This window comes from Oncorhynchus mykiss, chromosome 8 (assembly GCF_013265735.2).
Source record: "Oncorhynchus mykiss isolate Arlee chromosome 8, USDA_OmykA_1.1, whole genome shotgun sequence".
Lineage (NCBI taxonomy): Eukaryota > Metazoa > Chordata > Actinopteri > Salmoniformes > Salmonidae > Oncorhynchus > Oncorhynchus mykiss.
In genome coordinates, this window is record NC_048572.1 from 90,300,832 (window position 1) to 90,431,224 (window position 130,393).

At 42.0% G+C, this 130,393-nt stretch overlaps 2 protein-coding genes and 1 long non-coding RNA gene across 5 annotated transcripts; 2 read left to right on the top strand and 1 right to left on the bottom strand.

Annotated features, from left to right (window-relative positions):
• Positions 1–235: 235 nt before the first annotated feature.
• LOC110531063 (protein Niban 1) lies at positions 236–63,373 on the bottom strand. Its single transcript, XM_036986768.1, has 14 exons — positions 63,005–63,373; positions 39,624–39,754; positions 32,913–33,041; positions 32,577–32,691; positions 32,016–32,183; positions 28,126–28,241; positions 12,907–13,011; positions 12,188–12,350; positions 11,764–11,951; positions 11,449–11,595; positions 8,432–8,542; positions 7,264–7,371; positions 6,982–7,093; positions 236–2,513 (listed from the first exon to the last, which is right to left on the bottom strand). The coding sequence occupies exons 1-14, from the start codon at positions 63,057–63,059 to the stop codon at positions 844–846; spliced, it is 3,318 nt and encodes a 1,105-aa protein (XP_036842663.1). The 5' UTR covers positions 63,060–63,373; the 3' UTR covers positions 236–843.
• Positions 63,374–73,239: 9,866 nt separating this feature from the next.
• On the top strand, positions 73,240–96,732 carry LOC110530899 (E3 ubiquitin-protein ligase RING2). Of its 3 annotated transcripts, XR_005053008.1 has the most exons (9): positions 73,240–73,296; positions 76,908–77,003; positions 79,667–79,827; positions 86,575–86,790; positions 87,369–87,468; positions 88,053–88,231; positions 88,690–88,879; positions 96,092–96,255; positions 96,321–96,732. XR_005053008.1 is itself a non-coding variant. In XM_036986769.1 (8 exons), exons 2-8 carry the CDS (start codon positions 76,917–76,919, stop codon positions 96,191–96,193), a joined length of 1,035 nt encoding a protein of 344 aa, XP_036842664.1. In that variant the 5' UTR covers positions 73,240–73,296; positions 76,908–76,916; the 3' UTR covers positions 96,194–96,347. The 3 variants fall into 3 exon arrangements, 2 of the variants coding, with proteins under 2 accessions (XP_036842664.1, XP_036842665.1); XM_036986769.1 differs by having other exon boundaries at positions 96,092–96,347; XM_036986770.1 differs by having other exon boundaries at positions 88,056–88,231; positions 96,092–96,347.
• A 1,035-nt stretch (positions 96,733–97,767) lies between these two features.
• LOC118965588 lies at positions 97,768–99,642 on the top strand. The gene is made up of 2 exons (XR_005053009.1): positions 97,768–97,854; positions 97,992–99,642. It is a non-coding gene; the product is annotated as an uncharacterized LOC118965588 (long non-coding RNA).
• Positions 99,643–130,393: the final 30,751 nt, after the last annotated feature.

Below are 130,393 nucleotides of genomic sequence, written 5' to 3' on the forward strand. Positions count from 1 at the left end.
TTTCGAAACTGTAATGTTTCCAGAGATACACAACATCCTGAAATATATGTAGAGATCTTTGTTAGAAATAATACTATATTTCCCTTGACAGAATGATGCTGAATGTAAAACAAATGGCTGAACTTACCCCAGTCTCCCCTACAGTATCTTTTAAAAGATCTCGCAAATTCTAAAGGTATTATATTTTATATACATACAGAAAGATACAGTATGAACACAAAACAAGAAACGTGTGTTAAGTGTTATGTTTTTATTAATTTAAGCACCTCCCTTATCATTATTTTAATGTGTATGTGACAAATAAAATGTGATTTGATTCTTATAACTGTTAAATATATTCAGATCTAAATAGCTTTGTCCCAAAAGGTCCTACAGAACAAAGCCAAATGGCTTAGAAATGCATTACTTCTGTTGTCACGGTAAAACCAACTGCACAACAGATCAAAATGTAAGGTGCTCATTTCAACCCCCCCCAAAATATGAAAAAGATGACAATTATTTCAACAACAAATAAAGCAAAGTTGTTCAATATAAAATTGAGTATGTAAGTGAAAGTTGTATTATCGTCTGCTGCACCAATAGCAGTCCTTGTTAGTATAGCTATCAGATGTTAACGTTTATGTTATTTGGTCAGTTTCTTTCTTCTCCAGTCTGTGGTTGCTCCTCTGAGGAGGGAGGAGAGAGATGATTACCTCCTCAATTTCTATCAGTCTGTAGAGTAAACATTTTCAGTCATTTATTTGACATAGAAATAGTTAATAGATTTTGAATTGGGTTCAAAATGAACACCGTTAATTGCTCTGCTGTTGGTACACCCCCCCCCCCTAGTCGTTCTTTCCCCAGCTAGGGAGTGCTGTTTTCTGGGGGACACCTCTGTATCAGCTCTTCCACCTCCACTACCTCCATCACCAAGTCACGGATGGACTGCACACTACCCAATGGAACCGCTTCCTCCTCTCCCTCCATCCCCACTGTGTTAGACTGTAGCCCCAGAGCCTCCACTACACCCCCCAGAGCCTCTCCTCTGTCCTCTGCCTCCTCTACACCCCCCAGAGCCTCTCCTCTGTCTCCTGCCTCCACTACACCCCCCAGAGCCTCTCCTCTGTCCCCTGCCTCCGCTACACCCCCCAGAGCCTCTCCTCTGTCCCCTGCCTCCACTACACCCCCCAGAGCCTCTCCTCTATCCCCTGCCTCCACTACACCCTCCCCAGGCCCAGTGAGTGTAGTAGTAGCACCCCCTCGTGATGTGACCAGGGTATTGCATGCAAGCAGGGCACCCTCGCTCTCAGTGACAGTAACTCTAGTGACGGAGGTAACTGCAGCTCTGTCCTCACTGCCTCCAGGCTGCATCTCTGATCCTGTGGGGTTAAGGTCAATCTGAGTCTGGGAGGCTGGTTTAGTGGGGTTAGGGTCATTCTGAGTCTGGGAGGCTGGTTCAGTGGAGTTAGGGTCATTCTGAGTCGGGCAGGCTGGTTCAGTGTCTCTGGCTTGGGTAGATGAGCTAGTTTGGACTGTACCACTAGCTTTCATTTCTCGAGGGGTGTCAGAGTGGACCAAATCACTGTCTACAGTTTCTATATGGGCGTTGGATGGGGCTGTACCAATGTGATGTGCTTCTGCCTCCTTACAAAGATGTTCTTCCTCCTCTTCCTTCTCGTCCACAGTGAGAGGTACAGATGCCCCCTCCTTCACCCCTGCAGGAGTTTTCAGGTAGACTGCTCTGTCTGTGGCTTGTCTCTGTCTCTGATCAGTGGAGAGCACCGTGGCCTCAGGAAGAATCATACTCACTGCTGACAGAGCCTCGACACACACCAACACACTGTCACTCACTGGGCTGTTTCTGGCTTTGTCTGTGTCTGGTTTGTCTTCAGTTCCTGGTGGTTGGGATGCTTTGGCTGTGTCTGTAACTTCCGGTGTCTGGGGAGCTGGTTCAGCCACAGGAAGAGGAGGCTGGGGGGAGGCGGCATAAGGTGTGATTGTGGCCAAAGGGGCGTCATGATTGACTAAGGAAGCATCAGGTTTGGTTGAGGCAGCACCAGAAGGGTAATCACTTTCAGCAGAGGACATTTCAGGTAGAGGTGAAGGGGTATCAGGTAGAGGGGAAGGGGTATCAGGTAGAGGTGAAGGGGTATCAGGCTCTGCTACAGAGACATCAGCAGTATAGGTAAGTATATGTGCTGGGGCTGGGAGTGAGAGTGGGGCTGGGTCTGGGTCTGGAGCCTCACTTTGTGGAGTTATGACAATGACAGGAGGAGTGAGGGCAGCCATATCTGGGACCACTGGGCCACCTTCCACCTCCAGCCTCCCAGCGCTAGAAGACAAGTTCTGCACCAGGGGAGAAGATGCCCGCTCGGCCTGTCTGCTCAGCCCAGAGACAGCCATCTTGGCAGGGCTGGCGGGGGCGGAGAGGGGAGGGGTTCGACTGTCTGTTAGGCTGCTCTGGCTGGCACTCTGCAGGTCAGTACTGTCCACCATCAAGTTGTTCTTCCTCAGACTGGCAGCTTCTTTCACCACTGGAGAAAATGAGAGACCGAAAGGGAGGAGAAAGAATTGATTAAGTTCATACAGGAGAAGCATACAGTACATACAATCAATTATGTCATACAGGGTATACAGGAGGGTAATGGTGCTATACAGGGTATACAGGAGGGTAATGGTGCTATACAGGGTATACAGGAGGGTAATGGTGCTATACAGGGTATACAGGAGGGTAATGGTGCTATACAGGGTATACAAGAGGGTAATGGTGCTATACAGGAGGGTAATGGTGCTATACAGGGTATACAAGAGGGTAATGGTGCTATACAGGAGGGTAATGGTGCTATACATGGTATACAAGAGGGTAATGGTGTTATACAGGGTATAAAAGAGGGCAATGGTGCTATACAGGAGGGTAATGGTGCTATACATGGTGTACAAGAGGGTAATGGTGTTATACAGGGTATACAAGAGGGTAATGGTGCTATACAGGAGGGTAATGGTGCTATACAGGGTATACAAGAGGGTGATGGTGTTATACAGGGCATACAAGAGGGTAATGGCGTTATATAGGAGGGCAATGGTGCTATACAGGGCATACAAGAGGGTAATGGTGCTATACAGGAGGGTAATGGTGCTATACAGGGTATACAAGAGGGTAATGGTGTTATACAGGGCATACAAGAGGGTGATGGTGTTATACAGGGCATACAAGAGGGTAATGGTGTTATATAGGAGGGTAATGGTGCTATACAGGGCATACAAGAGGGCTATGGTGCTATACAGGGCATACAAGAGGGTAATGGTGTTATACAGGAGGGTAATGGTGATATACAGGGCATACAAGAGGGCTATGGTGCTATACAGGGTATACAAGAGGGTAATGGTGCTATACAGGGTATACAAGAGGGTAATGGTGCTATACAGGGTATACAAGAGGGTAATGGTGCTATACAGGGTATACAAGAGGGTAATGGTGCTATACAGGAGGGCAATGATGCTATGCAGGGTATACAAGAGGGTAATGGTGCTATACAGGGTATACAAGAGGGTAATGGTGCTATACAGGAGGGTAATGGTGCTATACAGGATACACAAAAGGGTAATGGTGCTATACAGGAGGGTAATGGTGTCATGCAGGGTATACAGGAGGGTAAGGATGTTATACAGGAGGGTAATGGTGTCATGCAGGGTATACAAGAGGGTAATGGTGTCATGCAGGGTATACAAGCGGGTAATGGTGTCATGCAGGGTATACAGGAGGGTAATGGTGTCATGCAGGTTATACAAGAGGGCAATGGTGTCATGCAGGGTATACAGGAGGGTAATGGTGTCATGCAGGGTATACAAGATGGTAATGGTGTCATGCAGGGTATACAGGAGGGTAATGGTGTCATGCAGGGTATACAAGAGGGTAATGGTGTTATACAGGAGGGTAATGGTGCTATACAGTGTATACAAGAGGGTAATGGTGCTATGCAGGGTATACAAGAGGGTAATGGTGTTATGCAAGAGGGTAATGGTGTCATGTATAATGGTGTTATACACTTCTATTACTGACAGTAGAAAAGACAAGGGATGCGTTTTTAGTAACTTATTTTAGAACAGGGAGCCCAAAAGGGAACACAGTGAAATGTGTTCATTTTTAATGCAATGAATTGATAAGTGGTTGTCTCCTATACTTTAGTAGAATGGGTTGGGTTGATAAGTAGTTGTCTCCTATACTTTAGTAGAATGGGTTGGGTTGATAAGTAGTTGTCTCCTATACTTTAATAGAATGGGTTGGGTTGATAAGTGGTTGTCTCCTATACTTTAGTAGAATGGGTGGCGTTGATAAGTAGTTGTCTCCTATACTTTAGTAGAATGGGTTGGGTTGATAAGTAGTTGTCTCCTATACTTTAGTAGAATGGGTTGGGTTGATAAGTAGTTGTCTCCTATACTTTAGTAGAATGGGTTGGGTTGATAAGTAGTTGTCTCCTATACTTTAGTAGAATGGGTTGGGTTGATAAGTAGTTGTCTCCTATACTTTAGTAGAATGGGTTGGGTTGATAAAATGGTACAGGTATTCCCCAACTGGGGTACCCCCAGGTAGTCCCCAACTGGGGTACACCCAGGGGTATGCACAATGCTGTCGGAGTACGCCAAATAAAAATGTGATTCACATAAAAAAATAACATTTATATTTTCCAATGGGGCTCTACATTTGGGTGAGGTTGTTTTCCTCTCGCCTGAGTAGCCTCGTTTCACTGCCAAAAATAAAATTTAACCATCTACCGTTCAGCAAAATAACAACGCAATGTCAAATACAGGTAACCTAGTCATCCAATCACATTAACCGTTACTCATCCAATCACATTAACCATTACTCATCCAATCACATTAACCGTTACTCATCCAATCACATTAACCGTTACTCATCCAATCACATTAACCATTACTCATCCAATCACATTAACCGTTACTCATCCAATCACATTAACCGTTACTCATCCAATCACATTAACCGTTACTCATCCAATCACATTAACCGATACTCATCCAATCAATCAATAAAGACGTCTTTCGAGTAGTAAGACATGTATGAAAGCAACAGAATCCATTAATAAGAAAGGTCTAGAAGCATCTTGTCACGGCCGTCATATGGAGGAGACCAAGGCGCAGCGTGGTATGCGTACATACTTCTTTAATGAAAGGTCGAACACTGAACACTGAACAAACTATACAAAACAACAAAACGAACCGTGAAGCTAATATGACTAGTGCAGACAGGCAACTAAACATAGAATAAGAACCCACAAACTACCCAAGGAATATGGCTACCTAAATATGGTCCCCAATCAGAGACAACGATAAACAGCTGCCTCTGATTTAGAACCAATCTAGGCAACCATAGACATGTAAACACCTAGACTTACAAAAACCCCTAGACCCCTAGACAAAACAAAAAGACATACCTCTAGACATACAAAAAAAACGAAACAATACAAAAACTAAACAAACCATCCTCGTCACACCTTGACCTAACCAAAATAATAAAGAAAACTAAGAGAACTAAGATTAGGCAGTGACACATCTTATATGGTGAGCTACCGAGTGGCAAGGACAGGCAAGCTCCATACTATTGTGGAGGACTTCATTCTTCCTGCTGCCGCGGATATGGCTGGGACAATGCTGGGGGAAAAGGCTCAAAAAACTATACAGACAACGTCTTCATCAAACAACACTATTTCTTGGGTACTGCAGCATCCACCGAGAGCCTCTTGGGTAGACTGCAGCATCCACCGAGAGGCTCTTGGGTACACTACAGCATCCACCGAGAGGCTCTTGGGTACACTGCAGCATCCACCGAGAGGCTCTTGCTGCCAAGGGAATGCCTGACAGCTTGAAAGCTGTTTTGGACACTACAGTGAAAATGGTTAACTTTGTTAAAGCAAGGCCCCTGAACTCTTGTGTATTTTATGTATTATGCAATGATATCGGCAGTGACCATGTAACGCTTTTACAACAACCAGTAAGCTGGTTTTCAAGGGGCAAAGTATTGACACATTTTTTAAAATTAAGAGACGAGCTTAAAGTTTTCTTTGCTGACCATTATTTTCACTTGTCTGACCGCTTGCATGATGACGAGTTTCTCACACGACTGGCCTATCTGGGTGATGTTGTTTCTTGCCTGAATGATCTGAATCTAGGATTACAGGGACTCTCTGCAACTATATTCAATGTGCTGGACAAAATTGAGGCTATGATTCAGAAGTTGGAACTCTTCTCAGTCTGCATTAACAAGGACAACACAGGTCTTTCCATCATTGAACTCAAGCCATAGGACAATGTCAAATGCGAAGCACCTGAGTGAGCTGGGTGCACAATTACGCAGGTACTTTCCCGAAACGGACAACACAAACAACTGGATTCGTTATCCCTTTCATGCCCTGCCTCCAGTCCACTTACCGATATCTGAACAAGAGAGACTCATCGAAATTGCTACAAGTAGTTCTGTGAAAATTGAATTTAATCAGAAGCCCCTGCCAGATTTCTGGATAGGGCCATGCTCAGAGTTTCTTGCCTTGGCAAATCGCACTGTTAAGATGCCCTTTGCAACCACGTACCTATGTGAGAGTGGATTCTCGGCCCCCACACACAGACTGTGTGTGGAAAATGATTTAAGACTGAGACTCTCTCCAATACAACTCAACATTGCAGTGTTATGTGCATCCTTTCAAGCACACCCTTCACAATTTTTGATGAACAATTAAGGTTTGATATGTAAGATGGTTAAATAAAGAGCAAAATTATTGATTATTATAATTTGTGCCCTGGTCCTATAAGAGCGCTTTGTCACTTTCCACGAGCCGGGATGTGATAAAAACTCACACTCATTCTTATGTTTAATAAATGCATCGTATAGTGTGTGTGTGGCAGGCTTACAATGATGGAAAAACACATGGCTGTATATATAAAGAGAAACCTGGTCCCTGGATGACAGACAGAAGCAGGTAAACTCACCTTTGTCCACCTCGATGGTCAGAATGTTCAGTAGAATATCTTCATAAACGTTTTCCACTTTGATGAAGTTGGTGTAATCCGCAAAGATGTACTGGTCTAACTTCTGCAGGTCCTGTAAAGTGTTGGTTTCACGGTTTATATTCTGATGAACTAACAGTACCTGCTCCAACATTACTTTAATTTGATAGGGTGAGATGTGGATGGACTGAGACCATCAGCCCTGGGATATATCTAGCATATAATGACTGATATAAAGAGACAAAAGGTTACCAGCGTACATACCGGTTTGTGTGCCGGAGCCAGGTTCCTCCTGATAGCAGGAAGCGTGATGTCAACCAGAGCCTCCTGAAAGATCCTCTTCCTCACCGTGCTACTGTCATGGTCATATTGCTGCAGGGAACAACCACAGAACAAGAATGTTACCAGACTCTACACCCTGTTATAGACATATTGCTAAAGGAAAGATGCATCAATCAATCAATAAAACAATCAATCAATCCATCAACTAATCAATGAACCAATCAATCCATAAATCTAACCAACCAACCAGTCAACCAATTAATCACAACAAGACAACCACACAACAAGACAACCACAACAAGACAACCACACAACAAGACAACCACACAAGACAACAAGACAACCACAACAAGACAACCACACAACAAGACAACTACAACAAGACAACAAGACAACCACAACAAGACAACCACACAACAAGACAACCACACAACAAGACAACCACACAAGACAACTACAACAAGACAACCACACAACAAGACAACCACACAACAAGACAACCACACAACAAGACAACCACACAACAAGACAACCACACAAGACAACCACAACAAGACAACCACACAACAAGTGTTAGACAGAATAACCAAGGCTGAGTTTCTCCTAGTCAACTATGAATTCACTGAAAGTAAGCTACAGCAGGTAGAGTGTTGCATCGTACAGTCAGAAGGCAGGAGGTACGGAGCTACAGACAGAAGGCAGGAGGTACGAAGCTACAGTAGGTAGAGGAGTGTTGCATTGTACAGTCAGAAGGCAGGAGGTGTGAAGCTACAGTCAGAAGGCAGGAGGTATGGAGCTACAGTCAGAAGGCAGGAGGTGTGAAGCTACAGGCAGAAGGCAGGAGGTGTGAAGCTACAGTCAGAAAGCAGGAGGTGTGAAGTTACAGTCAGAAGGCAGGAGGTATGGAGCTACAGTCATAAGGCAGGAGGTGCGAAGCTACAGTCAGAAGGCAGGAGGTGCGAAGCTACAGACAGAAGACAGGAGGTATGAAGCTACAGACAGAAGGCAGGAGGTATGGAGCTACAGTCAGAAGGCAGGAGGTGTGAAGCTACAGTCAGAAGACAGGAGGTACGAAGCTACAGACAGAAGGCAGGAGGTGTGAAGCTACAGACAGAAGGCAGGAGGTATGAAGCTCTGTCTGTTATCTCACCTTGAGGACTCTGAGCTTTGCTTTCTCCATGGCTGAGGTGAGTTTGGAAGGGTTGTCTTTCAGTGAGCTCTGGAGGAGCAATTTAAAGGTGTACACGGCATTCTCTATCAGCTACAACACAGAAACACACAGCATTCTCCATCAGCTACAACAAGACAGAACCACACAGCATTCTCTATCAGCTACAACACAGAAACACACAGCATTCTCCATCAGCTACAACACAGAACCACACAGCATTCTCTATCAGCTACAACACAGAACCACACAGCATTCTCCATTAGCTACAACAAGACAGAACCACACAGCATTCTCCATCAGCTACAACACAGAAACACGCAGCATTCTCCATCAGCTACAACACAGAAACACACAGCATTCTCTATCAGCTACAACACAGAAACACACAGCATTCTCCATCAGCTACAACAAGACAGAACCATGCAGCATTCTCTATCAGCTACAACACAGAAACACACAGCATTCTCCATCAGCTACAACAAGACAGAACCACGCAGCATTCTCTATCAGCTACAACACAAAACCACACAGCATTCTCCATCAGTTACAACAAGACAGAACCACACAGCATTCTCTATCAGCTACAACACAGAACTACACAGCATTCTCTATCAGCTACAACACAGAACCACACAGCATTCTCTATCAGCTACAACATGGAACCACACAGAATTCTCTATCAGCTACAACACAGAACCACACAGCATTCTCCATCAGTTACAACAAGACATAACCACACAGCATTCTCTATCAGCTACAACACGGAACCACACATCATTCTCCATCAGTTACAACAACACAGAACCACACAGCATTTTCTGTCAGCTTCAACACAGAACCACACATCATTCTCTACCAGCAACAACACAGAACCACACAGCATTCTCCATCAGTTACAACAAGACATAACCACACAGAATTCTCTATCAGCTACAACACGGAACCACACAGCATTCTCTATCAGCTACAACACAGAACCACACAGCATTCTCTATCAGCTACAACACAGAACCACACAGCATTCTCTGTCAGCTACAACACAGAACCACACAGCATTCTCTATCAGCTACAACACAGAACCACCCAGCATTCTCTATCAGCTACAACACAGAACCACACAGCATTCTCTGTCAGCTACAACACAGAACCACACAGCATTCTCTATCAGCTACAACACAGAACCACACAGTATTCTCCTTCAGCTACAAGACAGAACCACACAGCATTCTCCATCAGCTACAACAAGACAGAACCACACAGCATTCTCTATCAGCTACAACACAGAACCACACAGCATTCTCTGTCAGCTACAACACAGAACCACACAGCATTCTCTATCAGCTACAACACAGAACCACACAGTATTCTCCTTCAGCTACAAGACAGAACCACACAGCATTCTCCATCAGCTACAACAAGACAGAACCACACAGCATTCTCTATCAGCTACAACACAGAACCACACAGCATTCTCTATCAGCTACAACACAGAACCACACAGCATTCTCCATCAGTTACAACAAGACATAACCACACATAATTCTCTATCAGCTACAACACGGAACCACACAGCATTCTCTATCAGCTACAACACAGAACCACACAGCATTCTCTATCAGCTACAACACAGAACCACACAGCATTCTCTGTCAGCTACAGCACAGAACCACACAGCATTCTCTATCAGCTACAACACAGAACCACCCAGCATTCTCTATCAGCTACAACACAGAACCACACAGCATTCTCTGTCAGCTACAACACAGAACCACACAGCATTCTCTATCAGCTACAACACAGAACCACACAGTATTCTCCTTCAGCTACAAGACAGAACCACACAGCATTCTCCATCAGCTACAACAAGACAGAACCACACAGCATTCTCTATCAGCTACAACACAGAACCACACAGCATTCTCTGTCAGCTACAACACAGAACCACACAGCATTCTCTATCAGCTACAACACAGAACCACACAGTATTCTCCTTCAGCTACAAGACAGAACCACACAGCATTCCCCATCAGCTACAACAAGACAGAACCACACAGCATTCTCTATCAGCTACAACACAGAACCACACAGCATTCTCTATCAGCTACAACACAGAACCACACAGCATTGTCTGTCAGCTACAACACAGAACCACACAGCATTCTCTATCAGCTACAGCACAGAACCACACAGTATTCTCCTTCAGCTACAAGACAGAACCACACAGCATTCTCTACCCAGCTACAACAAGACAGAACCACACAGCATTCTTTATCAGCTACAACACAGAACCACACAGCATTCTCTATCAGCTATAACACAGAACCACACAGCATTGTCTGTCAGCTACAACACAGAACCACACAGCATTCTCTATCAGCTACAGCACAGAACCACACAGTATTCTCCTTCAGCTACAAGACAGAACCACACAGCATTCTCCACCCAGCTACAACAAGACAGAACCACACAGCATTCTCTATCAGCTACAACACAGAACCACACAGCATTCTCTATCAGCTATAACACAGAACCACACAGCATTCTCCATCAGTTACAACAAGACAGAACCACACAGCATTCTCTGTCAGCTACAACACAGAACCACACAGCATTCTCTATCAGCTACAACACAGAACCACACAGCATTCTCTATCAGCTACAACACAGAACCACACAGCATTCTCCATCAGTTTCAACAAGACAGAACCACACAGTATTCTCCTTCAGCTACAACAAGACATAACCACACAGCATTCTCCTTCAGTTTCAACAAGACATAACCACACAGCATTCTCCATCAGTTTCAACAAGACATAACCACACAGCATTCTCCATCAGCTACAACAAGACAGAAACACATAGGATAACATCTCATCCAAATCTGAGATGTGAGGAAATGGTATGTTGTAGAATATACAGAAGAGAGATTAACGACAGAGTTAGTTTTTTGTTGAGTCTAGGTCTACTTTTGACATGTCCTACAGTATCTGTCTAACCTGTTGCATGTCTATCTGCGTGCAGTGGATCAGACGAACTGAGTTGGAGAACTTGAAGCGATGCCTGAGTTCCTGAAGCTGTTCTGTCAGGACCTCCACTTTCTGGTAACACTCTTCCAGACTTGCCTGACACATCTGACCCAGTGCCTGGGGAGAGAGAAAGAGAGACAGAGGCAACACACGCTATAACACACATACTATTAGACATTAGAGTGATTCACCTCAAGCAATAAGATTATTTGTTGTTCACGCTTCAGTTGTTCACTCTTATGCGAGGGAACTTGACCATCTTTTGCTCCACCAACACCTTCTTACCTGGTTTAACTCCTCCTGCCCCGCGCCCTCGGGGAAGCCCAGACAGAGAGTGTTTATCTCCCCCTCCAGGAGAAGCCGGACCCCCTGGAAGCCCCCCGTCACCGGAGACATCAGCTCTTCCAAGATGGACGCCAGGTACGGAGACACGTTCTCACTGCAGAACTTTGCTGCTGGATCACTGACGGAGGCTGTGGGGACCGAGATGGAACAACAGTTTAGATATAGTAATCCCATGTCTGCTCATCACAACTACTGTCCCAATAACTGTTGCTTTTTCATTCATTTAGGTCCCACAATATCCTGCCTCGGATCCTAAGGTGTTAGTTCTTTGTTACTGAGGTTACTCCTTTACACCACAATGCATTCTCGACCCGTGTTTGCCGCCAGGCTACCACATCTGTAGATCCCCATCATGGTATTGTACCTTGTAGCTTGGCCTGCAGGAAGGTTCTAGAACTGGCTATCTGGTCCATATCAGAGCGAAGCAGAGCTTCATGAGACCTGGCTGTCTCTTTACACTCCTCCTTCAGTCCCTTCAGACCCTCCCTCAGCTGATCCTGGACCAGGTGGTACGCGGCTTCCAACGTCTGGGGGGACAACAGAACACAGCTGAGTACAGAATGTATAGACCCTCTGTTAGCTGATCCAGGACCAGGTTATAGACTGCCTCCAACATCTGAACATCAGGGGGCAGTATAGAGCAGAGATCACTACAGGACGACAGAACACAGCTGAGTACAGAATGCATAGACCCTCTGTTAACTGATCCAGGACCAGGTTATAGACTGCCTCCAACGTCTGAACATCAGGGGGCAGTATAGAGCAGAGATCACTACAGGACGACAGAACACAGCTGAGTACAGAATGTATAGACCCTCTGTTAGCTGATCCAGGACCAGGTTATAGACTGCCTCCAACATCTGAACATCAGGGGGCAGTATAGAGCAGAGATCACTACAGGACGACAGAACACAGCTGAGTACAGAATGCATAGACCCTCTGTTAACTGATCCAGGACCAGGTTATAGACTGAACATCAGGGGGCAGTATAGAGCAGAGATCCCTACAGGACGACAGAACTCAGAGCTATAACATTACCGTAGGACTTTCTGAATAAAGGATCTGAGACGTTCATTCACTCACGGTGAACCAGACTCTCTTCCTCCCTGCTTTCTTTCCCTTTAGTCTGGCCAGCAGTTCTGTCTGTAGAGAGGGTTGTAGCTCCTCCAAAACCAGATTGGCGAGGACCTGGAAAACAGAAAGACAAAATGAGTTACATCATACCGTGATCTGGACGCACTACACAGCTGTAAGACAATGATACACACTACTGATCTACTGAGCTCATTGTTAACAACTGGTTGAACTTCGGCATCAGCAAGGAAAAGTCCTACTATAAATGTCTCTCCAATGTTTCTTTGTGATGAGACTGGAGTCCAACCCAAACAATGTTTCTCTGTGATGAGAGACTGGAGTCCAACCCAACCAATGTTTCTCTGTGATGAGAGACTGGAGTCCAACCCAAACAATGTGTATTTGTGATGAGAGACTGGAGTCCAACCCAACCAATGTTTCTCTGTGATGAGACTGGAGTCCAACCCAAACAATGTTTCTCTGTGATGAGACTGGAGTCCAACCCAAACAATGTTTCTTTGTGATGAGAGACTGGAGTCCAACCCAACCAATGTTTCTCTGTGATGAGACTGGAGTCCAACCCAAACAATGTCTGAGTCTGAAGCAGAAGTGTTTCCCGGTCTCTGACTGAGCTTTCTTAGTTGAGACAGACCTGGACCAACCGGTAATCTGGACAAACCTGGACCAACCGGTAATCTGGACAAACCTGGACCAGCTGGTAATCTGGACAGAGCTGGACCAACCGGTAATCTGGACAGAGCTGGACCAACTGGTAATCTGGACAAACCTGGACCAGCCGGTAATCTGGACAGAGCTGGACCTACCGGTAATCTGGACAGAGCTGGACCTACCAGTAATCTGGACAGAGCTGGACCTACCGGTAATCTGGACAGAGCTGGACCAACCGGTAATCTGGACAAACCAAGGGTTTTTATTTATTTAGACTATTTTCTACATTGTAGAATAATAGTGAAGACATCTAAACTATGAAATAACACATATGGAATCATGTAGTAACCAACAAAGTACATAAAGGCTAGCTGCCATCAAGACAGGGGGTGGCCACTTTGAAGAATCTCAAACCTCAAATATATTTTAGTTAACACTTTTTTTAGTTACTACATGATTCCATATGTGTTATTTCATAGTTTTGATGTCTTCACTATTATTCTACAATGTAGAAAAATTTCAAAATAATGAAAAACCCTTGAAGGAGTAGGTGTGTCCAAACTTATGACTGGTACTGTATATATATATATATAAATATAAATATATATATATATTATTAAATATATTTTCCTTTATTATGTTCTCCTAACCCTACCACCCCTCCCCTAATTGGAGTAAACTAGAGGACAACGACACTTAGGCTTCTACTTCCAGCCTATACATACTATATACTGTACATGTTACATAGTATGTTTAACTCTTAAGTCATATCCCAGTTTACCTATTTGCTTATGGGCTTGGCTACAACTAGCGACTTGTTTTTTAGCAAAAAATATAAAATTTTATTTGGAATTTTATAACATTTTATTTTGAAAATGTTTAAAAAATGTATAAACTTTGTTAATCAGGTTGATTTTTACACAAATAGACTGGTATTTTCCAGTAAATAACCCTTCCCCATATGCAAAAATAATAATAATGGTTACACATATCTCCCTAACCCCTGACAAGAACCCCTTCATTTTTCTTTGTGTGTGTAAACAGCCGAACCGGCGACCCATCAAACGTTATTTTCCTCATCAATCTTTTATTTTATTTTTTTATTTTATTTACCTTTATTTAACCAGGTAGGCTAGTTGAGAACACCTTTATTTAACCAGGTAGGCTAGTTGAGAACAAGTTCTCATTTACAACTGCGACCTGGCCAAGAATAAAGCAAAGCAGTTCGACACAAACAACACAGAGTTACACATGGAATAAACAACAACACAGAGTTACACATGGAATAAACAACAACACAGAGTTACACATGGAGTAAACAACAACACAGAGTTACACATGGAATAAACAACAACACAGAGTTACACATGGAATAAACAACAACACAGAGTTACACATGGAATAAACAACAACACAGAGTTACACATGGAATAAACAACAACACAGAGTTACACATGGAATAAACAACAACACAGAGTTACACATGGAATAAACAACAACACAGAGTTACACATGGAATAAACAACAACACAGAGTTACACATGGAATAAACAACAACACAGAGTTACACATGGAATAAACAACAACACAGAGTTACACATGGAATAAACAACAACACAGAGTTACACATGGAATAAACAACAACACAGAGTTACACATGGAATAAACAACAACACAGAGTTACACATGGAGTAAACAACAACACAGAGTTACACATGGAATAAACAACAACACAGAGTTACACATGGAATAAACAACAACACAGAGTTACACATGGAATAAACAACAACACAGAGTTACACATGGAATAAACAACAACACAGAGTTACACATGGAATAAACAACAACACAGAGTTACACATGGAATAAAACACAACACAGAGTTACACATGGAATAAACAACAACACAGAGTTACACATGGAATAAAACAACAACACAGAGTTACACATGGAATAAACAACAACACAGAGTTACACATGGAGTAAACAACAACACAGAGTTACACATGGAATAAACAACAACACAGAGTTACACATGGAATAAAACACAACACAGAGTTACACATGGAATAAACAACAACACAGAGTTACACATGGAATAAACAACAACACAGAGTTACACATGGAATAAACAACAACACAGAGTTACACATGGAATAAACAACAACACAGAGTTACACATGGAATAAAACAACAACACAGAGTTACACATGGAATAAACAACAACACAGAGTTACACATGGAATAAACAACAACACAGAGTTACACATGGAATAAACAACAACACAGAGTTACACATGGAGTAAACAACAACACAGAGTTACACATGGAATAAACAACAACACAGAGTTACACATGGAATAAACAACAACACAGAGTTACACATGGAATAAACAACAACACAGAGTTACACATGGAATAAACAACAACACAGAGTTACACATGGAATAAACAACAACACAGAGTTACACATGGAATAAACAACAACACAGAGTTACACATGGAATAAACAACAACACAGAGTTACACATGGAATAAACAACAACACAGAGTTACACATGGAATAAACAACAACACAGAGTTACACATGGAATAAACAACAACACAGAGTTACACATGGAATAAACAACAACACAGAGTTACACATGGAATAAACAACAACACAGAGTTACACATGGAATAAACAACAACACAGAGTTACACATGGAATAAACAACAACACAGAGTTACACATGGAATAAACAACAACACAGAGTTACACATGGAATAAAACACAACACAGAGTTACACATGGAATAAACAACAACACAGAGTTACACATGGAATAAACAACAACACAGAGTTACACATGGAATAAACAACAACACAGAGTTACACATGGAATAAACAACAACACAGAGTTACACATGGAATAAACAACAACACAGAGTTACACATGGAATAAACAACAACACAGAGTTACACATGGAATAAACAACAACACAGAGTTACACATGGAATAAACAACAACACAGAGTTACACATGGAATAAACAACAACACAGAGTTACACATGGAATAAACAACAACACAGAGTTACACATGGAATAAACAACAACACAGAGTTACACATGGAATAAACAACAACACAGAGTTACACATGGAATAAACAACAACACAGAGTTACACATGGAATAAAACACAACACAGAGTTACACATGGAATAAACAACAACACAGAGTTACACATGGAGTAAACAACAACACAGAGTTACACATGGAATAAACAACAACACAGAGTTACACATGGAATAAACAACAACACAGAGTTACACATGGAATAAACAACAACACAGAGTTACACATGGAATAAAACAACAACACAGAGTTACACATGGAATAAACAACAACACAGAGTTACACATGGAGTAAACAACAACACAGAGTTACACATGGAATAAAACAACAACACAGAGTTACACATGGAATAAACAACAACACAGAGTTACACATGGAATAAACAACAACACAGAGTTACACATGGAATAAACAACAACACAGAGTTACACATGGAATAAACAACAACACAGAGTTACACATGGAATAAACAACAACACAGAGTTACACATGGAATAAACAACAACACAGAGTTACACATGGAATAAAACAAACATACAGTCAATAGAAAAATATAAATATATACATATATAGTGTGTTAAATGAGGGATTTAAGGCAGTACATAGGGGCTAAGTCAATACAACATAGCAAGGAAAACACTGGAATGGTAGATGTGCAGTAGATGAATGTGCAAAGTAGAAATACTGGGGTGCAAAGGAGCCAAATAAACAAATAAATAATAAATAAATAAGAACCTGATTGAACATCTCTGGAGAAACGTGAAAATAGAAACGTGAAAATAGCTGTGCAGCGACGGTCCCCATCCAACCTGACAGAGGGTGAGAGGATCTGCAGAGAGGAATGGGAGAAAGTCCCCAAATACAGGTGCGCCAAGCTTGTAGCGTCATACCCAAGAAGACTTGAGGCTGTAATCGCTGCTAAAGATGCTTCAACAAAGTACTGAGTAAAGGGTCTGAATACTATTTTAAATGTGATATTTAAGTTTTTTATTTGTTATTTTATTTTTAAATTCAGAATACGGCTGTAACGTAACAAAATGTGGAAAGAGTCAAGGGGTCTGAATACTTTCCGACTGCAATGTAATTGGAACAGGAAGTGTAAACTCTAATATAGCCTATTAGCTAGAAAGATAAGGGCAAACATATTTTCCACATTGGTAGCCTGTTTGTGGGTGCCTTTTCAAAACCTACGTCAGATACTCCGGTGAGTGTAAGTGGGTCAATATCAGGAGTTGAGAAATACATTTCTCATTATTATATTTGAGTCATTTAGCACTTTAGCACTAGCATTTAACACTCGTATCCAGAGCGACATACAATCAGTGAAATTACAAATCATGATGAATAAGGGGTCCAGCTTTAAACCACGTGCAGCTTATAAAGGCTTCACGAAGCTACACAGGTGCACAAATCATTTATAACCGTATGTCATGCTTTATAAAGGGTTCATAGATGTGGCATAACATATGTGACATTATGCACCAATGTTAAATGTGACATAAGCCACTTGGTCAAATATGACATAAACAATAAACTTCAATTTTTGAGTGTAAGGTTGGTTAGGCTAAGGTTGGTGCTATCCCAATTTAGAATGTGTAAGTGTGAACACTTGCTTAGCACCAGGCTAAAATCCCCCTTAGCTCAGGAGGCTCTCAGCCCTGTGCTCAGGTGGCTCTTAGCCCTGTGCTCAGGAGGCTCTTAGCCCTGTGCTCAGGAGGCTCTTAGCCCTGTGCTCAGGAGGCTCTTAGCCCTGTGCTCAGGAGGCTCTTAGCCCTGTGCTCAGGAGGCTCTTAGCCCTGTGCTCAGGAGGCTCTTAGCCCTGTGCTCAGGAGGCTCTTAGCCCTGTGCTCAGGAGGCTCTTAGCCCTGTGCTCAGGTGTGAACGCGCCTTTCTGAGTATTTCTGGTGCAGCACAGACCTTATCCAGATGGTGTGACAAAGGAATTTCTTAAAAGACCTACTAACTTTCTTTGTTGTTACATTCAAGGTTGGAACCAACATGCAGTACCTCTAGCAGGAAGAGACAAGAACCATCCATCCGCCAGCTCAGAGACCAGCTACACTATTCACAGCCCTGTGTAATGTTCTATATAAGAGAGGTAAGGGACCAGCTACACTATTCACAGCCCTGTGTAATGTTCTATATAAGAGAGGTAAGGGACCAGCTACACTATTCACAGCCCTGTGTAATGTTCTATATAAGAGAGGTAAGGGACCAGCTACACTATTCACAGCCCTGTGTAATGTTCTATATAAGAGAGGTAAGGGACCAGCTACACTATTCACAGCCCTGTGTAATGTTCTATATAAGAGAGGTAAGAGACCAGCTACACTATTCACAGCCCTGTGTAATGTTCTATATAAGAGAGGTAAGGGACCAGCTACACTATTCACAGCCCTGTGTAATGTTCTATATAAGAGAGATAAGGGACCAGCTACACTATTCACAGCCCTGTGTAATGTTATATATAAGAGAGGTAAGGGACCAGCTACACTATTCACAGCCCTGTGTAATGTTATATATAAGAGAGGTAAGGGACCAGCTACACTATTCACAGCCCTGTGTAATGTCCTATATAAGAGAGGTAAGGGACCAGCTACACTATTCACAGCCCTGTGTAATGTTCTATATAAGAGAGATAAGGGACCAGCTACACTATTCACAGCCCTGTGTAATGTTCTATATAAGAGAGGTAAGGGACCAGCTACACTATTCACAGCCCTGTGTAATGTTCTATATAAGAGAGGTAAGGGACCAGCTACACTATTCACAGCCCTGTGTAATGTTCTATATAAGAGAGGTAAGGGACCAGCTACACTATTCACAGCCCTGTGTAATGTTCTATATAAGAGAGGTAAGAGACCAGCTACACTATTCACAGCCCTGTGTAATGTTCTATATAAGAGAGGTAAGGGACCAGCTACACTATTCACAGCCCTGTGTAATGTTCTATATAAGAGAGGTAAGGGACCAGCTACACTATTCACAGCCCTGTGTAATGTTCTATATAAGAGAGGTAAGGGACCAGCTACACTATTCACAGCCCTGTGTAATGTTATATATAAGAGAGGTAAGGGACCAGCTACACTATTCACAGCCCTGTGTAATGTTATATATAAGAGAGGTAAGGGACCAGCTACACTATTCACAGCCCTGTGTAATGTTCTATATAAGAGAGGTAAGAGACCAGCTACACTATTCACAGCCCTGTGTAATGTTCTATATAAGAGAGATAAGGGACCAGCTACACTATTCACAGCCCTGTGTAATGTTCTATATAAGAGAGGTAAGGGACCAGCTACACTATTCACAGCCCTGTGTAATGTTCTATATAAGAGAGGTAAGAGACCAGCTACACTATTCACAGCCCTGTGTAATGTTCTATATAAGAGAGATAAGGGACCAGCTACACTATTCACAGCCCTGTGTAATGTTCTATATAAGAGAGGTAAGGGACCAGCTACACTATTCACAGCCCTGTGTAATGTTCTATATAAGAGAGATAAGGGACCAGCTACACTATTCACAGCCCTGTGTAATGTTCTATATAAGAGAGGTAAGAGACCAGCTACACTATTCACAGCCCTGTGTAATGTTATATATAAGAGTGGTAAGGGACCAGCTACACTATTCACAGCCCTGTGTAATGTTCTATGTTCAGCTCATTCTTCAGCACATGTTTATATCATATTCAACATGATGGGTTATGTCACATTTGACATAGGTGGTTATGTCACACAGTTATGCCACATTTATGAACCATTTATAAAGCATGACATAAGGTAAAAAAAAAAGAAAAAAGAAACGTCCCCTTTTCAGGACCCTGTCTTTCAAAGATAATTCATAAAAATCCAAATAACTTCACAGATCTTCATTGTAAAGGGTTTAAACACTGTTTCCCATGCTTGTTCAATGAACCATAAACAATTAATGAACATGCACCTGTGGAACGGTCATTAAGACACTAACAGCTTACAGACGGTAGGCAATTAAGGTCACAGTTGTGAAAACGTAGGACACTAAAGAGGCCTTTCTACTGACTCTGAAAAACACCAAAAGAAAGATGCCCAGGGTCCCTGCTCATCTGCGTGAATGTGCCTTAGGCATGCTGCAAGGAGGCATGAGGACTACAGATGTGGCCAGGGCAATAAATTGCAATGTCCGTACTGTGAGACGCTTAAGACAGTGCTACAGGGAGACAGGACGGACAGCTGATCATCCTCGCAGTGGTAGACCACATGTAACAACACCTGCACAGTATCGGTACATCTGAACATCACACCTGCGGGACAGGTACAGGATGGCAACAACAACTGCCCGAGTTACACCAGGAATGCACAATCCCTCCATCAATGTTCAGACTGTCCACAATACACTGAGAGAGGCTGGACTGAGGGCTTGTTGGCCTGTTGTAAGGCAGATCCTCACCAGACATCACCGGCAACAACGTCGGGCACAAACCCACCGTCGCTGGACCAGACAGGACTGGCAAAAAGTGCTCTTCACTAACGAGTCACGGTTTTGTCTCACCAGGGGTGATGGTCGGATTCGCATTTATCATCGAAGGAATGAGCGTTACACCGAGGCCTGTACTCTGGAGCGGGATCGATTTGGAGGTAGAGGGTCCGTCATGGTCTGGGACGGTGTGTCACAGCATCATCGGACTGAGCTTGTTGTCATTGCAGGCAATCTCAACGCTGTGCGTTACAGGGAAGACATCCTCCTCCATCATGTGGTACCCTTCCTGCAGGCTCATCCTGACATGACCCTCCAGCATGACAATGCCACCAGACATACTGCTCCTTCTGTGTGTGATTTCCTGCAAGACAGGAATGTCAGTGTTCTGCCATGGCCAGCGAAGAGCCCGGATCTCAATCCCATTGAGCACGTTTGGGACCTGTTGGATCGGAGGGTGAGGACTGGGGCCATTCCCCCCCGAAATGTCTGGGAACTTGCAGGTGCCTTGGTGGAAGAGTGGGGTAACATCTCACAGCAAGAACTGACACATCTGGTGCAGTCCATTAGGAGGAGATGCACTGCAGTACTTAATGCAGCTGGTGGCCACCTGTTACTTTTGATTTTGACCCCCCTTTGTTCAGGGACACATTATTCCATTTATGTTAGTCACATGTCTGTGGAACTTGTTCAGTTTATGTCTCAGTTGTTGAATCTTGTTATGTTTATACAAATATTTACACATGTTAAGTTTGCTGAAAATAAACGCAGTTGACAGTGAGAGGACGGTTCTTTTTTTGCTGCATTTAGATACTTTGTAACACATTTTAGTGCTTATGAAGGCTTTATGAAGGCTTTATGAAGGCTTTATGAAGGCTTTATGAAGCTGAACGTCATATAAAGCGTAACCGAAATAAGACATTCTCCTCCTTTCTACTGTAGGTATGTAATTACCTTTTTGCAAAACCACACCCATCATGATCATATTTCCCATCATGCTCTATTGCAGTTAGTTTGTTTGAATTGTTTGTTTTAGTATCTGTGTTTTTGCACATACATTTTTTTATTTAAATGCTAATTAATTACTTAAAAATCACAGTGTGATTTTCGAGATTTTTGTTTTTGATTCCGTCTCTCACAGAGAGTACCTATGATACCTATGTACCTATGATACAAATTACAGACCTCTACATGCTTTGTAAGTAGGAAAACCTGCAAATTCGACAGTGTATCAAATACTTGTTCTCCCCACTGTATATTGATTGATTAATTGATAAATGAATTTATTTTATGCTATACAAAGATAAGTAACATACATATTTCTAAACTAATCTGTTAGTTGGATTTATTGAACCTGTTATTGAAGTAGTTGTTCCAGTTTATATGGTTTAGAGAGCGTGATTGACTAACCTTAACCCTGGCAGCCATTCTCAATGCAGACTGTGGGAATCCACTCTGGCTGGATTCCAATAGGAAAACAACGTCACTTAGCAAGCCTGCATAAATAATGTGACTTGATGATGGTTTTACGCCTGACCGGCATATGCTTGTACGCTGGTGACCAGTTTATGTTTGTCACCAGTGTCCAAAACAAAAACACAACGAACACCACCAAAAACATAATGAAGGCTGGTCACCACCAAAAACATAACAAAGTCTGGTCACCACCAAAAATACAGTGAAGGCTGGTCACCACGTTAAATACAGTGAAGGCTGGTCACCACCAAAAACCCAGTGAAGGCTGGTCACCACCAAAAATACAGTGAAGGCTGGTCACCACGTTAAATACAGTGAAGACTGGTCACCACTAAAAATACAGTGAAGACTGGTCACCACTAAAAACATAACGAAGGCTGGTCACCACTAAAAACATAACAAAGGCTGGTCACCACTAAAAACATAACGAAGGCTGGTCACCACTAAAAACATAATGAAGGCTGGTCACCACTAAAAATACAGTGAAGACTGGTCACCACTAAAAATACAGTGAAGACTGGTCACCACTAAAAATACAGTGAAGACTGGTCACCACTAAAAACATAACGAAGGCTGGTCACCACTAAAAACATAACAAAGGCTGGTCACCACTAAAAACATAACGAAGGCTGGTCACCACTAAAAACATAACAAAGGCTGGTCACCACTAAAAACATAACGAAGGCTGGTCACCACTAAAAACATAACGAAGGCTGGTCACCACTAAAAACATAACGAAGGCTGGTCACCACTAAAAATACAGTGAAGACTGGTCACCACTAAAAACATAACGAAGGCTGGTCACCACTAAAAACATAACGAAGGCTGGTCACCACTAAAAACATAACGAAGGCTGGTCACCACTAAAAACATAACGAAGGCTGGTCACCACTAAAATCATAACGAAGACTGGTCACCACTAAAAACCTAACGAAGGCTGGTCACCACTAAAAACATAACGAAGGCTGGTCACCACTAAAAACATAACGAAGGCTGGTCACCACTAAAAACATAACGAAGGCTGGTCACCACTAAAAATACAGTGAAGACTGGTCACCACTAAAAACATAACGAAGACTGGTCACCACTAAAAACCTAACGAAGGCTGGTCACCACTAAAAACATAACGAAGGCTGGTCACCACTAAAAACATAACGAAGGCTGGTCACCACTAAAAACATAACGAAGGCTGGTCACCACTAAAAACATAACGAAGGCTGGTCACCACTAAAAACATAACGAAGGCTGGTCACCACTAAAAACATAACGAAGACTGGTCACCACTAAAAACCTAACGAAGACTGGTCACCACTAAAAACATAACGAAGACTGGTCACCACTAAAAACATAACGAAGGCTGGTCACCACTAAAAATACAGTGAAGACTGGTCACCACTAAAAACCTAACGAAGGCTGGTCACCACTAAAAACATAACGAAGACTGGTCACCACTAAAAACATAACGAAGGCTGGTCACCACTAAAAACCTAACGAAGGCTGGTCACCACTAAAAACACGTGTAACGTAACGTAACGTAACGTACTTAACGTAACGTAACGTACTTAAGTAAAAGTACTTTGGGGTATATGTAGTTACTAATTATATTTTCGACAAATGTTACTTTTTCTTCATTTACATTCCTAAAGAAATTAATGTATGTTTTACTCCATACATTTTCCCTGGCACCCAAAAGTACTCGTTACGTTTTGAATGCTGAGCAGGACAGGAAAATGGTCCAATTCACACACTTATGAAGAGAACATCCCTGGTCATCCCTACTGCCTCTGATCTGGTGGACTCACTAAACAGAGAACATCCCTGGTCATCCCTACTGCCTCTGATCTGGAGGACTCACTAAACAGAGAACATCCCTGGTCATCCCTACTGCCTCTGATCTGTCTGACTCACTAAACATTGAACATCCCTGGTCATCCCTACTGCCTCTGATCTGGTGGACTCACTAAACAGAGAACATCCCTGGTAATTCGTACTGCCTCTGATCTGGTGGACTCACTAAACAGAGAACATCCCTGGTCATCCCTACTGCCTCTGATCTGGTGGACCCACTAAACAGAGAACATCCCTGGTCATCCCTACTGGCTCTGATCTGGAGGACTCACTAAACAGAGAACATCCCTGGTCATCCCTACTGCCTCTGATCTTGTGGACTCACTAAACAGAGAACATCCCTGGTCAGTCCTACTGTCTCTGATCTTGTGGACTCACTAAATACAAATGCTTAATTTGTGGGCCTCCCGAAAGTGGCGCGGCGGTTTAAGGCACCGCATCACAGTGCTAGAGGTGTCACAACAAACCCGGGTTCGATCCCGGGCTGTTTCCCAACCGACCGTGATTGGGAGTACCATAGGGCGGCGGGTGTTAAGAAGCATGGTTTGGCGGGTCATGTTTCGGAGGACGCATGCCTCAACCTTAGCCTCAACCGAGCCCTTTGGGGAGTTGCAGCGATGGGACAAGATCAAAATTGGGTAGAAAAAGGAGGTAAACTACAACAACAAAAAATCGTGGCATTTGGATTGTTTAATATAAAGAATGTGAAATGATTTATAGTTGTACTTTTACTTTTGATAACTAAGTATATTTTAACAATTACATTTACTTTCGATACTTACTTTTTTTTTAAACCAAATTCTTTTTTTGACTTTTACTCAAGTAGTATTTTACTGGGTGACTTTTACTCAAGTAGTATTTTACTGGGGGACTTTTACTCAAGTAGTATTTTACTGGGTGACTTTTACTTTTACTTGAGTCATTTTCTATTAAGGTATCATTACTTTTACTCAAGTATAAAAATGTAGTACTTTTTCCACCACTGGCAAAAACACAACAAAGGCTGGTCACCATCCTATGCTAGTTTATGCTGTTTTTTTTCAGCAGGGAAGTCAATGGTATCACCTGTCAATGATTTATGATTGAAATGGTTTCGCTCTCCAGATCCGTCTAACCTTGTCAGATATCCAGACACAATGCATCCCTGAGTACCACCGGAGGCGCTCAGGAAGATCAGATCACAATGCTTCTTTTAATTGTCTACACATGTCTAAAAATGTGGGCACAATCACAATGTGGACAAGAACAGGACAAAGGACGCATGTTAGAACCAGGTATAAATGGGGCTTTAGAGTCCGAGTCAGAGTTTCCTCTCGTGGCTCTCTTGGTTGGCATCGGCAGCTTCGTGAGTCAGGCTCTGTGTGTGTGATGAGATGACAACAGCCCACTTAACAGAAGCAGCACACACTCACACAAACTGTCTCCCTCTGTCTCGGATTTTCCCCTGGAAACAAGTCGGTGTGTGCGTTTGTGTTTAAGTGTGCATGAGTGTGTTTCGGAGTGTGTTTCGGAGTGTGTTTCGGAGTGTGTTTCGGAGTGTGTTTCAGAGTGTGTTTCAGAGTGTGTTTCAGAGTGTGTTTCGGAGTGTGTTTCAGAGTGTGTTTCAGAGTGTGTTTCGGAGTGTGTTTCAGAGTGTGTTTCGGAGTGTGTTTCGGAGTGTGTTTCGGAGTGTGTTTCGGAGTGTGTTTCGGAGTGTGTTTCGGAGTGTGTTTCAGAGTGTGTTTCAGAGTGTGTTTCAGAGTGTGTTTCAGAGTGTGTTTCGAACATGGGTGTGTTTCAGAGTGTGTTTCAGAGTGTGTTTCAGAGTGTGTTTCGGAGTGTGTTTCGAACATGGGTGTGTTTCAGAGTGTGTTTCAGAGTGTGTTTCGAACATGGGTGTGTTTCAGAGTGTGTTTCAGAGTGTGTTTCGAACATGGGTGTGTTTCAGAGTGTGTTTCGAACATGGGTGTGTTTCAGAGTGTGTTTCAGAGTGTGTTTCGAACATGGGTGTGTTTCAGAGTGTGTTTCGAACATGGGTGTGTTTCAGAGTGTGTTTCAGAGTGTGTTTCGAACATGGGTGTGTTTCAGAGTGTGTTTCGAACATGGGTGTGTTTCAGAGTGTGTTTCAGAGTGTGTTTCGAACATGGGTGTGTTTCAGAGTGTGTTTCGAACATGGGTGTGTTTCAGAGTGTGTTTCAGAGTGTGTTTCGAACATGGGTGTGTTTCAGAGTGTGTTTCGAACATGGGTGTGTTTCAGAGTGTGTTTCAGAGTGTGTTTCGAACATGGGTGTGTTTCAGAGTGTGTTTCGAACATGGGTGTGTTTCAGAGTGTGTTTCAGAGTGTGTTTCGAACATGGGTGTGTTTCAGAGTGTGTTTCGAACATGGGTGTGTTTCAGAGTGTGTTTCAGAGTGTGTTTCGAACATGGGTGTGTTTCAGAGTGTGTTTCGAACATGGGTGTGTTTCAGAGTGTGTTTCAGAGTGTGTTTCGAACATGGGTGTGTTTCAGAGTGTGTTTCGAACATGGGTGTGTTTCAGAGTGTGTTTCGAACATGGGTGTGTTTCAGAGTGTGTTTCGAACATGGGTGTGTTTCAGAGTGTGTTTCGAACATGGGTGTGTTTCAGAGTGTGTTTCGAAACATGGGTGTGTTTCAGAGTGTGTTTCGAACATCGGTGTGTTTCAGAGTGTGTTTCGAACATCGGTGTGTTTCAGAGTGTGTTTCAGAGTGTGTTTCGGAGTGTGTTTCGAACATGGGTGTGTTTCAGAGTGTGTTTCGAAACATGGGTGTGTTTCAGAGTGTGTTTCGAAACATGGGTGTGTTTCAGAGTGTGTTTCGAACATCGGTGTGTTTCAGAGTGTGTTTCGAACATGGGTGTGTTTCAGAGTGTGTTTCGAAACATGGGTGTGTTTCAGTGTGTTTCGACCATGGGTGTGTTTCAGAGTGTTTCGACCATGGGTGTGTTTCAGTGTGTTTCGAACATGGGTGTGTTTCAGTGTGTTTCGAAACATGGGTGTGTTTCAGAGTGTTTCGAAACATGGGTGTGTTTCAGAGTGTTTCGACCATGGGTGTGTTTCAGTGTGTTTCGAACATGGGTGTGTTTCAGAGTGTTTCGAACATGGGTGTGTTTCAGAGTGTTTCGAACATGGGTTTGTTTCAGTGTGTTTCGAACATGGGTGTGTTTCAGTGTGTTTCGAACATGGGTGTGTTTCAGAGTGTTTCGAACATGGGTTTGTTTCAGTGTGTTTCGAACATGGGTGTGTTTCAGTGTGTTTCGAAACATGGGTGTGTTTCAGAGTGTTTCGAAACATGGGTGTGTTTCAGTGTGTTTCGAACATGGGTGTGTTTCAGTGTGTTTCGAAACATGGGTGTGTTTCAGAGTGTTTCGAACATGGGTTTGTTTCAGTGTGTTTCGAACATGGGTGTGTTTCAGTGTGTTTCGAAACATGGGTGTGTTTCAGAGTGTTTCGAAACATGGGTGTGTTTCAGTGTGTTTCGAACATGGGTGTGTTTCAGAGTGTGTTTCACAACATGGGTGTGTTTCAGAGTGTGTTTCGAAACATGGGTGTGTTTCAGAGTGTGTTTCAGTGTGTTTCGAAACATTGGTGTGTTTCAGTGTGTTTCAGAGTGAGTTGTGGGCTAGATGCTAAGTGTTGAACAGTGTGTGTATGTGCGGTTTGGGCATCACCTGCTCCTCACAGCCCACCAGCATGTCCCAGGACTCATAGTGTCCTTTCTCCTGACGGTAGAAATGTATGGCCTTGAGGAACGCCTGACACTCACAGGAAGACCTCCTCAGAGAATCTGGAGTGAGGGAGGGAGGGAGGGAGGGAGGGAGGGAGGGAGAGAGAGAGAGAGAGAGAGAGAGAGAGAGAGAGAGAGAGAGAGAGAGAGAGAGAGAGAGAGAGAGAGAGAGAGAGAGAGAGAGAGAGAGAGAGAGAGAGAGAGAGAGAGAGAGAGAGAGAGAGAGAGAGAGAGAGAGAGAGAGAGAGAGAGAGAGAGAGAGAGAGAGAGAGAGAGAATGTGGAAGTGAGCAGTGTAATATTTCTCTATGGGATAACTGGTCTGTCTTAAATACTGAAAGAATTGAGTAATGCATCTGAGACAAATGCAAGATATTTTAAGCACTTCCCTTTTTGTCACTGTGAAATGTAAATGTGAAACTGGAGAAAAATAAAATAGTGTCAGAGAGAGAGAAGAAAAGAGAGCATGAGCTCGGAATGGGATGTTTGTGTTCTATTTCTGCGCTACATAGTCACTGCATCCTCTGGACATCTATTTTATAAAGTTGCTATTGACTAGTTGGTATTGAGGCAGAGCTAAAAGAGATGCTGCGCTGTTGACGGTTGCTGCTTTGGTTGGTGCTCTGCAGAAGTTGCTAAACGCTAGCCTAACCACTAACTGACAGGCTGGCTCTAGGTTTCTCCCTCACAGGAAGCTAATGTGTGCTGAGGAGTATTATTAGGTTGTTACCAAGACAACCGAAGAATAACAATAGTACAACACTGCAGGCTAGCAGGTTGATCATGAACTGGTTTAGAGAGGTTTAGTATAGAGGTTTAGTATAGAGGTATAGTATAGAGGTTTAGTATAGAGGTTTAGTATAGAGGTTTAGTATAGAGGTTTAATATGGAGGTTTAGTATTGAGGTTTAATATGGAGGTTTAATATGGAGGTTTAGTATAGAGGTTTAATATAGAGGTTTAATATAGAGCTTTAATATATAGGTTTAATATAGAGGTTTAGTATAGAGGTTTAATATGGAGGTTTAGTATACAGGTTTAATATGGAGGTTTAGTATTGAGATTTAATATGGAGGTTTAATATGGAGGTTTAGTATAGAGGTTTAATATAGAGGTTTAATATCTAGGTTTAGTATAGAGGTTTAATATAGAGGTTTAATATGGAGATTTAGTATAGAGTTTTAATATGGAGGTTTAATATCTAGGTTTAGTATAGAGGCTTAATATATAGGTTTAGTATAGAGGTTTAATATGGAGGTTTAGTATAGAGGTTTAATATGGAGGTTTAGTATAGAGGTTTAATATGGAGGTTTAGTATAGAGGTTTAGTATAGAGATTTAAAATATAGGTTTAATATGGAGGTTTAGTATAGAGGTTTAATATAGAGGTTTAGTATAGAGGTTTAGTATAGAGGTTTAATATGGAGGTTTAGTATAGAGGTTTAATATGGAGGTTTAGTATAGAGGTTTAATATGGAGGTTTAATATCTAGGTTTAGTATAGAGGTTTAATATGGAGGTTTAGTATAGAGGTTTAATATGGAGGTTTAGTATGGAGGTTTAATATAGAGGTTTAGTATAGAGGTTTAATATAGAGGTTTAATATGGAGGTTTAATATAGAGGTTTAATATGGAGGTTTAATATGGAGGTTTAGTATAGAGGTTTAGTATAGAGGTTCAATATAGAGGTTTAATATGGAGGTTTAGTATGGATGTTTAATATAGAGGTTTAGTATAGAGGTTTAATATAGAGGTTTAATATCAAGGTTTAATATAGAGGTTTAGTATAGAGGTTTAATATGGAGGTTTAATATGGAGGTTTAGTATAGAGGTTTAATATGGAGGTTTAATATGGAGGTTTAGTATAGAGGTTTAGTATAGAGGTTTAATATGGAGGTTTAATATGGAGGTTTAGTATAGAGGTTTAATATGGAGGTTTAGTATGAACATTCTTGTTAAAATATGAAATTAAAAAGGCACTCGGACTGCTTTATCTCTTAACTGATAATTAAATGTTGACTACCGACACAATTAAATTACTTTCTGAAAAAAGCAGTGGGCAAAGGATATTTTGTTTTTGCCAACATTACACATTGTCTCAAGGGTTAGGGTCAGGGGTCAGAACCCCAGGTGTAGAGTTAGGGTCAGGGGTCAGAACCCCAGGTGTAGAGTTAGGGTCAGGGGTCAGAACCCCAGGTGTAGAGTTAGGGTCAGGGGTCAGAACCCCAGGTGTAGAGTTAGGGTCAGGGGTCAGAACCCCAGGTGTAGAGTTAGGGTCAGGGGTCAGAACCCCAGATGTAGAGTTAGGGTCAGGGGTCAGAACCCCAGGTGTAGAGTTAGGGTTAGGGTCAGGGGTCAGAACCCCAGGAGTAGAGTTAGGGTTGGGGTCAGGGGTCAGAACCCCAGGTGTAGAGTTAGGGTCAGGGGTCAGAACCCCAGGTGTAGAGTTAGGGTCAGGGGTCAGAACCCCAGGTGTAGAGTTAGGGTCAGGGGTCAGAACCCCAGGTGTAGAGTTAGGGTCAGGGGTCAGAACCCCAGGTGTAGAGTTAGGGTTAGGGTCAGGGGTCAGAACCCCAGGAGTATGTTAGGGTTGGGGTCAGGGGTCAGAACCCCAGGTGTAGAGTTAGGGTTAGGGGTCAGGGGTCAGAACCCTAGGTGTAGAGTTAGGGTTAGGGGTCAGAGTCAGAACCCCAGGTGTAGAGTTAGGGTTAGGGGTCAGAGTAAGAACCCCAGGTGTAGAGTTAGGGTTAGGGTCAGGGGTCAGAACCCCAAGTGTAGAGTTAGGGTTAGGGGTCAGAGTCAGAACCCCAGGTGTAGAGTTAGGGTTAGGGTCAGGGGTCAGAGTCAGAACCCCAGGTGTAGAGTTAGGGTTAGGGTCAGGGGTCAGAACCCCAGGTGTAGAGTTAGGGTCAGTGGTCAGAACCCCAGGTGTAGAGTTAGGGTTAGGGGTCAGAGTCAGAACCCCAGGTGTAGGTTTAGGGTTAGGGTCAGGGGTCAGAACCCCAGGTGTAGAGTTAAGGTTAGGGTTAGGGATCAGAACCCCAGGTGTAGAGTTAGGGTTAGGGGTCAGAGTCAGAACCCCAGGTGTAGAGTTAGGGTTAGGGTCAGGGGTCAGAACCCCAGGTGTAGAGTTAGGGTTAGGGGTCAGAGTCAGAACCCCAGGTGTAGAGTTAGGGTTAGGGTCAGAACCCCAGGTGTAGAGTTAGGGTCAGGGGTCAGAACCCCAGGTGTAGAGTTAGGGTTAGGGTCAGAACCCCAGGTGTAGAGTTAGGGTTAGGGATCAGAACCCCAGGTGTAGAGTTAGGGATAGGGGTCAGATCCCCATGTGTAGGGTTAGGGTTAGGTTCAGTGGTCAGAGTCAGAACCCCAGGTGTAGGGTTAGGGTCAGGGGTCAGAGTCAGAACCCCAGGTGTAGGTTTAGGGTTAGGGTCAGGGGTCAGAACCCCAGGTGTAGAGTTAGGGTTAGGGGTCAGAGTCAGAACCCCAGGTGTAGAGTTAGGGTTAGGGGTCAGAACCCCAGGTGTAGGGTTAGGGTTAGGGTCAGGGGTCAGAGTCAGAACCCCAGGTGTAGGGTTAGGGTCAGAGTCAGAAGCCAAGGTGTAGGGTTAGGGTTAGTGTTAGGGTTAGGGGTCAGAGTCATAAGCCCAGGTGTAGGGTTAGGGTCAGAGTCAGAAGCCCAGGTGTAGGGTTAGGGTCAGAGTCATAAGCCCAGGTGTAGGGTTAGGGTCAGAGTCAGAAGCCCAGGTGTAGGGTTAGGGTCAGAGTCAGAAGCCCAGGTGTAGGGTTAGGGTTAGTGTTAGGGTTAAGGGTCAGAGTCAGAACCCCAGGTGTAGCGTACCGTGGTTCTGGTGCCTGATGCAGCCCGTGAGGATGGAGAGGAAGGTCGCTCGTCGGTCCTCCTGGGGGAAGCTAAAGTACACGTCACGTCTGTAGGGCAGTCTGAGGTAGACAGGGAACTGACCGGAAGGTACCACTACCATGGGGGGAGATGTCTCCTCCTTCAAACCTATAGTACAACACACAGACACAGGATTAGGGGTCAGGGGTCAGGGCAGTCTGAGGTAGACAGGGAACTGACCAGAAGGTACCACTACCATGGGGGGAGATGTCTCCTCCTTCAAACCTATAGTACAACACACAGACACAGGATTAGGGGTCAGGGGTCAGGGCAGTCTGAGGTAGACAGGGAACTGACCAGAAGGTACCACTACCATGGGGGGAGATGTCTCCTCCTTCAAACCTATAGTACAACACACAGACATGCATAAACATACAATTAACTGATTGATTGAAAGGCTGAATTTTCCCCTGTCTCCCAGTCTCCGTGTTGCCAGTTCAACAGTTGCCTCTGTGTTTCAAGACTGTGATGTATCTCTTTAGGGGTTGACCAGACACTCACATTTAGGGTCAGGGAAGGCCTTGTCCACCAGCGCTGTGTACTTCTCCTCTGATGTCAGAACTACGCCCCCTGTTGGCAGGAGTCTCTGTCTGGCCGGAACACCTTTACTGAAGCTCTGTGGAGGGGCAAATACAACAACCAATTTACCAAACATCAGAGTAATGTGACTGACTATGTGTTAGCCCGCTGAGCTAAAGCCAAGGCATTACCTTAGAAAGCTAACACAACTATGTAGGTCTCAGGTGAGGTAATCCATCACCCAGCCTGGGGTTTATTCTCCGTTACATAGGGTAAGTCATGTAAGGTCGGTTGTATGTTGGTATGGTGTTGGTTTACCTCCTGGTTGTCATGACACTCCAGGCTGTGATTGGCTCTCATCACAACAAACCTCTCCTTCCACTTTCCGGTGTCGTCATAGTGCAGAACACTGTCCTGATACAAAACTTCCTCTGGCCTAAGGGGCTCCTACAGGACAGATGCAGAAGGAGTGGCGAGTGAGGAGTGAGGAGTGAGTAGTGTGTGTGTGTGTGTGTGTGTGTGTGTGTGTGTGTGTGTGTGTGTGTGTGTGTGTGTGTGTGTGTGTGTGTGTGTGTGTGTGTGTGTGTGTGTGTGTGTGTGTGTGTGTGTGTGTGTGTGTGTGTGTGTGTGTGTGTGTGTGTGTGTGTGTGTGATAAAACAATACAAAATATATTCATATGTCACCAAATAATTGATAAATAAACTGTTTTGCAATGAAGGTCTGTGCAGTGTCTGGGCACTGTCTGAGCACTGTCTGGGCACTGTCTGAGCACTGTCTGGGCACTGTCTGAGCACTGTCTGAGCACTGTCTGAGCACTGTCTGAGCACTGTCTGGGCACTGTCTGAGCACTGTCTGAGCACTGTCTGGGCACTGTCTGAGCACTGTCTGGGCACTGTCTGGGCACTGTCTGGGCACTGTCTGAGCACTGTCTGAGCACTGTCTGGGCACTGTCTGAGCACTGTCTGAGCACTGTCTGGGCACTGTCTGAGCACTGTCTGAGCACTGTCTGGGCACTGTCTGAGCACTGTCTGAGCACTGTCTGAGCACTGTCTGAGCACTGTCTGGGCACTGTCTGAGCACTGTCTGGGCACTGTCTGGGCACTGTCTGGGCACTGTCTGAGCACTGTCTGAGCACTGTCTGGGCACTGTCTGAGCACTGTCTGAGCACTGTCTGGGCACTGTCTGAGCACTGTCTGGGCACTGTCTGAGCACTGTCTGGGCACTGTCTGAGCACTGTCTGAGCACTGTCTGAGCACTGTCTGGGCACTGTCTGGGCACTGTCTTAGCATTGTCTGGGCACTGTCTGGGCACTGTCTGGGCTAGCACCATGGTATAGCCGGAGGACAGCTCGCTTTCATTTTCCTCTGGCTACATTGACTTCGTCTTCCTCCAACCAATCACAGCTTTTGCAGTATGAACTGACATGTTGTCCATACAATCTTAGAATTAGGATCAGATAACGAACCGAGTGAGTTGTATTGTGATTGTGCCACAGAGCATCATGGGGGTTCTATGTGTTGAGAGGCTTGGTGACATTGTTGGATAGAGGTTATGAGTGAAGAGTGATAGTTGAGATTTTTGGAATATTATAGAATTTAAATTATTATTTTTTAATTACAGGAGACGGAGGAGGTATATTATAAATTGTTTTCTTGGTTTTAGAATTACATTTTTGTGTCCAGTTAGTGCAATTTATTTCAAATTTGCCTTGCTAACTTCAGTAGCTAGCTAGCTACCAGCACGAGTGTGCAGTTTTCTCCTCCAGAATGGTTTATTTTTTATTTAACCTTTATTTAAGGGCAGAGAAAGCTTGTTGGACACAAAGAAAGCTCTGTTGTAGAGCATTTAACACAAAATCCAGGGAGCGGCCAGCTGAGTATAAGACTGTATCATCTGCATATAAATGGATGAGAGAGCTTCCTACTGCCTGAGCTATGTTGTTGATGTAAATTGAGAAGAGCGTGGGGCCTAGGATCGAGCCTTGGGGTACACCCTTAGTGACAGGCAGTGGCTGAGAGAGCAGATTTTCTGACTTTATACACTGCACTCTTTGAGAGAGGTAGTTAGCAAACCAGGCCAAAGAGCCCTCAGAGACACCAATACTCCTTAGCCGGCCCACAAGAATGGAATGGTCTACTGTATCAAAAGCTGTGGCCAAGTCAATAAAATAGCAGCACAACATTTCTTATAATCAGGGTCAATGGTGACATCATTGAGGACCGTTAAGGTTGCAGTGACACATCCATAACCTGAGCGGAAACCAGAAGTTTTTTCCAACACTTTTTATAAACAGGGCAAAATAGAAATAGACCTATAACAGTTAGGATCAGCTTGATCTCCCCCTTTAAATAAAGGATGAACTGTGGCTGCCTTCCAAGCAATAGGAACCTCCCCAGAAAGGAGAGACAGGTCAAAAAGGTCAGAGATAGGCGTGGCGATGTAGGGGCAGCAACCTTAAAGAAGAAAGGGTTTAAACCCCTAGTCATTGGCGACTCCATTACCCGCAGTATTAGACTTAAAATGAATCATCCAGCGATCATTCATTGTTTACCAGGTGGCAAGGCTACCGACGTTAATGCTAATCTGAAGATGGTGCTGGCTAAAGCTAAAACTGGCGAGTGTAGAGAGTATAGGGATTTTGTTATCCACATCGGCACCAACGATGTTAGGATGAAACAGTCAGAGGTTACCAAGCGCAACATAGCTGCAGCGTGTAAATCAGCTAGAAAGATGTGTCGGCATCGAGTAATTGTCTCTTGCCCCCTCCCAGTTAGGGGGAGTGATGAGCTCTACAGCAGAGTCTCACAACTCAATTGCTGGTTGAAAACTGTTTTCTGCCCCTCCCAAAATATAGAATTGTAGATAATTGGTTCTCTTTCTGGGACTCACCCACAAACAGGACCAAGCCTGGCCTGTTGAGGAGTGACGGACACCATCCTAGCTGGAGGGGTGCTCTCATCTTATCTACCAACATAGACAGGGCTCTAACTCCCCTAGCTCCACAATGAAATAGGGTGCAGGCCAGGCAGCAGGCTGTTAGCCAGCTTCTAGTCATGAAATCTATGCAGCCTACTCAATCACATTTTATATCTACTGTTTACAGGCCTCCTGGGCCGTATACAGAGTTCCTCACTGAGTTCCCTGACTTCCTGTCGGACCTTGTAGTCATGGCAGATAATATTCAAATTTTTGGTGACTTTAATATTCACATGGAAAAGTCCACAGACCCACTCCAAAAGGCTTTCGCAGCCATCATCGACTCAGTGGGTTTTGTCCAACATGTCTCTGGACCTACTTACTGCCACAGTCATACTCTGGACCTAGTTTTGTCCCGTGGAATAAATGTTGTGGATCTTAATGTTTTTTTGTCATAATTATGGACTATCGAAACACCATTTTATTATGTTTGCATTCGCAACAAATAATCTGCTCAGACCCCAACCAAGGATCATCAAAAGCCATGCTATAAATTCTCGGACAACCCAAAGATTCCTAGATGCCCTTCCAGACTCCCTCCGCCTACCCAAGGACGTCAGAGTACAAAAAAAAAGCTATGCTTGTCGTCACTTCTAGGTTAGACTACTACAATGCTCTACTTTCCGGCTACCCGGATAAAGCACTAAATAAACTTCAGTTAGTGCTAAACACGGCTGCTAGAACCTTGACTAGAACCAAAACATTTGATCATATTACTCCAGTGCTAGCCTCTCTACACTGGCTTCCTGTTAAGGCTAGGGCTGATTTACTGCTAACCTACAAAGCATTACATGGGCTTGCTCCTACCTATCTTTCCGATTTGGTCCTGCCGTACATACCTGCCGTACATACCTACACGTACGCTACGGTCACAAGACGCAGGGCTTTCTCCTATAGAGCTCCATTTTTATGGAATGGTCTGCCTATCCATGTGAGAGACGCATACTTGGTCTCGATGTTTAAGTCTATATTGAAGACTCATCTCTTCAGAAGGTCCTATGATTGAGTGTAGTCTGGCCCAGGAGTGTGAAGGTGAACGGAAAGGCACTGGAGCAACGAACAGCCCTTGCTGTCTCTGCCTGGCCAGTTCCCCTCTCTCCACTGGGATTCTCTGCCTCAACCTTATTACAGGGGCTGAGTCACTGGCTTACTGGTGCTCTTCCATGCCGTACCTAGGAGGGGTGCGTCACTTGAGTGGGTTGGTTTTGTGCCGTGGGGGAGATCTTTATGGGCTATACTCCCCCTTGTCTCAGGATGGTAAGTTTGTGGTTGAAGATATCCCTCTAGTGGTGTGGGAGCTGTGCTTTGGCAAAGTGGGTGCGAAGTGGGTGCGTTTATATCCTGCCTGTTTGACCCTCTCCTGTTTGACCCTGTCCTGTCCGGGTATCATCAGATGGGGCCACAGTGTCACCTGACCCCTCCTGTCTCAGCCTCCAGTATTTATGCTGCAATAGTTTATGTGTCGGGGGGCTAGGGTCAGTCTGTTATATCTGGAGTATTTATCCTGTCTTATCCAGTGTTCTGTGTGAATTGAAGTATGCTCTCTCTAATTCTCTCTTCTTTCTTTCTTTCTTTCTTTCTTTCTTTCTTTCTTTCTTTCTTTCTTTCTTTCTTTCTTTCTTTCTTTCTCTCTCTCGGAGGACCTGAGCCCTAGGACCATGCCTCAGGACTACCTGGCCAGATGACTCCTTGCTGTCCCCAGTCCACCTGGCCGTGCTGCTGCTCCAGTTTCAACCGTTCTGCCTGCGGCTATGGAACCCTGACCTGTTCACCGGACGTGCTACCTGTCCCAGACCTGCTGTTTTCAACTCTCTAGAGACAGCAGGAGCAGTAGAGATACTCTGAATGATCGGCTATAAAAAGCCAACTGAAATTTACTCCGGGGGTGCTGACTTGCTGCACCCTCGACAACCACTGTGATTATTATTATTTGACCATGCTGGTCATCTATGATCATTTGAACATCTTGGCTGTGTTCTGTTATAATCTCCACCTGGCACAGCCAGAAGAGGACTGGCCACCCCTCAGAGCCTGGTTCCTTTCTAGGTTTCTTCCTAGTTTATTTTCTTTCTAGGGAGTTTTTCCTAGCCACCGTGCTTCTACACCTACATTGCTTGCAGTTTGGGGTCTTAGGCTGGGTTTCTGTACAGCACTTTATTTCTATGGTATAGTGGACGCTTGCGTCCCACTTGGGAAAAAAACAGGGAAAATGCAGCGCGGCAAATTCAAATAATTATATAAAATCAAACATTCATTAAATCACACATATATGAACTCAATTAAAGCTACACATGTTGTGAATCCAGCCAACATGTCAGATTTTTAAAAGCTTTTTGGCGAAAGCATTAAGAAGCTATTATCTGATGATAGCACAATGTCAATAAAGAGGGTAGCATATTTCAAACCTGCAGGCGCTACACAAAGCTGAAATAAAATATAAAACATGCATTACCTTTGACAAGCTTCTTTTGTTGGCACTCCAATATGTCCCATAAACATCACAATTGGTCCTTTTGTTCGATTAATTCCGTCCATGTATACCCAAAATGTCAATTTATAAAGCCCGTTTGATCCAGAAAAAAACAGCTTACAAAAACACAACGTCACTACAAAACATTTCAAAAGTTGCCTATAAACTTTGCCAAAATATTTCAAACTTTTGTAATACAAATTTGGGTATTTTTAATTAAACGTTAATAGTCGATCAAATTGTAGACGGGGCTATCTGTATTCAATACAGCAAGTAAAGAAACCATGCTCCTTTTCACATCTTGCGCAACTCTCAATAGTGTAACGTTGTTCCAGGATGTGCTTCTTCTTCGTTGCACAAATGAATAACCTCAACCAAATTCCAAAGATTAGTGACATCCAGTGGAAGTGGTAGGAACTGAAAAATGGTTCCAATCAAATATCCCTTGGCAAAGACAACTGAGGGAGCAGTCAGAGGCAAAAAGAAAAAAAAATCTGAACAGTTAGTCCTCGGGTTTTTGCCTGCTACATAAGTTCTGTTATACTCACAGACATGATTCAAACAGTTTTAGAAACTTCAGAGTGTTTTCTATCCACATCTACTAATAATATGCATATATTATATTCCTGGCATGAGTAGCAGGAAGTTGAAATCGGGCACGCTATTTATCCAAAAGTGAAAATGCTGCCCCCTATACCTTAAAAGGTTAATGTAAGAAGGGCTTTATACAGTTGAAGTCGGATGTTTACATACACATTAGCCAAATACATTTCATCTAAGTAAAAGTTCCCTGTCTTAGGTCAGTTAGGATCACCACTTTATTTTAAGAATGTAAAATGTCAGAATAATAGTAGAGGAATTATTATCAGCTTTTATTTATTTCATCACATTCCCAGTGGGTCAGAAGTTTACATACACTCAATTAGTATTTGGTAGCATTGCCTTTAAATTGTTTAACTTGGGTCAAACGTGTTGGGTAGCATTCCACAAGCTTCCCACAATAAGTTGGGTGAATTTTGTTCCATTCCTCCTGACAGAGCTGGTGTAACTGAGTCAGGTTTGTAGGCCTCCTTGCTCACACATGCTTTTTTAGTTCTGCCCACACATTTTCTATGGGATTGAGGCCAGGGCTTTGTGATGGCCACTCCAATACCTTGACTTTGTTGTCCGTAAGCCATATTGCCATAACATTGGAAGTATGCTTGGGGTCAATATCCATTTGGAAGACCCATTTGCGACCAAGCTTTAACTTCCTGACTGATGTCTTGAGATGTTGCTTCAATATATCCATACAATTTTCCTCCTCATGATGCCATCTATTTTGTGAAGTGCACCAGTCCCTCCTGCAGCAAAGCACCACCACAACATGATGCTGCCACCCCCGTGCTTCACGGTTGGGATGGTGCTCTTCGGCTTGCAAACCTCCCCTTTTTCCTCCAAACATAACGGTGGTCATGATGGTCAAACAGTTCTATTATCGTTCTGTCACGAACGTCGTAGTGAGGAGACCAAAGTGAATACATCCTCATATCACACCCTGACCAAACAAAATATAAAAACAAACAACGCAAATATGTCCTACCCTCTGTTTAAGGAGCTGAGTGTGTGTCTCTTTGTGTTGCTCCACCTCCTCCTGCAGCTGAGAGAAGAAGGCCACAAAGTACTGCTGCCTGTAGTGGGGACTGAAGTTCTTCAGCTCGGACTCCGCACGACCTGCACACACACACACACACACACACACACACACACACACACACACACACACACACACACACACACACACACACACACACACACACACACACACACTGGTCAGAACCAGATCTGTGTCATTGAAGACATTAAAGGTCAGTAGCTCACAACAAGACAATGCCATTCAGCGGTGAACCATCTTTCTCACATCCTCCAAGTAAACCACATCACAGAGCGACAGGTAACGGACAAAATGAAGGAAACACCAACATCAATGGGGGGCGTTGGGCCACCACCAATCAGAACAGGTTCAATGGAGGGCGTTGGGCCTCCACCAATCAGAACAGGTTCAATGGGGGGAGTTGGGCCACCACCAATCAGAACAGGTTCAATCGGGGGCGTTGGGCCACCACCAATCAGAACAGGTTCAATGGGGGGCGTTGGTATAGACCAGGTATAGATTCTACAAGTGTCTGGAACTCGATTGCAGGAATGCGACACCATTCTATAGATTCTACAAGTGTCTGGGACTCGATTGGAGGAATGCGACACCATTCTATAGAATCTACAAGTGTCTGGAACTCAATTGGAGGGATGCGACAACATTCTATAGATTCTACAGGTGTCTGGAACTCGATTGGAGGAATGCGACACCATTCTATAGATTCTACAAGTGTCTGGAACTCGATTGGAGGAATGCGACACCATTCTATAGAATCTACAAGTGTCTGAAACTCGATTGGAGGAATGCGACACCATTCTTCCATGAGAAATTCCATCAGTTGGTGTTTTTTTGGTGGAAACCGCCGTCTCAGGCGTCGCTCCAGAATCTCCCGTTAGTTTTTAACTGGGTTGAGATATTGGTGACTGAGACGGCCAGGGTTTATGGGATGTTAATTGCTAAATTAACTCAGGAACCTCACCTGTGTGGAAGCACCTGATTTCAATATTCTTTGTATCCCTCATTTACCTCAGTGTTGCCATTATCTTGTCAGTTAACCGTATGTCAATTCACATCTTATTTCAACATCCCAACCACAATACAACATAATCTCACTTCAACATCCCAACCACAATACAACATAATCTCTAATTTTGGAATATAGTGTAATGTTTACAGTTCACTTTTGTTATTATCTAGTTCACTTGCTTGGGCAATGTTAACATATGTTTTCCATGCCAATGAAGAGAGAGAGAGAGAGAGAGAGGCTTCATGTGATGTATTATAATGTGATCTAGCTTCCGTTTGGTTCTTAAAAGGTTTCTGTTTCAAGACGTAATGAATACACCCCAGCGGTGTGATATATTGTGTTATATATTGTGTTATATATTGTGTTATATATTGTGTTATATATTGTGTGATATATTGTGTTATATATTGTGTTATATATTGTGTTATATATTGTGTTATATATTGTGTTATATATTGTGTGATATATTGTGTGATATATTGTGTTATATATTGTGTTATATATTGTGTTATATATTGTGTGATATATTGTGTTATATATTGTGTGATATATTGTGTTATATATTGTGTTATATATTGTGTTATATATTGTGTTATATATTGTGTTATATATTGTGTTATATATTGTGTGATATATTGTGTGATATATTGTGTTATATATTGTGTTATATATTGTGTTATATATTGTGTTATATATTGTGTTATATATTGTGTGATATATTGTGTTATATATTGTGTTATATATTGTGTTATATATTGTGTTATATATTGTGTGATATATTGTGTTATATATTGTGTTATATATTGTGTTATATATTGTGTGATATATTGTGTTATATATTGTGTTATATATTGTGTGATATATTGTGTTATATATTGTGTTATATATTGTGTTATATATTGTGTGATATATTGTGTTATATATTGTGTTATATATTGTGTTATATATTGTGTGATATATTGTGTTATATATTGTGTTATATATTGTGTTATATATTGTGTTATATATTGCATAAATGATAGAAATACAGTATATTGCCCATTATGTTGTTGAGAAATAGCTCTGTTAATTGTATTATTCTCCTGTCTGTGTGTGGAAATACATCTGTTGATCCTTCTATCTGAATAGTTATTGACACACATCAGTCAGGGTACTATAGAGTAGGTTCTCTCTATCCACACGCTAGTCATAACATTATCATATTATCTCTTTTGGGTACTATAGAGTTGGTTATCTCTATCCACATGCTAGTCATAACATTATCATATTATCTCTTTTGGGTACTGTAGAGTAGGTTCTCTCTATCCACACACTAGTCATAACATTATCATATTATCTCTTTTGGGTACTATAGAGTTGGTTATCTCTATCCACATGCTAGTCATAACATTATCACATTATCTCTTTTGGGTACTATAGAGTAGGTTCTCTCTATCCACACGCTAGTCATAACATTATCATATTATCTCTTTTGGGTACTAGAGAGTAGGTTCTCTCTATCCACACGCTAGTCATAACATTATCATATTATCTCTTTTGGGTACTGTAGAGTAGGTTCTCTCTATCCACACGCTAGTCATAACATTATCATATTATCTCTTTTGGGTACTATAGAGTAGGTTCTCTCTATCCACACACTAGTCATAACATTATCATATTATCTCTTTTGGGTACTATAGAGTAGGTTATCTCTATCCACACGCTAGTCATAACATTATCATATTATCTCTTTTGGGTACTATAGAGTAGGTTCTCTCTATCCACACACTAGTCATAACATTATCATATTATCTCTTTTGGGTACTATAGAGTAGGTTCTCTCTATCCACACGCTAGTCATAACATTATCATATTATCTCTTTTGGGTACTAGAGAGTAGGTTCTCTCTATCCACACGCTAGTCATAACATTATCATATTATCTCTTTTGGGTACTGTAGAGTAGGTTCTCTCTATCCACACGCTAGTCATAACATTATCATATTATCTCTTTTGGGTACTATAGAGTAGGTTCTCTCTATCCACACACTAGTCATAACATTATCATATTATCTCTTTTGGGTACTATAGAGTAGGTTATCTCTATCCACACGCTAGTCATAACATTATCATATTATCTCTTTTGGGTACTAGAGAGTAGGTTCTCTCTATCCACACGCTAGTCATAACATTATCATATTATCTCTTTTGGGTACTGTAGAGTAGGTTATCTCTATCCACACGCTAGTCATAACATTATCATATTATCTCTTTTGGGTACTGTAGAGTAGGTTCTCTCTATCCACACACTAGTCATAACATTATCATATTATCTCTTTTGGGTACTATAGAGTAGGTTATCTCTATCCACACGCTAGTCATAACATTATCATATTATCTCTTTTGGGTACTATAGAGTAGGTTCTCTCTATCCACACACTAGTCATAACATTATCTGTCTATGTAGTTTTTACATACAGTACACTCCATGACATAAAATATGTGGACACCTGCTCCTCGAACATCTCATTAATATGGACTTGGTTCCCCCCTTGCTGCTATAACAGCCTCCACTCTTCTAGGAAGGCTTTCTACTAGATGTTGGAACATTGCTGCTATAACAGCCTCCACTCTTCTGGGAAGGCTTTCCACTAGATGTTGGAACATTGCTGCAGGGATTTGCTTCCATTCAGCCACAAGCATTAATGAGGTCGGGCAGGGCCTCCCGGGTGGTGCAGTGGTTAAGGGCGCTGTACTGCAGCGCCAGCTGTGCCATCAGAGTCCCTGGGTTCGTGCCCAGGCTCTGTCGTAACCGGCCGCGACCGGGAGGTCCGTGGGGCGACGCACAATTGGCCTAGCGTCGTCCGGGTTAGGGAGGGTTTGGTTGGTAGGGATGTCCTTGTCTCATCACGCACCAGCGACTCCTGTGGCGGGCCGGGCGCAGTGCGCGCTAGCCAAGGTTGCCAGGTGCACGGTGTAGCCTCCGACACATTGGTGCGGCTGGCTTCCGGGTTGGATGCGCGCTGTGTTAAGAAGCAGTGCGGCTGGTTGGGTTGTGTATCTCTCCCGAGCCCGTATGGGAGTTGTAGCGATGAGACAAGATAGTAGCTACTACAACAATTGGATACCACGAAATTGGGGAGAAAAAGGGGTACATTTTTTTTTTTTAAATGAGGTCGGGCACTGATGTTGGGCGATTGGGTCTGTCTCGCAGTCGGTGTTCCAATTAATCCCAAAGGTGTTCGATGGGGTTGAGGTCAGGCCTTTCTGCAGGCCAGTCAAGATCTTCCACACTGATCTCAACAAACCATTTCTGTATGGACCTCGTTTTGTGAACGGGGGTATTGTCATGCTGAAACAGGAAAGGGCTTCCCTGAACAGTTGCCACAAAGTTGGAAGTACAGAATCTTCTAGAATGTCATTGTATGCTGCAGCGTTAAGATTTCCCTTTACTAGAACTAAGGAGCGCGAACCATGAAAAACAGCCCCAGACCATTATTCCTCACCCACCAAACTTTATAGTTGGCACTATTCATCACTCCTGTATTCTACCCTCCTGTATTCTACCCTCCTGTATTCTGTCCTACTATATACTACCATCCTGTATTCTACCCACTTTATACTACCCTCCTGTATTCTGTCCTACTATATACGACCCTCCTGTATTCTGTCCTACTATATACTACCCTCCTGTATTCTGTCCTACTATATACTACCCTCCTGTATTCTGTCCTACTAGATACTACCCTCCTGTATTCTGTCCTACTATATACTACCCTCCTGTATTCTGTCCTACTATATACTACCCTCTTGTATTCTACCCACCTGTTTTCTACCCTCCTGTATTCTATCTTTCTGTATTCTGTCCTACTATATACTACCCTCCTGTATTCTGTCCTACTATATACTACCCTCTTGTATTCTGTCCACCTGTTTTCTACCCTCCTGTATTCTACCCTCCTGTATTCTGTCTTCCTGTATTCTATCTTCCTGTATTCTATCTTCCTGTATTCGTTCTTCCTGTATTCTATCTTCCTGTATTCTGTCCTACTATATACCACCCTCCTGTATTCTGTCCTACTATATACTACCCTCCTGTATTCTGTCCTACTAGATACTACCCTCCTGTATTCTGTCCTACTATATACTCCCCTCCTGTATTCTGTCTTCCTGTATTCTGTCCTACTATATACTACACTCCTGTATTCTGTCCTACTATATACTACCCTCCTGTATTCTGTCCACCTATATACTACCCTCCTGTATTCTGTCCACCTGTATTCTACCGTCCTGTATTCTACCTTCCTGTATTCTGTCCTACTCTATACTACCCTCCTGTATTATGTCCTACTATATACTACCCTCCTGTATTCTGTCCTACTAGATACTACCCTCCTGTATTCTGTCTTACTATATACTACCCTCCTGTATTCTGTCCTACTGTATTCTGTCCACCTGTATTCTACCCTCCTGTATTCTATCTTCCTGTATTCTGTCTTACTATATACGACCCTCCTGCATTCTACCCTCATCTATTCTACTCTCCTGTATTTTAACATCCTGTATTCCACCCTCCTGTATTCTACCCTCTTTTATTCTACCCTCCTGTATTCTACCCTCCTGCAATCTATCTACCCCTCATCTTTTCTCCATCTCCTGAATTCCACCCTCCTGTATTCCACCCTCCTGTATTTTATCTTACTGTATTAGGTCCTCCTGAATTCTACCCCTCCTGATTTCTACCCTCATGTATTATACCACTCATCTATTCTACCCTCCTGCATTCTACCCCTCATCTATTCTACCCTCCTGTATTCTACACTCCTGAATTCTACCCTCCTGAATTCTACCCTCCTGAATTCTACCCTCCTGTATTCTACCCCTCATCTATTCTACCCTCCTGTATTCCACCCTCCTGCATTCTACCCCTCATCTATTCTACACTCCTGTATTCTATCCTCCTGCATTCTACCCCTCATCTATTCTACGCTCCTGTATTCTACTCTCCTGCATTCTACCCTCCTGAATTCTACCCTCCTGTATTCTACCCCTCATCTATTCTACCCTCCTGTATTCCAGCCTCCTGCATTCTACCCCTCATCTATTCTACCCTCCTACATTCTACCCTCCTGAAATCTACCCTCCTGAATTCTACCATCCTGTATTCAATCCTCCTGTATTCTACCCTCATGTATTCTACCCCTCATCTATTCTACACTCCTGTATTCTACCCTCCTGCATTCTACCCCTCATCTACACTACCCTCCTGTATTCTACCCTCCTGCATTCTACCCTCCTGAATTCTACCCTCCTGTATTCTACCCCTCATCTATTCTACCCTCCTGTATTCTACCCTCCTGCATTCTACCCCTCATCTATACTACCCTCCTGTATTCCACCCTCCTGCATTCTACCCCTCATCTATTCTACCCTCCTACACTCTACCCTACTGCATTCTACCCTCCTGAATTCTACCCTCCTGTGTTCAATCCTCCTGTATTCTACCCTCCTGTATTCTACCCTCCTGAATTATTCCTTCCTGTATTCAATCCTCCTGTATTATACCCTTCTGCATTCTACCCCTCATATATCCTACCCTCCCATATTCTACCCCTCATCTATTCTACCCTCCTGAATTCTACCCTCCTGAATTCTACCCTCCTGTTTTCAATTCTCCTGCATTCTACCCTCATCTATGTTACCCTTCTGTATCCTGCACTCCTCTAACTATGTCCCTCCATGCAGACGTTATCTCCATCAGAACATCCTGTCATTATGTCCCATGGAAACACTCAGTGCAATTTGACCCAATTCAACGTATTAGCAGCTTTTTAAGGGCTTAGATATAGAGCAGGCAGATATGAAGTGGGAGTCTCTCTCTCCTAGTCTTATTAAGGTAGATATAGAGCAGGCAGATATGAAGTGGGAGTCTCTCTCTCCTAGTCTTATTAAGGTAGATATAGAGCAGGCAGATATGAAGTGGGAGTCTCTCTTTCCTAGTCTTATTAAGGTAGATATAGAGCAGGCAGATATGAAGTGGGAGTCTCTCTCTCCTAGTCTTATTAAGGTAGATATAGAGCAGGCAGATATGAAGTGGGAGTCTCTCTTTCCTAGTCCTATTAAGGCAGATATGAAGTGGGAGTCTCTCTCTCTCCTAGTCTTATTAAGGTAGATATAGAGCAGGCAGATATGAAGTGGGAGTCTCTCTTTCCTAGTCTTATTCAGGCAGATATGAAGTGGGAGTCTCTCTCTCTCCTAGTCTTATTAAGGTAGATATAGAGCAGGCAGATATGAAGTGGGAGTCTCTCTCTCCTAGTCTTATTAAGGTAGATATAGAGCAGGCAGATATGAAGTGGGAGTCTCTCTTTCCTAGTCTTATTAAGGTAGATATAGAGCAGGCAGATATGAAGTGGGAGTCTCTCTCTCCTAGTCTTATTAAGGTAGATATAGAGCAGGCAGATATGAAGTGGGAGTCTCTCTTTCCTAGTCCTATTAAGGCAGATATGAAGTGGGAGTCTCTCTCCTAGTCTTATTAAGGTAGATATAGAGCAGGCAGATATGAAGTGGGAGTCTCTCTCTCCTAGTCTTATTAAGGTAGATATAGAGCAGGCAGATATGAAGTGGGAGTCTCTCTCTCCTAGTCTTATTAAGGTAGATATAGAGCAGGTAGATATGAAGTGGGAGTCTCTCTCTCCTAGTCTTATTAAGGTAGATATAGAGCAGGCAGATATGAAGTGGGAGTCTCTCTCTCCTAGTCTTATTAAGGTAGATATAGAGCAGGTAGATATGAAGTGGGAGTCTCTCTCTCCTAGTCTTATTAAGGTAGATATAGAGCAGGCAGATATGAAGTGGGAGTCTCTCTCTCCTAGTCTTATTAAGGTAGATATAGAGCAGGTAGATATGAAGTGGGAGTCTCTCTCTCCTAGTCTTATTAAGGTAGATATAGAGCAGGCAGATATGAAGTGGGAGTCTCTCTCTCCTAGTCTTATTAAGGTAGATATAGAGCAGGCAGATATGAAGTGGGAGTCTCTCTCTCCTAGTCTTATTAAGGTAGATATAGAGCAGGCAGATATGAAGTGGGAGTCTCTCTCTCCTAGTCTTATTAAGGTAGATATGAAGTGGGAGTCTCTCTCTCCTAGTCTTATTAAGGTAGATATAGAGCAGGCAGATATGAAGTGGGAGTCTCTCTCTCCTAGTCTTATTAAGGTAGATATGAAGTGGGAGTCTCTCTCTCCTAGTCTTATTAAGGTGGATATGAAGTGGGAGTCTCTCTCTCCTAGTCTTATTAAGGTAGATATGAAGTGGGAGTCTCTCTCTCCTAGTCGTATTAAGGTAGATATAGAGCAGGTAGATATGAAGTGGGAGTCTCTCTCTCCTAGTCTTATTAAGGTAGATATAGAGCAGGTAGATATGAAGTGGGAGTCTCTCTCTCCTAGTCTTATTAAGGTAGATATAGAGCAGGTAGATATGAAGTGGGAGTCTCTCTCTCCTAGTCTTATTAAGGTAGATATAGAGCAGGTAGATATGACGTGGGAGTCTCTCTCTCTCTCCTAGTCTTATTAAGGTAGATATAGAGCAGGTAGATATGAAGTGGGAGTCTCTCTCTCCTAGTCTTATTAAGGTAGATATGAAGTGGGAGTCTCTCTCTCCTAGTCTTATTAAGGTAGATATAGAGCAGGTAGATATGAAGTGCGAGTCTCTCTCTCCTAGTCTTATTACGGTAGATATGAAGTGGTAGTCTCTCTCTCTCCTAGTCTTATTAAGGCAGATATGAAGTGGGAGTCTCTCTCTCCTAGTCTTATTAAGGCAGATATGAAGTGGGAGTCTCTCTCTCCTAGTCTTATTAAGGCAGATATGAAGTGGGAGTCTCACTCTCCTAGTCGTATTAAGGCAGATATGAAGTGGGAGTCTCTCTCTCCTAGTCGTATTAAGGCAGATATGAAGTGGGAGTCTCTCTCTCTCATAGTCTTATTAAGGCATATATGAAGTGGGAGTCTCTCTCTCCTAGTCTTATTAAGGTAGATATAGAGCAGGTAGATATGAAGTGGGAGTCTCTCTCTCCTAGTCTTATTAAGGCAGATATGAAGTGGGAGTCTCTCTCTCCTAGTCTTATTAAGGTAGATATAGAGCAGGTAGATATGAAGTGGGAGTCTCTCTCTCTCCTAGTCTTATTAAGGTAGATATAGAGCAGGCAGATATGAAGTGGGAGTCTCTCTCTCCTAGTCTTATTACGGTAGATATAGAGCAGGTAGATATGAAGTGGGAGTCTCTCTCTCATAGTCTTATTAAGGCAGATATGAAGTGGGAGTCTCTCTCTCTCCTAGTCTTATTAAGGTAGATATAGAGCAGGTAGATATGAAGTGGGAGTCTCTCTCTCCTAGTCTTATTAAGGTAGATATGAAGTGGGAGTCTCTATCACTCCTAGTCTTATTAAGGTATATATGAAGTGGGAGTCACTCTCTCTCCTAGTCTTATTAAGGTAGATATGAAGTGGGAGTCTCTCTCTCCTAGTCTTATTAAGGTAGATATGAAGTGGGAGTCTCTCTCTCCTAGTCTTATTAAGGTAGATATGAAGTGGGAGTCTCTCTCTCCTAGTCTTATTCAGGCAGATATGAAGTGGGAGTCTCTCTCTCGCCTAGTCTTATTAAGGTAGATATAGAGCAGGTAGATATGAAGTGGGAGTCTCTCTCTCTCCTAGTCTTATTAAGGTAGATATAGAGCAGGCAGATATGAAGTGGGAGTCTCTCTCTCCTAGTCTTATTAAGGTAGATATAGAGCAGGTAGATATGAAGTGGGAGTCTCTCTCTCCTAGTCTTATTAAGGTAGATATAGAGCAGGTAGATATGAAGTGGGAGTCTCTCTCTCTCCTAGTCTTATTAAGGCAGATATGAAGTGGGAGTCTGTCTTTCCTAGTCCTATTAAGGCAGATATGAAGTGGGAGTCTCTCTCTCCTAGTCTTATTAAGGTAGATATAGAGCAGGTAGATATGAAGTGGGAGTCTCTCTCTCCTAGTCTTATTAAGGTAGATATAGAGCAGGTAGATATGAAGTGGGAGTCTCTCTCTCCTAGTCTTATTAAGGTAGATATAGAGCAGGTAGATATGAAGTGGGAGTCTCTCTCTCTCCTAGTCTTATTAAGGCAGATATGAAGTGGGAGTCTCTCTTTCCTAGTCCTATTAAGGCAGATATGAAGTGGGAGTCTCTCTCTCTCCTAGTCTTATTAAGGTAGATATAGAGCAGGCAGATATGAAGTGGGAGTCTCTCTCTCTCCTAGTCTTATTAAGGTAGATATGAAGTGGGAGTATCTCTCTCTCCTAGTCTTATTAAGGTAGATATAGAGCAGGTAGATATGAAGTGGGAGTCTCTCTCTCTCCTAGTCTTTTTAAGGTAGATATGAAGTGGGAGTATCTCTCTCTCCTAGTCTTATTAAGGTATATATGAAGTGGGAGTCTCTATCTCTCCTAGTCTTATTAAGGTAGATATGAAGTGGCAGTCTCTCTCTCTCCTAGTCTTATTAAGGTAGATATGAAGTGGGAGTCTCTCTCGCTCCTAGTCTTATTAAGGTATGTATGAAGTGGGAGTCTCAATCTCTCCTAGTCTTATTAAGGTAGATATGAAGTGGGAGTCTCTATCTCTCCTAGTCTTATTAAGGTAGATATGAAGTGGGAGTCTCTCTCTCTCCTAGTCTTATTAAGGTAGATATGAAGTGGGAGTCTCTCTCTCTCCTAGTCTTATTAAGGTAGATATGAAGTGGGAGTCTCTCTCTCTCCTAGTCGTATTAAGGCAGATATGAAGTGGGAGTCTCTCTCTCTCCTAGTCTTATTAAGGTAGATATAGAGCAGGTAGAAATGAAGTGGGAGTCTCTCTCTCTCCTAGTCTTATTAAGGTAGATATAGAGCAGGCAGATGTGAAGTGGGAGTCTCTCTCTCTCCTAGTCTTATTAAGGTAGATATAGAGCAGGTAGATATGAAGTGGGAGTCTCTCTCTCTCCTAGTCTTATTAAGGCAGATATGAAGTGGGAGTCTCTCTTTCCTAGTCCTATTAAGGCAGATATGAAGTGGGAGTCTCTCTCTCTCCTAGTCTTATTAAGGTAGATATAGAGCAGGCAGATATGAAGTGGGAGTCTCTCTCTCTCCTAGTCTTATTAAGGTAGATATAGAGCAGGCAGATATGAAGTGGGAGTCTCTCTCTCTCCTAGTCTTATTAAGGTAGATATAGAGCAGGTACAGTGCCTTGCGAAAGTATTCGGCCCCCTTGAACTTTGCGACCTTTTGCCACATTTCAGGCTTCAAACATAAAGATATAAAACTGTATTTTTTGTGAAGAATCAACAACAAGTGGGACACAATCATGAAGTGGAACGACATTTATTGGATATTTCAAACTTTTTTAACAAATCAAAAACTGAAAAATTGGGCGTGCAAAATTATTCAGCCCCTTTACTTTCAGTGCAGCAAACTCTCTCCATAAGTTCAGTGAGGATCTCTGAATGATCCAATGTTGACCTAAATGACTAATGATGATAAATACAATCCACCTGTGTGTAATCAAGTCTCCGTATAAATGCACCTGCACTGTGATAGTCTCAGAGGTCCGTTAAAAGCGCAGAGAGCATCATGAAGAACAAGGAACACACCAGGCAGGTCCGAGATACTGTTGTGAAGAAGTTTAAAGCCGGATTTGGATACAAAAAGATTTCCCAAGCTTTAAACATCCCAAGGAGCACTGTGCAAGTGATAATATTGAAATGGAAGGAGTATCAGACCACTGCAAATCTACCAAGACCTGGCCGTCCCTCTAAACTTTCAGCTCATACAAGGAGAATACTGATCAGAGATGCAGCCAAGAGGCCCATGATCACTCTGGATGAACTGCAGAGATCTACAGCTGAGGTGGGAGACTCTGTCCATAGGACAACAATCAGTCATATATTGCACAAATCTGGCCTTTATGGAAGAGTGTCAAGAAGAAAGCCATTTCTTAAAGTGTCGTTTAAAGTTTGCCACAAGCCACCTGGGAGACACACCAAACATGTGGAAGAAGGTGCTCTGGTCAGATGAAACCAAAATTGAACTTTTTGGCAACAATGCAAAACGTTATGTTTGGCGTAAAAACAACACAGCTCATCACCCTGAACACACTATCCCCACTGTCAAACATGGTGGTGGCAGCATCATGGTTTGGGCCTGCTTTTCTTCAGCAGGGACAGGGAAGATGGTTAAAATTGATGGGAAGATGGATGGAGCCAAATACAGGACCATTCTGGAAGAAAACCTGATGGAGTCTGCAAAAGACCTGAGACTGGGACGGAGATTTGTCTTCCAACAAGACAATGATCCAAAACATAAAGCAAAATCTTCAATGGAATGGTTCAAAAATAAACATATCCAGGTGTTAGAATGGCCAAGTCAAAGTCCAGACCTGAATCCAATCGAGAATCTGTGGAAAGAACTGAAAACTGCTGTTCACAAATGCTCTCCATCCAACCTCACTGAGCTCGAGCTGTTTTGCAAGGAGGAATGGGAAAAACTTCAGTCTCTCGATGTGCAAAACTGATAGAGACATACCCCAAGCGACTTACAGCTGTAATCGCAGCAGAAGGTGGCGCTACAAAGTATTAACTTAAGGGGGCTGAATAATTTTGCACGCCCAATTATTCCGTTTTTGATTTGTTAAAAAAGTTTGAAATATCCAATAAATGTCGTTCCACTTCATGATTGTGTCCCACTTGTTGTTGATTCTTCACAAAAAAATACAGTTTTATATCTTTATGTTTGAAGCCTGAAATGTGGCAAAAGGTCGCAAAGTTCAAGGGGGCCGAATACTTTCGCAAGGCAATGTAGATATGAAGTGGGAGTCTCTCTCTCTCCTAGTCTTATTAAGGTAGATATAGAGCAGGTAGATATGAAGTGGGAGTCTCTCTCTCTCCTAGTCTTATTAAGGTAGATATAGAGCAGGCAGATATGAAGTGGTAGTCTCTCTCTCCTAGTCTTATTAAGGTAGATATAGAGCAGGTAGATATGAAGTGGGAGTCTCTCTCTCTCCTAGTCTTATTAAGGTAGATATAGAGCAGGCAGATATGAAGTGGGAGTCTCTCTCTCCTAGTCTTATTAAGGTAGATATAGAGCAGGTAGATATGAAGTGGGAGTCTCTCTCTCCTAGTCTTATTAAGGTAGATATAGAGCAGGTAGATATGAAGTGGGAGAGAGATGGTGAAGAGATGTGGTGTATATAATATACAGGATGGATATAGAGAGATGGTGAAGAGATGTGGTGTATATAATATACAGGATGGATATAGAGAGATGGTGAAGAGATGTGGTGTATATAATATACAGGATGGATATAGAGAGATGGTGAAGAGATGTGGTGTATATAATATACAGGATGGATATAGAGAGATGGTGAAGAGATGTGGTGTATATAATATAGAGGACGGATTTAGAGAACACTGGTTTCGCTGTCAGACACCCTTAAAATGTTAAAATGTTGTGTCAACCGCAAATTCTTGGTAGTGACACAGAAACTGTCATTCTGACGGTTTACTGAGAGGTGGAGAGAAAGAGAGGTGGAGAGAGAGAGAGAGAGAGAGGAATTCAACAGGAAATCACTATCTCTTCTCTACATCCTCCAATTACAAACCAACCCCCTCCGACCCTCAGTATTTGATCTCTTATCTTCAAGCTAAATAGTGGAGACCTCTGGGACTGTGTAGAGGACTGACTGTCTGTGGCCTGTCAGTGTGTAGAGGACTGACTGTCTGTGGCCTGTCAGTGTGTAGAGGACTGACTGTCTGTGGCCTGTCAGTGTGTAGAGGACTGACTGTCTGTGGCCTGTCAGTGTGTAGAGGACTGACTGTCTGTGGCCTGTCAGTGTGTAGAGGACTGACTGTCTGTGGCCTGTCAGTGTGTAGAGGACTAACTGTCTGTGGCCTGTCAGTGTGTAGAGGACTGACTGTCTGTGGCCTGTCAGTGTGTAGAGGACTGACTGTCTGTGGCCTGTCAGTGTGTAGAGGACTGACTGTCTGTGGCCTGTCAGTGTGTAGAGGACTGACTGTCTGTGGCCTGTCAGTGTGAAGAGGACTAACTGTCTTTAGTCTGTCAGTGTGTAGAGGACTGACTGTCTGTGGCCTGTCAGTGTGTAGAGGACTGACTGTCTGTGGCCTGTCAGTGTGTAGAGGACTGACTGTCTGTGGCCTGTCAGTGTGTAGAGGACTGACTGTCTGTGGCCTGTCAGTGTGTAGAGGACTGACTGTCTGTGGCCTGTCAGTGTGTAGAGGACTGACTGTCTGTGGCCTGTCAGTGTGAAGAGGACTAACTGTCTGTAGTCTGTCAGTGTGTAGAGGACTGACTGTCTGTGGCCTGTCAGTGTGTAGAGGACTGACTGTCTGTGGCCTGTCAGTGTGTAGAGGACTGACTGTCTGTGGCCTGTCAGTGTGTAGAGGACTGACTGTCTGTGGCCTGTCAGTGTGTAGAGGACTGACTGTCTGTGGCCTGTCAGTGTGTAGAGGACTGACTGTCTGTGGCCTGTCAGTGTGTAGAGGACTGACTGTCTGTGATCTAAGTGTGCGTTCTCTAATTCTCTCCTTCTCTCTTTCTCTCTCTCGGAGGACCTGAGCCCTAGGACCATGCCCCAGGAATACCTGACATGATGACTCCTTGCTGTCCCCAGTCCACCTGACTGTGCTGCTGCTCCAGTTTCAACTGTTCTGCCTTATTATTATTCGACCATGCTGGTCATTTATGAACATCTGTACATCTTGGCCATGTTCTGTTATAATTTCCACCCGGCACAGCCAGAAGAGGACTGGCCACCCCACATAGCCTGGTTCCTCTCTAGGTTTCTTCATAGGTTTTGGCCTTTCTAGGGAGTTTTTCCTAGCCACCGTGCTTCTACACCTGCATTGCTTGCTGTTTGGGGTTTTAGGCTGGGTTTCTGTACAGCACTTTGAGATATCAGCTGATGTACGAAGGGCTATATAAATAAATTTGATTTGATTTGATTTGTGGCCTGTCAGTGTGTAGAGGACTGTGTCTGTGGCCTGTCAGTGTGTAGAGGACTGACTGTCTGTGGCCTGTCAGTGTGTAGAGGACTGACTGTCTGTGGCCTGTCAGTGTGTAGAGGACTGACTGTCTGTGGCCTGTCAGTGTGTAGAGGACTAACTGTCTGTGGCCTGTCAGTGTGTAGAGGACTGACTGTCTGTGGCCTGTCAGTGTGTAGAGGACTGACTGTCTGTGGCCTGTCAGTGTGTAGAGGATTGACTGTCTGTGGCCTGTCAGTGTGAAGAGGACTGACTGTCTGTGGCCTGTCAGTGTGAAGAGGACTGACTGTCTGTGGCCTGTCAGTGTGTAGAGGACTGACTGTCTGTGGCCTGTCAGTGTGGAGAGGACTAACTGTCTGTGGCCTGGCAGTGTGTAGAGGACTAACTGTCTGTGGCCTGTCAGTGTGAAGAGGACAGACTGTCTGTGGCCTGTCAGTGTGAAGAGGACTAACTGTCTGTGGCCTGTCAGTGTGAAAAGGACTAACTGTCTGTGGCCTGGCAGTGTGTAGAGGACTAACTGTCTGTGGCCTGTCAGTGTGAAGAGGACTAACTGTCTGTGGCCTGTCAGTGTGAAGAGGACTAACTGTCTGTGGCCTGTCAGTGTCTTTATACCAATATACTGTACCGGTACCCCTGTATATAGCCTCCACATTGACTCTGTACCGGTACCCCCTGTATATAGCCTCCACATTGACTCTGTACCAGTACTCCCTGTATATAGCCTCCACATTGACTCTGTACCGTAATACCCTGTATATAGCCTCCACATTGACTCTGTACCGTAACTCCCTGTATATAGCCTCCACATTGACTCTGTACCAGTACCCCCTGTATATAGCCTCCAGATTGACTCTGTACCGTAATACCCTGTATATAGCCTCCACATTGACTCTGTACCGTAACTCCCTGTATATAGCCTCCACATTTTTATTTTTTTATTTTACCTTTATTTAACTTGGTAAGTCAGTTAAGAACAAATTCTTATTTTCAATGACGTCCTAGGAACAGTGGGTTAATTGCCTGTTCAGGGGCAGAACGACAGATTTGTACCTTGTCAGCTCAGGGGTTTGAACTTGCAACCTTGCGGTTACTAGTCCAACGCTCTAACCACTAGGCAACCCTGCCGCATTGACTCTGTACCGGTACCCCCTGTATATAGCCTCCACATTGACTCTGTATCGGTACCCCCTGTATATAGCCTCCACATTGACTCTGTATCGGTACTCCCTGTATATAGCCTCCACATTGACTCTGTACCAGTACCCCCTGTATATAGCCTCCACATTGACTCTGTACTGGTACCCCCTGTATATAGCCTCCACATTGACTCTGTACCGGTACCCCCTGTACCGGAGACTGTACTGTCAGAAAGAGGAGACTGTACTGTTAGAGAGAGGAGACTGTACTGTCAGAGAGAGGAGACTATACTGTTAGAGAGAGGAGACTGTACTGTCAGAAAGAGGAGAGAGGAGACTGTACTGTTAGAGAGAGGAGACTGTACTGTTAGAGAGAGGAGACTACTGTCAGAGAGAGGAGACTGTACTGTTAGAGAGAGGGGAGAGGAGACTGTACTGTTAGAGAGAGGAGAGAGGAGACTGTACTGTCAGAGAGAGGGGACTGTACTGTTAGAGAGAGGAGAGAGGAGACTGTACTGTTAGAGAGAGGAGAGAGGAGACTGTACTGTTAGAGAGAGGAGAGAGGAGACTGTACTGTCAGAGAGAGGAGACTGTACTGTTAGAGAGAGGAGAGAGGAGACTGTACTGTTAGAGAGAGGAGAGAGGAGACTGTACTGTTAGAGAGAGGAGAGAGGAGACTGTACTGTCAGAGAGAGGGGACTGTACTGTTAGAGAGAGGAGAGAGGAGACTGTACTGTTAGAGAGAGGAGAGAGGAGACTGTACTGTCAGAGAGAGGAGAGAGGAGACTGTACTGTTAGAGAGAGGAGAGAGGAGACTGTACTGTCAGAGAGAGGGGACTGTACTGTTAGAGAGAGGAGAGAGGAGACTGTACTGTTGGAGAGAGGAGACTGTACTGTTAGAGAGAGGAGAGAGGAGACTGTACTGTCAGAGAGAGGAGACTGTACTGTTAGAGAGAGGAGAGAGGAGAGAGGAGACTGTACTGTTGGAGAGAGGAGGCTACTGCAATAGAGAGGAGAGAGGAGACTGTACTGTCAGAGAGAGGAGAGAGGAGACTGTACTGTTAGAGAGAGGAGAGAGGAGAATGTACTGTTAGAGAGAGGAGAGAGGAGACTGTACTGTTAGAGAGAGGAGAGATAAGTTTGTGCTGTCAGAGAGAGGAAAGAAGAGACCCAGGGGATGGGAGGAGATAACATCCCACCAGTACACCCTGAGCAGAGTGCCAGAAACCAATGACATCATGTTAGAGAGTCTGGGAAAGGTTGTGAATGGCATGTCTAGAATACAGCCAGTCAGCCAGCCAGCCAACCAGACAGACAGACAGACAGACAGACAGACAGACAGACAGACAGGGAACTGGTCTGTTCGACAGACAGACAGACAGACAGACAGACAGACAGACAGACAGACAGACAGACAGACAGACAGACAGACAGACAGGGAACTGGTCTGTTCAAAAGGACAGACAGACAGACAGACAGACAGACAGACAGACAGACAGACGGACAGACAGACAGATGTGTGTACATTGGACACCTTAGTGCAAATATGTCATGTCCCATAAAAGCTGAGTCCTGGAGGTACCTGAGTGCAGAGGGATAAAGGAAGCACAAGGAGTGTATTCCTACCAGCTCTGAGGGAGAATCTTCTCTTACAAAAATAAACTAGCCAAACCACTTGGTTCCTAATGTAGAGCTCCTAATATAAAGCTCCTAATGTACAGCTCCTACCGTAGAGCTCCTAAATCAGAGCTCCTAATGTAGAGCTCCTAATGTAGAGCTCCTAAATCAGAGCTCCTAATGTAGAGCTCCTAATGTAGAGCTCCTAAATCAGAGCTCCTAATGTAGAGCTCCTAAATCAGAGCTCCTAACGTAGAGCTCCTAATGTAGAGCTCCTAATGTAGAGCTCCTAATGTAGAGCTCCTAGTGTAGAGCCCTTAATGTAGAGCCCTAAATGTAGAGCTCCTAATGTAGAGCTCCTAATGTACAGCTGCAGCTGTACATAGCCCATCTGTAAATAGCCCACCCAATCTACCTACCTCATCCCCATATTGTTTTTATTTACTTTTCTGCTCTTTTGCACACCAGTATTTCTACTTGCACATCATCTTTATTTTTTTCTATTGTGTTATTGACTGTATGTTTGTTTATCCCATCTGTAACACTGTGTTGTTTGTGTCACACTGCTTTGCTTTGTCTTGGCCAGGTCACAGTTGTAAATGAGAACTAGCCTACCTGGTTAAATAAAGGGTTAGGGTTATATATGTATATAAATATCTGGTTAAATAAAGGTTAAAAAATTAATAATAACGTAGACCTCCTAATGTAGAGCTCCTAATGTAGAGCTTCTAATGTAGAGCCCTTAATGTAGAGATCCTAATGTAGAGCCCTTAATGTAGAGCTCCTAATGTAGAGCTCCTAATGTAGAGCTCCTAATGTAGAGCTCCTAGTGTAGAGCCCTTAATGTAGAGCCCTAAATGTAGAGCTCCTAATGTAGAGCTCCTAGTGTAGAGCTCCTAATGTAGAGCCCTTAATGTAGAGCCCTTAATGTAGAGATCCTAATGTAGAGCACCTAATGTAGAGCTCCTAATGTAGAGCTCCTAATGTAGAGCCCTTAATGTAGAGCTCCTAGTGTAGAGCCCTAAATGTAGAGCTCCTAATGTAGAGCCCTTAATGTAGAGCCCTTAATGTAGAGATCCTAATGTAGAGCCCTTAATGTAGAGCCCTTAATATAGAGCTCCTAATGTAGAGCTCTTTATGTAGAGCCCTAAATGTAGAGCTCCTAATGTAGAGCTCCTAATGTAGAGCTCCTAAATCAGAGCTCCTAAATCAGCACTCCTAATGTAGAGTTCCTAATGTAGAGCTCCTAATGTAGAGCTCCTAATGTAGAGCTCCTAGTGTAGTGATCCTAATGTAGAGCTCCTAATGTAGAGCACCTAAATCAGAGCTCCTAAATCAGAGCTCCTAAATCAGAGCTCCTAAATCAGAGCTCCTAATGTAGAGCTCCTAAATCAGAGCTCCTAATGTTGAGTTCCTAAATCAGAGCTCCTAGTGTAGAGCTCCAAATGAAGAGCTAGTGGAGTAGGACTATACTCTTGACACAGTAAAGAATTGCTGTATGTTTTACTTTAAAATCTTACAGTAATATGCTGCTTTATCAGTTTACAATTTCTAAAAGTGCAGAAGTGAGGTGTTGCCTACAGAAGAGAGGTGGGTTGCTAGGTGTTGCCTACAGAAGAGAGGTGGGTTGCCAGTGGGTTACCTACAGAAGAGAGGTGGGTTGCTAGTATGTTACCTACAGAAGAGAGGTGGGTTGCTAGTATGTTACCTACAGAAGAGAGATGGGTTGCTAGTATGTTACCTACAGAAGAGAGGTGGGTTGCTAGTATGTTACCTACAGAAGAGAAGTGGGTTGCCTATAGGCTACTAGTATGACCAGACCATATATAGGCATTGCTTCTGACCATTCATTGCTGATGATCATAAAGAATCCGTATATACCACCAGAAATGTTTAATCAGAGTTTAAACACCCACAGTGTTAAAAACACTTTCTTAGAAATTATATAATAATAATTATTTATTTAACTTTTATAGAGCTATTTATTACATAAAGAAATCCTGAAGCGCTGTAAAGCAACAACAACAACAAAAAACAAGCAATTTAAAAACAACATCATTAGTCATCACGAGGGAGATCAACGTTCAAGAGACTAAAGGTTGAGAAAGTTCATGGCTGAAGTGAGATCAGAGGGAGGAGGTCAAAGGGGAGACCCAGGAGCAAACAGGCAGCACATTGTCATCACGGTGTTTCGCCATCCACACCGTTTATTGCTTCAATAGGACTCAGATGAAGTCAGAGTTACGTACTAGCCACTCGACCAGTTGCTAGCTAGCTACTCCTTGGTGAATCTACGGTAGTCACAATATGTGACCATCTCAAATAGCTTTAAAATAAACATTTTTTATTTTTTTATAGATATTTTTTTAACCCCCTTTTCTCCCCAATTTCGTGATATCCAATTACGATCTTGTCTCATCGCTGCACCTCCCCAACGGGCTCGGGAGGCGAAGGTTGAGCATGCGTCCTCTGAAACATGACCCCCCAAACCGCGCTTCTTAACACCCGCCCGCTTAACCCCGGAAGCCAGCCGCACCAATGTGTCAGAGGAAACACAGTTTCCCGCCACAAGGAGTCGCTAGAGCGTGATGAGCTAAGTAAAGCCCCCCCCCCCCCCCCCCCCCCCCCCCGGCCAAACTCTCCCCTAACCCGGACGACGCTGGGCCAAACTCTCCCCTAACCCGGACGACGCTGGGCCAAACTCTCCCCTAACCCGGACGACGCTGGGCCAAACTCTCCCCTAACCCGGACGACGCTGGGCCAGACTCTCCCCTAACCCGGACGACGCTGGGCCAAACTCTCCCCTAACCCGGACGACGCTGGGCCAAACTCTCCCCTAACCCGGACGACGCTGGGCAAAACTCTCCCCTAACCCAAATGACGCTGGGCCAAACTCTCCCCTAACCCAGACGACGCTGGGCCAAACTCTCCCCTAACCCGGACGACGCTGGGCCAATTGTGTGCTGCTCTATGGGTCTCCTGGTCACGGCCGGCTGTGACACAGCCTGGGATCGAACCCAGGTCTGTAGTGACACTTCAAGCACTGCGATGCCACTTGGGAGAAACTAACATTTTTCAATGTGTTGATAAACTAAGATCCCCATAGTGTTGGGTCCCTAACACCATGAGTGTTGAAAATCCCAACTTAAATGAACACTTTATTAGAGCGGATGATGTTACACTTTCTCAGTGTTAGGGAATTAACACCTGTGGTGTTACAGTATTTTTTGGTCGGTTTTAACACTGTGTAAAGCCTTATTTGCATATTTCCCAGGGTCCCTTTCAAGTGAATGTTAGAGTTACCCACCAATGACTGTGTTTTTTAGTGACAGAGACATGGTTGCTACATACATGTTCAGTCCTGAAGCCTTCACCAAGTGAATGTGTTTGAATTAAACATAAACCCTTATTGGACATGTCCTGAGGCCTTTAGTTATGGCCTAGTTCCCCCCCCCCCCCCCAACTTTGTGGTCTGAAAATCCTGGCACATGGGCCATGTCAGACATCCAAATCTCAATATGCTGTTGTGTGAAGTGATTAGTAATTCCTATTCCTAGGAAGGATATTCAACAAATGTAACTTTTTATCATCCACAATCTGAATTCAGAATCAACACTCAGATATAACACTGGTGTTAACCCCACTAGAATCCACACTCAGATATAACACTGGTCTTAAACCCACTAGAATCAACACTCAGATATACCACTGGTGTTTCTAGAATTTTTACACACAGAAATGTGGTGCGTACATGTGCCATTTGCAACTTAAAATCTCTCTCAGGAAATCATCCTATCGAGTAGCCTATAGAGTTGAAGCAGGACTGAAGCAGAACTGAACAGAACTGAACAGAACTGGAACAGAACTGGAACAGAACTGGAACAGAACTGGAACAGAAAGGAAAATACAACCATGTAGATGTAGCCTAGTTCTCTCACAGCACAGCTGCACATTCCCAGAGTTCTAGGAGTCAACTGAACTTCTCCCTGCAAGTGGTCATCTCTCTCTCTCTCTCTCTCTCTCTCTCTCTCTTGCTCTCTCTCTCTCTTGCTCTCTCGCTCTCTCGCTCTCTTGCGCTCTCTCTCTCTCTCTCTCTCTCTTGCTCTCTCTCTCTTGCTCTCTCTCTCTCTCTTGCTCTCTCTCTCTCTCTCTCTCTCTCTCTCTTGCTCTCTCTCTCTCTTGCTCTCTCTCTCTCTCGCTCTCTTGCGCTCTCTCTCTCTCTCTCTCTCTCTCTCTCTCTCTCTCTTGCTCTCTCTCTCTTGCTCTCTCTCTCTCTCTTGCTCTCTCTCTCTCTCTCTCTCTCTCTCTCTCTCTTGCTCTCTCTCTCTCTCTCTCTCTCTTGCTCTCTCTCTCTCTCTATCTCTCTCTCTCTCTCTCTCTCTCTCTCTCTCTCTCTCTCTCTCTCTCTCTCTCAATTTCAATTCAAAGGGCTTCATTGGCACAGGAAACATATGTTAACATGCAAGTGAAATTGATAATAGACCTGAGTAAAATAAACAAAAACAAATTCATAGTATACATTACTCACAAAAGTTCCAAAAGAATAAAGACATTAGAATTGTCATATGATGTGCAAATAGTTCAAGTACAAAAGGGAAAATAAATAACCATAAATATGGCTTGTATTTACAATGGTGTTTGTTCTTCACTGGTTGCCCTTTTCTTGAGGCAACAGGTCACACATCTTGCTGCTGTGATTGATGCACACTGTGGTATTTCACCCAATAAATATGGGAGTTTATCAAATTGGGTTTGTTTTCAAATTCTTTGTGGGTCTATGTAATCTGAGGGAAATATGTGTCTCTAATATGGTCATACATTTGGCAGAAGGTTAGGAAGTGCAGCTCAGTTCCCACCTCATTTTGTGGGCAGTGAGCACATAGCCTGTCTTCTCTTGAGAGCCATGTCTGCCTAAGGCGTCCTTTCTCAATGGCAAGGCTATGCTCACTGAGTCTGTACATAGTCAAAGCTTTCCTTCATTTTGGGTCAGTCACAGTGGTCAGGTATTCTGCCGCTGTGTACTCTCTGTTTAGGGCCAAATAACATTCTAGTTTGCTCTGTTTTTTTGTTAATTCTTTCCAATGTGTCAAGTAATTATCTTTTTATTTTCTTATGATTTGTTTGGGTCTAATTGTGTTGCTCTCTCTCTCTCTCATAATTAAATACATTGCTAGACACAAACCAATTGTTGTAACAGACATGGGTGTGCCCCAGTTCTGAGGAATTGTAAGTAATGAATTGTTTGTATTGTTTACATTAGCCCTTGCACCTATCAAAGCCTTCAGTTAAATGTTCTATACATATCCCCAAATAATAATACAAATTCCAACAGACGATTTCTGTCTTTTTCTTTGTCATTTTGAGAAGCCAATCTACATGGACCTCAGTAATAACATACATCAATTAAATTGCAATGCCTTTCACTGATACAAAATAAAACAAACCCAAATAACCGTTTTGTTTTCACAGATAAGGCTGGGTATGGTGAGCACACACAATTCCCCCACAATAAGTGTAACTTTATTTTACCTCTGATGTAGTTGGATTTAGTCTCATCCAGCAGACTGGAAGAAGATGCCCCCATAGCGAAATGAAATGATCTCGGTCCACGATAGACTGCTATGCCACAGGCGAAGAAGCTGTTTATTGTCCCGTCAACAGACCGCTTCAGTGTGTCGATTCTGGCATCTGACAGAGAACGGACGTGGAGAAAGAAGCATGCTTGAAGAAACCACTATCATACCGTAGGAACTTCCTCATTCTACAGCGCCGCCTTAAGTAGCCTAACCCTGTTCAGAAGCATTCCGGTTTAAGAGCGACGTTTACATTGTTGTTTTTCCTCTCCTCATGTAGCCTAGGCTATATATCAATGACTGTATATAGTTATATCTATACAGATACACTGCAATACAGATAAACACATTGAAAGAGTCACTGTAATACGTTTTTAAAATAACTGTATTATTATAATGGATCGATTTCAGCTGAAATGTGTGGCTGAATTATTCAAATATATATTTCCAATTTGGTCCACTATTTTGTCGTTTAAATTCGTTAGAATTTTTTTGCTAATCTTGGCCCAGTTTCCCAAAAATATCTTAAGGATAAATTAATCGTTAGAATCTTCGTAGAAGCATCTTTAAATCTCCAAGCTTTTCCCCAAAACTATTGTTATTAACGTTACTCTTGAAAACCTCGTAAACTCAGACCAATCGCAGAACAGCTAATGGTGCTTTCAAGATAACTGGGAACTCGGAAAAATGTGAGGTCAAATCAAATCATGAAGTCTGTGATTTTTAGGTCGGAAAGTCGGAGCTCTGGAAAGAGGCCCGAGTTCCCGAGTTGGAATTCCGAGTTGGATGTCCTTTCAAAACGATTTCCCCTGGTGTCTTGAACGCACTGAAGTCGGATGGGAACTCTGAAAAAAACAAGATCAAATCATGACATCACTGATCTTCAGTTCGGAAAGTCGGAGCTCTAGAAAGGTTTGCCAGAGTTCTCGAGTTGGAATTCCGAGTTGGATGACCAATCAAAAGATTTTTCAAAGTCAGAGCTCGTTTTTTCACTAGTTCCTAGTTGCACTGAAGTCAGAAGTCAGGGATTTCTGAGTTCCCAGTTGTTGTGAACACGCACAAGACAGCTGGGAACTCGGGCAAAAAAACTAGGTCAAATCATGATGTCAGTGATCTTCAGGTCGGAAAGTCAATGTTCTGGGAAGAGTTTGGGAAGAGTTTGCAACTTTGAATTGGTGTGTCATGCCTGATGCCTCCTGTAAATATTGCCGCATTCAAAATAACTGGGAACTCTGAAAAATTTGAGGTCAAATCATGAAGTCAGTGATTTTCAGGTCAAAAAGTCGGAGCTCTGGAAAGAGGCCTGAGTTCCCGAGTTGGAATTCCGAGTTGGATGACCAATCAAAAGATTTTTCGAAGTCAGAAGTAGGACATTTCCAAGTTCCCAGTTGTTTTGAATGCAGCATTAGAGGTTTGGACACACCTACTCATTCAGGGGTTTTTCTAATAGTGAAGACATCAAAACTATGAAATAACACATATGGAATCATGTAGTAACCAAAAAAGTGTTAAACAAATCAAAACATATTTTATATTTGAGATTCTTATAAGTAGCCACCCTTTGCCTTGATGACAGCTTTGCACACTCTTGGCATTCTCTCAACCAGCTTCATGATGTAGTCATCTGGAATGTGTTATAAATACATAATACATGCATTATAAAAAATGGAATTGGAATATTATATTATAAATACAAGCTCAATCTGTACTTCAATGCACATCTGGCAACAACACATCTGCCATGCTGATCCTCAACACTGGGGCCCCTCAGGGGTGTGTACTTAGTCCCCTCCTGTACTCCCTGTTCACCCACGACTGCGTGGCCAAACAAGACTCCAACACCATCATTAAGTTTTCGACAACGATGAGACAGACTATAGGGAAGACGTCAAAAAACTGGCAGTGTGGTGCCAGGACAACAACCTCTCTCTCAACGATGAGACAGCCAATAGGGAGGAGTTCAGATAACTGGCAGTGTGGTGCCAGGACAACAACCTCTCCCTCAACGATGAGACGGCCTATAGGGAGGAGGTCAGAGACCTGGCAGTGTGGTGCCAGGACAACAACCTCTCCCTCAATGATGAGACAGCCTATAGGGAGGAGGTCAGTGACCTGGCAGTGTGGTGCCAGGACGACAACCTCTCCCTCAATGTGAGCAAGACAAAGGAGCTGATCGTGGACTACAGAAAAAGGCAGGACGAACAGGCTCCCATTAACCTCGACGGGGCTGTAGTGGTTCCTATCATGGTCCAAACACACCAAGACAGTCATGAAGAGGGCACGACAAAACTTTTGCCCCTCAGGAGACTGAAACCCCATGCATTGTCACATCCACCAAAACCCCATGCATTGTCACATCCACCAAAACCCCATGCATTGTCACATCCATCACAACTATGACTATAACTGTCCATATCTATGGCTATAACTGCCCATATCTATGGCTATAACTGTCCATATCTATGGCTATATCTATGGCTATAACTGTCTATATCTATGGCTATAACTGTCCATATCTATGGCTATAACGGTTCATATCTTTGGCTATAACTGTCCATATCTTTGGCTATAACTGTCCATAGCTTTGGCTATAACTGTCCATATCTATGGCTATAACTGTCCATATCTATGGCTATAACTGTCCCTATCTATGCCTATAACTGTCCATATCTATGGCTATAACTTCCCATATCTATGGCTATAACTGCCCATATCTATGGCTATAACTGTCCATATCTATGGCTATAACTGTCCATATCTATGGCTATAACTGTCCATATCTGTGGCTATAACTGTCCATATCTATGGCTATAGCTGTCCATATCTATGGCTATAACTGCCCATATCTATGGCTATAACTGTCCATATCTATGGCTATAACTGTCCATATCTATGGCTATAGCTGTCCATATCTATGGCTATAACTGTCCATATCTATGGCTATAACTGTCCATATTTATGGTTATAACTGTCCATATCTATGGCTATAACTGTCCATATCTATGGCTATAGCTGTCCATATCTATGGCTATAACTGCCCATATCTATGGCTATAACTGTCCATATCTATGGCTATAACTGTCCATATCTATGGCTATAGCTGTCCATATCTATGGCTATAACTGTCCATATCTATGGCTATAACTGTCCATATTTATGGCTATAACTGTCCATATCTATGGCTATAACTGTCCATATCTATGGCTATAACTGTCCAAAGTAACACAAGTTCACATGCACTATAGCACCCCCTGTGGGTTGTCACATGCGCTAAATACAACATGATGAGTTTAAGTTGAGTTTATTTTTATTTTTATAATGCACATTAATCAACGTTTCAGTAAAAGTGCCGGTTTTAGCCAGCCGGCTAATTTTCAACCGATATTACCGTTCCCATGCGGTAGCAGAGAGAACAGTCTATGACACAGTGGCGGGAGTCTTTTTCAATTTTTAGGGCCTTCCTCTGACACCACCTGGTATAGAGGTCCGGGATGGCAGGAAGCTTAGCCCCAGTGATGCACTGGGCCGTACTCACTACCACCTGGTATAGAGGTCCGGGATGGAAGGAAGCTTGGCCCCAGTGATGCACTGGGCCGTACTCACTACCACCTGGTATAGAGGTCCGGGATGGCAGGAAGCTTAGCCCCAGTGAGGCACTGGGCCGTACTCACTACCACCTGGTATAGAGGTCCGGGATGGCAGGAAGCTTGGCCCCAGTGATGCACTGGGCCGTACTCACTACCACCTGGTATAGAGGTCCGGGATGGCAGGAAGCTTGGCCCCAGTGATGCACTGGGCCGTACTCACTACCCTTTGTAGCGCCGAGCAGTTGCCATATCAGGCGGTGATGCAACAAGTCAGGACGCTCTCGATGGTGCAGCTGTATAACTTTTGAGGATCTGAGGACCCATCCCAAATCCTTGTAGTCTCTTGAGGGGGAAAAGGCATTGTTGTGCTCTCTTCATGACTGTCTTGGTGTGCTTGGACCATGATAGTTTGTTGGTGATGTGGACACCAAGGAACTTGAAGCTCTCAACCTGCTCGACTGCAGCACCGTCGATGACAATGGGGGCGTGCTCGGCCCTCCTTTTCCTTTAGTCCACAATCATCTCCTTTGTCTTGATCACGTTGAGGGAGAGGTTGTTGTCCTGGTACCACCAGGTCTCTGACCTCCTCCCTACAGGCTGTCTCATCATTGTCGGTGATCAGGCCTGCCACTGTTGTGTCGTCGGCAATCTTAATGATGGTGTTGGAGTCGTTCTTGGCCACGCAGTCATGAGTGAACAGGGAGTACAGGAGGGGAATGAGCACGCAACCCTGAGGGTCCCCCATGTTGAGGATCAGCGTGGCGGATGTGTTGCATCAGCGTGGCGGATGTGTTGCATCAGCGTGGCCAGGATGTGTTGCATCAGCGTGGCCAGGATGTGTTGCATCAGCGTGGCGGATGTGTTGCATCAGCGTGGCGGATGTGTTGCATCAGCGTGGCCAGGATGTGTTGCATCAGCGTGGCCAGGATGTGTTGCATCAGCGTGGCCAGGATGTGTTGCATCAGCGTGGCGGATGTGTTGCATCAGCGTGGCGGATGTGTTGCATCAGCGTGGCCAGGATGTGTTGCATCAGCGTGGCCAGGATGTGTTGCATCAGCGTAGCGGATGTGTTGCATCAGCGTGGCCAGGATGTGTTGCATCAGCGTGGCAGATGTGTTGCATCAGCGTGGCGGATGTGTTGCATCAGCGTGGCCAGGATGTGTTGCATCAGCGTGGCCAGGATGTGTTGCATCAGCGTGGCAGATGTGTTGCATCAGCGTGGCGGATGTGTTGCATCAGCGTGGCCAGGATGTGTTGCATCAGCGTGGCCAGGATGTGTTGCATCAGCGTGGCAGATGTGTTGCATCAGCGTGGCAGATGTGTTGCATCAGCGTGGCGGATGTGTTGCATCAGCGTGGCAGATGTGTTGCATCAGCGTGGCCAGGATGTGTTGCATCAGCGTGGCGGATGTGTTGCATCAGCGTGGCCAGGATGTGTTGCATCAGCGTGGCAGATGTGTTGCATCAGCGTGGCGGATGTGTTAAATCAGCGTGGCCAGGATGTGTTGCATCAGCGTGGCCAGGATGTGTTGCATCAGCGTGGCCAGGATGTGTTGCATCAGCGTGGCCAGGATGTGTTGCATCAGCGTGGCCAGGATGTGTTGCATCAGCGTGGCCAGGATGTGTTGCATCAGCGTGGCCAGGATGTGTTGCATCAGCGTGGCCAGGATGTGTTGCATCAGCGTGGCAGATGTGTTGCATCAGCGTGGCCAGGATGTGTTGCATCAGCGTGGCCAGGATGTGTTGCATCAGCGTGGCGGATGTGTTGCATCAGCGTGGCCAGGATGTGTTGCATCAGCGTGGCCAGGATGTGTTGCATCAGCGTGGCGGATGTGTTGCATCAGCGTGGCCAGGATGTGTTGCATCAGCGTGGCCAGGATGTGTTGCATCAGCGTGGCCAGGATGTGTTGCATCAGCGTGGCCAGGATGTGTTGCATCAGCGTGGCGGATGTGTTGCATCAGCGTGGCCAGGATGTGTTGCATCAGCGTGGCCAGGATGTGTTGCATCAGCGTGGCCAGGATGTGTTGCATCAGCGTGGCCAGGATGTGTTGCATCAGCGTGGCCAGGATTCAGTTGCAGAGGGAGGTGAACAATGGAGATATTTTAAAATACATGCAACTTAAAAGTGTCACAAAATGTAAAATGCAAAGTCCAAAAGTTAAGGGCAGAGTTAGATATTTTGCTGTCAGGGGTTTTACAATGTACATGTACTTTTAATCCGTCTGTCCGCATATTTCCAGATATGTTTTTATTTTAACTTTATTTAACTAGGTTTGGCAGTTAAGAACAAATTCTTATTTTACAATGATGGCCTACCCTGGCCAAACCCTCCCCTAACCCGGACGACCCTGGGCCAATTGTGGTCCGCCCTGTGGGACTCCATATCACGGCCGTTTGTGATACAGCCCAGGATCGAACCTGGGTCTGTAGTGACGATGCAGTGCCTTAGACCGCTGCACCACTCAGGATCCCTAACATATGAAGGTGCAGGGATATACCCAGTGGGTTGGACAATACTTTTCTCCTCAATCATCATGAAAAAAAACGTATACTCAACTGGAAATCAACCAATCCTCCATCATTAAAACAACGGAAAGGTGAACTGGTTTATTATCTAAATGTTGAACGTGTGTGGGTGACAGAGAGAAACTACATGGTGCAGATTGAGGCCATGTGGCGGAGAGTGATGTGGGCGCTGGAGGGGGGGGGGGTGACAGAGAGAAACTACATGGTGCAGTTTGAGGCCATGTGGCGGAGAGTGATGTGGGCGCTGGAGAGGGAGGGGGGGGGGGGGCAGAGCAGGTGGTTCTGGGCAGGTGTGATGTCATGTGTATGTTTGTGTGCATCTCTATGCTGTTGTTTGTATGTGTATGTTTTGTATTGTTAAAAAATATATATACAAATGTTTAAAAAAAAATGTTGTGTATAAGCTAATGATCCATCATTCCTGGTAGTGTGTACATTTAAATGTATTTCCATAGCATGTTTGTATGTTCTCTATAGTTATGTACTTGAAAATGTATCAATTGACCAATATCGGCACATTTGGGCAAACTCCTGGCGGACTTGATACAAAATATTGTGCAGCAATGTAATTCTTCACTGGATCAGTCTGAAACTTTGCACATACACTGCTGCCATCTGGTGGCCAAAATGTAAATGACACCTCGACTCCTATCTGAAAGTATGGCCTTTCTCTTGCATTTCAATGATGATGGATTATCTTTTAGCAGATCTTATCTCTTATATTCTCCTACGTTAATTTCACATTTCCACAAACTTCAGAGTGTTTCCTTTGAAATGGTACCAAGAATATGCATATCCTTACTTCAGGTCCTGAGCTGCAGGCAGTTAGATTTTGGTGTGTCATTTTAGGCAAAAAAAAATGTTTTTAAAGGGTACAATCCTACAAAACTCCCCAGTACAGAAGATGCCTTCGTCCAATGACTCTTGTGACTGTAATGGAACTAGTCATGATCAGGGACTAGAGGGAATTTAGACCAACTTCCCTTATGAAATGACACCATATATAGATTCTACAGAGAGGAAGTAGAATCTCAACCCCACTTTAACTTCAGAACATCAAATCAAATTATATTGGTCACATACACATATTTAGCAGATGTTATTACAGGTTTAGCAAAATGCTTGTGATCCTAGCTCCAGCAATTTTGGCTGTGAATTTTTTTTTATTTGACTTTTATTTATCTAGACAAGTCATTTAGGAACAAATTATTACTTACAATGACAGCCTAGGAACAGTGGGTTAACTGCCTTGTTCAGATTGACACCTTGTCAGTTCAGGGATTTGATCTAGTAACCTTCCAGTTACTGGCCCAACACTCTAACCACTAGGCTACCTGCCTCCTCTACACTCTAACCACTAGGCTACCTGCCACCTCTACACTCTAACCACTAGGCTACCTGCCGCCTCTACACTCTAACCACTAGGCTACCTGCCGCCTCTACACTCTAACCACTAGGCTACCTGCCGCCTCTACACTCTAACCACTAGGCTACCTGCGCCCCCCCCCCCTAGATCTGTTCCCTGACCGGGAATTGAACCAGGGCCGTGGTGGTGAGAGCGCCGCAATCTAACCACTAGCCAGTATGTCATTTATAGGCCTACAATGGATTGCATTGCAGTGAATGGAATGGCTGGAGTAGAAAGTGCCTGTGGATATATAGACCTGTCCTCTATGAAATAAAGGCATATATAGATTCCAGTGGAGGCTGCTGAGGGGAAGAAGGCTCAGTCAGTGGAATGGTATCATACACATAAAACGTTTCCATGTGGTTGATCAAATCAAATCAAATGTTATTTGTCACATGTGCTGAATACAACAGGTGTAGTAGACCTTACAGTGAAATGCTGAATGCAACAGGTGTAGTAGACCTTACAGTGAAATGCTGAATACAACAGGTGTAGTAGACCTAACAGTGAAATGCTGAATACAACAGGTGTAGTAGACCTTACAGTGAAATGCTGAATGCAACAGGTGTAGTAGACCTCACAGTGAAATGCTGAATACAACAGGTGTAGTAGACCTCACAGTGAAATGCTGAATACAACAGGTGTAGTAGACCTTACAGTGAAATGCTGAATACAACAGGTGTAGTAGACCTGACAGTGAAATGCTGAATACAACAGGTGTAGTAGACCTCACAGTGAAATGCTGAATACAACAGGTGTAGTAGACCTTACAGTGAAATGCTGAATACAACAGGTGTAGTAGACCTCACAGTGAAATGCTGAATACAACAGGTGTAGTAGACCTTACAGTGAAATGCTGAATACAACAGGTGTGGTAGACCTTACAGTGAAATGCTGAATACAACAGGTGTGGTAGACCTTACAGTGAAATGCTGAATACAACAGGTGTAGTAGACCTTACAGTGAAATGCTGAATACAACAGGTGTAGTAGACCTTACAGTGAAATGCTGAATACAACAGGTGTAGTAGACCTTACAGTGAAATGCTGAATACAACAGGTGTAGTAGACCTTACAGTGAAATGCTGAATACAACAGGTGTAGTAGACCTTACAGTGAAATGCTGAATACAACAGGTGTAGTAGACCTTACAGTGAAATGCTGAATACAACAGGTGTAGTAGACCTTACAGTGAAATGCTGAATACAACAGCTGTAGACCTCACAGTGAGATGCTGAATACAACAGGTGTAGTAGACCTCACAGTGAAATGCTGAATACAACAGGTGTAGTAGACTTTACAGTGAAATGTTGAATACAACAGGTGTAGTAGACCTTACAGTGAAATGCTGAATACAACAGGTGTAGTAGACCTTAAAATGCTTACTTACAAGCCCTTAACCAACAATGCAGTTTTAAGAAAAAATTAGTGTTAAGTAAAAAATAGATAAGAAAAATAAAAATAAAATCGAAAATAATAATAATTGAAGAGCAGCAGTAAAATACAGTAGCTATATTCGCTACAAGTATTTCGCTACACTCGCATTAACATCTGCTAAACATTGATATACAAGAGGTACCGGTACAGAGTCAATGTGGAGGCTATATACAGGGGGTACCGGTACAGAGTCAATGTGGAGGCTATACACAGGGTGTTATGGTACAGAGTCAATGTGGAGGCTATATACAGGGGGTACCGGTACAGAGTCAATGTGGAGGCTATATACAGGGGGTACCGGTACAGAGTCAATGTGGAGGCTATATACAGGGGGTACCGGTACAGAGTCAATGTGGAGGCTATATACAGGGTGTTACGGTACAGAGTCAGTGTGCGGGAGCACAAGTTAGTCGAGGTAATATGTACATGTAGGTAGAGGTAAAATGATTATGCATAAATAATAAACAGAGAGCAGCGTAAACTAACATAGTCTGGGTAGCCATTTGATGAGCTGTTCAGGAGTCTTATGGCTTGGGGGTAGAAGCTGTTAAGAAGCCTTTTGGACCTAGACTTGGCGCTCCGGTACCGCTTGCCGTATGGTAGCAGAGAGAACACTCTGTGACTAAGGTGGCTGGAATCTTTGACATTTTTTTTTAGCCTTCCTCTGACACCGCCTGGTTTAGAGGTCCTGGATGGCAGGAAGCTTGGTCCCAGTGATGTACTGGGCCGTACTCACTACCCTCTGTAGTGCCTTGCGGTCGGATACCGCTCCATTGACTCAATTCCAGACATTTTTATGGCCCGCCTCCACTGATAGATGCTGTTGACCCCACTGCGTCTTTTCAACCACACTTGTACCTGTATTTGACATCTAAATATACATTTGCTTTATCTTGTCCAGGTCGCACTTGTACATCAGAACTTGTTCTCAACTGGCCTACCTGGCTAAATAAAGGTGAATGAAAAAAAATATATAATAATAATATATACGTTTTTTTCTCTGCAGTCTCATGTTGTGAACAATCTGGACATTGTATTTTTTTTTCAATAGGGGTTTTTAGAAGCATATTTGTAATTGTTTCCATTAAGTCTTTCTAGCATTTGCTAACAAGCACACTAAAAATGGACATTGACTAAAATGTAATGTATTTTTGAATTAGTTATCCACATTTATGTTTTTTTTTTAAAACGCGGGCTTTTATTTTGAATGATTCCTCATTACCATACAGGGTGACGTCAGTGTTTGTGCTGCTGGCAGAATACTCGTCTGGTTCGTCTGTATCCACAACACGTAAGTACATAAACAAACACGCTTTGGTCATATATTTGATTGTTTTTCATCTAGACTCACACAGTAACGATAAGACAAGGGTTGACCGTCTAAATGTACATTGAAGAATACATATCTTCGTCTATTTTAGTGCATCGTTGATTGGTCGTGAGGCTTCGTCACAGCTCTAACGTTAGCAATCTAGCTAGCTAGCTAGCCTGTCTTTTTCTAGTGACATTGCAGAACGATATGCATATAAAGCGGTTTTATCTTGATGCACATACACCATTATTTCTAAATACGATTACAATTGAGCATGTAAAAGGCAAAAGCATATTTTATCCAGGCGATTCAGTATTTGCACATCTGTAGCACGCAGCCGGGATCCTACACAAAGAAGCTCTGTTAATACTGTGTTAAACTAATGTCACTTAATAATGTGGTGTCTGGGACATGAAACTGGAAATATAAAATACAGTTTGACAGTTTACTTCCAACATAGTGTTCAGTATTCATTGGTGTGAATGTAACGTTATTCGGGGTAACTAGTTAATTCATGTGCTTTGGAGGCAGGACATTAACCCCACGGTAGTTACCTGTCAAACCATCAGATTGATTTGACAACTATTACCATGTTGAGGTTATTTTTTGTTGTCCAGTTGTTCCCTGATGATGTAGCTACAGTATTAATTTATCTACCTAGCTATCTATACTGAACAAAAATATAAACGCAACAATTTCAGAGATTTTCTTGAGTTTTATATTTCATATAAGGAAATCAATCAAGTGAAATAAATCAATTATGCCCTAATCTATGGATTTCACATGACTGGGGAGGGACACAGCCATTGATGGGCCTGGGAGGGCATATGCCCACCAACTTGGGAGCCAGGCCCAGCCAATCAGAATTAGTTTTCCCCCTCAAAAGGGTGTTATTACAGACATAAATACTCCTCAGTTTCATCAGCTGTCAGGGTGGCTGGTCTCAGACAATCCCTCAGGTGAAGAAGCAGGAAGTGGAGGTCCTGGGCTGGTGTGGTTATACATGGTCTGCGGTTGTGAGGCCGGTTGGACGGACTGACAAATTCTTTAAAATGACGTGGTTGCGGCTTATGCTAGAGAAATAAACATTAAATTATCTGGTGACAGCTCTGGTGGACATTCCTGCAGTCAGCATGCCAATTGCCCATTCCCTCAAAATTTGAGACATCTGTGGCAATGTGTTGTGACAAGTGCACATTTTATTGTCTCCAGTACAAGGTGCACCTGTGTAATGATCACAATGACAGCATACCACCCTGCCTATGAAGGTAAACAGGGTTGGTCCTGGTCAGTCCCAGGATGGGAGACCAGATGCTGCTGGAAGTGGTGTTGGAGGGTCAGTAGGAAGCACTCTTTGGTCTAAAAAAATATCCAAATGCCCCAGGGTAGTGATTGGGGACATTGCCCAGTGTAGGGTTCTGTCTTTTGGATGTTATGTTAAACGGCTGACCTGACTCTGTGGTCACTAAAAGATCCCATGCCACTTATCATAAGAATAGGGGTGTTAACCCCGGTGTCCTGGCTAAATTCCCAATCTGGCCCTCATACCATCATGGCCACCTAATCTTCCCCAGCTTCCAATTGGCTCATTCATCCCCTTCATCTTCTCTGTAACTACCGCCCAGGTCATTGCTGACAATGTGTCCTCAGTCAACTTATCTGGTAAAATAACAAATCTACCTAGCAAGCTATTGGATTTATGTACCTATCTTGCTTCTCTGTTTTTGGCCATATACAGTTGAGGTCAGAAGTTGACATACACCTTAGCCAAATACATTTAAACTCAGTTTTTCACAATTCCTGACATTTAATCATAGTAAAAATTCCCAGTCTTAGGTCAGTTAGGATCACCACTTTATTTAAAAAATGTGAAATGTCAGAATAATAGTAGAGAGAGTGATTTATTTCAGCGTTTATTTCTTTCATCACATTCCCAGTGGGTCAGAAGTTTACATACACTCCATTAGTATTTGGTAGCATTGCCTTTAAAATGTTTAACTTGGGTCAAACGTTTTGGGTAGCCTTCCACTAGCTTCCCACAATAAGTTGGGTGAATTTTGGCCCATTCCTCCTTGACAGAGCTGGGGCAACTGAGTCAGATTTGTAGACCTCCTTGCTCGCACATGCTTGTTCAGTTCTGCCCACAAATTTTCTACAGGATTGAGGTCAGGGCTTTGTGATGGCCATCCAATACCTTGACTTTGTTGTCCTTAAGCCATTTTGCCACAACTTTGGAAGTATGCTTGAGGTCATTGTCCATTTAGAAGATCCATTTGGGACCAAGCTTTAACTTCCTGACTGATGTCTTGAGATGTTGCTTCAATATATCCACATAATTTTTCCCCCTCATGATGCCATCTATTTTATGAAGTGCACCAGTCCCTCCTGCAGCAAAGCACCCCCACAACATGATGCTGCCACCCCCGTGCTTCATGGTTGGGATGGTGTTCTTCGGCTTGCAAGCCCCCCCCCTTTTCCCTCCAAACATAACGATGGTCATGATGGCCAAACAGTTCTATTTTTGTTTCAGCAGACCAGAGGACATTTCTCCAAAAAGTACGATCTTTGTCCCCATGTACAGTTGCAAACCATAGTCTGGCTTTTTTATGGCGGTTTTGGAGCAGTGGCTTCTTCCTTGCTGAGCGGCCTTTCAGGTTATGTCAATATAGGACTCGTTTTACTGTGGATATAGATACTTTTGTACCTGTTTCCTCCATCATCTTCACAAGGCCCTGTGCTGTTGTTCTGGGATTGATTTGCACTTTTCGCACCAAAGTACGTTCATCTCTAGGAGACAGAACGCGTCTCCTTCCTGAGTGGTATGACAGCTGCGTGGTCCCATGGTGTTTATACTTGCGTACTATTGTTTGTATAGATGAACATGGTACCTTCAGGCGTTTGGAAGTTGCTCCCAAGGATGAACCAGACTTGTGGAGGTCTACAATTCTTTTTCTGAGGTCTTGGCTGATTTCTTTTGATTTTCCCATGCTGTCAAGCAAAGATGCACTGAGTTTGAAGGTAGGCCTTGAAATACATCCGCAGGTACACCTCCAATTGACCTAAATGATGTCAATTAGCCTTTCAGAAGCTTCTAAAGCCATGACATAATTGTCTGGAATTTTCCAAGCTGTGTAAAGGCACTGTCAACTTAGTGTATGTAAACTTCTGACCGACTGGAATTGTGATACAGTGAATTATAAATGAAATAATCTGTCTTTAAACAGTTGTTGGAAAAATTACTTGTGTCATGCACAAAGTTGATGTCCTAACTGACTTGCCAAAACTATAGTTTGTTAACAAGAAATTTGTGGAGTGGTTGAAAAACAAGTTTTAATGACTCCAACCTAAGTGTATGTAAACTTCCAACTTTAACAAACCCCGAGGTGCCTTATTGCTGTTGTAAACTGGTTACTAACGTAACTAGAACAGTAAAGAAAATGTTTTGTCATACCCGTGGTATACGGTCTGATATACCATGGCTTTCAGCCAATGGTACATCAACTATGTATTTTTTTTGATGCTGACCAAAAGTAAACTGTGTGCCTGTGTGTTTAGTCCATTTTAATGATGCTAATGTTTTTTTATTCCAGGTTGGGAGTATGACACAGACAGTGCAGACGAATGGGGTGCAGCCCCTCAGTAAGACATGGGAACTCAGTCTGTATGAGCTACAGAGGACTCCACAGGTAGGGGAGCACATTTACTGTTACACCACTCTTTCTCTGAGCTACAGAGGACTCCGCAGGTAGGGGAGCACATTTATTGTAACACCTCTCTGTCTCTGAGCTACAGAGGACTCCACAGGTAGGGGAGCACATTTACTGTAACACCTCTCTGTCTCTGAGCTACAGAGGACTCCGCAGGTAGGGGAGCACATTTACTGTAACACCTCTCTGTCTCTGAGCTACAGAGGACTCCGCAGGTAGGGGAGCACATTTACTGTAACACCTCTCTGTCTCTGAGCTACAGAGGACTCTGCAGGTAGGGGATCACATTTACTGTAACACCTCTCTGTCTCTGAGCTACAGAGGACTCCGCAGGTAGGGGAGCACATTTACTGTAACACCTCTCTGTCTCTGAGCTACAGAGGAGTCCGCAGGTAGGGTTGCTTTTCATTTTTAGTTTTAAAGTGTTATTACGTAGATTTCCGTGTTTCACAGATCAGGGTTCGTATATATGTCCTGACATGGCTGCAGACACCGAACACCATCACTAGCTGCATTAGACTTAGCCCTAGTTCACCCGCCTGGTACCGTAGAGTGGAGGCGGTGCCGTAGAGTGGAGACGGAGCCGTCTGGTGCCGTAGAGTGGAGACGGAGTCGTCTGGTGCCGTAGAGCGGAGGCGGAGCCGCCTGGTGCCGTAGAGCGGAGGCGGAGCCGCCTGGTGCCGTAGAGCGGAGGCGGAGCCGCCTGGTGCCGTAGAGCGGAGGCGGAGCCGCCTGGTGCCGTAGAGCGGAGGCGGTGCCGTAGAGCGGAGGCGGAGCCGCCCTGGTGCCGTAGAGCGGAGGCGGAGCCGCCCTGGTGCCGTAGAGCGGAGGCGGAGCCGGCCGGTGCCGTAGAGCGGAGGCGGAGCCGGCCGGTGCCGTAGAGCGGAGGCGGAGCCGGCCGGTGCCGTAGAGTGTGCCTCCTCTGACTTTTGGCGATAGTTTGGCAGCTCTTTTCTGAGCGGTGCGGCTGAAACCCGCCTCTCCCACGCAGCGCACCGTCAGGAGAAATGGTAATGCAGATGTACCACATCCACTGTGGAAGCACAGTAATGGCCTTGGATTGGCAGGTGGAGGACTTCTGTGAGGAGGGGAGCAGCTCTGTTTCAGTTATAAGGTCTGAGGGGGTGTGGGATATGGCCAATTTACCACGGCTAAGGGCTGTGCTAAAGCACGACACAACGCGGAGTGCCTGGATACAGCCCTTAGCCGTGGTATATTGGCTATATACAACAAACCCTTGAGGTGCCTTATTGCTGTTATAAACTGGTTACTAACGTAGAGTTTTGTCATACCCGTGGTATACTGTCTCAAATACCATTGCTTTCAGCCAATCAGCATTCAGGGCTCGAACCACCCAGTTTATAATATACGGTATTGATCACGGCATAGGCTAGCCAATCAGTTCAGATGTTACAGGGAGGCTCCTCGTGGATTCCTTTGTAAAACGTTCTGAAATCTGAAGACATTACGTTTACAGAGACTCCTCAAATGCGTCATATTCACTGTTTCCAACATGAACTTCTGTGTGAATCGGCTTTTTTGAAGGTCCCCAAGAACACAGTGGCCTCCATCATTCTTAAATGGATGAAGTTTGGAACCACCAAGACTCTTCCTAGAGCTGGCGGCCCGGCCAAACTGAGCAATCAGAGGACAAGGTCTGGGAGGTGGTCTGGGAGGTGACCAAGAACCCAATGGTCACTGGCAAAGCTCTAGAGATCCTCTGTGGAGATGGCAGAACCTTCCAGAAGAACACTCATCTCTGCAGCACTCCACCAATCAGGCCTTTATGGTAGAGTGGTCAGATGGAAGCCACTCCTCAGTAAAAGGCACATGACAGCCCACTTGGAGTTTGCCAAAAGGCACCTAAAAGACTCTGACCATGATCTGGAGGAAACCTGGCACCATCCCTACGGTGAAGCATGGTGGTGGCAGCATCATACTGTGGGGATGTTTTTCAGCGGCAGGGACTGAGAGACTAGTCAGGATAGAGGTAAAGATGAACGGAGCAAAGTACAGAGAGATCCTTGATGAAAACCTGCTCCAGAGCGCTCAGGACCTCAGATTGGGGTGAAGGTTCACCTTCCAACAGGACAACGACCCAAAGCACACAGCCAAGATAACGCAGCAGTGGCTTTAGGACAAGTCTCTGAATGTCTTTGAGTGGCCCAGCCAGAGCCTGGACTTGGAGAGAGCTGAAAATAGCTGTGCAGAAATCCGCCCCATCCAACCTGACAGAGCTTGAGGATCTGCAGAGAAGAATGGGAGAAACTCCCCAAATACAGGTGTGCCAAGCTTGTAGCGTCATACCCAAGAAGACTTGAGGCTGTAATCGCTGCCAAAGGTGCTTCAACAAAGTACCTAGTAAAGGGTCTGAATACTTATGTGATATTTCATTATTTATTTATAATCTATACATTTGCTTTGTCAATATGAGGTATTGTGTGTAGATTGAGGGGGGAAAACAATTAAATCCATTTTAGAATAAGACTGTGAAGTAACAAAAAGTCTAGGGGTCTGAATACCCCTTCCCCTGTGCAGGAGGCTATATAGGACCAGAGTAAGTATATAGGTTACTATATATAGGACCAGAGTAAGGTATATGTTTTCCTCTGTGTCGTCGTCCCCCCCCCCCCCCCGTACAGGAGGCCATCACAGATGGGCTGGAGATAGCGGTGTCTCCCAGGAGCCTCCACAGTGAGCTGATGTGTCCCATCTGTCTGGACATGCTGAAGAACACCATGACAACCAAGGAATGTCTGCACCGCTTCTGTGCCGACTGCATCATCACCGCCCTCCGATCAGGGTATGTACCCCTACCCTAACCTACCCTAAAGTAACCATACCTACCCTAAAGTAACCTACCCTACCCATCATCACCGCCCTCCTATCAGGGTATGTACCCATACCCCAACCTACCCTAAAGTAACCATACCTACCCTAAAGTAACCTACCCTAAAGTAACCATACCTCCCCTTAAGTAACCTCACCTACCCATCATCACTGCCCTCCTATCAGGGTATGTACCCCTACCCTAAGCTACCCTAAAGTAAACTACCCTAAAGTAACCTCACCTACCCATCATCACGCCCTCCGATCAGGGTATGTACCCCTACCCTAAAGTAACCTACCCTAAAGTAACCAACCCTAACCTACCCTAAAGTAACCTCACCTACCCATCATCACCGCCCTTCTATCAGGGTATGTACCCATACCCTAACCTACCCTAAAGTAAACTACCCTAAAGTAACCTCGCCTACCCATCATCACACCCTCCGATCAGGGTATGTACCCCTACCCTAACCTACCCTACCCTAACCTACCCTAAAGTAACCTACCCTAAAGTAACCAACCATAACCTACCCTAAAGTAACCTACCCTAAAGTAACCTACCCTAAACTAACCTAGCCTAAAGTAACCCAGCCACCCTAAAGGAACCTAGCCTAGCCTGACCTAAAGTAACCCAGCCTACCCTAAAGGAACCTAGCCTAACCTGACCTAAGTAACCCACCTACCCTAAAGGAACCTAGCCTAGCCTGACCTAAAGTAACCCACCTACCCTAAAAGAACCTAGCCTACCCTAAAGTAACCCACCTACCCTAAAGTAACCCAGCCTACCCTAAAGGAACCCAGCCTAACCTGACCTAAAGTAACCCGCCTACCCTAAAGTAACCCAGCCTACCCTAAAGGAACCCAGCCTAACCTGACCTAAAGTAACCCACCTACCCTAAAGTAACCCAGCCTACCCTAAAGGAACCCAGCCTAACCTGACCTAAAGTAACCCACCTACCCTAAAGTAACCCAGCCTACCCTAAAGTAACTTAGCCTACCCTAAAGGAACCTAGCCTAACCTGACCTAAAGTTACCCACCTACCCTAAAGGAACCTAGCCTAACCTGACCTAAAGTAACCCAGCCTACCCTAAAGGAACCTAGCCTACCCTAAAGGAACCCAGCCTACCCTAAAGGAACCTAGCCTAACCTGACCTAAAGTTACCCACCTATCCTAAAGGAACCTAGCCTACCCTAAAGGAACCTAGCCTAACCTGACCTAAAGTAACCCAGCCTACCCTAAAGTAACCTAGCCTACCCTAAAGTAACCCAGCCTACCCTAAAGGAACCTAGCCTAACCTGACCTAAAGTTACCCACCTACCCTAAAGTAACCTAGCCTACCCTAAAGGAACCTAGCCTACCCTAAAGGAACCTAGCCTAACCTGACCTAAAGGAACCTAGCCTACCCTAAAGGAACCTAGCCTAACCTGACCTAAAGTAACCCAGCCTACCCTAAAGTAACCCAGCCTACCCTAAAGTAACCCAGCCTACCCTAAAGGAACCTAGCCTACCCTAAAGGAACCTAGCCTACCCTAAAGTAACCCAGCCTACCCTAAAGGAACCTAGCCTAACCTGACCTAAAGGAACCTAGCCTACCCTAAAGGAACCTACCCTAAAGGAACCTAGCCTAACCTGACCTAAAGTTACCCACCTACCCTAAAGGAACCTAGCCTACCCTAAAGGAACCTAGCCTAACCTGACCTAAAGGAACCTAGCCTACCCTAAAGGAACCTACCCTAAAGGAACCTAGCCTAACCTGACCTAAAGTTACCCACCTACCCTAAAGGAACCTAGCCTACCCTAAAGGAACCTAGCCTACCCTAAAGGAACCTAGCCTACCCTAAAGGAACCTAGCCTTACCTGACCTAAAGTTACCCACCTACCCTAAAGGAACCTAGCCTACCCTAAAGGAACCTAGCCTAACCTGACCTAAAGTTACCCACCTACCCTAAAGGAACCTAGCCTAACCTGACCTAAAGGAACCTAGCCTACCCTAAAGGAACCTACCCTAAAGGAACCTAGCCTAACCTGACCTAAAGTTACCCACCTACCCTAAAGGAACCTAGCCTACCCTAAAGGAACCTAGCCTACCCTAATGGAACCTACCCTAAAGGAACCTAGCCTAACCTGACCTAAAGTTACCCACCTACCCTAAAGGAACCTAGCCTACCCTAAAGGAACCTAGCCTAACCTGACCTAAAGTAACCCAGCCTACCCTAAAGTAACCCAGCCTACCCTAAAGGAACCTAGCCTAACCTGACCTAAAGTTACCCAGCCTACCCTAAAGGAACCTAGCCTACCCTAATGGAACCCAGCCTACCCTAAAGGAACCTAGCCTAACCTGACCTAAAGTTACCCACCTACCCTAAAGTAACCTAGCCTACCCTAAAGTAACCTAGCCTACCCTAAAGTAACCTAGCCTACCCTAAAGGAACCTAGCCTACCCTAAAGGAACCTAGCCTAACCTGACCTAAAGTTACCCACCTACCCTAAAGGAACCTAGCCTACCCTAAAGGAACCTAGCCTACCCTAAAGGAACCTAGCCTACCCTAAAGGAACCTAGCCTAACCTGACCTAAAGTTACCCACCTACCCTAAAGGAACCTAGCCTAACCTGACCTAAAGTAACCCACCTACCCTAAAGTAACCCATTCTACCCTAAAGTAACCCAGCCTACCCTAAAGGAACCTAGCCTAACCTGACCTAAAGTTACCCACCTACCCTAAAGGAACCTAGCCTACCCTAAAGGAACCTAGCCTAACCTGACCTAAAGGAACCTACCCTAAAGGAACCTAGCCTAACCTGACCTAAAGTTACCCACCTACCCTAAAGGAACCTAGCCTACCCTAAAGGAACCTAGCCTAACCTGACCTAAAGTTACCCACATACCCTAAAGCAGGGGTGTCAAAGTCAAATGGACGGAGGGCCAAATAAAAAAATCAGCTACAAGACGAGGGCCGGACTGTTCGAATGTTCATTGAAAAATTTTTAAATGACGCATATAGTCTAGTGAACCTAATTGAACCTACTGAAAACCTAACAAATATATTACAATATGATCAGATAAATAAAGCAATATTTTCTTATGGCTCTGTCAGTAATCTTTAATTTTCAACAGACACAAAAGACAAATTTCCTTTATATAAATATCCCCATAACATGAACATTAAATGAAAGAAACCGGTATTCAAGGCACCATCAGTAGACTATATTTTCTATTTTAGCAAAAGTGGGCTAAATTTACTTCAAAGAAAAAACAATAATAGCAATTTTCTATCATCCACTCAACTGAAATATTTTTAAAATATAATTGGATTGAAATACAAAAAAATAAAGTGCAAAAATCTATTAATCAAAAACAACACTTTGTTTAAGGAGAAGTAACATGCAGTGAAAACAAATATTAAATTTTAACTTTTAAACTTGAACTGAGTAAAAACTCTAAATATGTGATTGCACAGTAATGTTCACTTGTTTGAGGTTGAGGGTGATACTTGGTGGTGTCCCATCTTTTCCACAAGTTCATCAATGTTCGGGGTAAGGCTCTGAGCTGAAGAAATCCTCAGAATTGAGTGGAGGTGTTCAGCAGTAAGTCGACTTCTGTGTGATGTTTTGTTCAGGTTCATCAAAGAAAACAGTTGTTCACACAGGTATGTGCTGCCAAACATAGACAACGTTTGAGCAGCCTGGATGCGCAGCTGGGGCATTGTGCCGGGGAGGAAACGGGCGAACTCCGCAGCACCCACTGCCGCATATTTTGCCCTCAGTGCATCATTGCATTGGAGGTCAATCAACTCCATTTGGAGGTTTGGTGGTGAGCTTTCCACGTCAACAGCAAATGGGTTACCGAGCAGTTCCAACCTGCTTTTTTGTGCTTCAAAGTCAGCAAATCGGCGTCGAAAGTCAGCGGCAAGCATACCTATTTTATCAGCCAACTGTGTGCTCGGGAACGCACTGGTAGAGAGCTTCTCTTTCATGGTCTGGCAGCTGGGAAAGTGGCTCAAATTTTCTTTCCGCATCTGCGTCTCCCACAGAGTCAGTTTGGTTTTAAATGCCTTTACTGTACTGTACATATCAGAGATGACACGATCCCGACCCTGCAGCTGCAAGTTTATTGCATTCAGATGACTCGTAATGTCACACAGAAAAGCCATTTCACACAGAAACATTTCGTCTCGGAGTTGTGTTGTGTCTTTCCCTTTGCTGTCCAAGAACAGACAAATCTCCTCACGAAGCTCGAAACATCTTTGAAGCACCTTTCCCTGGCTTAGCCATCGCACCTCTGTGTGATAAGGCAAATCACCATGCTCCGTTTCTAACTCCGTCAGAAATGCCTTGAACTGGCGGTGATTCAAACCTTTGGCTCTGATAAAGTTAACTGTGCGCGTGATGATGCTCATTACATGCTCCATTTTCAAGGCTTTACCGCACAACGCTTCCTGGTGTATGATACAATGATAAGCTGTCAGCTCACCTGTCGCGTTTTCCTCTTGCATCTTTTCCCGTATCTTCGCCACCAGTCCGCTCCTGTGTCCACACATCGCAGGTGCTCCGTCGGTTGTCAAACCCACGAGTTTTTCCCAAGGCAGCTCCATCTCATTTACACATCTTGACACCTCTTCATACAAATCATGCCCCGTAGTTGTGCCATGCATAGGACGTAAAGCCAAAAACTCCTCTGTCACGCTTAGGTTGGAGTCCACTCCGCGGATGAAAATTGACAACTGGGCAATGTCAGAAATGTCGGTGCTCTCATCCACAGCCAAGGAATATGCAATAAAATCTTTTCCCTTTTTCACAAGCTGCTCTTTTAGATTGATGGACAACTGGTCTACTCTCTCGGCAATGGTGTTTCTGCTCAGACTCACATTTAAAAAGAGTTGCCTTTTTTCTGGGCAAACTTCGTCACAAACTTTAATCATGCAGTTTTTGATGAAATCCCCCTCCGTAAATGGCCGGGCTGATTTAGCGATCTCTTCTGCCAAAATAAAACTGGCCTTGACAGCAGCCTGGCCTTGTGATTTGGCTTTTTTGAACAGAGCCTGTCGAGATTTGAGGCCTCGTTTTAATTCCTCTGCCTTTTGTAGCCTTTGTTCCATGTCCATATTCTTGTTTTTGTCCGCGTGTTTCGTTTCATAATGTCGTCTCAGATTATACTCTTTCAGTACCGCCACACTTTCTCCACACAGAAGACACACAGGTTTTCCAGCTACCTTCGTGAACATATACTCCGACTCCCACCTTGTTTGAAACCCCCGGTTCTCAGTATCCACCTTCCGTTTTGCCATTTTTGATGGGTATCTGAAAGTTAATTTTACTGTGATGCTGACGACTGCTGTGCCAATAAATATTGAAATGAAGCAGCCTACTGCTCGGTGCGTCACCTTTGCATTGTGGGAAATGTAGTATTGGTGCGTGTAAAAGATCTGCGGGCTGCCGGCTTGCTGCGGGCCGGTTCTAATAATAAATCAAGATCATCCCAGGGGCCGTAAAAAACCTTCTTGCGGGCCGGATGTGGCCCGCGGGCCTTGACTCTGACATATGTGCCCTAAAGGAACCTAGCCTAACCTGACCTAAAGGAACCTAGCCTACCCTAAAGAAACCTACCCTAAAGGAACCTAGCCTAACCTGACCTAAAGTTACCCACCTACCCTAAAGGAACCTAGCCTACCCTAAAGGAACCTAGCCTACCCTAAAGTAACTTAGCCTACCCTAAAGGAACCTAACCTACCCTAAAGGAACCCAGCCTACCCTAAAGGAACCTAGCCTACCCTAAAGGAACCTAGCCTTACCTGACCTAAAGTTACCCACCTACCCTAAAGGAACCTAGCCTACCCTAAAGGAACCTAACCTGACCTAAAGTTACCCACCTACCCTAAAGGAACCTAGCCTAACCTGACCTAAAGGAACCTAGCCTACCCTAAAGGAACCTACCCTAAAGGAACCTAGCCTAACCTGACCTAAAGTTACCCACCTACCCTAAAGGAACCTAGCCTACCCTAAAGGAACCTAGCCTACCCTAATGGAACCTAACCTACCCTAAAGGAACCTAGCCTAACCTGACCTAAAGTTACCCACCTACCCTAAAGGAACCTAGCCTACCCTAAAGGAACCTAGCCTAACCTGACCTAAAGTAACCCAGCCTACCCTAAAGTAACCCAGCCTACCCTAAAGGAACCTAGCCTAACCTGACCTAAAGTTACCCACCTACCCTAAAGGAACCTAGCCTACCCTAAAGGAACCTAGCCTACCCTAAAGGAACCTAGCCTACCCTAAAGGAACCTAGCCTACCCTAAAGTAACTTAGCCTAGCCTGACCTAAAGTAACTTAGCCTAGCCTGACCTAAAGTAACCTAACTACCTCTAACTAGTCTTGTGCTGACTGCATCATCATTGCATTCAGATCAGGGTAAAGGTTATGATAAAGATGTTATGTAGCCTAACCATGTTCACATGATGCTCCTCACTTTGAGCAGAAAGCAACACGACATGCCACTGTTGACACTAATCTATTCGTTTGGTCTCAGACACTGATTACTCTGTGGTTCTTTTTGTTGTATTTATCAAAGTCCTGATTGACAGCAGATATCTGTTGTTACACAGGACGTCATCACCACCACCACAGGGTTGATGTCCTGTATAACAAGGGGGTCAGGCTCTGACCTGCCTGGTAAAGAACAACTAAAAAGGGCTCGCTCGGTCTAACTCTGTCTGTTCCCCCTAGCAACAAGGAATGCCCTACGTGCAGGAAGAAGCTGGTGTCTAAGCGGTCCCTGCGGCCGGACCCTAACTTTGATGCCCTCATCAGTAAGATCTACCCCAGCAGAGATGAGTACGAGGCCCACCAGGAGAGGGTTCTGGCCCGCATCTCCAAACACAACAACCAGCAGGCCCTGTCCCACAGCATCGAGGAGGGCCTCAAGATACAGGCCATGAACAGGTACTGTACCCTGACCTTTAACCTCTAACCCCTGTCCCACAGCATCGAGGAGGGCCTCAAGATACAGGTACTGTACCCTAACCTCTAAACCCTAACCCCTGTCCCACAGCATCGAGGAGGGCCTCAAGATACAGGCCATGAACAGGTACTGTACCCTGACCTCTAAACCCTAACCCCTGTCCCACAGCATCGAGGAGGGCCTCAAGATACAGGTACTGTACCCTGACCTCTAAACCCTAACCCCTGTCCCACAGCATCGAGGAGGGCCTCAAGATACAGGTACTGTACCCTGACCTCTAAACCCTAACCCCTGTCCCACAGCATCGAGGAGGGCCTCAAGATACAGGTACTGTACCCTGACCTTTAAACCCTAACCCCTGTCCCACAGCATCGAGGAGGGCCTCAACATACAGACCATGACTGTCCTGCTCCTCACTATTTCCCATTTAGGTGTCTCCTAACCAACAGAAACTATGATGCAGAATATGTTTCTGGAACTATGTTCTTGAATGTTACTTTATCAAAATCCTCTCTGATCTTCCCTCCTCCCACCACTGGGTGTCCCCACCTCCCTCCAGGCTGCAGCGAGGGAAGAAGCACCAGCTGGAGAACGGGAGTGGGCTGGAGGACAACGGTGACTCCTCCCACTGCAGCAACGCCTCCGTCCACTCTAACCAGGTACAAGGATACCTTCATTCCCATGTAGGGTTGCAAAATTCTGGTAACTTCCCCCAAATTCCCAGGTTTATCAGAAATCTCGGTTGGAAAATTCCCAGGATCAGGGGGGGGGCTGGAAACCTCCCAGTGGGACTCTTGATTAAAGGAGCTGGGGGGGGGGGGGCTGGAAACCTCCCACTGGGACTCTTGATTAAAGGAGCTGGGGGGGTTTTCAACCCTAATCACATCTATCAAATACCTAAACGGCAATCAGTAAAGTTGAGCTGTGTTAGTACGCCTCTGACATAATGTGTAAGGGTTATGTATGTGCCTATACGAGACGTGTGTGACATGGGATGGGTTAGCGTGCAATGTAATGTACTGTTATTATGACGCGATAACAATGCATGTATACAAATATACATTTTGTTGAGTAAAGATCAATCCCACCAGGAACGTGACACCAGGAACGTGACACCAGGAACGTGACACCAGGAACGTGACACCAGGAACGTGACACCAGGAACGTTCTCCTGTCTTCCTGCTGTTACATGTTATCCCCTGGGTTGTACTCAGCGAGTCTTTCCCCCCCAATAAATGTAAAGCAGGAGGCGGGGCCGAGCATCAAGCGCACCAAGACGTCAGATGACTCTGGTCTGGACATGGACAACGCTACAGAGAACGGAGGGGGAGGGGACGTGGCCATGGACGGAGCCAGCGAGATAGAACTGGTGTTCTGTCCTCATCCTACGCTCATGGACAAGGAGGACACCGTGCAGACCAGGTGGCTTTGTGGGAGGGGATAACGTGTGGGAGGGGTTAATGTGTGAGAGGGAGGGAGGGGTTAATGTGTGAGAGGGAGGGAGGGGTTAACGTGTGGGAGGGGTTAACGTGTGGGAGGGGTTAATGTGTGGGAGGGAGGAGGGGCATAACGTGTGGGAGGGGGGAGGGGCATAACATGTGGGAGGGAGGAGGGGCATCACGTGTGGGAGGGAGGGAGGGGTTAACGTGTGGGAGGTGGGAGGGGTTAACGTGTGGGAGGTGGGGGAGTTAACGTGTGGGGGGGAGGAGGGGCATAACGTGTGGGAGGGAGGGAGGGGTTAACATGTGGGAGGTGGGAGGGGTTAACTTGTGGGAGGTGGGAGAGGTTAACGTGTGGGAGGGGATACTTGTGTGTTGTTGTCTAAGTCTCTGGTCCAAGACCCCTGGCTGAAGACATTAAGTAACACTTGTGTGTGGTAGTGTTGAGTTTGTTCCCAGGTACATCAAGACGTCGGGTAACGCCACAGTGGACCACCTGTCTAAGTACCTGGCTGTGCGTCTGGCTCTGGAGGAACTGAGGAAGAACGGAGAGGCCAGCCCTGTCAATGTAGACGCTGCCTCAGAGAAACAATACACCATTTATATCCCTACAGCCAACGGCCAGTTCACGGTAATGATACAATATATTACTACAATACACCATTTATATCCCTACAGCCAACGGCCAGTTCACGGTAATGATACAATATACTACTACAATAAACCATTTATATCCCTACAGCCAACGGCCAGTTCACGGTAATGATACAATATATTACTACAAATACTACTACAATACACCATTTATATCCCTACAGCCAACGGCCAGTTCACGGTAATGATACAATATATTACTACAAATACTACTACAATACACCATTTATATCCCTACAGCCAACGGCCAGTTCACGGTAATGATACAATATATTACAACAATACACCATTTATATCCCTACAGCCAACGGCCAGTTCACGGTAATGATACAATATACTACTACAATAAACCATTTATATCCCTACAGCCAACGGCCAGTTCACGGTAATGATACAATATATTACTACAAATACTACTACAATACACCATTTATATCGCTACAGCCAACGGCCAGTTCACGGTAATGATACAATATATTACTACAAATACTACTACAATACACCATTTATATCGCTACAGCCAACGGCCAGTTCACGGTAATGATACAATATATTACTACAAATACTACTACAATACACCATTTATATCCCTACAGCCAATGGCCAGTTCACGGTAATGATACAATATATTACAACAAATACTACTACAATACACCATTTATATCGCTACAGCCAACGGCCAGTTCACGGTAATGATACAATATATTACTACAAATACTACTACAATACACCATTTATATCCCTACAGCCAACGGCCAGTTCACGGTAATGATACAATATACTACTACAATAAACCATTTATAGCCCTACAGCCAACGGCAAGTTCACGGTAATGATACAATATATTACTACAAATACTACTACAATACACCATTTATATCGCTACAGCCAACGGCCAGTTCACGGTAATAATACAATATACACTGCTCAAAAAATAAAGGGAACACTAAAATAACACATCCTAGATCTGAATGAATGAAATATTCTTATTAAATACTTTTTTCTTTACATAGTTGAATGTGCTGACAACAAAATCACACAAAAATTATCAATGGAAATCAAATGTATCAACCCATGGAGGTCGGGATTTGGAGTCACACTCAAAAGTAAAGTGGAAAACCACACTACAGGCTGATCCAACTTTGATGTAATGTCCTTAAAACAAGTCAAAATGAGGCCCAGTAGTGTGTGTGGCCTCCACGTGCCTGTATGACCTCCCTACAACGCCTGGGCATGCTCCTGATGAGGTGGCGGATGGTCTCCTGAGGGATCTCCTCCCAGACCTGGACTAAAGCATCCACCAACTCCTGCACAGTCTGTGGTGCAACGTGGCGTTGGTGGATGGAGCGAGACATGATGTCCCAGATGTGCTCAATTGGATTCAGGTCTGGGGAACGGGCGGGCCAGTCCATAGCATCAATGCCTTCCTCTTGTAGGAACTGCTGACACACTCCAGCCACATGAGGTCTAGCATTGTCTTGCATTAGGAGGAACCCAGGGCCAACCGCACCAGCATACGGTCTCACAAGGGTTCTGAGGATCTCATCTCGGTACCTAATGGCAGTCAGGCTACCTCTGGCGAGCACATGGAGGGCTGTGCGGCCCCCCAAAGAAATGCCACCCCACACCATGACTGACCCACCGCCAAACCGGTCATGCTGGAGGATGTTGCAGGCAGCAGAATGTTCTCCACGGCGTCTCCAGACTGTCACGTCTGTCACATGTGCTCAGTGTGAACCTGCTTTCATCTGTGAAGAGCACAGGGCGCCAGTGGCGAATTTGCCAATCTTGGTGTTCTCTGGCAAATGCCAAATGTCCATCACGGTGTTGGGCTGTAAGCACAACCCCCACTTGGCCCTCATACCACCCTCATGGAGTCTGTTTCTGACCGTTTGAGCAGACACATGCACATTTGTGGCCTGCTGGAGGTCATTTTGCAGGGCTCTGGCAGTGCTCCTCCTGCTCCTCCTTGTACAAAGGTGGAGGTAGCGGTCCTGCTGCTGGGTTGTTGCCCTCCTATGTCCCCGCCACGTCTCCTGATGTACTGGCCTGTCTCCTGGTAGCACCTCCATGCTCTGGACACTACGCTGACAGACACAGCAAACCTTCTTGCCACAGCTCGCATTGATGTGCCATCCTGGATGAGCTGCATGATCTGAGCCACTTGTGTGGGTTGTAGACACCGTCTCATGCTACCACTAGAGTGAAAGCACCGCCAGCATTCAAAAGTGACCAAAACATCAGCCAGGAAGCATAGAAACTGAGAAGTGGTCTGTGGTCACCACCTCTAGAACCACTCCTTTATTGGGGGTGTCTTGCTAATTGCCTATGATTTCCACCTGTTGTCTATTCCATTTGCATGTGAAATGTATTGTCAATCAGTGTTGCTTCCTAATTGGAGTTACATTGTGTTGTTTAAGGGTTCCCTTTATTTTTTTGAGCAGTGTATTACTACAAATACTACTACAATACACCATTTATATCCCTACGGCCAATTCACGGTAATAATACAATATACTACTACAATACACCATTTATATCCCTACAGCCAACAGCCAGTTCACGGTAATGATACAATATATTACTACAAATACTACTACAATACACCATTTATATCCCTACAGCCAACGGCCAGTTCACGGTAGTAATACAATATACTACTACAAATACTACTACAATACACCATTTATATCCCTACCACTGTTACTGCTACTTCCACTGCAATTACTACTACTACTAATACTATCACTATTACTATCAATATTACTGATGCTACGACCAGTATTATTACTACTGCTACTATTACTACTGCTATTATTAATATCACTACCACTACTATTACTACTGCTATTATTAATATCACTACCACTACTATTACTACTGCTATTATCACTATTACTATCACTACTATTACTTTCACTACTATTACTACCACTATCACTACTATTACTACCACTATTACTACTATTACTATCACTACTATTACTACTACTATCACTATTATTACTACCACTATTACTAATATTACTATCACTATTACTACTACTATTACTATCACTACTATTGCTATCACTATTACTACCACTATTACTACTATTACTATCACTATTACTATCACTATTACTACCACTATTACTACTATTACTACCACTATTATTACTACCACTATTACTACCGCTATTACTACCACTATTACTACTATTACTACCACTCCTACTATTACTACCACTATCACTACTATTACTACCACTATCATTACTATCACTACTATTACTATCACTATTACTATTACTACTGCTACTATTACTATCACTACTATTACTACCACTATCACGACTATTACTACCACTATTACTACTATTACTATCACTACTATTACTACTGATATTATTACTACCACTATTACTACTATTACTACCACTCCTACTACTACTACTATTACTACCACTATTACCACTATTACTATCACTATTGCTACTATTACTATCACTATTACTACTATTACTATCACTACTACTATTACTAACACTATCACTACTATTACTACCACGATTACTACTATTACTATCACTACTATTACTATTACTATCACTACTATTACTACTGCTACTATTACTATCACTACTATTACTTTCACTACTATTACTACCACTATTACTACTATTACTATCACTACTATTACTACTGATATTATTACTATCACTACCATTACTATTACTACTGCTATTATTACTATCACCATTACTCCTATTACTACCACTATTACTACTATTACTATCACTACTATTACTACCACTATCACTACTATTACTACTATTACTATCACTACTATTACTACTATTACTATCATTACCACTACTGCTATTATAACTATCACTACTATTACTACTATTACTATCACTACTATCACTACTATTACTATCACTACTATTACTACCACTATCACTCCTATTACTATCACTACCACTACTATTACTACTATTACTATCACTACCACTATTACTACTATTGCTATCACTACCACTATCACTTCCACTATCACTACCACTATCGCTATCACTACTATTACTATCACTATTACTACTATTACGATCACTACTATTACTACCACTATTACTACTACCACTATTACTACCACTATTACTACTATTGCTACTACCTCTATTGCTACTACCACTATTGCTATTACTACTATTACTACCACTACCATTACTATTACTACTGCTATTATTACTATCACTATTACTACTATTACTACTATTACTACCACTATCACTACTATTACTATCACTACCACTACTATTACTATCACTACTATTACTATCACTACTATTACTACTATGACTATCACTACTATTACTATCACTACTATTACTACCACTATCACTACTATTACTACTATTACTATCACTACTATTACTACCACTATCACTACTATTACTACTATTACTATCACTACCACTATCACTACTATTACTACCACTATCACTACTATTACTATCACTACCACTACTATTACTACTATTACTATCACTACCACTATCACTACTATTACTATCACTATCACTACCACTACCACTATTACTACTATTACTATCACTACCACTATCACTACCACTGTCACTACTATTACTATCACTACTATTACTATCACTACCACTATTACTACTTCCACTATTACTACTATTACTACCACTATTACTACTACCGCTATTATTACCACCACTATTACCACTATTACTACTATTACTACTACTGATACTTCCACTATTACTCTATTACTGCCACTATTACTCTATTACTACCTCTACTACTACCACTATTACTACCACTATTACTACTACCGCTATTACTACTACCGCTATTACTACTACCGCTATTACTACTACCGCTATTACTACTATTACTACTACTATTACTACCGCTATTACTACCACTATTACTGACACTATCACTACCACTATTACTACCACTATTATTACTATTACTACCACTATTACTACCACTATCACTACCGCTATTACTACGACCACTATTACTATTATTACTACTATTACTACCACTATTACTACCACTATTATTGCTATTACTGACACTATTACTACTATTATTACTACCACTATTATTACTATTACTACCACTATTACTACTATTACTACCACTATTACTACCGCTATTACTACTATTACTACCGCTATTACTACTATTACTACCGCTATTACTACTATTACTACCACTATTACTACTATTACTACCGCTATTACTCTGTTACTACCACTATTACTACTACCACTATTACTACTATTACTACCGCTATTACTACTATTACTACCGCTATTACTCTGTTACTACCACTATTACTACTATTACTACCGCTATTACTACTATTACTACCGCTATTACTACTATTACTACCACTACTACTATTACTACCACTATTACTACTATTACTACCGCTATTACTCTGTTACTACCACTATTACTACTACCACTACTACTATTACTACCACTATTACTACCGATATTACTACTATTATTACTGACACTATCACTACTACTATTACTACCGCTATTACTACCACTATTACTGACACTATCACTACCACTATTACTACCACTATTATTACTATTACTACCGCTATTACTACTATTACTACTACTATTACTACCGCTATTACTACCACTTACTGACACTATCACTACCACTATTACTACCACTATTATTACTATTACTACCACTATTACTACCACTATCACTACCGCTATTACTACGACCACTATTACTATTATTACTACTATTACTACCACTATTACTACCACTATTATTGCTATTACTGACACTATTACTACTATTATTACTACCACTATTATTACTATTACTACCACTATTACTACTATTACTACCACTATTACTACCGCTATTACTACTATTACTACCGCTATTACTACTATTACTACCGCTATTACTACTATTACTACCGCTATTACTACTATTACTACCGCTATTACTACTATTACTACCACTATTACTACTATTACTACCGCTATTACTCTGTTACTACCACTATTACTACTACCACTATTACTACTATTACTACCGCTATTACTACTATTACTACCACTATTACTACTATTACTACCGCTATTACTCTGTTACTACCACTATTACTACCACTATTACTACTATTACTACCGATATTACTACTATTACTACCACTATTACTACTATTACTACCGCTATTACTCTGTTACTACCACTATTATTACTACCACTACTACTATTACTACCACTATTACTACCGATATTACTACTATTACTACCACTATTACTACTATTACTACCGCTATTACTCTGTTACTACCACTATTATTACTACCACTACTACTATTACTACCACTATTACTACCGATATTACTACTATTACTACCACTATTACTACTATTACTACCGCTATTACTCTGTTACTACCACTATTACTACCACTATTACTACTATTACTACCACTATTACTACTATTACTACCACTATTACTACTATTACTACCGCTATTACTCTGTTACTACCACTATTATTACTACCACTACTACTATTACTACCGCTATTACTACCGATATTACTACTATTACTACCACTATTACTACTATTACTACCGATATTACTACTATTACTACCACTATTACTACTATTACTACCGCTATTACTCTGTTACTACCACTATTATTACTACCACTACTACTATTACTACCACTATTACTATCACTATTACTACTACCACTATGACTATTATTACTATTACTACTATTATTACTACCACTACTATTACTACCACTATTACTACCACTACTATTACTGCTATTACTGACGCTATTACTACTATTACTACCACTATCACTACTATTACTACCACTATCACTACTTTTACTATCACTGTCACTACTATTACTATCTTTACTAGTAGTGATAGTGGTGGCCTGTGTTAAACATTTAGGATCCCATGGTTTAACAGCCCTCCTATCCAGAGAGACGTAAGAGGGTCAAGTATGTCAATCAGTATTTCCTGGTGACCTTTACCCTAGTGTTATCTCCTCTCACTCTTGGTGAGGTGAGCTTGTCTATCTGTATCTTGTGAACTGTGGGAAACATTTCCTCCTGAGGATGATGAACATCAACCAATCATCTGTCCTCTAGGTGCTGAACGGGTCTTTCTCTCTGGAGCTTGTCAGTGAGAAGTACTGGAAGGTGAACAAACCCATGGAGCTGTACTTCGCCCCCACCAAGGAGCACAAGTAGACCGCCTGGAGTACACCTGGGGGGGTAGACCGCCTGGAGTACACCTGGAGCACACCTGGGGGGTAGACCACCTGGAGTACACCTGGGGGGTAGACCACCTGGAGTACACCTGGAGCACACCTGGGGGGGTAGACCACCTGGAGCACACCTGGGGGGGTAGACCAACTGGAGCACACCTGGGGGGGTAGACCAACTGGAGTACACCTGTGGGGGTAGACCAACTGGAGTACACCTGGGGGTAGATCACCTGGAGTACACCTGGGGGTAGATCACCTGGAGTACACCTGGGGGTAGATCACCTGGAGTACACCTGGGGCACCCTATTTCCTATGTAGGGCTTTGGCCAAAAGTAGTGCACTATATAGGGAATAGGGTGCCCTTTAGGACACAACCCTGGATGAGACCTGCCAGGAGGACGAGGTGTCTAATGGACTCTCAACATCTATACATCTCTCTCTACATCTCTCTCTCTCTCTCTCTCTCTCTCTCTCTACATCTCCCTCTCTCTCTACATCTCTCTTTCTCTACATCTCTCTCTCTCTCTCTACATCTATCTCTCTGTCTCTCTCTCTCTCTACATCTCTCTCTTACATCTCTCTCTCTACATCTCTCTCTCTCTACATATCTCTCTACATCTCTCTCTCTACATCTCGCTCTCGTCATCTCTCTCGCTCTCTACATCTCTCTCTCGCTCTCTACATATCTCTCTCTCTCTCTACATATCTCTCTCTCTACATCTCTCTCTCTCTCTACATCTCTCTCTCTACATCTCTCTCTCTACATCTCTCTCTCTCTCTCTCTCTACATCTCTCTCTCTCTCTCTCTCTCTACATCTCTCTCTCTCTCTACATATCTCTCTACATCTCTCTCTCTACATCTCGCTCTCGTCATCTCTCTCGCTCTACATCTCTCTCTCGCTCTCTACATCTCTCGCTCTCTACATCTCTCTCTCGCTCTCTACACCTCTCTCTCTACATCTCTCTCTCTCTACATCTCTCTCTCTACATATATCTCTCTCTACATATATCTCTCTCTACATATATCTCTCTCTACATCTCTCTCTCTCTCTACATCTCTCTCTCTCTCTACATCTATCTCTCTCTGTCTCTCTCTACATCTCTCTCTCTACATCTCTCTCTACATCTCTACATCTCTCTCTCTACATCTCTCTACATCTCTCTCTCTCTACATCTCGCTCTCTCTGTCTCTACATCTCTCTCTACATCTTGCTCTCTCTGTCTCTACATCTCTCTCTACATCTCTCTCGCTCTCTACATCGCTCTCTACATATCTCTCTCTCTCTCTACATATCTCTCTACATCTCTCTCTCCACATCTCGCTCTCGTCATCTCTCTCACTCTCTACATCTCTCTCTCGCTCTCTACATCTCTCTCTCGCTCTCTACACCTCTCTCTCTGTCTGGTGTGAATTTGTTGGTAACATGTTAGTATAGGGGGTATGTATAAATGTATCTGATATAGTCACTAGCCATGCAGAACGTCACTGCAATTCCAGGGTGGCGTTCAGGAGGGCACTGCATACCGAACGCTGCTGCTAGAAATGGATTTGTCATGATTCCTTACTCTACATGTCAGAGTATGTTCTCTCTCTCTCTCTACATCGCTCTCTCCAGGGCTGTCTACCTGCTTACCTGTGTTTAGGTCCTAATACCGAGGTGGTACCTGGTAGTTTCAGGGCCTTCTACCTGCTACCTGCTCTCTGTGTTCAGGTCCTAATACGGGGGTGGTACCTGGTAGTTTCAGGGCCTTCTACCTGCTACCTGCTTACCTGTGTTTAGGTCCTAATACCGAGGTGGTACCTGGTAGTTTCAGGGCCTTCTACCTGCTACCTGCTCTCTGTGTTCAGGTCCTAATACGGGGGTGGTACCTGGTAGTTTCAGGGCCTTCTACCTGCTACCTGCTTACCTGTGTTTAGGTCCTAATACCGAGGTGGTACCTGGTAGTTTCAGGGCCTTCTACCTGCTACCTGCTCTCTGTGTTCAGGTCCTAATACGGGGGTGGTACCTGGTAGTTTCAGGGCCTTCTACCTGCTACCTGCTCTCTGTGTTTAGGTCCTAATACCGAGGTGGTACCTGGTAGTTTCAGGGCCTTCTACCTGCTACCTGCTCTCTGTGTTTAGGTCCTAATACCGAGGTGGTACCTGGTAGTTTCAGGGGCTTCTACCTGCTCTGGATAACTGTGGCTGCTTCAGGATGTTGTATGGTCTTTTTGTATCTGGGGGACGGCGAACTGGGTTGGGGACGGGGTGGGATGTGTTTTGGGATATATTAGCGGTGTTTCCGTACAGAGAACTAATGTTTTTGTTGTGTTTTTAAAAACATGTGCAGCAGAGAGGTCATGAAGCTGTTTTCTATAAACCCACAATCCTGTTGTATTTGTTGACATTGTGTGACTCAAATGGCACCCTATTTCCCTATGTAGTGCACTACTTTTGACAAGGGCCCATAGGGAATAGAGTGCACTTTAGGACAGAACCATATTGATGTCACTTCACCTGACTGATCTGGGAGCCATGACAACATATCATTGGTTAAATCATCACAGTGGATGGAGTAAGGTCTACTGTCCCTCTCCTGTTCCCTTTAACCAAAATGGCAAACTAGGGCTTTGATACATAATAATTAGGGTGCTCCAATGACAAACAAACGTCTGCTATGACATTATGTTATAGTAACCTGAAGAGACAGACTTCATCTCTTTGTTTTCCTTCTCTAGTCTGCTTGGCTCTCATTCTGTTCTCCTAGAAAACGCTTGATGTTAACAGCAGGGTTGGGCTCAATTCCTCTTCACTTCAATCAGATCAGGAAGTGGAATAATCTCTAAATCTTCCATCTCCCTTAGTCGGATGAATCTCTTCTGTGCTGTGACTTCTTCAAGGATCCAGTTGTTTTTTTGAAAACAATGAACAATTTTCTATTCCTGATTTGAGTTTGAATCCACCTCCTCCTGAATTGATTAAGGCTAAAATTGACCCCTAACCCTGCTTCACTGAAACATTTCATTAGCTCAGCGGGCTAACAGTCCAGTTCAATACAACTAGGCTGGGTATTCTTTCTGTGTATTGTCCAGGACCTTTGTTCATGCCAACATCTCAACCACATTTTGGGAGAAAGAATGAATGAATCGTTCATTAACAGGTCAGACGTCATCAGCTGTATGGAAGTAATGTCTGTACATAAACCAACCAGCTCCATTCATCATCTTCAAGCTTAGTGTGAGATAGAAGAGGGACCCAAATCGTGTTTTCTCCCCCAAAAAAATGTTTCAGAACGACGATACCGTGGAAGAAAAATGTGCAAATGTACTTTTTAGAAGCATGTTCAGTTTTACAGTTTGACAACATCCTTTGTATAAATATCAGTTATTATTGTTGAAAGTGTAAATGGAAATACTTGTTTGGAAAATAAACAAAACAATGTGTGTTCATCATTGAACCCAAGCCCCATGATATCTCAATGCTCCGGGGTGTAGTTTCCCCTAGGTACAGGTTCATGACGGCTCAATGCTCCTGGGTGTAGTTTCCCCTAGGTACAGGTTCATGACGGCTCAATGCTCCTGGGTGTAGTTTCCCCTAGGTACAGGTTCATGACGGCTCCAGGGTGTAGTTTCCCCTAGGTACAGGTTCATGACGGCTCAATGCTCCTGGGTGTAGTTTCCCCTAGGTACAGGTTCATGACGGCTCAATGCTCCTGGGTGTAGTTTCCCCTAGGTACAGGTTCATGACGGCTCCAGGGTGTAGTTTCCCCTAGGTACAGGTTCATGACGGCTCCAGGGTGTAGTTTCCCCTAGGTACAGGTTCATGACGGCTCCAGGGTGTAGTTTCCCCTAGGTACAGGTTCATGACGGCTCAATGCTCCTGGGTGTAGTTTCCCCTAGGTACAGGTTCATGACGGCTCAATGCTCCTGGGTGTAGTTTCCCCTAGGTACAGGTTCATGACGGCTCAATGCTCCAGGGTGTAGTTTCCCCTAGGTACAGGTTCATGACGACTCCTGGGTGTAGTTTCCCCTAGGTACAGGTTCATGACGGCTCAATGCTCCTGGGTGTAGTTTCCCCTAGGTGCAGGTTCATGACGACTCCAGGGTGTAGTTTCCCCTAGGTACAGGTTCATGATGGCTCCAGGGTGTAGTTTCCCCTAGGTACACCTCTCTATAAGAAACTAAACTATTACTGACCAGGAGCTCTATAAGAAACTAAACTATTACTGACCAGGAGCTCTATAAGAAACTTCAGGCCCTCAAATTTAAAAAGCATGTGGACCTGATGGCCTCCTAAATGAGATGCTCAAACTCACTAGTGCAACATTTCAATTGCCTATATTTAAACAGTTTAATTTGATACTGATTTTAGGTTATTTCCCTGACTTCTGGAATCAAGGACTCATAACCCCAATCTTTAAGAACAGAGACAAACTTGACCCTAACAACTACAGAGGCATTTGTGTGAACAGTAACCTGGGGAAGGTTTTCTGTAGAATAATACATTGTAAGAGTTATAAACTTCCTTAATAAGCACAATGTCTTGAGTAAAAGCCTAATTGGAATTATGCCAAAACATGGCACGAACATTCATATTTACACCTGAGACACCACATCTAATTTGCATACCGCACCAACAGATCCACAGATGACACAATCTCTATTGCACTCAACACTGCCCTTTCACACCTGGACAAAAGGAACACCTACGTGAGAATGCTGTTCATTGACTTCAGCTCAGCGTTCAACACCATAGTGCCCACGAAGCTCATCACTAAGCTGAGGACTCTGGGACTAAACACCTCCCTCTGCAACTGGATCCTGGACTTCCTGACAGGCCGCCCCCGGGCGGTGAGGGCTGCCCCCGGGTGGTGAGGGTAGGTAACAACACCTCCGCCACGCTGATCCTCAATACGGGGGCCCCTCGGGGGTGCATGATAGAACTATTATGCACTGTTATACTGTACTCTGTATCAACTTCTGCCTACAATCGTATTACAATTGAGTATTTTAATACTTAAACTAAGAGTCTGTGTTTCCTTTCCATTACTAATGTATGTTTCAGAAGTACATAGACCTGATCATTTGTTGAAGAAATTGATCAACAAATTTTTTCTTAACTTCTTAAAGTTAAGGGCTTGTAAGTAAGTAATTAACTGTGAGGTCTACTACACCTGTTGTATTCAGCATTTCACTGTGAGGTCTACTACACCTGTTGTATTCAGCATTTCACTGTCAAGTCTACTACACCTGTTGTATTCAGCATTTCACTGTGAGGTCTACTACACCTGTTGTATTCAGCATTTCACTGTAAGGTCTACTACACCTGTTGTATTCAGCATTTCACTGTGAGGTCTACGACACCTGTTGTATTCAGCATTTCACTGTAAGGTCTACTACCCCTGTTGTATTCAGCATTTCACTGTGAGGTCTACAGCTGTTGTATTCAGCATTTCACTGTAAGGTCTACTACACCTGTTGTATTCAGCATTTCACTGTGAGGTCTACTACACCTGTTGTATTCAGCATTTCACTGTGAGGTCTACTACACCTGTTGTATTCAGCATTTCACTGTTAGGTCTACTACACCTGTTGTATTCAGCATTTCACTGTAAGGTCTACTACACCTGTTGTATTCAGCATTTCACTGTAAGGTCTACCTACACCTGTTGTATTCAGCATTTCACTGTAAGGTCTACTACACCTGTTGTATTCAGCATTTCACTGTAAGGTCTACTACACCTGTTGTATTCAGCATTTCACTGTAAGGTCTACTACCCCTGTTGTATTCAGCATTTCACTGTCAAGTCTACTACACCTGTTGTATTCAGCATTTCACTGTGAGGTCTACTACACCTGTTGTATTCAGCATTTCACTGTAAGGTCTACTACCCCTGTTGTATTCAGCATTTCACTGTCAAGTCTACTACACCTGTTGTATTCAGCATTTCACTGTGAGGTCTACTACACCTGTTGTATTCAGCATTTCACTGTCAGGTCTACTACACCTGTTGTATTCAGCATTTCACTGTCAGGTCTACTACACCTGTTGTATTCAGCATTTCACTGTCAGGTCTACTACACCTGTTGTATTCAGCATTTCACTGTCAGGTCTACTACACCTGTTGTATTCAGCATTTCACTGTCAGGTCTACTACACCTGTTGTATTCAGTATTTCACTGTAAGGTCTACTACACCTGTTGTATTCAGCATTTCACTGTCAGGTCTACTACACCTGTTGTATTCAGCATTTCACTGTCAGGTCTACTACACCTGTTGTATTCAGCATTTCACTGTGAGGTCTACTACACCTGTTGTATTCAGCATTTCACTGTCAGGTCTACTACACCTGTTGTATTCAGCATTTCACTGTGAGGTCTACTACACCTGTTGTATTCAGCATTTCACTGTCAGGTCTACTACACCTGTTGTATTCAGCATTTCACTGTGAGGTCTACTACACCTGTTGTATTCAGCATTTCACTGTCAGGTCTACTACACCTGTTGTATTCAGCATTTCACTGTGAGGTCTACTACACCTGTTGTATTCAGCATTTCACTGTCAGGTCTACTACACCTGTTGTATTCAGCATTTCACTGTCAGGTCTACAGCTGATAAACATATCCACCAGAATAGTAAAAACATGTACACTTTATCGACTTTCAAAAAGCATTTGATTCTATTTGGATTATAGGACTGTTCTACACATTTATTGAAAGTGGTCTAGGGGATAAACATATGACATCATTTAATCAACTGGCAATACTTGCAGCATCAAAATTGCCAATAAATATTCAATATTTACATCAAAGAATTGGCCACTATTCTAGAGAAATCCCACAATTCAGGGGTTCAGTGCCTCCTCTTCGCAGATGACCTGCGCCTGCTGTCACCGACCCCCTGGTAGTAAACCCCCAAAAGACCCAAATAATTACTCTGGTATAGTAATAGTATTTAGTTATATAGTAATAGTAGTTAGGTGGTTCTATAGGAATAGTAGTTATGTAGTAGTTAGTTATATAGTAATAGTAGTTAGTTATATAGTAATAGTAGTTAGGTGGTTCTATAGTAATAGTAGTTATGTAGTAGTTAGTTATATAGTAGTTAGTTATATAGTAATAGTAGTTAGTTATATAGTAGTTAGTTATATAGTAATAGTAGTTAGTTATATAGTAGTTAGTTATATAGTAATAGTAGTTAGTTATATAGTAGTTAGTTCTATAGTAATAGTAGTTAGTTATATAGTAACAGGAGTTAATTAGTTCTATAGTAATAATAGTTAGTTATATAGTAATAGTAGTTAGTTATATAGTAGTTAGTTCTATAGTAATAGTAGTTAGTTGTATAGTAACAGTAGTTAGTTAGTTCTATAGTAATAGTAGTTAGTTATATAGTAATAGTAGTTAGTTAGTTCTATAGTAGTTAGTTCTATAGTAATAGTAGTTAGTTCTATAGTAATAGTAGTTAGTTAGTTCTATAGTAGTTAGTTCTATAGTAATAGTAGTTCGTTAGTTCTATAGTAATAGTAGTTAGTTATATAGTAATAGTAGTTAGTTAGTTCTATAGTAGTTAGTTCTATAGTAATAGTAGTTAGTTATATAGTAATAGTAGTTAGTTAGTTCTATAGTAGTTAGTTCTATAGTAATAGTAGTGCGTTAGTTCTATAGTAATAGTAGTTAGTTATATAGTAATAGTAGTTAGTTAGTTCTATAGTAGTTAGTTCTATAGTAATAGTAGTTAGTTATATAGTAATAGTAGTTAGTTAGTTCTATAGTAGTTAGTTCTATAGTAATAGTAGTTCGTTATATAGTAATAGTAGTTAGGTGGTTCTATAGTAATAGTAGTTAGTAATAGTAGTTACCTAGTTCTATAGTAGTTAGTTAGTTCTATAGTAATAGTAGTTAGTAATAGTAAGTTAGTTATATAGTAGTTAGTTAGTTCTATAGTAATAGTAGTTAGTTAGTTCTATAGTAATAGTAGTTAGTTAGTTATATAGTAGTAGTAGTTAGTTCTATAGTAGTTAGTTAGTTCTATAGTAATAGTAGTTCGTTCTATAGTAATAGTAGTTAGTACTAGTAAGTTAGTTATATAGTAGTTAGTTAGTTATATAGTAATAGTAGTTAGGTAGTTCAATAGTAATATTAGTTATATAGTAGTTAGTTACATAGTAATAGTAGTTAGTTAGTTCTATAGTAATAGTAGTTAGTTGTATAGTAATAATAGTTAGTTCTATAGTAATAATAGTTAGTTCTATAGTAATAATAGTTCTATAGTAATAGTAGTTAGTTCTATAGTAATAATAGTTCTATAGTAATAATAGTTAGTTCTATAGTAATAATAGTTAGTTCTATAGTAATAATAGTTCTATAGTAATAATAGTTCTATAGTAATAATAGTTCTATAGTAATAGTAGTTAGTTCTATAGTAATAATAGTTCTATAGTAATAATAGTTCTATAGTAATAGTAGTTAGTTCTATAGTAATAATAGTTCTATAGTAATAATAGTTAGTTCTATAGTAATAATAGTTCTATAGTAATAATAGTTCTATAGTAATAATAGTTCTATAGTAATAATAGTTCTATAGTAATAGTAGTTAGTTCTATAGTAATAATAGTTCTATAGTAATAGTAGTTAGTTCTATAGTAATAATAGTTCTATAGTAATAATAGTTAGTTCTATAGGAATAATAGTTAGTTCTATAGTAATAGTAGTTAGTTGTATAGTAATAATAGTTAGTTCTATAGTAATAATAGTTCTATAGTAATAGTAGTTAGTTCTATAGTAATAATAGTTCTATAGTAATAATAGTTATATAGTAATAATAGTTAGTTCTATAGTAATAGTAGTTAGTTCTATAGTAATAATAGTTCTATAGTAATAATAGTTAGTTCTATAGGAATAATAGTTAGTTCTATAGTAATAATAGTTCTATAGTAATAATAGTTAGTTCTATAGTAATAATAGTTCTATAGTAATAGTAGTTAGTTCTATAGTAATAATAGTTCTATAGTAATAATAGTTCTATAGTAATAATAGTTAGTTCTATAGTAATAGTAGTTAGTTCTATAGTAATAATAGTTCTATAGTAATAATAGTTAGTTCTATAGGAATAATAGTTAGTTCTATAGTAATAATAGTTAGTTCTATAGTAATAATAGTTAGTTCTATAGTAATAATAGTTAGTTCTATAGTAATAATAGTTAGTTCTATAGTAATAATAGTTAGTTCTATAGTAATAATAGTTCTATAGTAATAATAGTTAGTTCTATAGGATTAATAGTTCGTTCTATAGTAATAATAGTTAGTTCTATAGTAATAATAGTTAGTTCTATAGTAATAATAGTTAGTTCTATAGTAATAGTAGTTAGTTGTATAGTAATAATAGTTAGTTCTATAGTAATAATAGTTCTATAGTAATAGTAGTTAGTTCTATAGTAATAATAGTTCTATAGTAATAATAGTTATATAGTAATAATAGTTAGTTCTATAGTAATAGTAGTTAGTTCTATAGTAATAATAGTTCTATAGTAATAATAGTTAGTTCTATAGGAATAATAGTTAGTTCTATAGTAATAATAGTTCTATAGTAATAATAGTTAGTTCTATAGTAATAATAGTTCTATAGTAATAGTAGTTAGTTCTATAGTAATAATAGTTCTATAGTAATAATAGTTCTATAGTAATAATAGTTAGTTCTATAGTAATAGTAGTTAGTTCTATAGTAATAATAGTTCTATAGTAATAATAGTTAGTTCTATAGGAATAATAGTTAGTTCTATAGTAATAATAGTTAGTTCTATAGTAATAATAGTTAGTTCTATAGTAATAATAGTTAGTTCTATAGTAATAATAGTTAGTTCTATAGTAATAATAGTTAGTTCTATAGTAATAATAGTTCTATAGTAATAATACTTAGTTCTATAGTAATAATAGTTAGTTCTATAGTAATAATAGTTCTATAGTAATAATAGTTCTACAGTAATAGTAGTTAGTTAGTTCTATAGTAATAGTAGTTAGTTCTATAGTAATAATAGTTCTATAGTAATAATAGTTAGTTCTGTAGTAATAATAGTTAGTTCTATAGTAATAGTAGTTAGTTCTATAGTAATAATAGTTAGTTCTATAGTAATAATAGTTAGTTCTATAGTAATAATAGTTAGTTCTATAGTAATAATAGTTCTATAGTAATAATAGTTCTATAGTAATAGTAGTTAGTTCTATAGTAATAATAGTTAGTTCTATAGTAATAATAGTTAGTTCTATAGTAATAATAGTTCTATAGTAATAATAGTTCTATAGTAATAGTAGTTAGTTCTATAGTAATAATAGTTCTATAGTAATAATAGTTCTATAGTAATAGTAGTTAGTTCTATAGTAATAATAGTTCTATAGTAATAATAGTTAGTTCTATAGTAATAATAGTTCTATAGTAATAGTAGTTAGTTCTATAGTAATAATAGTTAGTTCTATAGTAATAATAGTTCTATAGTAATAATAGTTAGTTCTATAGTAATAATAGTTCTACAGTAATAGTAGTTAGTTAGTTCTATAGTAATAGTAGTTAGTTCTATAGTAATAATAGTTCTATAGTAATAATAGTTAGTTCTATAGTAATAATAGTTAGTTCTATAGTAATAGTAGTTAGTTCTATAGTAATAATAGTTCTACAGTAATAGTAGTTAGTTAGTTCTACAGTAATAGTAGTTAGTTAGTTCTATAGTAATAGTAGTTAGTTAGTTCTACAGTAATAGTAGTTAGTTCTATAGTAATAGTAGTTCTATAGTAATAGTAGTTAGTTAGTTCTATAGTAATAGTAGTTAGTTCTATAGTAATAATAGTTAGTTCTATAGTAATAATAGTTCTACAGTAATAGTAGTTAGTTAGTTCTATAGTAATAGTAGTTAGTTAGTTCTACAGTAATAGTAGTTAGTTCTATAGTAATAGTAGTTAGTTAGTTCTACAGTAATAGTAGTTAGTTCTATAGTAATAGTAGTTCTATAGTAATAGTAGTTAGTTAGTTCTATAGTAATAGTAGTTAGTTCTATAGTAATAATAGTTAGTTCTATAGGATTAATAGTTCGTTCTATAGTAATAATAGTTAGTTCTATAGTAATAATAGTTAGTTCTATAGTAATAATAGTTAGTTCTATAGTAATAGTAGTTAGTTGTATAGTAATAATAGTTAGTTCTATAGTAATAATAGTTCTATAGTAATAGTAGTTAGTTCTATAGTAATAATAGTTCTATAGTAATAATAGTTATATAGTAATAATAGTTAGTTCTATAGTAATAGTAGTTAGTTCTATAGTAATAATAGTTCTATAGTAATAATAGTTAGTTCTATAGGAATAATAGTTAGTTCTATAGTAATAATAGTTCTATAGTAATAATAGTTAGTTCTATAGTAATAATAGTTCTATAGTAATAGTAGTTAGTTCTATAGTAATAATAGTTCTATAGTAATAATAGTTCTATAGTAATAATAGTTAGTTCTATAGTAATAGTAGTTAGTTCTATAGTAATAATAGTTCTATAGTAATAATAGTTAGTTCTATAGGAATAATAGTTAGTTCTATAGTAATAATAGTTAGTTCTATAGTAATAATAGTTAGTTCTATAGTAATAATAGTTAGTTCTATAGTAATAATAGTTAGTTCTATAGTAATAATAGTTAGTTCTATAGTAATAATAGTTAGTTCTATAGTAATAATAGTTCTATAGTAATAATAGTTAGTTCTATAGTAATAATAGTTAGTTCTATAGTAATAATAGTTCTATAGTAATAATAGTTCTACAGTAATAGTAGTTAGTTAGTTCTATAGTAATAGTAGTTAGTTCTATAGTAATAATAGTTCTATAGTAATAATAGTTAGTTCTGTAGTAATAATAGTTAGTTCTATAGTAATAGTAGTTAGTTCTATAGTAATAATAGTTAGTTCTATAGTAATAATAGTTAGTTCTATAGTAATAATAGTTAGTTCTATAGTAATAATAGTTCTATAGTAATAATAGTTCTATAGTAATAGTAGTTAGTTCTATAGTAATAATAGTTAGTTCTATAGTAATAATAGTTAGTTCTATAGTAATAATAGTTCTATAGTAATAATAGTTCTATAGTAATAGTAGTTAGTTCTATAGTAATAATAGTTCTATAGTAATAATAGTTATATAGTAATAGTAGTTAGTTCTATAGTAATAATAGTTCTATAGTAATAGTAGTTAGTTCTATAGTAATAATAGTTAGTTCTATAGTAATAATAGTTCTATAGTAATAGTAGTTAGTTCTATAGTAATAATAGTTCTATAGTAATAATAGTTCTATAGTAATAATAGTTCTATAGTAATAATAGTTAGTTCTATAGTAATAATAGTTCTATAGTAATAGTAGTTAGTTAGTTCTATAGTAATAATAGTTCTATAGTAATAATAGTTCTATAGTAATAGTAGTTAGTTAGTTCTATAGTAATAATAGTTAGTTCTATAGTAATAATAGTTCTATAGTAATAGTAGTTAGTTAGTTCTATAGTAATAGTAGTTAGTTCTATAGTAATAATAGTTCTATAGTAATAGTAATTAGTTAGTTCTATAGTAATAATAGTTCTATAGTAATAATAGTTCTATAGTAATAGTAGTTAGTTAGTTCTATAGTAATAATAGTTAGTTCTATAGTAATAATAGTTCTATAGTAATAGTAATTAGTTAGTTCTATAGTAATAATAGTTATATAGTAATAATAGTTAGTTCTATAGTAATAATAGTTAGTTCTATAGTAATAGTAGTTAGTTCTATAGTAATAATAGTTAGTTCTATAGTAATAATAGTTCTATAGTAATAGTAGTTAGTTAGTTCTATAGTAATAGTAGTTAGTTCTATAGTAATAATAGTTAGTTCTATAGTAATAATAGTTATATAGTAATAGTAGTTAGTTCTATAGTAATAGTAGTTAGTTCTATAGTAATAATAGTTCTATAGTAATAATAGTTCTATAGTAATAATAGTTAGTTCTATAGTAATAATAGTTATATAGTAATAGTAGTTAGTTAGTTCTATAGTAATAGTAGTTAGTTCTATAGTAATAATAGTTCTATAGTAATAGTAGTTAGTTCTATAGTAATAATAGTTCTATAGTAATAGTAATTAGTTAGTTCTATAGTAATAATAGTTCTATAGTAATAATAGTTCTATAGTAATAGTAGTTAGTTAGTTCTATAGTAATAATAGTTAGTTCTATAGTAATAATAGTTCTATAGTAATAGTAATTAGTTAGTTCTATAGTAATAATAGTTCTATAGTAATAATAGTTCTATAGTAATAGTAGTTAGTTAGTTCTATAGTAATAATAGTTAGTTCTATAGTAATAATAGTTAGTTCTATAGTAATAGTAGTTAGTTCTATAGTAATAATAGTTAGTTCTATAGTAATAATAGTTCTATAGTAATAGTAGTTAGTTAGTTCTATAGTAATAGTAGTTAGTTCTATAGTAATAATAGTTAGTTCTATAGTAATAATAGTTCTATAGTAATAGTAGTTAGTTCTATAGTAATAGTAGTTAGTTCTATAGTAATAATAGTTCTATAGTAATAATAGTTCTATAGTAATAATAGTTAGTTCTATAGTAATAATAGTTATATAGTAATAGTAGTTAGTTCTATAGTAATAATAGTTCTATAGTAATAGTAGTTAGTTCTATAGTAATAATAGTTCTATAGTAATAATAGTTAGCTAGTTCTATAGTTATAGTAGTTAGTTATATAATAATCGTCGTTAGCTAGTTCTATAGTAATAGTAGTTCTACAGATAACCATGTATATGGTCTCCTACAGATAACCATGTATATGGTCTCTCCTACAGATAACCATGTATATGGTCTCTCCTACACATGATCAGCAGCAAAGCAGGAACTGGAGTGTCGTCAGGATACCACTACCTTCTCTCTAATGTCAGGCAAAGATGATGAATATACTGACAAGATACGTGTCTGTCCGCCCTAACAATGGGAGTCGTTGTCCACAAAGAGGCACGGCAGGCTGTTCTAACTCACGCCTGTCCTTTCTTTGGAATGGTGGATACATCTCATTACTCTAGTTCTTTTTTGAATAATAAATGAGGGTTGTCCAAGTCATCCGCCTGTATTGACTGGAGAGAGATGCTATGCTGCTAGCCTCATGAATGGAGAGAGATGCTATGCTGCTAGCCTCATGAATGGAGAGAGATGCTATGCTGCTAGCCTCATGAATGGAGAGAGATGCTATGCTGCTAGCCTCATGAATGGAGAGAGATGCTATGCTGCTAGCCTCATGAATGGAGAGAGATGCTATGCTGCTAGCCTCATGAATGGAGAGAGATGCTATGCTGCTAGCCTCATGAATGGAGAGAGATGCTTTGCTGCTATCCTCATGAATGGAGAGAGATGCTATGCTGCTAGCCTCATGAATGGAGAGAAATGCAATGCTGCTATCCTCATGAATGGAGAGAGATGCTATGCTGCTAGCCTCATGAATGGAGAGAGGTGCTATGCTGCTAGCCTCATGAATGGAGAGAGATGCTATGCTGCTAGCCTCATGAATGGAGAGAGATGCTATGCTGCTATCCTCATGAATGGAGAGAGATGCTATGCTGCTAGCCTCATGAATGGAGAGAGATGCTATGCTGCTATCCTCATGAATGGAGAGAGATGCTATGCTATTAGCCTCATGAATGGAGAGAGATGCTATGCTACTAGCCTCATGAATGGAGAGAGATGCTATGCTATTAGCCTCATGAATGGAGAGAGATGCTATGCTTCTAGCATCATGAATATGCATAGCCATAGCTATGGAGAGAGATGCTATGCTACTAGCCTCATGAATGGAGAGAGATGCTATGCTATTAGCCTCATGAATGGAGAGGGATGCTATGCTATTAGCCTCATGAATGGAGAGAGATGCTATGCTACTAGCCTCTTGAATGGAGAGAGATGCTATGCTATTAGCCTCATGAATGGAGAGAGATGCTATGCTTCTAGCCTCATGAATATGCATAGCCATCTGGAGACAAATCCGATATAGTTTTTTTTTGTCAAAGTCACGTGTCCTACTTATATCAGTACACTCGTAACAACAGCATTACCAAACTTCTATTAGATCAAATAAACCTCATGTAGCAAGTCATTTGTTGACCAAATCTGACACTCATTGACTTCCACACAAAAACGTATTTGTTGGTGCGCGAAACAATGAACACACGCCACCTGCTGGAGGGAGACAGATTTTCCGCCTCTCGCTTCCTCTCTGTCAGATAAAATCCCTGACCCCTGACCTCTAACGCTTCATAAACCAAACCCTACCACCACATACACTACACAGAAAACAGTTTCCTTTATGTGAAAGCCCTGACCCCTGACCGCTAACGCCTCATAAACCAAACCTTACCACTACATACACTACACAGAAAACAGCTTCCTTTGTGAAAGCCCTGACCCCTGACCCCTGTGTTATCATTTTCAGTGACAGCTACAAGGTCTCCTAGGCACCTGAAATTATACTGAATAACGTTATAAACGCAACATGCAACAATTTCAAATATTTTACAGAGTTACTGTTCATATAAGGAAATCAGTCAATTTAAATGAATTCATTAGGCCCTAATCTATGGATTTCACATGACTGGGCAGGGGTGCAGCCATGGTGGACCTGGGAGGGCATATGCCCAACCACTGGGGAGCCAAGCCCAGCCAGAATGAGTTTTTCCCCACAAAAGGACTTTACAGGCAGAAATACTCCTGGCATGCTGGCATGTTTACAAGTGCTGGGGTTATGAGGCCAGTTGGACGTTCTGCCAAATTCCCTAGAGCGACATGGGGGACAGCTTATGATAGGGAAATTAACATTCAATTCTTTGGCAACAGCTCTGCACAAAATTTGAAAGAAAAATATTTTTGAGCGTATGGAACATTTCTGGTGTCTTTTATTTCAGCTTATTTTTTTATTTTTTTTTATTTTTTATTTCACCTTTATTTAACCAGGTAGGCTAGTTGAGAACAAGTTCTCATTTGCAACTGCGACCTGGCCAAGATAAGGCATAGCAGTGTGAACAGACAACACAGAGTTACACATGGAGTAAACAATTAACAAGTCAATAACACAGTAGAAAAAAGGGGAGTCTATATATACATTGTGTGCAAAAGGCATGAGAAGGTAGGCGAATAATTACAATTATGCAGATTAACACTGGAGTGATAAATGATCAGATGGTTATGTACAGGTAGAGATATTGGTGTGCAAAAGAGCAGAAAAATAAATAAATAAAAACAGTATGGGGATGAGGTAGGTGAAAATGGGTGGGCTATTTACCAATAGACTATGTACAGCTGCAGCGATCGGTTAGCTGCTCAGATAGCAGATGTTTGAAGTTGGTGAGGGAGATAAAAGTCTCCAACTTCAGCGATTTTTGCAATTCGTTCCAGTCACAGACAGCAGAGAACTGGAACGAAAGGCGGCCAAATGAGGTGTTGGCTTTAGGGATGATCAGTGAGACACACCTGCTGGAGCGCGTGCTACGGATGGGTGTTGCCATCGTAACCAGTGAACTGAGATAAGGCGGAGCTTTACCTAGCATGGACTTGTAGATGACCTGGAGCCAGTGGGTCTGGCGACGAATATGTAGCGAGGGCCAGCCGACTAGAGCATACAAGTCGCAGTGGTGGGTGGTATAAGGTGCTTTTAGTGACAAAACGGATGGCACTGTGATAAACTGCATCCAGTTTGCTGAGTAGAGTGTTGGAAGCAATTTTGTAGATGACACATGGGACCAACACTTTATATGTTGTGTTTATATTTTTGTTCAATGTACTTATTTTTAAAACCGATGCTTCGGCACATCTCTTGATGCTCTGATGCGTCAGCCTGTCCCACCGAAAATACCCAGCTGAAATGAGATGACGTTTCTGATCATTTGAAAAATAAAATATTATTGAGTAAGTGTATTCAGCGGGTTTCTTTAAATGTTTATAAGATATAAAAATGGAAATGTAACGCTTTGAGGGTTGTGTGGGGTCCCCGCTGAAATCATTTGAATACCACTGGTTTAGGGGTCAGGGGTTAAGTGTTAGAGGTTAGGGGTTAAGTGTTAGAGAGCAGGGGTTAAGGGTTAGAGAGCTGGGGTTAGGGGTTAGAGAGCAGGGGTTAAGTGTTAGAGAGCAGGAGTTAAGTGTTAGAGAGCAGGGGTTAGGGGTTAAGTGTTAGGGGTTAGGGATTAAGTGCAGCGGTTAGGGGTTAAGGGTTAGAGAGCAGGGGTTAAGGGTTAGAGAGCAGGGGTTAAGTGTTAGAGAGCAGGGGTTAAGTGTTAGAGAGCAGGGGTTAAGGGTTAGAGAGCTGGGGTTAAGGGTTAGAGAGCAGGGGTTAAGTGTTAGAGAGCAGGAGTTAAGTGTTAGGGGTTAGGGATTAAGTGCAGTGGTTAGGGGTTAAGGGTTAGAGAGCAGGGGTTAAGTGTTAGAGGTTAGGGGTTAGGGGTTAAGTGTTAGAGAGCAGGGGTTAGGGATTAAGTGAAGTGGTTAGGGGTTAAGTGCAGGGGTTAGGGATTAAGTGCAAGGGTTAGGGGTTAGGGATTAAGTGCAGGGGTTATGGATTAAGTGCAGGGGTTAGGGGTTAAGTGCAGTGGTTAGGGGTTAAGTGTTAGAGATTAGGGGTTAAGTGCAGGGGTTAAGTGTTAGGGGTTAAGTGTTAGAGGTTAGGGGTTAAATGTTAGGGTTTAGGGGTTAAGTGTAAGGGGTTAAGGGTTAAGTGTAAGGGGTTTGGGGTTAAGTGCAGGGGTTAAGGGTTGGGGGTTAAGTGTTAGAGGTTAGGGGTTAGGGGTTAAGTGCAGGGGTTAGGGGATAAGTGTAAGGGGTTAAGTGTAAGGGGTTAGGGGTTAAGTGCAGGGGTTAGGGGTTAAGTGTAAGGGGTTAGGGGTTAAGTATAAGGGGTTAAGGGTTGTTTCTGGACAGGACCCTCTTTTCTATGTATGCAGAGACTCTCCATGGCCACTGGGGGGCCCTAAGTAACTACAACATCAACAACCACTGTGGGTTTTAATCATATACGTGGTTAAATGAACAGTAAACATTACACTCACAAAGTTCCAAAAGAATAAAGACATTTCAAATGTCATATGATGTGCAAATAGTTCAAGTGCAAAAGGGAAAATAAATAACCATAAATATGGGTTGTATTTACAATGGTGTTTGTTCTTCACTGGTTGCCCTTTTCTTGAGGCAACAGGTCACACATCTTGCTGCTGTGATGTCACACTGTGGTATTTCACCCAGTAGATATGGGAGTTTATCAAAATTGGGTTTGTTTTCAAATTCTTTGTGTATCTGTGTAATCTGAGGGAAATATGTCTCTCTAATATGGTCATACATTGGGCAGGAGGTTAGGAAGTGCAGCTCAGTTTCCACCTCATTTTGTGGGCAGTGAGCACATAGCCTGTCTTCTCTTGAGAGCCATGTCTGCCTACGGCGGCCTTCCTCAATAGCAAGGCTATGCTCACTGAGTCTGTACATAGTCAAAGCTTTCCTTAAATTTGGGTCAGTCACAGTGGACAGGTATTCTGCCACTGTGTACTCTCTGTTTCGGGCCAAATAGCATTCTAGTTTGCTCTGTTTTTTTGTTATTTCAAATGTGTAAAGCAATTATCTTTTTGTATTCTTATGATTTGGTTGGGTCTAATGTGGGGTGTGTTTGTGAACAGAGCCTCAGGACCAGCTTGCTTAGGGGCCTCTTCTCCAGGTTAGTTTCTCTGTAGGTGATGGCTTTGTTATGGAAGGTTTGGGAATCACTTCCTTTTAGGTGGTTGTAGATGTTATATTATTTTTTACCCCATTTTCGTGGTATCCAATTGGTAGTTACAGTCTTGTCCCATCGCTGCGACTCCCGTACTCCCATTCGTCCTCCGAAACACAACCCAGGCAAGCCACACTGCTTCTTGACACAACGCCAGCTTAACCTGGAAACCAGCCGCACCAATGTGTCGGAGGAAACACCGTACACTTGGCGACCGTGTCAGCGTGCACTGCGCCCGGCCCACCACAGAAGTCGCTAGTGTACAATGGGACAAGAACATCCCTGCCGGCCAAACCCTCTCCTAACCCGGTGGGCCAATTGCGCACCTCCCCATGTGTCTCCCGGTCGCGGCCGGCTGCGACAGAGCCTGGACTGGAACCCAGAATCTCTAGAGCTGTGACGCCTTAGAACGCTGCTCCACTCAGGAGACCCAGCTGGTTGGAGAATTTAACGGCTCTGTCCTGGATTTTGATAATTAGCGCATATCGACCTAATTCTGCTCTACATTATTTGGTGTTTTACGTTGTACACAGAGGATATTTTTACAGAATTCTGAATTGCAGAGTCTCAATTTGGTGTTTGTCCCATTTTGTGATTTCTTGGTTGGTGAGCGGACCCCAGACATCACAACCATAAAGGGTAATGGGTTCTGTAACTGATTTAAGTACTTTTAGCCAGATCCTAATTGGTATGTTGAATTTGATGTTCCTTTTGATGACATAGAAGACCCTTCTTGCCTTATCTTGTCTCTCAGATCGTTCACAGCTTTGTGGAAGTTTCCTGTGGTGCTGATGTTTAGGCCGAGGTAGGTATAGTTTTTTGTGTGCTCTAGGACAACGGTGTCTAGATGGAATCTGTAACTGGACCATTAGTTGTGTCTGTTGGTGCCAGAGATGGCTGCCTCGCTTCACGTTCCTAGGGAACAATGCAGGATAATTTTTTTTTCTTTATCTTAGGTTTTATTACATACAGTCGGGAGGAACTACTGAATATAAGAGCAACGTCAACTCACCATCATTACGACCAGGAATACGACTTTCCCGAAGCGGATCCAAGGACAATGGATCCAGCCGGTGAACCAAAACAACAACGCCGTAAAAGGGGCAGACATACTCGCCAATGTCTAGTCTCTTGACAACGAGGTTGATGAAATCCGAGCAAGGGTAGCATTCCAGAGAGACATCAGAGACTGTAACGTTCTCTGCTTCACGGAAACATGGCTCACTCGAGACATGCTATCGGAGTCGGTGCCGCCAGCTGGTTTCTTCACGCATCGCGCCGACAGACAGGGTTATGATTAAAGAGACGTCGTGTGACCATAAGAACGTACAGGAACTCAAGTCCTTCTGTTCTCCTGACTTAGAATTCCTCACAATCAAATGTCGACCGCATTATCTACCAAGAGAATTCTCTTCGGTTATAATCACAGCCGTATATATCCCCCCCCCCCCCCAAGCAGACACATCGATGGCCCTGAACAAGCTTTATTTGACTCTTTGCAAACTGGAAACCACATATCCTGAGGCTGCATTAATTGTAGCTGGGGATTTTAACAAGGCTAAACTGAAAACAAGACCCCCTAAATTCTATCAGCATATCGATTGCGCAACCAGGGCTGGTAAAACCCTGGATCATTGTTATTCTAACTTCTGCAACGCATATAAGGCCCTCCCCCGGCCTCCTTTCGGAAAAGCTGACCACATCTCCATTTTGTTGCTTCCAGCCTATAGACAGAAACTAAAACAGAAAGCTCCCGCACTCAGGTCTGTTCAACGCTGATCCGACCAATCTGATTCCACGCTTCAAGATTGCTTCGATCACGTGGATTGGGATATGTTCCGCATTGCGTCCAACAACAACATTGAATACGCTGATTCGGTGAGCGAGTTCATTAGAAAGTGCATCGGCGATGTCGTACCCACAGCAACTATTAAAACATTCCCAAACCAGAAACCGTGGATTGATGGCAACATTCGTGCGAAACTGAAAGTGCGAACCACTGATTTTAACCAGGGCAAGGTGACCGGAAACATGACCAAATACAAACAGTGTAGGTATTCCCTCCTCAAGGCAATCAAACAAGCTAAGCGTCAGTAGAGAGACAAAGTAGTGTCGCAATTCAACTGCTCAGACACAAGAGGTATGTGGTAGGGTATCAGACAATCACGGACTGCAAAAAGAAAACCAGCCCAGTCGCGGACCAGGATGTGTTGCTCGCAGACAGACTAAACAATTTATTTGCTCGCTTTGAGGACAACACAGTGCCACTGACACGACCCGCTACCAAAACCTGCGGACTCTCCTTCTCTGTGGCAGACTTGAGTAAAACATTTAAACGTGTTAACCCTCGCAAGGCTGCAGGCCCAGACGGCATCCCCAGTCACGTCCTCAGAGCATGCACAGACCAGCTGGCTGGTGTGTTTACGGACATATTCAATCAATCCTTATCCCAGTCTGCTGTTCCCGCATGCTTCAAGAGGGCCATCATTGTTCCTGTTCCCAAGAAAGCTAAGGTAACTGAGCTAAACGACTACCGCCCTGTAGCACTCACTTCCGTCATCATGAAGTGCTTTGAGAGACTAGTCAAGGACCATATCACCTCCACCCTACCTAACACCCTAGACCCACTCCAATTTGCTCACCACCCCAATAGGTCCACAGACGACGCAATCGCAACCACACTGCACACTGCCCTAACCCATCTGGACAAGAGGAATACCTATGTGAGAATGCTGTTCATCGATTACAGCTCAGCATTTAACACCATAGTACCCTCCAAACTTGTCATCAAGCTCGAGACCCTTGGTCTCGACCCCGCCCTGTGCAACTGGGTACTGGACTTCCTGACGGGCCGCCCCCAGGTGGTGAGAGTAGGTAACAACATTTCCACCCTGCTGATCCTCAACACTGGGGCCCCACATGGGTGCGTTCTGAGCTCTCCCCCTTACTCCCTGTTCACCCATGACTGCGTGGCCACGCACGTCTCCAACTCAATCATCAAGTTTGCAGATGACACTACAGTGGTAGGCTTGATTACCAACAGCGACGAGACGGCCTACAGGGACGGGGTGAGGGCCATCGGAGTGTGGTATTAGGAAAGGAGATGATCGTGGACTTCAGGAAACAGCAGAGGGAGGACCCCCCTATCCACATCGACTGGACAGTAGTGGAGAGGGTAGTACGTTTTAAGTTCCTCGGTGTACACATCACGGACAAACTGAATTGGTCCACCCACACAGACAGCATCGTGAAGAAGGCGCAGCAGCGCCTCTTCAACCTCAGGAGGCTGAAGAAATTTGGCTTGTCACCAAAAGCACTCACAAACTTCTACAGATGCACAATCGAGAGCATCCCGTCGGGCTGTATCACCGCCTGGTACGGCAACTGCTCCACCCACAACCGTAAGGCTCTCCAGAGGGTAGTGAGGTCTGCACAACACATCACCAGGAGCAAACTACCTGCCCTCCAGGACACCTACACCACCCGATGTCACAGGAAGGCCATAAAGATCATCAAGGACAACAACCACCCGAGCCACTGCCTGTTCAACCCGTTATCATCCAGAAGGCGAGGTCAGTACAGGTGCATCAAAGCTGGGACCGAGAGACTGAAAAACAGCTTCTATCTCAAGGCCATCAGACTGTTAAACAGCCATCACTAACATTGAGTGGCTGCTGCCAACATACTGACTCAACTCCAGCCACTTTAATAATGGAAAAATGTATGTAAGAACTGTATCACTAGTCACTTTAAACAATGCCACTTTATTTATTTGTTACATACCCTACATTACTTATCTCATATTTACATACTGTACTCTATACCATCTACTGCATCTTGCCTATGCCACTCTGATATCGCTCATCCATATATTTATATGTACATATTCTTATTCCACCCCTTTATATTTGTGTGTATTAGGTAGTTGTTGGGGAATTGTTAGATATCACTGCACTGTCGGAACTAGAAGCATAAGCATTTCACTACACTCACATTAACATCTGCTAACCATCTGTATGTGACCAATAAAATTGGAATTGATTTGTACAGACATACAGACAGACAGACAGACAGAGACAGACAGACAGACAGACAGACAGACAGACAGACAGACAGACAGACAGACAGACAGACAGACAGACAGACAGACAGACAGACAGACAGACAGACAGACAGAGAGAGAGAGAGAGAACTGGTCTGTTAGACAGACAGACAGACAGACAGACAGACGGGCAGGGAACTGGTCTGTTCAGCAGACAGACAGCAGGGGAAGACTTCAATAGCCCCGCTTATGAATATTCATGTGAAATTAGTTCATTAAGTTAATTATTCTGACGAATATTCATTTGTCTTTCCCAAGGACGTTTCTGTACTGATTTTAACATGTTTCCATCATTAGTCACGCTATGGGCTATTTAAAATCACATAGAGATCATATAGGGGGAATATAGAGAGGAGGAGATACTTATTTTCCACCATAATTTGCAAATAAATTAATAAAAAATCCTACAATGTGATTTTCTGCATTTTTTTCCCACATTTTGTCTGTCATAGTTGAAGTGTAACTATGATGAATTACAGGCAATTACAGGCCTCTCTCATCTTTTTAAGTGGGAGAACTTGCACAATTGGTGGCTGACTAAATACTTTTTTGCCCCACTGTATATACTACCCTCCACAACATAACCTTCACTATGTCACCAGGACATATACAAGATACTACCGTCCACAACACTATGTCACCAGGACATATACAGGATACTACCCTCTACAACACTATGTCACCAGGACATATACAAGATACTACCGTCCACAACACTATGTCACCAGGACATATACAGGATACTACCCTCCACAACATAACCTTCACTATGTCACCAGGACATATACAAGATACTACCCTCCACAACACTATGTCACCAGTCACCAATTTGATGTAATAAATATATCACTAGCCACTTTAAACAATGCCACTTAATATAATGTTTACATACCCTACATTACTCATCTCATATGTATATACTATACTCGATACCATCTACTGCATCTTGCCTATGTCGTTCTGTACCATCAATCATTCATATATCTTTATATACATATTCTTCAACCCTTTACACTTGTGTGTATAAGGTAGTTGTTGTGTAATATTTAGGTTAGATTACTCCTTGGTTATTACTGCATTGTCAGAACTAGAAGCACAAGCATTTCGCTACACTCGCATTAACATCTGCTAACCATGTGTGTGTGACAAATAAAATGTGATTTGATTTGTCTTACTGAGATTTACTATCACGACTCAGGTCTGACAGAATCAGTGCAGAAGATCTAGGTGCTGCTGTGGACCCTCATTGGTCTCTCTTTCTCTCTCTCTCTCTCTTTCTTTCTCTCTGTCGCTACCTGTTGCTCTCTCCTCTCTCTCTCTTTCTCTCGCTACCTGTTGCTCTCTCTCTTTCTCGCTACCTCTCTTTCTCTCTGTCGCTACCTCTCTCTCTTTTTCTCTCTCTGTCGCTACCTCTCTCTTTTTCTCTCTCTCTCTCTCCTTCTTTCTGTCTGTCACTACCTCTCTCTTTTTTCTCTTTCACTCTCTCCTCCTTTATCTCTGTCGCTACCTCTCTCTCTCTTTCTCTCTCTCTCTCTCTCTCTCTCTCTCTCTCTCCTTCTTTCTCTCTGTCGCTACCTGTCTCTCTCTCTTTCTCTCTGTCGCTACCTCTCTCTCGCTACCTCTCTCTCTCTCTCTCCTTCTTTCTCTCTCTCGCTACCTCTCTCTCTCTCCTTCTTTCTCTCTCTCGCTACCTCTCTCTCTCTCTACCTCTCTCTCTCTCTCTCCTTCTTTCTCTCTCTCGCCACCTCTCTTCTCTGACATTTGTCTTCTTACAATGATTTTCTCTATATATAAATCGCTGTGTTGTGGCCTCCCATGACCTTATTGTAAAAGAAAATTGGTTCTTCAATAATGGTTAAATAAATAAAACAACCCTTCCCACAGGAAGTCAGTTGGGATATTTCCTGTCGTTAGCTTTGGTTGGTTCAGATCTAAACGATTATAACGTTGATCAGAGAGAATGCCCTTTCCTGTTCTTTTAATCAGACATCCGTAACACACACACACACACACAAACACAGAAATACACTCACGCGCGTGAACACGATTAAACACACTCAAGCTCATACACAGATACAGACGACCGCTGTTCTTTGGTCACCAACATGTTTAGAGTTACATTACAGTCTCCTCCAGGAGCTGTGAGTCATAGTGGAACACACACACACACACACACACATGCATGCACTTACACACACACACACACACACACACACACACACACACACATGCATGCACTTACACACACACACATGCATGCACTTACACACACACATGCATATGCACTTACACACACATGCAGGCACACACACACTGTAAACAGTAATCTTCTCCATCTGGGCTGAGTTGAGTTGAGGAGAGTAATGATGTTTCTCTTTAAGCTGGAGAAGGAAAAGACTCAATGTGGTTCATGTAAACTCATCTCTCTCTCGCTCTCCCTTTCTCCCTCTCTTTCTCTCTCCCTCTCTCATCTCTCTCCCTCGCTTTCTCTCTCTCTCTCATCTCTCTCTCTCTCTATCTCTCTCTAACTGTGGTTTACGTACACCTCCCTCTCCCCTTCCTCTAACTCAGTCTTGCTCATTCTTATTAAATAAAACCAGTGATGATGAATTTCCATGTTCAAAGGTTGAGTAGCAACACAAAGCGTTGTATTGAGGGTTGTTCTGTGGTTATTTAAGGTAGTGTTAGCCAGATCTTCCACAGAACTGGGTTCACACACACATGTTGTTTTTCATGCCAAAATTAATATTCCTCAGAACTTCAACAGAACTAAGGACAGAGGGGGAGGTGTGTTTAAAAGGACAAGGGTTAATAAAAAATGAAAATCTATACAGAACTGGTATGAAGGGTGATTTAACTCCAGTACCAGTATGAAGGGTGATTTAACTCCAGTACCAGTATGAAGGGTGATTTAACTACAGTATTATACAGTACCAGTATGAAGGGTGATTTAACTACAGTATTATACAGTACCAGTATGAAGGGTGATTTAACTACAGTACCAGTATGAAGGGTGATTTAACTACAGTATTATACAGTACCAGTATGAAGGGTGATTTAACTACAGTATTATACAGTACCAGTATGAAGGGTGATTTAACTACAGTACCAGTATGAAGGGTGATTTAACTACAGTATTATACAGTACCAGTATGAAGGGTGATTTAACTCCAGTACCAGTATGAAGGGTGATTTAACTACAGTACCAGTATGAAGGGTGATTTAACTACAGTATTATACAGTACCAGTATGAAGGGTGATTTAACTACAGTACCAGTATGAAGGGTGATTTAACTACAGTACCAGTATGAAGGGTGATTTAACTACAGTATTATACAGTACCAGTATGAAGGGTGATTTAACTACAGTACCAGTATGAAGGGTGATTTAACTACAGTACCAGTATGAAGGGTGATTTAACTACAGTATTATACAGTACCAGTATGAAGGGTGATTTAACTACAGTACCAGTATGAAGGGTGATTTAACTACAGTATTATACAGTACCAGTATGAAGGGTGATTTAACTACAGTACCAGTATGAAGGGTGATTTAACTCCAGTACCAGTATGAAGGGTGATTTAACTACAGTATTATACAGTACCAGTATGAAGGGTGATTTAACTACAGTACCAGTATGAAGGGTGATTTAACTACAGTACCAGTATGAAGGGTGATTTAACTACAGTACCAGTATGAAGGGTGATTTAACTACAGTATTATACAGTACCAGTATGAAGGGTGATTTAACTACAGTATTATACAGTACCAGTATGAAGGGTGATTTAACTACAGTACCAGTATGAAGGGTGATTTAACTACAGTACCAGTATGAAGGGTGATTTAACTCCAGTACCAGTATGAAGGGTGATTTAACTACAGTATTATACAGAACTGGTATGAAGGGTGATTTAACTACAGTACCAGTATGAAGGGTGATTTAACTACAGTACCAGTATGAAGGGTGATTTAACTACAGTATTATACAGTACCAGTATGAAGGGTGATTTAACTACAGTATTATACAGTAACAGTATGAAGGGTGATTTAACTCCAGTACCAGTATGAAGGGTGATTTAACTACAGTATTATACAGTACCAGTATGAAGGGTGATTTAACTACAGTATTATACAGTACCAGTATGAAGGGTGATTTAACTACAGTACCAGTATGAAGGGTGATTTAACTACAGTATTATACAGTACCAGTATGAAGGGTGATTTAACTACAGTATTATACAGTACCAGTATGAAGGGTGATTTAACTACAGTATTATACAGTACCAGTATGAAGGGTGATTTAACTCCAGTACCAGTATGAAGGGTGATTTAACTACAGTATTATACAGTACCAGTATGAAGGGTGATTTAACTACAGTATTATACAGTATCAGTATGAAGGGTGATTTAACTACAGTATTATACAGTACCAGTATGAAGGGTGATTTAACTACAGTACCAGTATGAAGGGTGATTTAACTACAGTATTATACAGTACCAGTATGAAGGGTGATTTAACTACAGTATTATACAGTACCAGTATGAAGGGTGATTTAACTCCAGTACCAGTATGAAGGGTGATTTAACTACAGTATTATACAGTACCAGTATGAAGGGTGATTTAACTACAGTATTATACAGTATCAGTATGAAGGGTGATTTAACTACAGTACCAGTATGAAGGGTGATTTAACTACAGTATTATACAGTACCAGTATGAAGGGTGATTTAACTACAGTACCAGTATGAAGGGTGATTTAACTACAGTATTATACAGTACCAGTATGAAGGGTGATTTAACTACAGTATTATACAGTAACAGTATGAAGGGTGATTTAACTACAGTACCAGTATGAAGGGTGATTTAACTACAGTATTATACAGTACCAGTATGAAGGGTGATTTAACTACAGTACCAGTATGAAGGGTGATTTAACTACAGTACCAGTATGAAGGGTGATTTAACTACAGTACCAGTATGAAGGGTGATTTAACTACAGTACCAGTATGAAGGGTGATTTAACTACAGTATTATACAGTACCAGTATGAAGGGTGATTTAACTACAGTATTATACAGTACCAGTATGAAGGGTGATTTAACTACAGTACCAGTATGAAGGGTGATTTAACTACAGTACCAGTATGAAGGGTGATTTAACTACAGTATTATACAATAACAGTATGAAGGGTGATTTAACTACAGTATTATACAATAACAGTATGAAGGGTGATTTAACTACAGTATTATACAGTACCAGTATGAAGGGTGATTTAACTACAGTACCAGTATGAAGGGTGATTTAACTACAGTACCAGTATGAAGGGTGATTTAACTACAGTATTATACAGTACCAGTATGAAGGGTGATTTAACTACAGTATTATACAATAACAGTATGAAGGGTGATTTAACTACAGTACCAGTATGAAGGGTGATTTAACTACAGTATTATACAGTACCAGTATGAAGGGTGATTTAACTACAGTACCAGTATGAAGGGTGATTTAACTACAGTACCAGTATGAAGGGTGATTTAACTACAGTACCAGTATGAAGGGTGATTTAACTACAGTATTATACAGTACCAGTATGAAGGGTGATTTAACTACAGTACCAGTATGAAGGGTGATTTAACTACAGTACCAGTATGAAGGGTGATTTAACTACAGTATTATACAGTACCAGTATGAAGGGTGATTTAACTACAGTATTATACAATAACAGTATGAAGGGTGATTTAACTACAGTACCAGTATGAAGGGTGATTTAACTACAGTATTATACAGTACCAGTATGAAGGGTGATTTAACTACAGTACCAGTATGAAGGGTGATTTAACTACAGTACCAGTATGAAGGGTGATTTAACTACAGTACCAGTATGAAGGGTGATTTAACTACAGTACCAGTATGAAGGGTGATTTAACTACAGTATTATACAGTACCAGTATGAAGGGTGATTTAACTACAGTATTATACAGTACCAGTATGAAGGGTGATTTAACTACAGTACCAGTATGAAGGGTGATTTAACTACAGTATTATACAGTACCAGTATGAAGGGTGATTTAACTACAGTACCAGCATGAAGGGTGATTTAACTACAGTACCAGTATGAAGGGTGATTTAACTACAGTATTATACAGTATCAGTATGAAGGGTGATTTAACTACAGTACCAGTATGAAGGGTGATTTAACTACAGTACCAGTATGAAGGGTGATTTAACTACAGTATTATACAGTACCAGTATGAAGGGTGATTTAACTACAGTACCAGTATGAAGGGTGATTTAACTACAGTATTATACAGTACCAGTATGAAGGGTGATTTAACTACAGTATTATACAGTATCAGTATGAAGGGTGATTTAACTACAGTACCAGTATGAAGGGTGATTTAACTACAGTACCAGTATGAAGGGTGATTTAACTACAGTATTATACAGTACCAGTATGAAGGGTGATTTAACTACAGTACCAGTATGAAGGGTGATTTAACTACAGTATTATACAGTACCAGTATGAAGGGTGATTTAACTACAGTACCAGTATGAAGGGTGATTTAACTACAGTATTATACAGTACCAGTATGAAGGGTGATTTAACTACAGTATTATACAGTACCAGTATGAAGGGTGATTTAACTACAGTACCAGTATGAAGGGTGATTTAACTACAGTATTATACAGTACCAGTATGAAGGGTGATTTAACTACAGTATTATACAATACCAGTATGAAGGGTGATTTAACTACAGTACCAGTATGAAGGGTGATTTAACTACAGTATTATACAGTACCAGTATGAAGGGTGATTTAACTACAGTACCAGTATGAAGGGTGATTTAACTACAGTATTATACAGTACCAGTATGAAGGGTGATTTAACTACAGTACCAGTATGAAGGGTGATTTAACTACAGTATTATACAGTACCAGTATGAAGGGTGATTTAACTACAGTATTATACAGTACCAGTATGAAGGGTGATTTAACTACAGTACCAGTATGAAGGGTGATTTAACTACAGTATTATACAGAACTGGTATGAAGGGTGATTTAACTACAGTATTATACAGTATCAGTATGAAGGGTGATTTAACTACAGTATTATACAGTACCAGTATGAAGGGTGATTTAACTACAGTACCAGTATGAAGGGTGATTTAACTACAGTATTATACAGTACCAGTATGAAGGGTGATTTAACTACAGTATTATACAGTACCAGTATGAAGGGTGATTTAACTACAGTACCAGTATGAAGGGTGATTTAACTACAGTACCAGTATGAAGGGTGATTTAACTACAGTACCAGTATGAAGGGTGATTTAACTACAGTATTATACAGTACCAGTATGAAGGGTGATTTAACTACAGTATTATACAATACCAGTATGAAGGGTGATTTAACTACAGTACCAGTATGAAGGGTGATTTAACTACAGTATTATACAGTACCAGTATGAAGGGTGATTTAACTACAGTACCAGTATGAAGGGTGATTTAACTACAGTATTATAAAGTATCAGTATGAAGGGTGATTTAACTACAGTACCAGTATGAAGGGTGATTTAACTACAGTATTATACAGTACCAGTATGAAGGGTGATTTAACTACAGTATTATACAGTACCAGTATGAAGGGTGATTTAACTACAGTACCAGTATGAAGGGTGATTTAACTACAGTACCAGTATGAAGGGTGATTTAACTACAGTACCAGTATGAAGGGTGATTTAACTACAGTACCAGTATGAAGGGTGATTTAACTACAGTATTATACAGTACCAGTATGAAGGGTGATTTAACTACAGTACCAGTATGAAGGGTGATTTAACTACAGTACCAGTATGAAGGGTGATTTAACTACAGTATTATACAGTACCAGTATGAAGGGTGATTTAACTACAGTACCAGTATGAAGGGTGATTTAACTACAGTACCAGTATGAAGGGTGATTTAACTACAGTACCAGTATGAAGGGTGATTTAACTACAGTATTATACAGTACCAGTATGAAGGGTGATTTAACTACAGTACCAGTATGAAGGGTGATTTAACTACAGTACCAGTATGAAGGGTGATTTAACTACAGTATTATACAGTATCAGTATGAAGGGTGATTTAACTAAAGTATTATACAGTACCAGTATGAAGGGTGATTTAACTACAGTATTATACAGTACCAGTATGAAGGGTGATTTAACTACAGTACCAGTATGAAGGGTGATTTAACTACAGTATTATACAGTACCAGTATGAAGGGTGATTTAACTCCAGTACCAGTATGAAGGGTGATTTAACTACAGTACCAGTATGAAGGGTGATTTAACTACAGTACCAGTATGAAGGGTGATTTAACTACAGTATTATACAGTACCAGTATGAAGGGTGATTTAACTACAGTACCAGTATGAAGGGTGATTTAACTACAGTATTATACAGTACCAGTATGAAGGGTGATTTAACTACAGTACCAGTATGAAGGGTGATTTAACTACAGTATTATACAGTACCAGTATGAAGGGTGATTTAACTACAGTACCAGTATGAAGGGTGATTTAACTACAGTACCAGTATGAAGGGTGATTTAACTACAGTACCAGTATGAAGGGTGATTTAACTACAGTACCAGTATGAAGGGTGATTTAACTACAGTATCAGTATGAAGGGTGATTTAACTAAAGTATTATACAGTACCAGTATGAAGGGTGATTTAACTACAGTATTATACAGTACCAGTATGAAGGGTGATTTAACTACAGTACCAGTATGAAGGGTGATTTAACTACAGTATTATACAGTACCAGTATGAAGGGTGATTTAACTCCAGTACCAGTATGAAGGGTGATTTAACTACAGTATTAGTATGAAGGGTGATTTAACTACAGTATTATACAGTACCAGTATGAAGGGTGATTTAACTACAGTATTATACAGAACTGGTATGAAGGGTGATTTAACTACAGTATTATACAGTACCAGTATGAAGGGTGATTTAACTACAGTATTATACAATAACAGTATGAAGGGTGATTTAACTACAGTACCAGTATGAAGGGTGATTTAACTACAGTATTATACAGTACCAGTATGAAGGGTGATTTAACTACAGTACCAGTATGAAGGGTGATTTAACTACAGTATTATACAGTACCAGTATGAAGGGTGATTTAACTACAGTATTATACAGAACTGGTATGAAGAGTGATTTAACTACAGTATTATACAGTACCAGTATGAAGGGTGATTTAACTACAGTACCAGTATGAAGGGTGATTTAACTACAGTATTATACAGTACCAGTATGAAGGGTGATTTAACTACAGTATTATACAGTAACAGTATGAAGGGTGATTTAACTACAGTACCAGTATGAAGGGTGATTTAACTACAGTATTATACAGTACCAGTATGAAGGGTGATTTAACTACAGTATTATACAGTAACAGTATGAAGGGTGATTTACCTACAGTACCAGTATGAAGGGTGATTTAACTACAGTATTATACAGTACCAGTATGAAGGGTGATTTAACTACAGTACCAGTATGAAGGGTGATTTAACTACAGTACCAGTATGAAGGGTGATTTAACTACAGTATTATACAGTACCAGTATGAAGGGTGATTTAACTACAGTACCAGTATGAAGGGTGATTTAACTACAGTACCAGTATGAAGGGTGATTTAACTACAGTACCAGTATGAAGGGTGATTTAACTACAGTACCAGTATGAAGGGTGATTTAACTACAGTACCAGTATGAAGGGTGATTTAACTACAGTACCAGTATGAAGGGTGATTTAACTACAGTATTATACAGAACTGGTATGAAGAGTGATGTAACTACAGTTTTATACAGTACCAGTATGAAGGGTGATTTAACTACAGTACCAGTATGAAGGGTGATTTAACTACAGTACCAGTATGAAGGGTGATTTAACTACAGTACCAGTATGAAGGGTGATTTAACTACAGTACCAGTATGAAGGGTGATTTAACTACAGTACCAGTATGAAGGGTGATTTAACTACAGTACCAGTATGAAGGGTGATTTAACTACAGTATTATACAGTACCAGTATGAAGGGTGATTTAACTACAGTACCAGTATGAAGGGTGATTTAACTACAGTATTATACAGTACCAGTATGAAGGGTGATTTAACTACAGTACCAGTATGAAGGGTGATTTAACTACAGTATTATACAGTACCAGTATGAAGGGTGATTTAACTACAGTACCAGTATGAAGGGTGATTTAACTACAGTACCAGTATGAAGGGTGATTTAACTACAGTACCAGTATGAAGGGTGATTTAACTACAGTACCAGTATGAAGGGTGATTTAACTACAGTATCAGTATGAAGGGTGATTTAACTACAGTATTATACAGAACTGGTATGAAGGGTGATTTAACTACAGTATTATACAGTACCAGTATGAAGGGTGATTTAACCACAGTATTATACAATAACAGTATGAAGGGTGATTTAACTACAGTATTATACAGAACTGGTATGAAGGGTGATTTAACTACAGTATTATACAGTACCAGTATGAAGGGTGATTTAACTACAGTATTATACAGAACTGGTATGAAGGGTGATTTAACTACAGTATTATACAGTACCAGTATGAAGGGTGATTTAACTACAGTATTATACAATAACAGTATGAAGGGTGATTTAACTACAGTACCAGTATGAAGGGTGATTTAACTACAGTATTATACAGTACCAGTATGAAGGGTGATTTAACTACAGTACCAGTATGAAGGGTGATTTAACTACAGTATTAGTATGAAGGGTGATTTAACTACAGTATTATACAGTACCAGTATGAAGGGTGATTTAACTACAGTATTATACAGAACTGGTATGAAGGGTGATTTAACTACAGTACCAGTATGAAGGGTGATTTAACTACAGTACCAGTATGAAGGGTGATTTAACTACAGTATTAGTATGAAGGGTGATTTAACTACAGTATTATACAGTACCAGTATGAAGGGTGATTTAACTACAGTATTATACAGAACTGGTATGAAGGGTGATTTAACTACAGTACCAGTATGAAGGGTGATTTAACTACAGTATCAGTATGAAGGGTGATTTAACTACAGTACCAGTATGAAGGGTGATTTAACTACAGTACCAGTATGAAGGGTGATTTAACTACAGTATTATACAGTACCAGTATGAAGGGTGATTTAACTACAGTATTATACAATAACAGTATGAAGGGTGATTTAACTACAGTACCAGTATGAAGGGTGATTTAACTACAGTATTA

Bases quoted from the DNA above. Each gene is read 5' to 3' on its own strand.
- LOC110531063 (XM_036986768.1), bottom strand. From the start codon at position 63,059: ATGGGGGCATCTTCTTCCAGTCTGCTGGATGAGACTAAATCCAACTAC. The intron at 39,755-63,004 runs GTAAAATAAAGT...GTGTGTGTGCAG, and splicing joins TAAATCCAACTACATCAGAG to GTCGTGCGGAGTCCGAGCTG. The intron at 33,042-39,623 runs GTAGGACATATT...TCTGTCCTGTAG, and splicing joins CTCAGCTCCTTAAACAGAGG to GAGCCCCTTAGGCCAGAGGA.
- LOC110530899 (XM_036986769.1), top strand. From the start codon at position 76,917: ATGACACAGACAGTGCAGACGAATGGGGTGCAGCCCCTCAGTAAGACA. The intron at 87,469-88,052 runs GTACAAGGATAC...ATAAATGTAAAG, and splicing joins CCTCCGTCCACTCTAACCAG to CAGGAGGCGGGGCCGAGCAT. The intron at 88,232-88,689 runs GTGGCTTTGTGG...TGTGTGTGGTAG, and splicing joins GAGGACACCGTGCAGACCAG to TGTTGAGTTTGTTCCCAGGT.